The sequence below is a fragment of the Schistocerca piceifrons genome, chromosome X (assembly GCF_021461385.2).
Source record: "Schistocerca piceifrons isolate TAMUIC-IGC-003096 chromosome X, iqSchPice1.1, whole genome shotgun sequence".
NCBI lineage: Eukaryota > Metazoa > Arthropoda > Insecta > Orthoptera > Acrididae > Schistocerca > Schistocerca piceifrons.
This window is the reverse complement of record NC_060149.1, coordinates 804,848,786-804,992,964: the sequence shown is the minus strand read 5'-3', so window position 1 is coordinate 804,992,964 and position 144,179 is coordinate 804,848,786. Positions and strand designations below refer to the sequence as shown.

The window sequence follows — 144,179 nt, the reverse complement described above, 5'->3', positions numbered from 1 at the left end:
ATGAGGATAAAATCAGAGAGAATAGAGCCCACACAGAGGTGTACCGATAATCCTTCTTTCCACGAACAATACGAGACTTGAATAGAAGGGAGAACCGATAGAGGTACTCAAGGTACCCTCCGCCACACACCGTCACGTGGCTTGCGGAGTATGAATGTAGATGTAGATGTAGTGCAATCCGCCATAAAAAAAAAAAAAAGATCTGCTGTTCACAAGAGAGTCTAGAACCTAAACCGACAACAACAACAATACACAAAAACAGTATCAACTGCTAGTAATGTTACAAAAATACTGAAACATATCACATGAGAATGCGATTCTCTTGTTAAGGCAGAGTACACACAATCTAAAGACCTGGAGCTGAAACCAGTTTCAAGGCAGTTTGTAAATAGCGTTCAATATAAAATCATACACCACAGTGCGGAGCACCTAGTTAGTTAGTTTCATGTTCCATGGATCATTTGCACGATAAATCGTAATCATATGGAACGAGTTATTTTACATTCACAAAGCGCAATGTTAGTGCTATAGTTTTGGGCTTATAGCAGAAAAACAAATTGGTTCAAATGGCTCTGAGCACTCTGGGACTTAACATCTGAGGTCATCAGACCCCTAGAGCTTAGAACTAGTTAAACCTAACTAACCGAAGGACATCACACACATCCACGCCCGAGGCAGGATTCGAACTGCGACCGTAGCGGTCGTGCGGTTCCATACTGAAGCGCCTACAACCGCTCGGCCACATCGGCCGGCGCAGAAAAACAGCCATAAGCTTTGTATAATTTTTTAGACCCACTGTAGATGTCACATCGATTTCTAAACATGTTTGAGTAAATAGAAAAAAAAGAGATACAATGTTTTGCGGAAGGTGGAGTTTTAAAACCTTCTCTCTCCCCCTACCCCAAAAAAGAATGGTACTTGTCTAGATTAGGGTTACGTAATATATCTCCCGTAAGACTTTCCTTACGTGTCAATGAAATAAAGATTACTTTGATATAAAAAATTTCGCTATCCAAAGTTGCTTATTTAGAGCACCTTGGGTCGGCATTATGACGTCACTAGTGATGGAAATTAATTTACGGTAGCATGCTCCATCTTTCACTATTAGCGGGAAAAGGTTGTGCTTTTTTATTTGGGGAAAACAGTAAATTGTATTAAAGTGAAATATGTTGAAATGTATATTTCTCCAAAAGGTAAGTGAGAAGAGATTAAGACTGGTCAACCGTTCCCTTAGCGACTGCATACTTACTCCTAAGTGTCACACCGGTTCATCTCATCGTTAATTTACCGCTCTGTCTCTTCCATATGATCTAACGAGCGTGCAGATCAAAGATTCTGTAAAATCATATAAATACAGTATTTGCAGAAGACACTACAGTAAAATAAATTATTACCAAATTATAACATTAATTTACGGCAAAATTATAATTTAAGAAAAATTTCTTGCTTCTCGAAGACCCTATAAAAGGCTCACACAGTGCTATACTGGATCCGGCACGCTTATGTCTCATTCCTGCAACAGGAAGTGCATTATACTCTTCAAGTGACGACAGATCATAAATTGTACCACACAATGGCATATATTCGTATTTAGTGACGCATTATGCAATAGGTTTACGCGACCGCCTTAAGCGATTCGAGGGGATGGGAACGGAAAATAATGTCGCCAAAGTAAATCCGATGACAAAACTTAAAAATTTATACCTCTCTTCAGATAGACTACGTCAAAAACATGCAATACAGAAGAAAATACATCGCGTCTCCGACAGATATTGGAAGTTATCAGAGCCAGACAGAAGCAAGTCGCATATACACTACCGGCCATTAAAATTGCTACACCAAGAAGAAATTCAGATGATAAACGGGTATTCATTGGACAAATATATTATACTAGAACTGACATGTGATTACATTTTCACGCAATTTGGGTGCATAGATCCTGAGAAATCAGTACCCGGAACAAACACCTCTGGCCGTAATAACGGCCTTGATACGCCTGAGCATTGAGTCAAACAGAGCTTGGATGGCGTGTACAGGTACGGCTGCCCATGCAGCTTCAACACGATGCCGCAGTTCATCAAGAGTAGTGACTGGAGTATTGTGACGAGCCAGTTGCTCGCCCACCATTGACCAGACGTTTTCAATTGGTCAGAGATCTGGAGAATATGCTGGCCAGGGCAGCAGTCTAACAGTTTCTGTATCCAGAAAGACCCGTACAGGATCTGCAACATGCGGTCGTGCATTATCCTGCTGAAATGTAGGATTTCGCAGGGATCGAATGAAGGGTAGAGCCAAGGGTCATAACACATCTGAAATGTAACGTCCACTGTTCAAAGTGCCGTCAATGCGAACAAAAGGTGACCGAGATGTGTAACAAATGGCACCCCATACCATCACGCTGGATGATACGTCAGTATGGCGATGACGAATACACGCTTCCAATGTGCGTTCACCGCGATGTCGCCAAACACGGATGCGACCATGATGATGCTGTAAACAGAACCTGGATTCATCCGAAAAAATGACGTTTTGCCATTCGTGCACCCAGGTTCGTCGTTGAGTACACCATCGTAGGCGCTCCTGTCTGTGATGCAGCGTCAAGGGTAACCGCAGCCACGGTCTCCGAGCTGATAGTCCATGCTGCTGCAAAAAGAGCTGTTCGTGCAGATGGTTGTTGCCTTGCAAACGTCCCCATCTGTTGATTCAGGGATCGAGACGTGGCTGCACGATCTGTTACAGCCATGCGGATAAGATGCCTGTCATCTCGACTGCCAGTGATACGAGGCCGTTGGGATCCGGCACGGCGTTCCGTATTACCCTCCTGAACCCACCGATTCCATAGTCTGCTAACAGTCATTGGATCTCGACCAACACGAGCAGCAATGTCGCGATACGATAAACCGCAATCGCGATAGGCTACAATCCGACCTTTATCAAAGTCGGAAACGTGATGGTACGCATTTCAACGCCGGTCAACTGCTGTTTGTGTGTGAGAAATCGGTTGGAAATTTTCCTCATGTCAGCACGTTGTAGGTGTCGCCACCGGCGCCAACTTTGTGTGAATGCTCTGAAAAGCATATCACAGCATCTTCTTCCTGTCGGTTAAATTTCGCGTCAGTAGCACGTCACCTTCGTGGTGTAGCAATTTTAATGGCCAGTAGTGTATATTCCGACTACTTACCACGCTGTGTTTTTGTTTCAGTTTTCCACACAAGTGAGGTGGTCGGAACAGGCTGTAGGATATTCACAGCAAGGAAGGAAGATTTGTATTTAACATACCGCCGACTACGAGGTCGTTAGAGACGGAGCACAACCTGGGATTGCATACGGATGAGGAAGGACGTCGGCCGTGTCCTTTTTAAAGGAACCAAACCTGCGTTCGCCTTCAGCGATTTAGGAAAAACACTTAAAATGTAAAACTGAACGTTCGCTCCTACGGAATGTAGGTCACGAGCGCTATCTCGCTCGGTACTGCATATAGCGCAGCAGATTATATCCACGGGCACGAGAGAGGTTCCGGGTGCACTTCAGCCATAAAAGGGAAAAACTTTCTGCGTTGGGGTAATAGTTGGTGGCGTCCCAGATGGCTGCGAGGGCTGCAAAGTGCTTGGCTGGCTCTGCTGGCGAATTAGCAACAGGGGCTAAGTTGGCTAGCGTTTAACGCGCTGCTACTGAAGAGATGTGGCTCCCCTGGCGTGTATACTGGGACTCGCTACAGAAGACATGTGGCTCCCCGGCGTGTATTTCTCGCGCCAGCTGCGAGGAATTCTCTGAAGAGACCGCAACGCTTCCAACGCACCCCACGTCTCTCGACACATTCAGTATTCAGCATACCTTGTGCCTCGAGAGGCGAACGCCCAGCGCCCGTTCCGCATCACGGCAAACTCACTGCTGTGTACTACGAGAAATGAGAAAGTATTCTTCTTCCCACAAGACAACAGGAGGGAAACTTTTTTCTTAGTGGTACGTACAAGAAGGAGTTTCTCAAAATGTCGATCCGGGTTTTAATATCTCTGTCCTAGTCTTCCTCACGTGTACATTTCTTTCCTTTGAATGTGAACCGATTACTTCAACGCTCTAGACTCGGTAACCATGACATTTAGTGATCTTACACGTAAGTGACTTCATTTGCACCCTTTTGCCATTATGATGTGAACAAGGATGGGCTGAAAATGTGGGTAAAAATATTTTGTCTATCTCAGTTGCAGTAGTACTTTTTTGGGGAAGGACGAAATCTGTATATCTCGAGTAATAACGTTGGATTTATTCGTAACACTTTCGTCATGATTAGCTTCTACGTTCATAATGTAAAGATATCAGAGGGAAGATTAAGAGACATTTTACTAAGATTCAGAAACAGCTGCTGAACATAACATAAACAGACTTTCCGAAAGTAACGTATAGTTCAACATTTGTCTCCAAATGAAGTGTCTGTCTACTAATCACAATTCATAGAATTAGATTTATGCTACCCTTCTAGTCGTACTCGTTAATACGGCAATGGCGTATTTACCGGGATAAGCCGATAAAAATTACATCTCCCTGGCATTTTTCTATGCTATCCGTGCGGTCCTCCTGTACGCACACAATTTAATTGTAATTAGATTGTGGTTCGCTAATGACACTTCCATCATTTCGAAAAATTCTTCGTAGTTATCTACGAACACTTATATCGCTATAGCGATTTATACTGATAGTGGCTTGAAGCAGTTTTCCTTGTTTACTTAAACTAGTTTTTCGTTTACTCCCTATGTCGCCTCACATACGCACGGCAAAAACCACAGTTTAACTATCTTTGCACGCCTCATCTGCCGGCCGGGGTGGCCGAGCGGTTCTAGGCGCTACAGTCTGGAACCGCGCGACCGCTACGTCGCAGGTTCGAATCCTGCCTCGGGCATGGATGTGTGTGAAGTCCTTAGGTTAGTTAGGTTTAAGTAGTTCTAAGTTCTAGGGGACTGATGACCTCAAAAGTTAAGTCCCATAGTGCTCAGAGCCATTTGAACCATTTTGAACGTCTCATCTACAATTCCGTAGGTATTGCGCTCGTTAGAGGCTACGGTGGAAAATCGTGGATTCTACATTTCACTATCTTAAACGCAATCCTAAAAATGAAGAGAGAACGAAGACCACTCCCGTGGGCAGCCCAATGTGTTTCTCCTCATTTTCTGTTTCTGTGTCTGTAGTATGTGGGGTAGACAGTTGATTCTCATATTAGCATTTTTGTCAGTATTCCTCCATTCCGGTACTTGATGCAGCATCACGTCTTGTAGGTAATCTAAGCCTAATATTGACTCTGTTGATACAGTTTAATAGAAATTCCGCTAAACTGAGCTGTAGTTACAGATGAGTCATGTATTCCTTTTGCAAGGAATAGATTTTCTAGGTCAGCTGTAGACTGCCACTGTTCTAGAATGAATAGAATCTTCCCTCTCTCTGTCTCCCATGTTATATCTCCAGGCGTCGTTTCTCCAAAGAATTTGCAACATACGACAATTTGGAGATGTGAATCAATAGTCCTATAGTCGGAGGGTATTACATTTGCTTCGAATCTGTTTCGTTTTAAACTTCTCTCCGCCCATCCGTGCTCCAACATCATCGTGTAGTACAGGGTGATTCAAAAAGAATACCACAAAAACTTCTCTCCGCCCATCCGTGCTCCAACATCATCGTGTAGTACAGGGTGATTCAAAAAGAATACCACAACTTTAGGAATTTAAAACTCTGCAACGACCAAAGGCAGAGCTAAGCACTATCTGTCGGCGAATTAAGGGAGCTATAAAGTTTCATTTGGTTGTACATTTGTTCGCTTGAGGCGCTGTTGACTAGGCGTCAGCGTCAGTTGATGCTAAGATGGCGACCGCTCAGCAGAAAGCTTTTTATGTTATTGAGTACGGCAGAAGTGAATCGACGACAGTTGTTCAGCGTGGATTTCGAACGAAGTATGGTGTTAAACCTCCTGATAGGTGGTGTATTAAACGTTGGTATAAACAGTTTACAGAGAATGGGTGTTTGTGCAAAGGGAAAAGTTCTGGACGGCCGAGAACGAGTGATGAAAATATAGCACACATCCAGCAAGCATTTGTTCGCAGCCCAGGAAAATCGACTCGCAGAGCTAGCAGAGAGCTGCAAATTCCACAATCAACTGTATGGAGAGTCCTATGAAAAAGGATGGAGCGCCACCACATTGGCACATATCTGCCCGTAACTACCTGAACGTCAACTACCCGAGGCGATGGATCGGCCGCCAGGCAGCCCGTGACATCACTGGCCTCCAAGAAGCCCTGATCTTACCCCCTGCGATTTTTTCTTATGGGGGTATGTTAAGGATATGGTGTTTCGGCCACTTCTCCCAGCCACCATTGATGATTTGAAACGAGAAATAACAGCAGCTATCCAAACTGTTACGCCTGATATGCTACGGAGAGTGTGGAACGAGTTGGAGTATCGGGTTGATACTGCTCGTGTGTCTGGAGGGGGCCATATTGAACATCTCTGAACTTGTTTTCGAGTGAAAAAAAACCTTTGTAAATACTCTTTGTAATGATGTATAACAGAAGGTTATATTATGTTTCTTTCATTAAATACACATTTTTAAATTTGTGGTATTCTTTTTGAATCACCCTGTATAATACTGCTATAAGTTCGAGCAGTGCACGAGAGAGCGTGTGGATTGCCCAGGGTCTATGTGCTTATTGAATTATCGGCGGCAGTTGTTTAATTTGCATTCTCCTTTACTTTTCTAAACGCTAACAGGAAATTTAGTTTCGATCTCTCCGTCGCTCTAAGCGAGGCTACAAGGGCTGTTCCCCAATCACAGTTTTTACCCTCATCTCTCCCCGCCCTTCTCTCACTCTAGTAGTTTCAGTGAGAGATATTACATGAAGATAACGTGGAACGAACGGTTTAAGCATTTCAGGTTACATATAAGATATTGAGATATTTTCGAATTGCAAATCTTACAAGTTTGTTGATATGTTTTAAGAGTTAGTAAGAATTGTAGAAATCTTCGTCTCATACGAGGCATATAAGTGTTTAGGACACCTTACACGTATTTCGGAGAAATAAGGTTCAGATTTTTGTCCAACCATCGACTGTGATATCAGCGTAAGACTCCTCAGCAGGTGAAACAGACACCTACATTGGCTTCAAGAATTAACACCACGTATGGGTCACGTGGCTTGCTTTTGGGTAAAATTATTCTGACCAGAGTTGTTCCAAATATTATTCCATATGACATCAAAGAATAAAAACACGAAGAATACACAATTTTAAGTCTTTCATGTTGTCTTCTTTGTTTCCCGGCCTCTTTTCTTCCGCAGTTGAACATATACAAGCCGTATAGGTTAACCGCCGTCTTTTGGAACTTGTTGAAGTATTTCACTCGCTCTGGCACTATAAATTCCATAGTCATAACTGTGGCTGTCTTCAGCTTCAAGAAGAGCTTGTAATCCACGATGCTTACATAACAGTGCCCTGCTATTAGGTGTCATACTGGACGTGGTTCACTCTTGACTTCCCCCGATCTACAAGTCGGCTCATTTAAGTGTTTCAAGCAAAGCAAGTTTTAAATCTAACCACAAATGATTTCTTTTGGACAACTTCTATTCCATGGACGAATTCTTACTTTAAAACTAGTATTTAATTGCAGGTGCATGAGTAGAGCTGGAAAAAAAATTTGTCCCTTAATGCTGAAACGAATCATATGCGCATATCCTGTAAACTGACACGTTCCACATCATTTTGATAAAAATATTGTTCAAGTGGTCTATGTAATACGTAGCAAAGTAACATGTTACAAGAGAAGTATTTAAGATTAAACATAATTATGTTCGTTTTTACAAAATTTAGTCAGTTTACTGCTTAATACCCTGTAAATGGCCATCATGTAGCTACAATCACAAAGATATCATACACACGCAGCCTATAAACTGACTCGTTCCACACCAGTTAGATAAAAATCGTGCAAATGATGTACGAACATATAAATAACTGTCTGTTACAGGGAAACCTGCGGTTTTTGTGAAACCCAAACCAAGGCACATCTTCATTTTGCCACATGCATAGTGATTTGCGGAAGAGATATTCACTTTAACTCCCAGAAAAACGGAACAATAGCGGATTGAACGCCGATCCTTCGGAATTTTAGTTGTGACACATCTCACGGATTCAGTCGCGTATTCTTTCACTGATACACTGTCCTGATGGGTGTCAAGTGGTCGTACTTCACTACCCACAGACGTACTTGAAAGCTTCCGCAAGATACAGAGCTTTATTTAATGTGTTTCCGGTGAGAAATTAGAGTCAGACATAATGGTGCAATGTATGTGACATCTACTTACCATTTTACTTATTAGTCTATCAAATGCTTTGAAACCATGTAGTTCAGTTAGTGTCGTACTAGTCATCAGTCGGCAGAAACCGGCCAAAATCGTCAGCCTTCCGTCAAATAGCATATTCGCTCCTGCGCCCGTTTGCAACCTTTATGACCGTACAATATTATACTGAAGCAGTAACAATAAATCCATTATTGAAAATGAGCGAACTGTTTAGGTGGCAGCTGCGTGAATTAAGGGCACTTTGGTTGCATTAACTATGTTTGCGATAGACCCGTGTCCTGTAGTAGTGGCTTTTTTATGCCGTTACTTGAACGAAATGGGACTATAGAAATGGTAACTATTAATGTACACTAGCCGTCGCGAGCAGAGGGTAAGGCTTCTTCTCGTAATGAGAATAAAGTAACACGAGTAGTAGAAGAACTCACGTATCTCTACCGGTAAATTCTTAGGCCGTTTTTCTTTCTTTTTTTCGGTCATTTTTTGCGCCTCCCTGTTGCTACGCAGTTTGCGGGGTCCCATTTCACCACCCAGTCCGTTCGATACTGGTAAGAATAAGCCGAAATTGTCTGCCTCGGTGACACGATTAACCAAGTCACTAACAGTTAAAGTCGCTTTAACTTTGAGACGCCACTTTCTTTGCTACACCACAGATCAGCTTTATTGGACTGCCAGTTCATGGCTGAAATTCGAAGCACCGTCACTGTATTCTGATTTTAGCGTTAGTAATTTCGTCGTAAGTGTGTCCTGCAGTACTCAAAAATGTCTAAAAGGTGGTCGTTAGAGACAATTGTAGATTTTCTTGAACTGCACGAGGTGCGACCTTGTTTGTGTAATTACAGAAATCAATTACTGCAATGGCGGTAGCGGCTGTGTATTCAGATTCCAGTACTGGCAACATAAGGACATAAATGCACTTGATCACCTGTTCATTGAATTTGAGAAAGCAAGTAACATGGTTTCTGGCGGTAATATAATTTCAGCTCGACTGTAGCTTTTAATAAAGAAACGTGTGTATCTAATCACCAACTATATTACGGTACAAAGCATAACTCCTAAATACGGGCCGGCCGCAGCGGCAGAGCGGTTCTAGGCGCTTCAGTTTGGAACCGCGCGACCGCTACGGTCGCAGGTTCGAATCCTGCCTCGGGCATGGATGTTTGTGATGTCCTTAGGTTAGTTAGGTTTAAGTAGTTCTAAGTTCTAGGGGACTGATGACCTCAGATGTTAAGTCCCATAGTGCTCAGAGCCATTTGAACCTAAATTCGGTTTGCAATATCGTAAGTGTTTAGGATATCTGTGGCGTCTTATTTAACTGACTAATGTGAGCACAGGCCTCAATAAGGGGTGGCAAGAGATGGCAGCCCCCCTCCCCCCCGCCTACCCAATCTTGGGTACAGAATTTCTACATATTACTGAATTCCAACACATTTATAGATATTACTATCTTTGATTTTATTACACCATAGATTTAGCATTACCGAGTGCGACAGGTAATGTTGTGGATTTAGCAGTGGCTATAGAAGCTCCAAAACGAAATAAGCTAAATGTGTCTACAAAAAGAAGCCAGAAAAAAGGTGCAATAATTATGTCATGTAATAGTCCCTAAACAATGAAGTTAGTGGCTATTCTTAAATGTCACAGTATATAAAAACTATAAAATTTCACATCTTAACTGACCACACCGCTCCTCAAGAGTAGGTATAAACATTAATTTATATTTATTTTCATGAGCTGGAATCTGCTGGACATTACAGTATTACAGTCAGTTAACTGTGAAAGTAGAACATTATTTCAATTACATAGCTTTGATAATGTGGAAATATTAAACCCGCATTTTTAAAAATTCAGAACGGATCATATGCAACACTATACTTATTAGTTTAAACATTAATTTGTATACATGAAACTTTTATTTAGTATTGCTTCGTCCAATTCATCTGTGAATTGTTGTGATGTTGACACCACAGTAAACTACTGCACTGAATATAAGTCTATTGTTTCTCTCTTCAGTCGATTCGCTGACACATTGTGAGATTTAAGAATTATGATTTATCCTGCATAAATAAAAGCCTGCTTTGCTTCGAACTGCTTCCTTCATTATTGTGATGTTGCGATACTTTGCCGATGTCAGCTACGCCGGAAACAGCATTTTCAGTAACACTCTCAACTGCTTATATTTCATAGTTTTTTTGGTCTTCAGTACATATGTATGCTGACTAGCCCGGAAAGCCCACTAACACAGCTTTGGTTTGTTTTGTTGTGGTTTTCAGTTCAATCTAACAATGCATTTTCATGGTATATTAAAGTGTGTTTTGAAATCTTTGTTCAATGCAAATAATTTTCCTTCAGTCAACATGGATTCCAATGCTAAATGGTACTAAAAAAAAGACAGAGTTAGCTCTAAAAAAGCTGATTTGACATCACTGTATATAACATGCGTTTGATTGGTTGTCATATTTCATGGTTGCAAAATAAGGTGTCAAACTGAGAAGACGTGGGGACCACCGTAATTCAGTCCTACGCTATTAAGAGTCGGCTAATTTAAGGTTGTTTTGATGGTTTCCCCATATTTATACCGTGGACTAGTGGACTGAGTTACACTTCACCCAAATAAATCAAAAAATCTGACTTTGAAAACTTACTTTAGTAAACTTTAAGTTAACTTTCAAAAATAGTAGGTATGAAAATAATTCAGTAAGTCAATTAAATCATGTAATGTGAAGTTTTCTAAGCAAACGAAGAGTTATAGACAGCATCGAAGTTGAATAACAGTTTTTGAAGCTAATTGGTCAGTTACATTTTTACTGGTTGCTTCTGTTGATAATGAACAGGATTTTTCATGTTTTCAGACTCTATTTGCATTTCAGAATTTTAGTTTTCAGGACTAACATTACAGATAACGTTGGAAGCTCCTCTTGACGTTTTCCGCATACAAACATATGAAATAATTAAAAGTCTTAGGCGATGCATGAGATGCATTGGGTTTAATCATACGGGGAATGCAATTTCATGCTGTCCAATTGAGAAAGTGGGATCTATATTCATATTTATAATACAAAACATCTATTTTGATTATCTGTACATATTATTATTAAAGTCCCCCAGTGTGTTTTTCTGTGTGTTAGTGAGGCTAATCTGAGGAACAACTCTAGGCTTTCGACACAGTTTTTTTTTTAAAGGCAGAGTGATTCATGAGTAAGGTTTCTGTACATAATTTACAAATATTTTGTGTAAATTTGCTGAACTATGACGAATTAAAGTCTCCCTGTATGATTTCTGTCTGTGTGTTCGGGCTGACTTCAGGATCTGCTGTAGGGATTTTTTTTACGGTTTTCACTAACAGACAGAGTAATTGACGAGGAAGATTCGTGTATGTATTTTATTACCGCTACAACAGATGTGTCGTCCGGCGGAAAATACATAGTGTTACTCACGCGAAGCCATAGCAAGTTGCTAGGATTAATGAAGTGCGCTTAACTTTTAGGTGTGGATGTAATCTGCCTTCAGCAAATATTGATTTGACACTACCAGTCATTTGACACACAACATGTTTACTGTATCTCCCGCCAAATTCAGTTCTTACAGTCACCGAATCCGGTACATCAAAAATGGTAATTTTGGAATCCAGTCCCCTGCTGGATGACTCCTGCGGACATCCATGGCTGTGAGCTACAAGAGAAAAAATATTAACTTTCAAATAATTCTTCAGGACAGACTGGAAATATTAACTTTGAAATAAGTCTTCTGAGCATCGTAAATACCATCCAACACATTAAACAACAACTTTGAAACTGTTCTTCTGGGAACGTGGTGTGTATATATACTGGGGAGATGGCAGGTAATCGCCAGGTGCCAGACATCGGAATTTCACTTGTAGTTTCACTCGAGCAAGTACTGCATGTACTAATGTAAGTATCGGATTTCTTAAAAGAGCTCGATATGCAGCTTAAAAACTTGAAAAGTCGTCCACGAATGGAACTTCGTTTGCGAGTCCACTTCCTTTATACGCTGATGAACCAAAACATTATGACTACCTACTTAAAAGCGTAATTCAGTAGTGATTCTGTGTGCCAGGATTCGACAAGTACTTGATAGGTTCCCAGAGGTTTGTGGCACCAGATGCCTACGCTTCCCATGATATACGGGCGGTTGGTTTGTGAGCGTGCAGCTGGCACCATTTGGTGTCCAAGTTGGGTTTTATAGGATTCAGATAAGCCGAATTTGATGGCTAAGACATCAACATGAGTTCACTATCATCTTCCTCAAACCACTGCAGCACGATTATGGCCTTGTGACAGGCTCAATTATCCTGCTGGAAGATGCCACCGCCGTTGGGGAAGACACCAAGCGTATACAGGTTGCCCGTAATAATGTTCACGTAGTCCATAGCTGCCATGGTGCCTTCGATTACTACCGCAGGTCTCGCGGAAGGCCAGGTGAATGTCCCTAAAACATACCCTACGTGATCAAAAGTATCCGGATACCTGGCTGAAAATGACTTACAAGTTCGTGGCGCCGTCCATCGGTATTTCTGGAATTCAGTATGGTGTTGGCCCACCCTTAGCTATGATGACAGCTTCCACTCTCGCAGGCATACGTTCAACCAAATGCTAGAACGTTTCTTGGGGAATGGCAGCCGATTCTTCACGGAGTGCTGCACTCAGGAGAGGTATCGTTGTCGATCGGTGAGGCCTGGCACGAAGTCAGCGTTCCAAAACATCCCAAAGGTGATGTACAGGATTCAGGTCAGGATTCTGTGAAGGCCAGTCCATTACAGGGATGTAATTGTCGTGTAACCACTCCGCCACAGGCCGTACATTATGAACAGGTGCTCGATCGTGTTTAAAGATGCAAGCACCATCCCCGAATTGCTCTTCAAAAGTGGGAAGCAAGCAGGTGCTTAAAACATCAATGTAGGCTTGTGCTGTGATAGTGCCACGCAAAACAACAAGGAACAAGCCTCCTCCATGAAAAACACGACCACACCATAACACCACCGCCTCCGAATTTTGCTGTTGGCACTAGACACGGTGGCAGATGACGTTTACCGGGCATTCGCCATACCCACACCCTGCCATCGGATCGCCACATTGCGTACCGTGATTTGTCACTCCACACAACGTTTTTCCACTGTTAAATCGTCCAGTGATTACGCTCCTTACACCAAGCGAGGCGTCGTTTGGCATTTACCGGCGTTACCCTGAAATCCAAGTTTTCTCACCTCCCGCCTAACTGTCATAGTACTTGCAGTGGATTCTGATGCGTTTTGGAATTTCTGTGTGATGGCCTGGATAGATGTCTGCCTTTTACACATTACGACTCTCCTCAACTGTCGGCGGTCTCTGTAAGTCAACAGACGAGGTCGGCCTGTACGCTTTTGTGCTGTACGTGTCCCTTCACGTTTCCACTTCACTGTCACATCGGAAACAGTGGACCTAGGGATGTTTAGGAGTGTGGAAATCTCGCGTACAGACGTATGACACAAGTGACACCCAGTCACCTGACCGCGTTTGTGGTCCGTGAGTTTCGCAGAGCCCCCCATTCTGCTCTCTGACGATGTCTAACGACTACTGAGGTTGCTGATATGAAGTATCTGGCATTAGGTGGCAGCAAAATGCTCCTAATATGAAAAACGTATGTTTTTGGGGGTGTCCGGATACTTTGATCACATAGTGTACAGACCGCTCCCACCGGCCTGCGTTCGTGGCGCCCTGTATGTTTCTAGCTGCCGTGCGCCTGGATGACTGCTTATCTCGACACGAGCATCGATGTGGTTTAATAATAACGCGATTCGTTCGACCAGACGACACGATTCCATTGGTCCGCAGTCCAGTCTCGATGATCCCGTGCACACTGTACTCATAATTGACGATGTTGTTGGGTATAGGAACGTGTAAGGATCGTCTGCTGCAGAACACCGTGTTCAACACTGTGCCCTGAACAGTGGGCTCCAAAACACTTTTGCCTGCTCCAGCACTCCATTCTATCGTCAGATCTGTCACAGATCGCCTCCGATCCCTATGTTCTGTGACGAGGTATAGACGTCCAACATTTTGTCGCCTACTCGTGGTTTCAGCAATCTTCAAACACTTTCACTACATGCCATCGACAGCAGCACGCGAACAGCGGACAAGCATCGCCGTTCCCGAGATGCTCGCTCCCAGGCACTGGGCCACAACAATCTGGCTTTTGTCGAAGTCGCCCACGGCAGAGGATTTCCAGTTTTCGTCGCTAAAGTGATTCCCCATTCGTCTTTGCTCCGCTCATAACACTTCCCTTACCGCGTCACGTGCCTTCAGCGCCACCAGCATACAACCTAGCAGTGGGCAGTGGTCATAATGTTTTGCCTCATCAGAGTAAGTGTGTTAGATGCTACCTAGTTATTTTTGCGCAAAATCCGCTTCCGTATCCAACATTATGCTTTCGCTTCTTCTTATTGCATTCTTGGCTCAGTGCTAATGGCATAAACTGGATGACAACACCAATGAACGTTCGAATAATATCTGTCGGAGTCGTATTGTAAAACGGTTCCACCTGGGTTTCGACAGGAGTGCATGGAAACGGCGACACACGGCGCCACTGGCGCATCAGCTGTCACGGCTTCGCGTCGGTTGCACGTGGAAAGTCGTGGTAGGCGGCGTTAACGAGAGGAAGCGCTGCGGTGCGCGGCGGAGCGTGCTTGACACCCCTGACCTCGACCGTGGCCGCGTGCCAGTGCTGCGTAGGGAGGAACGAGGCCGCCGCCGTGCCACATCCGGGCCACGATCAAGGCTGCTCGCCCTTGCTACTTGCAAGGCCGCTAGTCACCCCATCTGTGCTGCCGATACTGCTCGCGCTACAACGTTCACACGGATTTACAATGCGCTGTCGGCGAAAGTCAGCCCACGTCTACACATAGTGGAGAGAAACAACGTGATAATAGGGTCAGAGCAGGCTAAAGGACGTTGGACCGAGCAAAACTTTCTAATTAACCGCTGATCGGAAATACACCACTCTGGAGCTACGCCCATAAAACGACAGCCAATCAGCAACGAGGTCGCAGAAGTAGGGGCCTTATTTTCTTTTATTACTTCATCTCTCTCGCCCCTTATGGACGGGGGTTAGTTGCCTGCGGTACAGTATCCCGCCCTTCAGCCGGAACTTTTTACAAAATATAGAGAAGGGGATTACAAAAAGATTTGTGGGTCCAAAATCTAAAAATATTTTTAGAAGTTAATAAAAAGATGATTGTAGGCAGGTACTTATAAAAGTAGAAAGTGGTTTTCTTTGCTTAAAATTTAGAAAAGAAATGAAGGTTCTAACAGGTAATGACAAAGATAAAGAGGCAAAATAGACATATAAAAGACGTTAAAAGGACGGCGACGTTATTTAAAAAGGTGCATCGCACTTTCACTAAAAGCTGGACGATCGGCGCTCGGTAAAATTGCTCAGGTGAGCTTAAACGGTGGGTGTCCTGTATGGGGGAAGAGAATGAACGTAAATATATAAGCCGTTGGGTGGTATCTGGAAATGAAAGTAGGTGGTAGGATGCATAGATACGGATGTATGACTAGACCTTGTCCGAGCAGCCTTCGGAAAGTCCAGCGGTACCGACCGACCGCTGTGTCATCCTCAGCCCACAGGTGTCACTTGATGCGGATATGGACGGGCATGTGGTCAGCACACTCCTCTCCAGGCCGTTGTCAGCTTTCGTGACCGGACGTGCATCTATGCATTTTATAAACTTAAGTCCCCCACATCGTTTTTCTGTCTGTATGTTAGGTTAATCTCAGGAACTACTCTCAGGATTTTGATACGGTTTTCACTGATAGAGTGATTCACATCTAAGTTTTGTTGTATAAGACTGTATATTATTAACAGGTCGTCTGACAAAAGGTACTTAGCGATGACTGTGCGAAGCCTGCCCTGTTCCAGCTACTATCTGTTCTGCTGAAGAGGGTAGTTACTAATTAAATTAGCTATAGAGCATGCATTCAGTTAAATAGTCAGAGAGGTAGGCAAACCCTAAGTTCCTTGGCTGGTTATGTGAGAGGAAAATTTTCTGTAATGTCTCCAGGATAAAGTTCGACTATTAAATGAAATATGCTAAAAGTAGCGCAATGCTATTAATTTGTTAAGATAATAAGCTGTAGTGCAGAAACAATACTACAGTAAGATAGTGAAGATGTGGGATTGTGGAGTGCATTGTTGTTAACAACGAAATCTAAAGGCCACATGTATTAAATCATGCTAATCTGCGAGATTATGTACAAGGTTTCATTGTAACAAGAACAGTTGATATGTTAGTGTGAACTGAGATAATGGTGAGAAATAAAGCAGAAACTATATTGTAAACAATCTTATTTCCTCAACTCACATTTTTTACAGTAAATCCTCGAAATTCCTGCCTCCAACGTCGCTGCAGAGTGCAGCGAAGGACAAAAACAACACCGGAACACAGCAGAAGCAAAATCAGACGAAATCTCACTGCTACACACATCCAAACACATTCGCTTAGCGGGAAAATGACCGCACGCTCGTCGCTGGATGGTTGTCGTTCTATGGCCTAGCCCCACGTCGGCGCACTTCAGACCTGTAATTATTTAGAAAGTTTTGCTCGGTTCAGCGCCCTCTACCCTTTTATTATCAAGCCGTTCTTCTCAACCCTGTATTTTGTCAACGACTATAAACGCTATAACAGAGGGTAATTTCTGTTGTACTCTGATATTAGAGTAATTTTATCTTCGTTTTCTGAAGAATCCTTGTTGCTCGATTTTCTCCCTGAAAGCTGCCTCTTGTAATTTTGTAGGCAAGTGTGTGCAAGAAGTAAGTCTTCCTTCTTCAAAAAAATCCAAGGTAAAATTTTTCAGCGTTTCTGTTACACAGTCTCGCCAGTCAAACACCTGTGTCAACATTCATGTCACCCATTGCATATCCATACAAATGCACAGAATTCCGATATGAGCTGTAAGAATGCTTTGTAAGCTATCTTTTGCAGAAAAACTACTGCGTCTCACCATAATGAGTGGAGGCCTGTTCAAATGGTTCAAATGGCTCTGAGCACTTGGGACTTAACATCTGAGGTCATTTGTCCCCTAGAACTTAGAACTACTTCAACCTAACTAACCTAAGGACATCACACACCTGCGACCGTAGCGGTCGCGCGGTTCCACACTGTAGCGCCTAGAACCGCTCGGCCACCTCGGCCGGCCAGTGGAGGCCTGTCATTTTCGTTATGCACAGTTGAGACCATGTTATCCTTCCATGTCATATAGCTATAACTTGTTTCTCACTGTGTGCTGTAATTGGCTTCAGTTGTTACTCGTTGATCGTGCAAAATTCTCGTGTACCTTTTTAACACCAAGTATCACTTAACGTAAGGAGGGATATGTTAATAGCATGGAACACGTCATAATATGACATTTTATAATGAATTGTTCCAGGAAAGCTGATTATAGTAGTGATTCTTCCTTAGAACAAACTTGTTTCGGCTATAGCGCCGTTCGCAAGTAAACCGGTAGGTGTTAACAGTTGGTGAGCCTACTTACGTTTATAAAAGTTTTGCGTGCAGATCAATTTACGTAATATGTACTTAGTCTAGTAGAAATAGAAGCCCATATTGCGTCAGTGAATAAACTGTCGACTGTCTGTTGATTCTTAGACTGTTATAAGTCACGTAATTTCTATTTGTGTATAATTTTTTTGGTAAATACTTTTGACATTTATGTTGACAGTTTCTTCTCTTTGATGCTTTATGTCTACAGTGTAACATTTGCTAGTCAGTGATGTTAGTTGTATTTCATTGATATTATAATTTTGGTATGATTTTCTTCCGTTTACCGTGTGTTTCATTCGTTTTCTATTTCCAAAAGTCAATAAAGTTTCTAGATAACTTTTTATGTTTAAGATCGATTTACTCATTGAGAACATGGTTTGGAAATAGTTAATTTGATGGTGGAGGGGAGTGTAGGGGGGAAAAATTGTAGACGAAGACCAAGGCTTGAATACAGATAAAATATTTAAGTGGGTGTAGGCTGTAGCAGTTAGAGACGAAAATACTTGCACAGGATAAGCTAGCATGCTGCATGAGTCAGTCTTCGGTGAGTGAGGTCAGTACAAGAGTTTGGCAACATATAGCCTAGCACGAGGTCCGTTGTAGTGGACTCGGATTACGCGATACTGACGTTACTTGTTAAAAGCTTCAGAGGACTTACACAAGTAAGACTGCTTCATATTTCTGGCTCCTATTGAAAGAATAGGTCGTAGCAAGAAAACAATGCACTGTCACGGTTTGTATTATTTTTATACCTCCCTAAATAGACCCTCCGAGGTTACTTTGACGCGTGAGTTCTGATGGAAATCTGCGCGTATGTAAGTTCGTCATTACCTGGCTGCTCTTAACGGTCAGTTACCTATCAGTAGAGGTATTCTTCCTTCATACAAAGAAACACACCCAACGGTCACCACGAACTTTGTAAAAGAAATTATTATGTGGAGGGATTACGTCAAAGTTAAAATCATCCAAAGACACTTCCCCTCTCATCGAGAAACATGATCTAATTTGTGTCTCTGTCTCATCTCGGTAATACACAACAATCTTTATGCGAAGTTTTGTACACATTAAGTTACAACCTTCTCACTAATCAAAATATCACACTTCACTTTATTTAAGTGTTCTTGAATCTGGACCACACAATTATATTAAAAGATCTACCTCCTTCGGTGTGTGAGCCTGTCGTGAGAAAAGTCCATCCAGCTATGTTCAAACAAAATTCAGTGGCATCTTAATGAAAGATTAAGACTAAATCAAATATATTTCTCAAAATTTAAAAATTCTTCTCGAATCATTTCAGTGTTGGCAGGTCATGTTTACGGTTGCTATCACTGTATACTAAAGTGGCTATGTGCTGCAGTGATTGGGTAACTCTTTCAGCAAAAGCATTCTTGTCGTTATTTCGGATGTAATGCTAACATACAGATTCAGCGTCGAATAAACTAAATTCGGTAGCTGCTGTTGTGTGCCCTAAGAACTAGTACTGATTCCAGAAGTGAGTTCTCGTTTTACGAACTAAGAAATAATTAGATTTCTAACACTATCAATTTGTGTTTTTTTTCCCTCTCTGTTAAATTATAATCACACATCATTTGCTCCATATTCTGTGCGGGGCACATGCTGTATCACGGTGAGAAAGACCGCGGTCATGTGTTGTGAACGACCAAGTACATCACATTTTGTGGTTCGAGCTAGGAAGCAATGTTGTATAGAAGATAATGCTAACAATAATTCATTATTGGATATTCTTGTCTGAACAAGTGACGCTTATGATGAAGGCGTTACATTAGCAATGGATCATCATAAGTGGCGGGGAAATTTCTTCCGTCTACGCAGGAATTGCAGCGACTGGTTTTTGCTGGTCCTTATAAGGTTCAGGCGATTCACTAAATTCGACGAATAACAAGCATTTTCTGTCAAATAATTACTGTGGACACCGTGTAGCACTTCTCACGCAACGAAGCCGATTTAGAGGAAACAGAAGAGAGCGTCGTGGTCATTTCACGAGGTGTATGTGGGAGGAAATATTATGTTGTCCAACTCTCCCCGGAAAGTACTCTCTCGAAACTTCAACAGTAAACATATCCGTGATGCACAACGCCTATCTCGTAGCGTGTGTTGCAAATTACAGTGTGAACTTATTTTCAAGCGTTAATGTAAGAGTATCGGCAGAAAATCAACATCAAGATGATGTGGAAACTAAAAGAGACTATTGTGACACTAGGCCACTGTATATCATAGCACACTGCAGTAATAAAATTATAAACAGCCGACCAGTTGCAATGGATAAGGAAATCTTTACCTAGGTTTCAACAAATTTAAATTTGTCTTCTTCAGAAGGTGGCAATTTTACATTAGTATGGATTGATGTATCATCGCCGTTTTTACAAATGTCTGCATAGATCCATTTGTCCAAATTAAAATATAGCCCTAAAAATAGGGTTTGTCATGTAAATATAAATTAGTACATGGATGCTGCAGAGCTCACAAGTAACAGAGTCGCTTGTGAGCTCTGCAACATCCATGTACTAATTTATATTTACATGACAAACCCTATTTTTAGGGCTATATTTTAATTTGGACAAATGGATCTATGCAGACATTTGTAAAAACGGCGATGATACATCAATCCATACTAATGTAAAATTGCCACCTTCTGAAGAAGACAAATTTAAATTTGTTGAAACCTAGGTAAAGATTTCTTTATCCATTGCAACTGGTCGGCTGTTTATAATTTTATTACGTGGAACCGTTGCTGTTGTGCAGCTATGTTTAAAATACACTGCAGTAAGTAACTAGTATGCCAGGACACTCCCGAATGGAAAGCATGGTAGATTTGATCGTCGCGTCGACAGCACGGTTGTTGAACAGGGGTGTAGAAAGGAGCCGAAATTTATCATCTTGAATGACTCATCCAAAATAATGCAGGTAATCATAACAAAATTAAATCGGAATTTCTGGTTGTGGATATGTATCACGCTTCTCCAGAATACAAAGTCGAATGTGTTAATCACGGCACCACCGCACTTCATGGTATACAGTTTCGGTGGGTGCTGATGGGACGTGCCTCAGTTTGATATCGCAGACTTGATTAGACGAACTACTGACAACCTTTATTAACACGACTTTTCGACTTTTCTCCAAACTTACCCAAAAGAATTCTGCCATGATTTGTAATTTCCGTATCATCTGCTTTGCTGTTCAACATATAGTTGTACAATATGGGGGAAGTACTATTACGATAATACACATCAGCGGTGCTTTGCTACACAGACCTTGCACTCAGATGATCTACGATCACCGTGGAGACGTATTTAGGATTTGTAAAGGAATAACTGCTGCAGTGTTCGCACTTGTACAGCATTTCCAGTGTGAATAAGGAAGCTTATACATGTATCTTTGCAACATATCCCCACTGAATCTTGTAGTGATGGTAATGAACGAAAGCAGTACCCCTGTAATTTTTTCAGTGTTACGTGTTAAATGAGACAGTGTTGTGTGGGTTTCTCTGGAGTGCGCTTTCGTGGAGTATTGTCCTGGCTGATTCTGGAAGTGAAACGAAGGGAGAGGGTGAACCTCGATGATGTCATACCCTATCCTATTCCTCTTGAATGGTACTATCTGAAATAGGGGGGGGGGGGGGGGGAGGACGGGGTGTTCTTCAGTCCCGAGACTGGCTTGATGCAGCTCTCCATGCTACTCTATCCTGTGCAAGCTTCTTCATCTCCCAGTACCTACTGCAACCTACATCCTTCTGAATCTGCTTAGTGTATTCATCTCTTGGTCTCCCTCTACGATTTTTACCATCCACGCTGCCCTCCAATACTAAATTGGTGATCCTTCTATGTCTCAGAACATGTCCTACCAACCGATCCTTTCTTCTAGTCAATTTGTGCCACAAGCTCCTCTTCTCCCCAATTCTACTCAATACCTCCTCATCAGTCATGTGATCTACCCATCTAATCTTCAGCATTCTTCTGTAGCACCACATTTACAAAGCTTCTATTCTCTTCTTGTCTAAACTATTTATCGTCCACGTTTCACTTCCACACATGGCTACACTCCATACAAATACTTTCAGAAATGACTTCCTGACATTTAAATCTATAATCGATGTTAACAAATTTTTCTTCTTCAGAAACGCTTTCCTTGCCATTGTCAGTCTACATTTTATATCCTCTCTACTTCGACCATCATCAGTTATTTTGCTCCCCAAATAGCAAAACTCCTTCACTACTTTAAGTGTCTCATTTCCTAATCTAATTCCCTCAGCATCACCCGACTTAATTCGACTACATTCCATTATCCTCGTTTTGCTTTTGTTGATGTTCATATTATATCCTCCTTTCAAGACACTGTCCATTCCATTCAACTGCTCTTCCAAGTCCTTTGCTGTCTCTGACAGAATTACAATGTCATCAGCGAACCTCAAAGTTTTTATTTTTTCTCCATGGATTTTAATACCTACTCCGAATTTTTCTTTTGTTTCCTTTACTACTTTTGCCAGTATTTGGTGTGAATATATTCAAATCCTGGTCTGCCTATAATGCTTCCTGTGATTTTTGTAAATCACCTCAGCAAAAAAAAGGTCGTAGGCCTTTTCCCTCATAATATTCGTGTAATTGAGTGGGAGCTCTGTCGTTAGTGACGTAGATGTTGACGAGACATTGAATATCAATATTTCGTCCTCATATCTTTCGAATATCTTTAAGCGGACTGCCAAGTTTAAAAGCCCCATCCGAAGCACATATTGCAATCGGGAGTATCACTCATCCTCGCCGTATGAGACGACACTGAAGAGTGTGGGGCTAAATCCGGGCTGTTTTCGAAAAATGTTCAAAAGTGTGTGAAATCTTATGGGACTTAACTGCTAAGGTCATCAGTCCCTAAGCTTACGCACTACTTAACCTAAATTATCCTAAGGACAAACACACACACCCATGCCCGAGGGAGGATTCGAACCTCCGCCGAGATCAGCCGCACAGTCCATGACTGCAGCGCCTCAGACCGCTCGGCTAATCCCTTGCGGCCGGCTGTTTTCGACTCATTTTCATAATCAGTAACTGGACACCGACACATCTCACCTTTTTGGCAAAAATCCCAGCGAAATACAGTTTGTCAATGACGGAGATTCGAAACAGCACACATCACTATCGTGCACAGAGTACTGGGCTACGATGACGGGCAAATCCCAAAGGGTAGGACGTAAACAGCCACTTTTCCCTACAGGGTTGTAAAGTTGTAAGCGCAGAATTCCGTTGCTGGAAAGGAGTAAGAGAAACAAAGAAAGAAAAAAATCCGCAGGCGGACGGTCCACAGGAACAAAGCAGGGTCATTCTGCTGCTGTGACACGCTTCTCAAAGATACGGCCGCTTACACTGCTTTTGAGAGCGTTGCGTGCCGGCTTTCCTACTTCTGTTTGGCTGGAGAAGTAGGCCACTGGGTCTTCCACGGACTTCACTTTCCCCGGCGTCGCGAGCACTTCCTCATTCCGACGCTGCGATATTTCATTCACTGGGGAGTGACCTGTGAAACTTTGACGTCTGCTGCCGTCACTGAACATTCACGGGCCAGTTATTTTGCATTCTTTCTTTGTCCAACGTAAATCCTCTTAAATGTGGAGCGGCTCCTACACAAGTTGAGTTATATCTCAGAATCGCAGCCGCGTGTCGGTAGCACGCTTTGCCCTCCCTGGCACGGTCACACATATAAAAACGCGCGCGGCAGCATTCCTCGCTACTGACGCAGCACTTCCTATGCGCATCTCAATGGCACCGACTGCTGCCATGGAGGTCGAATGCCAGATCGTGACCCACACGTCCGAGATCCGGGGAGGTTCAGATACGGCGAACGAAACAATTCTGAACCAACTTCGTTTGTCCACATCTACATGTGCAGATATATTGTCAGCTGTACCACAGGTATACCTCTCCTCAAGCTGTGGTTCATCTGGTGGTATCTTCACCAATCCTACGGGAGTGGTACACTGGAGACTGAAATTTTACGTGCAGGATTTTTACAGATAACTGTCATTTATTTTTCAATGGTTACAACCTAGGCGCTTCAGCATTTGCCTGACACTCTTTCGTAACCTGAGCAAACTTGTAACTGACCAACGCTAGTACAAATCGAGATTGGTCCTGCATAGCCCAGCAACATTCTGGAATTCGCAATTTGAAACTCCGTTGAGTTTTGCCATTCATAGATACACGTAATCACAGTGAGCCAATGTCCTATTACGTACAGAAACTTCTCGGTAGTTATGTTTCAGACACCTACACACTGTTTTTTTTTAATTTTTTTGATGTGATATGGCTAACTCTATTTGTGGCTGATGAATACTTTAGACTAACGCATCTATACATTTTCATCAAATAACTGCCAAAGCTTTTACTGTTTGTAATGGATTCTCGCGCTCCTTTTTGGTTCAATAGTTCATTGCTTAAGAATGGAATTAAGTCATCCACAGATTGTAATTCTTCACTATGAATTAATGTATGTTTCATTTGCGCTTTCCACAAGGGGCAGTCAAATCAAAACGAAACAACAGACGGAAAAACAGTATGCTGTTTATTATTTCAAAACTAATCGCCATAACTGTTAATACATGTATCCCACCGTGAGACAAGACGATCAATGGCGTCATGGAAAAATCTTTGCGGTTGCCTACGGAACCATGATAGTACCCAGGCGTGAATCTCTTCGTCCCAGGTAAGTCGACGGTCAGGGCTCGGAACATATGGAAATCGAATGGGGAGACAGCGAGACTGTATGGAGGATGTGTGAGGGCATCCCAGCGAAATTTATGAAGCGTAGTCGAAACAACCTGCAAGCAAAACGCCCGCCCACATGTTGCCAAGCCGGCCAGAGTGGCCGAGCGGTTCTAGGCGCTACAGTCTGGAGCCGCGCGACCGCTACGGTCGCAGGTTCGAATCCTGCCTCGGACATGGATGTGTGTGATGTCCTTAGGTTAGTTAGGTTTAAGTAGTTCTAAGTTCTAGGGGACTGATGACCAGAGCAGTTAAGTCCCATAGTGCTCAGAGCCATTTCATTTCAACATGTTGCCAAAGTTGTTTCGAGTACGCCGCAGAAGTTACGCTGGGATGCCCCTACACATTCCTGCATGAATTCCCGATCTTTCCGTGTCTCACTTCCATATTTTTGTTTTGAAACCCTGGAGAAAGACATTTGTGCCCGTCGATTTTCTTCGGACGAAGAGGTAGACGTCTATGTTATATTGTGATTCCGTAGACAAACGCAAACATTTTTCCTTGAAGACCTTGACCGTCTTGTCGCACAGTGGGATAAATGTGTTAACAGATTACTTACTTGTTTAACATCTGTCTCCTTTTCATTTAACTGTTCCAAATACGTTTTCAGTATTTCTATTGAGCTAATATTTTGTTTTGATCTGTTTGGATATCCTTCTGCTAATGTTTGATGTGGGTACTTGTTAAACCATCTGAGGATACAACTAGTACTTTCCATCAAGACCTTAGTGTACAGGCTAAACGATGTGGTACACTGGTTAGCGCTCTGGAGTCGCATTTGGAGCAACATTGTTCAAATTTCCATCCAGCCATGCAACTTTAGGTCTTCTGTAATTTCCTTAAACCGATTAAGGCGAATGCACGGATGGTTCCTTTGAAAAGGACACGCTCAATTCCTTACCCGAGCTGTACGAGATTGTGCTCCGAGCTTGTGCTTCATCACCGGCACAACATTGGAACATAATTTGCTTTCCTTACCTTCATTAACATATAGCTAAAACAGGAAGTATGGCATTTATCCTATTAAATTTCCGTAGGACACACACAAAAAACTCTTAATGGCTCTCTATTCCGACAACACACCGTGCTTATCTCCAACAAAATACTGGATCTAATGATACACTCGGCTAGTTAGCTCGTATGAGTGTGTTTGGCTCAGTAGGTCTCGCTATGTTGCTGAATTCCAAGCTGTGAGAAATTTGATGAAAAAAGAAACTACTAGTTTTCATTGATGGCTAGCTTCCAGGCCATGATATCTAAAGAACACGGATAATATTTCACACGACATTTTTTTTCTGGGTATTCGTTGTGGTCACTACGTAGAGGAAAGAGCTTACGTCTGAACTTATAATATGTTATCTACTGCTGTTATGGATGTAATGAATGTGGATACATGTGGGCACAGGTGGTGTGATTCCATAGAAGCTATATGTCACATTTGTTCCTCTAGCTTATCATCTATGGGCACAGATTATAATCAAATACTGTCTGGAGGACCAGACAGCAGTCAAGAGTCGTCATCGTCACCATTGCCAGCACATTTAGCACCACAAACACCACCACCATCATCATCACCGTCATCATCCTTGTCATCGTCATCGACAGTTCATTTTTCCTAGATTATCTTACATTTCTTCCGCTCACTGACAGTTCTATCATCGAGCGCCAAAATCTTAAATTTTTATTAGATATCGTCATTTCCTATAGTGTCCATATTTTGCTTAACTCGAATGAGAAAATTTCAGTCTAAATTTAACTTTTGTGCTATGTTTTTCTTATTGAAGTTTCACTACGATGCAAAAATATTGGTGAAATTAATCGTTTGGTGAAATATCATTTGTGAGCTTTTTCAATAGAGTCGTCTTAGAACTGTAATTGTCCACATATTGTTTTAAAGCTAGGCGATATGTTCTAACAGCATAGTGGGAATTGCAGCGCCACAGAAAACATTTGTCTTTAATTTTAAGGTTTCTGCAAGAGGTAAATATTTTATCTGGGTAAATAACTTTCGTACTCGTATTTCGAAAGCCAGCCTCAGAATTGGTGGGGCCTTAAAAATCAACGTATTACTTTTTAGATTAATGGACGGCCTTACCCATGGCGATGACAACCATTCAATGACTCAGTTTAATTTTGAGAGAAAATAAATCAGTTTTAACGTATATTTTGTGAATAAACTTTTATTACCTTCTTTACTTAGTCTATTTATGTGTAAACTCACATTACAAGTCATTGTACTGAATTATGCTTTTATTTAAGAGCACTTTTTTTGGGCTTTTAAAACTTTCGTGTCAGAAAAGAAAAAAATATATGGATTATTTAAAAAAGGAGAATTATAGGAAAAGAATTTCTTACATGTGTCGAAACTTTATTCTTTGCAGCTGTCTCCAGTTATATTTCTAGAGAGCAGTTTTGTGTATTTCTATGTGACCAATATTTAAGATACATAATCCCCTACAGTTGAATTGAAAGGCATCAAAACTTTCATATTTGTACAGAATATCTTCTATCGTGTATCTCAGATCATCTAAACATGATTTTCCAGACATACCTGGAAAAATGCATTGGACCTGGTATGTCCGGGAGGGGTGAAACATTATTTGGCCACCCGAAGAAAGAAAGAATTCCTCGTGAGACATTGTTTAGTATCTCTAGTATCAGAGGTAGAACTGATATGCACCGGGTTCATGTAAACAAACTAATTTCTTCAGGTGATTATAATAGTCGCACATGATAACGGACTTCATAAATTCGAATGCGTATATGACTCTCACAAAAGAGTGATTTACATTTTTCAAATTACCTGCCACACTGAACCAGCCAATGAAAACGTTTATCCCAGGTATTTCGTCGAATTGCATATTTATCTATAAAATGTATAAAATGGTTTCTTCTTATGAGGCGGATCAAAAGCTGCAAGCGAAAACATGGTTGTAGATCGTTTACTGTTACACAACTGCCCAGCCGTGCGATTTTTGTTTCTGATCACTGTTCAGCGTCTTCTTGAGTGAGTCAAACATTAATGGAAATAACATCCATCGACTTCTTTTTTTTCCTAGCCTAACAATCTTTCCAGCGCCAAAATGTAAAAATTACAAGAACTCAGAGTTTTCTGCTGCGTTGGACAAGTATAGGCATTTTTATTATTACATTTAGTGTATGTACATGAGCGTCGCTAGAAACCACATCCATTAAGTTACACAACTTTGTCTTAAACGTCTTCTATTGCGGTTTGCTGTGCCCCTTATTTTCGCAATGATCATTTTCAAAACAAGTGCTACAGCAGACTTCAATAAAAGACTTTGTAATAATTCAGCTGTCGCGGATTATCTCTCGTTAACAGTAGGTCAAGCTTTAATTTCATGTTTCTGTCCAAAGTAGTTACTACGTTGAAATGTAAGTGTATTTTTGCACGTGTGTCTTTTTTATGTCGGTCCCAAGTATGCTGTCACCTCAAATTAACAAGTAATTGTGGCACTTCATAAAAAAGTGAAAACGCATTACATTTACCTGAATTCTGGTCACAGACACAGCTAATCTAATATTCACGATGATTGGGGCATTTACATCGTGAGATAGGAGTAACACAACTCCTCCATGAATTGATATTCACTGCCCACGGCCATCTTTTGGGATCAACAGAAACACAAATATCTTGATTATATACACCAAAGGATCGACCTAATGGTTAACATAATGGTTTTATATTTTGAAGGATCGCTGGGTCCAGTGCCTGTAGGGTCACTCAGCCTTAAATTTCCCATCGGTTTCCTAAATCACTTCTTTTGATTAACGGCAAGGTTTCCACAAGGCAAGGAACGCAATGATGACTCGAAGCAATGCTACATAAATAGACATTTATCACGCAATACAGGCTTTCATGGGCGTTGTTTGCAGCCATCATTATTTTTGTTATATGGGTATTAGGCGGGCGTCTCAGGCATTTTGGTCTGCCTAAAACTATTTCGTCTCCTGATGGCGCACACATCACCAGATGCTATAAGGCCTCAAATAGTAGTTTCAAACTCGAACAACCTCAGCAAGCCGAAATGTTTATACATATCTGCGCAACGGTCCTGTAGTGACGTCATCAGACCTCTTCCTAAGATCGCGGTGTCGCGTTGACGCTTGTTATGGAGCGTGTAATGTGGTAGAGATGACTTCATTTGCTTCATTTAACGCTAAGGCCCACCAAATTCTTTTTTCTGGTATTACAGCTATATGAATAACCAATCATTACTACGCTAAGACATACGGAGGGGCCATAAAAATTCACAAGCACAGAAATGATACTAAGTAAACAAGTTGTGGGGCTTAAGCTAAATACAGCAAATAGTGCCGAATCTTCCGCACTAGAAGCCCCTTGACACACCGGCACGAATCCACGGTAGGAAGTAGTCTGATGACATTACGACCCGACGGTTGCATGGATACGTACAAAAATGTTGGCTTGCTGAATTTGTTTGAGTTGGAAACTCCTATCTGAGACTTTATAACTTCTATTGATGTCTACAGCACTTGAAGACGAAGGGTTAGGCAGAGGAACATGACTTAGACCACTTTTTAATGCCTATATAACTAAAATCATTGACATGCAAGTATGCATTAATCTAGCTGCATATTGTTAATTAAACTTTTAAAAACTACTTACAAAGAAATAAGAAAATGGATGTTTAGGTTAACCGGTTCCTAGAATCTTACGCAGAATGGTGAAAATAAGATACTTCCTGTATTGCGAGCACTAGATGGATAGCTTGTTTTCTGTTTTATTGAAGTGTATAGCCCATTTGACTTCCCCCGTAACGGAAGCAGGAAAGTTAGGGGTCAACTTCTTCGCGACGTAGAGATAATTGCAAATGGTGCTCAAGGAAGGACAAGGATGACACAGCAAATCATCAGTAATCTTTTTCTCCAAAGGAACCATCCTGACATTCGCCTGAAGTGGTTTTGGTAAATAGAGTGAACCTAAATCATGATGACAAGAGAGGAATACAAAGTCCGCTGCTCACGAAGTTGTCTAGTGGCATAACCAGCGCCCACTCGAATAGTTCTAAAACCACTGCCGCCGGCTGCTATGACCGAGCGGCTCTAGGCGCTTCAGTCCAGAACCGCGCTGGTGCTACGGTCGCAGGTTCGAATCCTGCCTCGGGCATGAATGTGTGTGATGTCCTTAGGTTAGTAAGGTTTAAGTAGTTCTAAGTCTAGGGGACTGATGATCTCAGATGTTAAGTCCCATAGTGTTTAGAACAATTTGAACCAATTGATTTAAACAACTGCCATTAACACAGTCCAGATCGGTGGCTCTCAGTTTGAGTTTGAAGGCAGTTAGCTTTGGGCATATGCTAAGCGAAATTTCTGTCACCGCCATTTGGCCGCAAAATCGGTAGGCGTTTTGTGGAGATCATTTTCTAATGGCCAAACATGCACTAATGTCGTGAGTTAATTCCAGAGACTCTCCATAGTGTCTCATAGAATTAGGACATGTGGCACTGTTTGTGCTAATCCGCATATCAAATGTGGACTTTAAGACAGGTAACTACTTTGCTACTGCCAGTACTTTGCTTCAACCTGACTGTTCTTTTCATCCATAACAATACAAACACTATATTCGACAAACACTCATCTAACACATCCAAACGATGCAGATCGACTCTTGGGATACTACAACTCGGAAACGAGACGGCAACTTGTATCAGTTTTTCAGTGTATCCTTCCAGTGGTCACATAAATGGAAGTCGACATTCGGGTTCCAAATTATGAGCCGTGAGACTGACCTGTTGTAATATTATAACGAAAATTTATGCAAACATTTTTCTAATATTTAAATTAGTTCACCTTACAGTTTTGATATACTATGATTGTAATTACCTCTTCACCTTTACTTTTGACTGAGTTCCTGAAATACTATTTTCGCAGCAAACTGTTCTGCTTTAGGAAGAAAATAGTCGCAAGACACTCAAGTATGGAAAGAGTTAAAATAACGAAGCCTCGGCGATAAAAGCTTTCGGTAGTGCGGCTAAAACTGGAATAACAGAAATGATGGAAAATAACGAAACTTTAATTATTGTGAGTATGCAGTATAGGAGGAAGAATACACAATTAAACTTGTAGGCGATATGTTCTATATGTCCCATAGGGTGTACAACGAGTGAAATTTAGTACACCCCCGACAGTAACAGTGACTCTTAACTTGGCTGGGCATCAAATGGAACTGGCTTGGATGACAGATGCGGGTATGTCATTCCATGCAGTTACAACTCTGTGTCAGAGTTTATCAATCGTATTGGTTAATGTGTAGTGAGATGTGGAGAACTTGCTGGCCACGACGACAGTCGAACATCCTCTGTATACCGGTAGGTCAGAACAGCACTGGCACCATTCGGTCTTGCCTTACCTTGTTGAAAGATAACATCACAGAGATCTTGAAGATAGCAACTAGCCTTGACAAGCCAGAAATTTAATTCTAGCTGTTCAAATTACCAGCTACGCCAACCACAGGTGATCATGTTGTGTACACAATGGCTCTCCACACCATTATGCCAGTTGCTGGGCCTATATGATGATGAAGAAAGAATTCTGGCAACGTTCGTTCCCCTTGGAGCCTCCGCACACCGATACTTCCATCGTGATGCCGTTCGTCAAACAGGGACTCGTTTGAAAAGATGATGTGGTGCTACTTTTGTGTTTATTGTTAACGATTCTTTCTTTCTGCGCGTCAAGGGAATCCGCTACAGTGTTCACCGTGATGACAGTTTGTGGTGCTCCAGACGTGTTGTGCTCTCCGTGTTGGTACCTGACTTGATGGAAACAAGCCCATTTCCTGTCTCAATGTACCACCTGGTAATAATTAAAGCTCTGCTATTCACGGAAGTGTAGTATCGGCTGTAATTATCGTATGCCAGCGAAACTTGATAGGTATGTTAATGCGTTAATGCTGAACCGATTTACGCTGGGAAAAATTAGTTCCAATTTTGGCCACCAGGTGCAAACCTGGTGCTGTACAGCATCTCATCGATGTATCCGGTGCTCATATTGAATAAAGTGTGTAAGCGGTGGTTAATAATAAAATCAATATTATACCTTTCTCACTTGTTTGACCTTATCTGTCCACGTCCCGTTTCTCATCCATTACACATTGAAATATTTATCTATGTCTTTCTTGCATTCACAGCGCCAAATTTACATAGTGTCCAAAATCGGGACAAATTTTTTGCAAGCATCAATCGGTTCCGCGTTAACGCATTAGAATATTTACCAAGTTTCGCTCCCACACGATAACTGAGACCACGCGGGATCCATGTGAGTACCGACTCTTTAATTTTAACCACCCGGTATGTGACGTGTGTACACGATTCTGGTAGCTCGACTGAACAATATGTCTGTCCTTTAGGTTGCTAATCGCTTGTGGCAATTAAACTCCTGCTTGGCCTTGACGATGATCGTCCTGAAGCAATCGACTCTATATTTGCACGACAGTTGTGGGATCCCGACCAACCCGAGCAGCAATATCGATGAACGATATAATGCAGTCTCGATAGGTCGCGATACAGCAACTGTCAATTTTCGATATGTGCTGGTAAACGTTTCTTATTTTTACACGAGGCTTAACATGAACCGTTCAGAAACAGTCAACACTTAAAAACGACTTATGAAACGCTACGGTCGCAGGTTCGAATCCTGCCTCGGGTATGGATGTGTGTGATGTCCTTAGGTTAGTTAGGTTCAAGTAGTTCTAAGTTCTAGGGGTCTGATGACCACAGATGTTAAGTCCCACAGTGCTCAGAGCCATTTGAGCCATTTTTTCGACTTATGAGTAAGAAAACCACTGCGTAATCTTTCCTTTTTTACGGAACTTAGGTGCCATTACGCCTAAATACTATTTGCAGCGGTGCTGGACGTTCATGAGTTTCGGTTTCAGGATGGTGCCACCTGTCACATTTCCCGCAAACAACTGAATTGCTCTATGGGCGGTTTCTGGATAGCCTCGTATCGCGTATTATGACAAACAGTGACCACCAAAGTCACGTGATTTAACCCATTGCAGTTGTTTTCTTTGCACATCCGAGCACGTAGTACACTTCATGCCAATTGTCCTTGCCGTCTTCATTATATTGGAATTTTAGTGACTAGCAGTGTCCATACGTGTTGGCGAACAGAGTGCGAATGTTCATCTAAACAGTCCTAGCGCCAAAAGAAAAGCTTTCCTACTACCGTATACTGGTAGTTAGAGGTCTGTACGCACGTGGCGTCAGACAGTGTGCGCAAATTTGGGTGTGGGGGACAGCCGTTATGCTCGTGTTGGCTGAGCTATTTAGCGCGCTTCCGTTCACGTACCGCGGCGTACGGGGCACCGCTGCTTCCTGGCTGTAAACACTGACCCAGACGGGTTTCCTGTTGCCGTTCTGCCACACGTTAGTGACTCCACTCTACCTGTGTAACGATTATTCAAATGCGCGTGTCCGGTTACTACTTCTAACAGGACAGTTTTGAAGAAAAACTGCGGAGAAGGCTTTGATTTTACATTTACACCCGTACGATGTGCAATTAAAGTATCTGCTCACCACCATTTCAACCTAAATTTAGGTTTGTGACAGTTGCTGAACTGCTTCCGTTTAAATGAGTCAATTTTCAATGCGATAGAGTCTACAGCTGCGATACATTTTTTGAATGATTTCGCGATACCTTTCGCCATTCTCTTTGTTTCATGTACGATTGTACGATTTCGCCTATTTTCAAGTATCTAAAACGGAAGCATTATACATTGGTTACATTAGTAAACTTGTGATTTTGACATAGGAGCAAGTCATGCCTGTAGATATACTAGGCGCATTTTAACATACTTTATGGATGACTCTTTAGTAGTATATTATGCTACGCACGTCCTTGCTCTTACGACTTCATGTAATACTCATAAAATATATTAGAGAGGTTTTTCGTTATTTAAGGAGCACGTTACTTAAGTCCATGTTGTAACGTACTTAAAACTAGGATTACTATTATTTTTTCATAGAAATTTGTTAATTAACCTACATATGCCTTTGTTCTAAATTATATTTAATTATCGTTCATCACTATTGTAAATATGACGGTATGGTTCAAAATGGTTCAAATGGCTCTGAGCGCTATGGGACTTAACTTCTGAGGTCATCAGTCCCCTAGAACTTAGAACTACTGAAACCTAACTAACCTAAGGACATCACACACATGCATGCCCGAGGCAGGATTCGAACCTGCGACCGTAGCGGTCACGCGGTGCCAGACTGTAGCGCCTAGAACCGCACGTCCACCCAGGCCGGCTATGACGGTATGTAATTTCTCTAAAGTAACTTGTAATTATTTGTTCTCTTATTGTGGGAGCACGTCATTTTTGAGTAGTTGTTACAAAGATCTTAAATATAAAATCGATCACAGCACTGTAATGAAACTACTGATAACTATGAGAGTCAAGTAAAAACTGTGATGTTTCGCATTACAGTTATATTTAGTAATGAGTGCAGCGATAATTTTACATTCTATGGTTCTGTAATGCTTCGTCGTAAAATTGGTAAAACGTTGTCGAGGACTTTCGCATTTCACAGGTCCTTTTGCTCTTTTAAAATTCTGTCTGACTGATGTATAATGTATCTGTGCCTTTCCCTGTGGAATGATGCAAAACGAGATCAACAGGTCATGGATTAATGGATTATTTAAGTCAAAGAGGTTTTAAATACTACACTGCTACCACGGAAGTATTGACATAGGTCGCATAATACAAACACTTAAACAAGATAGAAAAGAAAATTATTTATTTTTAAAGAATTTCCCAGCTATACTACGTGCATTGCGGTTTAAAGGACAAGTATGTTTTTTTGTAATTTGTAACACGGTCAGAGTGGTAGCATTTCTTTCGAATATTTTCTCATTCACCGCACGCAAAAATAGGAATTCATGGGATTCTGACGTTCAAGGGGTTTACTCAATATAAAGCGGCACTCACATCAGAAGTCCTACATCGACGGAGTCACTTTGTAGACTTCACACTCAGGTAGCACTTAACTAGCTGCTTCCACATTGTCATATAATAAAAGTTTATCAGAGCTGGCAGAGTCTGCATTCAGAACACCAACTCTGGGTTTAACATCTCATAGCAACCGGCTCGATTCACCGTGGTGATGAAGAGAAAGAAGTGCAGTTTTTTAGAAGGCCAGGATATGACGGAAGAAACAGGTACAAGAATGCTTTAACTCACCTGAAAAGTTCATGTAGCAATCGTACCAGTTACCTCAGCGTACTTTATCGACAGTTGAAATGATCTTCGTCAACAAATTTGGCATGTGACTGCACTCGGTCACCATTATCTCTGCATGTTGCAGGCAACGGTTTTGTTCATGCTCTGCTAGGAATTGCGTTAGTTGCGATCGGCATTGCTATAGCGCTAGTTTTGTTCATGAGACGATCCAGGAGACCTCATGTAGATCTCGTAGAGTTATGAGAACTAACCACAAGAAATCTCTGACAGCCTGTTTCACATATCCTTCAGCGACACTAGCTTGTGGACGTGAAAACTTTTGTGTATTTCTCGTCGAACAGAACTGCTTTGATTTGCCTGTAATCCTGAAATGGGTCACTTGGGATACCGTTCAGGAAGATTCGTATTTCTCATTATTGTGCTGTATTAAGTTTCGGCCCTTACGAGTTAAGCTATCCGCCATTACAAATCAGACTGCCAGCCTACATTTGCGCCGCACTATATGTGTATAGTAAAAATGATGCTGAAGTTACGGCTACATATCACAGTGGCCGATGGTCTGTGTGCAATTCGTAAACAATTTTCCACTCCCATAATGGATATTACTGTATCATTTTGAAAGATGCGTTTCACATGTTCTCCTCGATGATACATACTAGTGCTGTCCATCGATAAAATTTCAACTTTCTTACCTTGTCCATTTCACAAAGTGAAGGATACCATTTTGGTTGACACTGCCTCTTCTGCTGAAACTTATTCTTAGAGCTCGTTGTGTCTATATAACAAGGCTAATTTACTGTTGTCTCTCAGTTCAGAGTATCACCATGCAAACGCCATCGACATCAGAAAAATGTGATATTTTAATTTTATCACAGTTTTGTTGTCATTAGATTTTATGTTGTCAGTCTCTGTGATGACATTCTGTGGACTGGAGTCTTGTTTCAGGGCTGCATTAATGTGAAGAAGTTTCGTATGTCGTGACATTTTATACAGAAAAGCTTCACTTTCGATCTGTTGCCGAAACAAAAGGGACTGAAAAATGTCCGGTTTTTGAGAGATCACCATATGCGAGATCATGTGGTACACCCAGAGTCAACAAAACTTTCTATAATCAACTAAACCGGTAGTTTAACATTTTAACATTACGTTCTTCTGTCATATTCCTTACCCGCAAGAAATTTTTCGTTGACTGATGCACCAGAGCTTCTGAATCAGTTCGTCGAGCCGTTTCTTGGGGAAGTAGTCCGATGCTTATGAGAGTCGGTACTCTGTCTGTCACAAAATTTCAGTCTTTTAACTCTTCATACAGCCAATGTCTCAAATTGTTAACGTTATCACCGTGGACAGTTTTTATTAGTCAGTGAATATTTGCTATTATGACGATTTCCGCTAATAATCGCAAATGATTGCACTATACTGAAACTGCTAAAGTGAAGCGATGAGCTTCCCGCATGTAGTGCCAATACCACAATAAAAAACTACCTCACGCTATGCTGATGTGGGTAACACATGGCAGTCGGACAGAGCTTGATCCGTATTCGAATCATGGTGATGAACGAAGTGTTCATTGCCAATGTTTGGCCAGAGTGAATATGTTGATCACACGTCTGGGCGTCAACGCTCTGGGCTAAATTACAAACCCCTCAGCAGTACCTCACGAAATGAGGAGGCTCTAACACCGTTGGACGTGATATGTTGATCGAATTTACCGAGCGAGGAGGCGTAGTGGTTAATAACCCTGGACGGCCGGGGTTCAAATCTTGATCGTCAGGGCTGCTAACTGTTAATTCCTAATGGCCTTCGAAGGACTTCATAATATTATGGAATCTACACTCAATGAACAGGGCCAGCCAGGTATAACCAATAAAAACTGTTTACTAAACTGCTGTTGACAGAAGTTTTCTTTAATGTCCTTTATTTCTACCGTAGCAACCTGATAAAAAGAAACGGATACTGCAATGCTTCTTTAAGATCCGAAGGTGTTATCAAACCTTCATGAATCTGTGGCACCCTTTCGAGTAGGTAGTACGTCGTTTAGATGATTTGTTTTTACAGGGTAACTTAGCTAAAACAGGGACTCCAGATATGTAAAGAATAAATAAACATATCGAGGTGCGGTTTTTGCAAGTTATAGCGGATAATATTGCAAATTTCCTGACGTTCACAAGTAATTTTTATCAGTCGCGAAGTACGACATTGGCTTTGTTTTTCTTCTGACAGAGCTATATATTTCTATAGCATTTTAAGGAAGCTTCTAAGAGAACTTCAGTGACATAACATGTATGGGACTCGATCAAATGATATCAAGATGACAGTGTTGCAAACCATGGTACCGCCGTAAGGAGAAGAGGTTCCACAAAAATCTGCCCCATTACACCAAATGTAAGCAAACACGGATCTTTGGTACGGTTCGTGTGTTTATTATCACGGCTGTCACAGAAAGTGTTCAAAATTTTGACCTTGACCATTGCTACACGATATGAAGTGATTCTGGAGAAACAATACTGGCCATTGAATTTCGTCTGAAGTTAACGGTAGTACAGACCTGTGTTGTTAGGCATTTCATACCTTCGGGAGTCGCCGGTGTTTCCTCAGACCTCACGTCTTAATTTTTGCCACAGATAAAAGCATAGAAGAGTTAAGTTTGGAGAGTGAGCAGGCATTTGTGTGTTTCCTGAACGACCGTTCCAATAATCTCACAGTGTTACCTTAAGAGGACCTGTCATTCATTACACGTGCGGGATGGGAGAGACATCCTTCGTGTTTGTATCATACTGACTGTCTTATGTCCAGTGGGATTTCTTCCAATAACTACAGCAGCAGCATATCTTAGGAATTCGACATACTTGATCGTATTTAGAGTACCATCAATAAAACAGGTATCAGTGATGCTGGGCTTGAAGAACACGTACCAAACGTTGGTAGACCAGGAGCGTAGTTTTTATCCAATTCTTTGAGTCATCGTGGATTTTCAACTGACAATTAGTGCATGTTGGAAATACTGATTTTCTCATGGTTTGTAAAATATGCTTCTTCTGTAAACAAAAGTTGGTACAGACATGCCACATCACGTTGTACTTTTCGTAGTAGATAACATTCAGAGAACTATGTATAACCAATTTTGGAAGTCATGAAGCTGTAGATGCAACGAAATGTGAAGGGGATGCGATGGAATGTAGTGTTCGCAGAACACTCGTTTGGTTGATTCCTCTCGTACTTTAGAGATGCCTCTTAGCGACATTTGCATTGTGTGTTACTGCTGCTAAAATGTTAGTTTCATTTCTTTCATCTGTTACTCTTCTTTTCCTTGGCGTATTTTACTCTCCACAGTTCCAGTTTCCAGAATTTCTTTATAATGTTTACAATGACAGATCGTGAGTGCTTGACATGATCTCGTTACTCATCAGCATGCAAGCGCACCGCTGCTCTAACAGTTGGGCAATATTCACCACAAAAAAAAACTCAATAGCTTTACGAGCAAGTTATCTGATGCTGCAACAGCAGAAAACAGGCTGAAGGGCTTCAGCCGCACAGGTAAGCACAAGAACAATGCCTGAGTTACGTGTTTGCTTACATTTGGTATAACAGACTACAAGGTTGTGGAACTACAGCACATTGCAGGACAGTGGTTTGCGGCGCTGTTATCTTGATGCTATCTTATCAAGATCCGTACATGTACGTCGTGTAAGTTCTTTAAGAATATTCTTTCAAATGCTACGGAAGAAAGCATGTAGTCCAATTACGAAAAAAAAAGAAAACGAAATTGGAGTCGTAATTTGGCAACTATAGACGATAAAAATTACTTACGAATATTATGTAAATGTCCGTATTGTTCGCTTAACTTGGCGAAAACCGCATCTTGACATATTTATTAAATCTATATATATTTGGGGTGGCCTGTCTTAGTTATCTCACCATATATATTTCTTCAGTTTTCTTCTACCATTAGGACAAGCCGTTACATATTGTTTAAAAATTTTCAACATTATTATGCTCTGGGCACTAATACGCTAAGCTATCGACTTGTGAGGATTATCAAAGTCATCAGTTACGTTGTGCACCAAAATGTTCTGTTTAACATCAAAAATGGTTCAAATGGCTCTAAGCACTATGGGACTTAACATCTGAGGTCATCAGTCCCCTAGACTTAGAACTATTGAAACCTAACTAACCTAAGGACGTCACACACATCGATGCCAGAGGCAGGATTCGAACCTGCGAAGCCGGCCGGTGTGGCCGTGCGGTTCTAGGCGCTTCAGTCTGGAACCGCGTGACCGCTACGGTCGCAGGTTCGAATCCTGCCTCGGGCATGGATGTGTGTGATGTCCTTAGGTTAGTTAGGTTTAAGTAGTTCTAAGTTATAGGGGTCTGATGACCACAGATGTTAAGTCCCATAGTGCTCAGAGCCATTTGAACGAACCTGCGACCGTAGTGGTCGCGCGGTTCCAGACTGGAGCGCCTAGAACCGCTCGGCCACCCGGGCCGGCGAACAAACTGATCTGTCGTTGGGAGAAATATATTCGTCTCTCGGGTGACTATGTTGAGAAATAAATACTTAGACGTTAAGAATAAAAGCGCAGAATGTTAATAACGTTTGTTTTATTTAGAAACCCTAAAGTGTTTTCACATAAAACATTGGGAGGCTTTGCTTTTCAGGACGCTCTTGTAAATCATCGCAGCTCACTTATGTTCTGCATTTACAGTTTCAATCATTTGGAAAGAAGGATTCTATCAATTTACGAGTTGATATTTTCACGTTTAAATGTGGCCGCAGCAGTGCTAAAGACAAGCATGCCTTAAGAGCTTGTTACTGAAGATGCTCACTCTGTGCAGAAGCCGAGATATTCTGTTATTTGCAACCGTCACACTTCAGGTTTGCACGATTTCCGAAACTCTGTGTAGTAACATGCTATGGACCAAAAGTCGTGTGTTGTGTACATGGACAGCACTGTTGTCGACAATAAAGCGGAAGTTGTCATAAAAGATTATCTATCAATTCGCTTCTCCCCATAAACACTCCCGTTGCTAACCAGATAGGTCGATGGTGCAGCACCACATTCAAGATGATATGGAGTCGCCATGATGGAACAGCAACAGGCGTAATCTATTAAAGATTGTGAGTGCTTCCCACAGTAGACAATATCTCACAGAAGTAATGGAAGCTTTCATATCATTATTTTATCAGAGTTTGTGATCAACTGGAAGTATACTGATGAACCAAAACAGTATGACCACTATCCACCGCGAGGTTGGATGCCTCCTGGTGGCTTTGCGGGCACGTGACTCAGTAAGGTGAGAATGTAAGTGGAAGAGAGGCGAATGGATGGTCACTAATGCGGAAATTCACTGATGTAATAGGTTTTGACAAAAGGCCCATTGTTATGGCGCTGAGGCTTTAAACGAGAATGTCTGAAACCGTTAAGCTGGTCTCCTGTTGGCGTACTATTGTCGTGACCACCGATGGAAAATGGTTGAAGGATGGTGAAATAACGAGTTGGCCATATGGTATTGGGCAACCACGTCTCATCACAAAAATAGAGGTCTGAGGTTCCCCCACTGTGTAATCCGGGATAGGCAGCGATGTGTGAAAGATTTGACGACAGAATACAATGCTGGTCTACATCTACATCTACATGCTTACTCCACAATTCACATTTAAGTGCTTGGCAGAGGGTTCATCGAACCACAATCATACTATCTCCCTACAATTCCACTCCCGAACAGCGCGCGGGAAAAACGAACACCTAAACCTTTCTGTTCGGGCTCTGATTTCTCTTATTTTATTTTGATGATCATTCCTACCTATGTAGGTTGGGCTCGACAAAATATTTTCGCATTCGGAAGAGAAAGTTGGTGACTGAAATTTCGTAAATAGATCTCGCCGCGACGAAAAACGTCTTTGCTTTAATGACTTCCATCCCAACTCGCGTATCATATCTGCCAACCCTTTTTTGCACCCTTTCGATGTCCTCCGTCAATCCCACCTGGTAAGGATCCCACACCGCGCAGCACTATTCTAACGGAGGACGAACGAGTGTAGTGTAAGCTGTCTCTTTAGTGGACTTGTTGCATCTTCTAAGTGTCCTGCCAATGAAACGCAACCTTTGGCTCGCCTTTCCGACAGTATTATCTATGTGACCTTTCCAACTGAAGTTGTTCGCAATTTTTACACCCAGGTACTTAGTTGAATTGACAGCCTTGAGAATTGTACTATTTATCGAGTAATCGAATTCCAACGGATTTCTTTTGGAACTCATGTGGACCACCTCACACTTTTTGTTATTTAGCGTCAACTGCCACCTGACACACCATACAGCAATCTTTTCTAAATCGCTTCGCAACTGATACTGGTCTTCGGATGACCTTACTAGACGGTAAATTACAGCATCATCTGCGAACAACGTAAGAGAACTGCTCAGATTGTCTCCCAGGTCATTTATATAGATCAGGAACAGCAGAGGTCCCAGGACGCTTCCCTGGGGAACACCTGATATCACTTCAGTTTTACTCGATGATTTGCCGTCTATTACTACGAACTGCGACCTTCCTGACAGGAAATCACGAATCCAGTCGCAAAACTGAGACGATACCCCATAGGCCCGCAGCTTGATTAGAAGTCGCTTGTGAGGAACGGTATCAAAAGCTTTCCGGAAATCTAGAAATACGGAATCAACTTGAGATCCCCTGTCGATAGCGGCCATTACCTCGTGCGAATAAAGAGCTCCGTTGCACAAGAACGATGTTTTCTGAAACCATGCTGATTACGTATCAATAGATCGTTCCCTTCGAGGTGATTCATAATGTTTGAATACAGTATATGCTCCAAAACCCTACTGCAAACCGACGTCAATGAAATAGGTCTGTAGTTCGAAGGATTACTCCTACTACCCTTCTTAAACACTGGTGCGACCTGCGCAGTTTTCCAATCTGCATGCTTTTTCCGTTGCCTCTGTAACAGCCTTCGGACCTGTTTTGTGTACCATGGGGGATCAGTTCCATCTCTTACCAATTTATGAGGTATGAATCTCTCAATTGCTGTTGCTACTATATCTTTGAATTTGAGCCACATCTCGTCTACATTTGCATAGTCAGTTCGGAAGGAATGGAGATTGTCTCTTAGGAAGGCTTCTAGTGACACTTTATCCGCTTTTTCAAATAAAATTATTTTGCGTTTGTTTCTGGTGGATTTGGAAGAAACGGTATTGAGCCTAGCTATAGCGACCTTGTGATCACTAATCCCTGTATCAGTCATGATGCTCTCTATTAGCTCTGGATTGTTTGTGGCTAAGAGGCACAGATGTTTCGGAGCACACCGTTCAAAGTCCATATGGAGCTCCACATCACACGATCCCAAGGTGTTCCTGTGTTGAGCCAACGACGTCGTTAGTTATGATTCCAGTGGGCACAGCATCACTGAGTTTTCACCGTGGATCATTATAAACGTGTCGCCTGTCGAATGAAACACGTTCCTTGTTGCACCAGGTCGATGGTCGGGTCCTTACATGCCGTCATCCAGGCGAATGTCTGCACGAAACATGCACCGCGCCGTAGATGCAGGCCAGTGAGGGCATAACTATGCTACGGGTCACATTGAGTTAGGCTTCCGTGGGTGGTAATCGAAGGTATTGACAGCAGTACACTACGTGACCATTATTACTAACCACCTGCATCGCTTCATGCTCCATATCTCCCCATCTTCCAGTAGGATAACTGTACGTGTTGCAAGATCAGAATCGTGCTACTTTGGTTTGAGGGGCGTTTTTGTGAGCTCTCATTGATGTCTTGGCCAGCAAATGTGCCTGATCTGTAACTACTGGAACACATATTTGGTGCCAGCTGCGTACCCATAAACCACCATCCCATAATTTGCGGGAATTGCTTGATCTGTGACTAGACAGCTGGTGCCACATACTTCTGGAATCCTGTCAAGGACTTGTAGGATCCATGTCGTGCAGAATATCTGTTGTACCGTGTTTGAAAAGTGGAGCAACATGCTATTAAACAGGTGGTCTACTGTTTTGGGTCATCATTGTACGCTAACTCGTAATTCGTGAATGCTCTCCAGCAGTGGAAATGTGGACTTACATTAAAGCTTTTTGACGGGTAGCGCCTTGAAACCCATCTTGTTGTATTCACCAAACGCACTTTGCGTCAAACATATAAATGTGGCTAGAACAGAACCCCCTACGACCGAGAAGTTGCTGTTATGTGATGCCTTGCTTGCACGCATTGACTGTATAGAGTCGTCACAGGGGCAAATAGCGTTATGTGACAGCCAAACACAAACATATGGTAAGACTGATTGGCAACAATTTACAATGGTTTATTATTTAAAGTTTTACCATACTTAGCTAGAGTGTGAAGATTGTGTGTGAGAATACTGATCAATTTGTACTCGCACTACTTTGCGTTTAAACGCTGCTATAGACTTAGATCTAGTGAACGACGACTAACATCACTTGTATAATGCTATAATGTTCAGTTGGGCTCTTCTTGGTGGCGACTGTAGATGAATCGTTAGACACTCGCTGAGACACAGTCCTGTGTTGAGGTACTGAGTAACTGCTGACTGGTGCCGTGTGCGTGCTCATATTCACTTTTGACCGATAGATTTCCACTTGGGAACTTTTTGTGTACTGTTTGACTGATGCTCGCCCTCTTTGGAGCTCAGCCATTACTAGGTTGCGCCTGAGTCGTAGGCAACTCGGCGCTCTTCTATGTAGGCTGTGCTCCGTATCTTCTAGAGGAGACGGCACATCCAATACATAACCATGATCATTGGGAATAAAACTAAAATTCGAAGACGACATTGTTGTTCTTCAAAAGAATTACATGATTGCTAATCCAGATCAAACGAAGAAAATTTCTTGATTGGCGTAAATAAATAAATAACACTGTTAAATAATGTGACTGTATGGAAATAATAGTTGTCGATTTGCACAATAGTTATCTTGCTTTTCCTCATATTTCACGTATTTTAGACGGTTCCTTTATCCTGTTATTAGGCTGACGTGATATCCACGAAACAATATGAAATAAATAAAACAGGTTTTCTGTTACCGGTATTGTAGTATACACTGTGCAACAGTAGCTTGGTCATAATGAGACGCTTTATTTCCATTTCGAATTGCGCTATTTCTGAGGGAATTAATCAGTGAGTGTGCTAGGGGAAACATATAATAAATTGAGTCATTCTACTTTCATTAAAATTACATTTATCTGTCACCTAATTTCACCTCTCATGAACAATGTACATTGCCGTGGTGGGTGGCTTGATAGTCTGAACGATACATTCATCATCATTGACACGCAAGTCGCCGAAGTGGCGTCCTCTAAAATGATTTGCAATACGGCGGCCACACCCCGAAGGGGATATCCCGGCCAATAAATGCCATGCGATCATTTCATTGCCCGTATCGTAGATGAAACCACAACGGAATGGTATCTGTTGAGAGGCCAGACAAACGTCTGGTTCCTGAGAGGGGCAGCAGCTTTTTCAATATTTGCAGGTGTGATTGACTGATCTACCCTTGTGACATCAAACAACATGGCCTTACTGTGCTGGTACTGCAAACGGCTAAAAGCAAGGGGAAACTGCAGCCGTTATATTTCCTGTGGAAATGCAGCTCTACTGCAGGGATAACTGATGATGCCATCCTCTTGGGCAAAATATTCCGGAGGTGAAATAGTCACCTATTCGGAACTACTCAGGAGGAATCGTCATCAGGAAAACAAAACAGGCCATCTACAGGTCGGAGAGTGGAACGTTAGATCCCTTCATCAGGCAGGTAGGTTAGAGAATTTAAAAAGAGAATCGGATAGGTTGAAGTTACACATAGTGGCAGTTAGTGAAGTCCTGTGGCGGGATTACTAGGACTCCTGGTCAGGTGAGTATAGAGTTACAAACATAAAACGAAGTAAGGATAATGCAGAAGTAGGTCTAATAATGAATACGAAAATCTGAATGCGGTGTAGGCTTCTATGAGCAGCATAGTGAATCTGTACGCTGAGCAAGAAATAAAGGAAACCAAAGATTTGTTTGGAGAACAAATTAAAGTTCATGGAGAGGAAATGAAAACTTTGAGGTTCGTAGATGGCATTGTAATTCTCTCGGGGACAGCAAAAGACAGAAAGAGCAGTTGAAAGGATTGGGCAGTGTCTTGAAAACAGGATATAACATTAACAAAGACAAAGCAGGGGTAATAGAAGGTAGCAGAATTAAATGCTTACGAAATTCCGAGGGCGCCCTGAAAAGTAATGCTATCGAATTTTGTATGTGAAAACCCTTAAACCTTTTTGAATGAAACAACGCTATTAACATTCTACATCTTCATTCTACGCTCCAAAATATTTGCATCACTCTGCCACTAAAGGGCTCCAAATTGTAGCGCGCAACATGGTGGTGTATAACATAACAACGTGTGTGAGAAACAGCGTACTGTAATCGAGTTTTGAATTCGAAGAGTTCGTCCACACATGGAGCACGCTCTCTTTCAGCATGACAACGCCCAATCACACACGAGCGCTGCGACATCTGCAACAATCCGACGCCTCGGTTTCACTGTCATCGATCATCGTCCATACATTGCCGACTTAGCCCCATCCGATTTTTACCTGTTTCCAAAGCTTAAAGAACACCTTCGAGAACTTGACTTTGATAGCGATGAATCGGTGCAAGCTGAGGTGACGTTGTGGCTCCATTAACAAAGTCAAACATTCTACAGTGACGGTATCAACAAACTGATCTGTCGTTGGGAGAAATGTGTTCGTCTCCTGGTGACTATGTTGAGAAATAAATATGTAGACATGTAGCAGGAAGATGTAGAATGTTAATAATGTTTATTTTATTTAGAAATCCGTAAGAGCTTTCATATACAAAATTCGGGGACATTAATTTTCAGCACGCCCACATAGATTAGGGAACGAGTCACTAAAAGTGCCGGCCGAAGTGGCCGTGCGGTTCTAGGCGCTACAGTCTGGAACCGCGAGACCGCTACGGTCGCAGGTTCGAATCCTGCCCCGGGCATGGATGTGTGTGATGTCCTTAGGTTAGTTAGGTTTAAGTAGTTCTAGGTTCTAGGCGACTGATGACCTCAGAAGTTAAGTCCCATAGTGCTCAGAGCCATTTGAACCATTCAAATCGCTCCGTAAGCATACTCCCAGATATGTTACAGAAGTAACTGGCAAGAAAAGCTTTTCTGAAGCAGGGAATTTTGTTAACATCAAATATACAGGGTGATTCAAAAAGAATACCACAACTTTAGGAATTTAAAACTCTGCAACGGCAAAAGGCAGAGCTAAGCACTATCTGTCGGCGAATTAAGGGAGCTATAAAGTTTCATTTAGTTGTACATTTGTTCGCTTGAGGCGCTGTTGACTAGGCGTCAGCGTCAGTTGATGCTAAGATGGCGACCGCTCAACAGAAAGCTTTTTGTGTTATTGAGTACGGCAGAAGTGAATCGACGACAGTTGTTCAGCGTGCATTTCGAACGAAGTATGGTGTTAAACCTCCTGATAGGTGGTGTATTAAACGTTGGTATAAACAGTTTACAGAGAATGGGTGTTTGTGCAAAGGGAAAAGTTCTGGACGGCCGAGAACGAGTGATGAAAATGTAGCACGCATCCAGCAAGCATTTGTTCGCAGCCCAGGAAAATCGACTCGCAGAGCTAGCAGAGAGCTGCAAATTCCACAATCAACTGTATGGAGAGTCCTACGAAAAACGTCAACTACCCGAGGCGATGGATCGACCGCCAGGCAGCCCGTGACAGAGCACTTCATCACTGGCCTCCAAGAAGCCCTGATCTTACCCCCTGCGATTTTTTCTTATGGGGGTATGTTAGGGATATGGTGTTTCGGCCGCCTCTCCCAGCCACCATTGATGATTTGAAACGAGAAACAACAGCAGCTATCCAAACTGTTACGCCTGATATGCTACAGAGAGTGGGGAACGAGTTGGAGTATCGGGATGATATTGCTCGAGTGTCTGGAGGGGGCCATATTGAACATCTCTGAACTTGTTTTTGAGTTAAAAAAAACCTTTTTGAATACTCTTTGTAATGATGTATAACAGAAGGTTATATTATATTTCTTTCATTAAACACACATTTTTAAATTTGTGGTATTCTTTTTGAATCACCCTGTAGATTTAAGTGATAGGAACTCTTTTATGATGGTATTTTTCTGGAGTGTAGCCTAGTATAGGAGTGGAACATAGTCTATAAACAGTTCAGACAATAATAGAGTAGAAGCTTTTGATACGTGGTGCTACAGAAGAATACTGAAGATTAGATTGGTAGATCTTGTAACCAATGAGCAGGTACGGAGTAGAACAGGGTAGAAAATAAAATAGGGGGGGAGGGGGTACAGTAGAAATTGTAGAGGGAGATCAAGAGCAGAAGAGCAGAATACAGTAAACAGGTTCAAAAGGATGTCAGCTGCGATAGTTATTCGGAGATGAAGAAGCTTGCACTGGATAGAGTCGCGTGGAGAGCTGCACCAAACCAGTCTGTCGACTGAAGACCACAGCAAAAACAACAACAAGAGGTATTACACATAACCTCTCTTTCTATTTTGAAATTATTTATTCTGAAATTCATTGTGCGAAAACTTCGCATAGAACATTAAACCCGTGCCTCATCAACAGCTCCTATAAAACAGTTTGTAAAATCACACTTAAAATAACTTCCGAAGGTTCATAGAAATCAAAAGGAATGACAAGAAAAAGGACGGACTTAATTGGAAAATAAACGAAAATGCTCGTGGGAAACGCTAAGACGACATTCGAGTAATTCTCAGGCAGTGACCTTCGCTACCGGATTTGACATCTTCGACAGTATTTTCAGAAGGTCATTCCAATATTTCACTTGGCAGCTTTCCGCAGGCTGTAGCCTTTTCAGATTTTACAGGTCATGTAGTACAGTTCATCTGTTAGCCGTGTGAGTGAAATGCTAAATGACCTGTGAAATGGCAGCTGATATTTACAAGCAGCAGCCTGCTACACTTTACAGGGCGTTCACCCTTTTGGCGACAATATGGCCTTGGCACTTCCAAAGCACCGGCAGCACCTGCGACGTACTACTTCTGCGTATGATCATCACAGACTCCTCCAAACAGCTTTTAGCGTGTTATTTATTAGCTTCAAAGTTTCTTTTAAGCTCCCATTTCTTTTAACACATAAATTACACGCCCAAAGAGGTTTCTGTCTTCAGTATTTAGAGTTTTTTTAAAGCTGATAGATTCATTGAAAGTTATTTGCGTATAGAAGATAGCTGAACGCTACCATCAATCATCAACATGAATACAAAAGGCCATCTTCCGTTTCCAGCCGCTAGCACCACATATACTAAAAGATTATTTGACAAACACTCTTCGCAAGGGTCTTAACGAAGTCCGCAATTCACTCGTACTGTATATTTCTAGAGAAACAGGTGCTAGTGTGAACAATTTGAAGTCGAATACTTCGCATTAATGCATTGTCAACTTTATAAAGGCATCACGTAACAGATTTCTGAAGCTGGCAGCTTGATACCTCAACAAAGGTATGTATTACGACGATATCACCGCAAAATAACTGCTACTCACTGATTGGTTTCATTCCTTTTTGTTTGAAGGTCTTCGTTTCATTTTAAAACTGGGCATATTCTTTTAAGAGCCTGGAGCCACGTAAATATTACGTTTCTGGAAGGATGGTCTGGTCACAGTTATTAAATTTATTGGCCGCATTAGGTCCCCCATGTTATCCTATTAAAACATTATTTGGCGCAGAAGAAAAAAAAAAAAAACACAAAATGGAAGTCAAAGCAGTTCTATTTTCCACATTACATTCCGAAGAGCGCTTAAATTAAGTGACCATTGGTGGTGAGTTTCTTTAAGTCTTAATTTAAATTACTTGAAAGTCATTTAGTTGTTTTAGAAACTATGGCTGCAACAGGATGTTGATGTTGAGTAAGTGTTCAAGGAGACCATACAGCTAAGATCATCAGTTTCCTATTCCACTCAAGATCACTCGAGACTACTCTAGACCACTCTATCGGGTGGGTGTGTAAAATTCCGATTTAAAAAATAATTCCGATTAAAAAATCATTTTCTTTGTAACGGGAAACAAACCCACGCTTTCTGTCAATTCTGGGCGTCGCATGAAAAGTGTGACGAGCAGTACCTGTTTGGGCTGATTCCATCTACACATTGCAAAAACCAAATATATGCCGAAACGTCAGAGAAAATTTAACGGACGACTCTTAGGAGAGACGCGTGGTGTATTTGTGAACACTATGGGGATATTCGTTTCTTATAGTTGTGAGGGATATTTTTTTAACTGTGCCCTCTTGTTTTAATTTTCGAAAGTTTCTCCATTTTGTAGATGCAAATCGACAAACACTTGGAGTGCTGTGGCCGAGATTGATATCCAGGGACTCGACATTCGTTGCCACTACGCTCCTGATGTTACTGGTTTTTGATCTTAATACCGAAGTGCTAGTTTGATTTGCGTGCAGATATCGGTTTTTGCGCTCTAGAAATGGGTGTCAAGGTGTGGCGATCACTTTTCACAAGAGGTTAGTCTCATAAAATCTGCTAGAAAAAGAGTCATCGTGGATACAACCGTTTCGCTAGCAGGCTTTGAGAAGTGGAAGCGAACTGTTTGCAACAAACAGACTGCTCTTCAGCACCCTACATTGTCTGCCAAGTCACTCGGCACTGGCGTATATAATGTGGCGTTAAAACGTTGATGTTGATTCTTCTTCCGGATGGAGATATCGAGCTCTACTTTTTGTGGGGGTGAGTTGCGTACCAACAGCAATTTCTGCTCTTATCAGTTTCAAATATCAGTTAACAAAAACTACTATTTATATATATTCGCAAAATTCATAACTAATTATTTCGACACTGGATACATCATTCACAGACCACTAAGGAAATGTACCAGTGCATGCGAAACACAAAATAAATATTAATTTGTCAGCTAAACAACTATAATCAGCCTCAGCAGGACTAAACTATGGACTTTATACGCTTTATCTAATACCTCGTGCCTGTTTTCCGACACTAAAAGTCGCCTGGGAAGTGCTTTTAGAAGCGCGATTAAAATAAATACCTTAAAACGACGCAGTGTGGTAATTAAATGTACTAGTATAAGGCATCAACTACGAGTATAAACACAAACTAACACAGGGAATGTTTTGTTTATGGAAGACACAAGTTGTCATGAATTTTTCGATCTCGGAGACGTTCACCACAGTATTGTAAATGGAAAATCAGATTTTCATAAAAAATAAAATGACATGCTTAATGCTTGAAAATTTACCAGAGCTATACAGAGGCTGCACTTAAAATTTTCTCGGTTTTCTTGCCCCGACAGATTTTAGTGACAATTCAAGCTTTCGCTGACAAAGTCTGTCATCACGGTCGATAGCTGTCGCCGTGTAGAAGTCAAGAAATTTACACATACTAGCGATTGAGCGATATTAGTGTAACCAGTCATGGCGCCAATCGTGGCGCCCTCCATTGTAATGCTGGGACTCAATACGGTGTTAACCCACCCTTAGCCTTGACGACGACTTCCACTCTCGCAGGCATACGTTCAATCAGATGCTGGAAGATTTCTTGAGGAATGGCAGCCGATTCTTCACGGAGTGCTGCACTCAGGAGAGGTATCGTTGTCGATCGGTGAGGCCTGGCACGAAATCGGCGTTCCAAAACATCCCAAAGGTGTTCTATGGGATTCAGGTCAGGACTCTGTGCAGGCCAGTCCATTACAGGGATGTTATTGTCGTGTTGAAAGATGCAATCGCCATCCTCGAATTGCTCTTCAACAGTGGGAAGCAAGAAGGTGCTTAAATCATCAATGTAGGCCTGTGCTGTGATAGTGCCACTCATAACAACAAGGGGCAAGCCCCTCCACGAAGCCGGTCGGGGTGGCCGAGTTGTTATAGGCGCTACAGTCCTGAACCGCGCGACCGCTCAGGTCGCAGGTTCGAATCCTGCCTCGGGCATGGATGTGTGTGATGTCCTTAGGTTAGTTAGGTTTAAGTAGTTCTAAGTTCTAGGGGACTAATGACCTCAGAAGTTAAGTCCCACAGTGCTCAGAGCCATTTGAGCCCTCCACGAAAAACACGACCAGACCATAACACCACTGCCTCACCTGACCACGTTCGAAGTCCCTGAGTTCCGCGGAGTGCCTCATTCTGCTCTCTCACGATGTCTAATGACTAATGAGGTCGCTAATATGGCGTACCTGTCAGTAGGTGGCAGCACAATGCACCTAATATGTAAAACGTATGTTTTTGAGGCTGTCCGGATACTTTTGATCACATAGTGTATGTGCAGCCGACATCTTCTAGCTCCAGAGATCCCCTTTATTTGGGCACAACTTCATTCTTGTGTGATTTACTGCTTAACGTTTGACTCAAAAGAGGAAATTCCTAAGCACGATGGCATAATGTTTGTTCACAAATCGATCATTGGTTTGCTCGCTGCAGTTGTGTAAACCTGGTTTATGTCTCTTTGGCAGTTCGAGACAGAGTGGATTTCATCAGCGCCAACTAGTCAGATTCGGGTGGAAGTGGGCACATAACGAATGCCTCCCCTAAACTGCCGTATCACGGGGTTCTCTGTGTTACCCTCCACGATTAACGTTCGCCTATTACGTCATTTATGCAAGCCAGGAATTCTCGCCTGTGGACAAAGTGCGTACTACAAGGGATAAAGTTGGGCTCCTCCAAACCGTACCGCTTCTTTGATTCCTGTAACAGACTCCTCCTTAATCCGGGTAGTTGCATTTTTCCCGGAGCGATTATTTCTTAAATCAATCCTAGTTTCTCTTAATGTTGAAAAACTTTCAGAGTCGAATGTCCGTTTATATAGACGCCTCCTCCGAGAAATATAATGTATTATAAAGCAGCAGAATACTAAGTACTGCTGAAGAAGTTTTGTATTCGATTTGAACTTGCTTAATCATTTCACTGAAACTTGTCACTGTGTAACTCATTATCTTACCTTGCAATGTTGGGAAATGTACTCATTCACTTCGAATTTGCTTAAACCGTTTCATCAAGTCTGGTACAATACTGCGGTCTACTACACAAATTACATCTGGGCGTAGCACCAATTCGATTTAAACTTGCTTAATCAGTTCTGTTAAACAGTAGTTCTCCCTCCACGAATTGCAGAGGTTACCAGAAGAACTGATTAAATAACTTTACCCTAAAGGGATGATGTTTTCCCAGTGTTCACGATACCATACGTCTTTTTTGTTCAATGCTCTCCCACGGTGCTGCATTAATCAGTTATTTTAACAGAGTTATAGCCTATACGTGAGATACGAAGAGTGACTGTTTAAAAATTTGCTAATACGAAGCAGTTAGCACAACATTAAGTGAAAGACGTTCCATGAAAATATTCGAGCAGACGTCTTGAAAATTTCTATAACTGCAATTCCCTCAACATAATTATTGCCTTTAATGTTTTGATGATCAGCAAGTCCGATATGATCTTAGTGAAAGTGGAAATTTAACGCTCGTGTACGGGAAATCAAAACTGATCAGTATGCAGGCCCTCACGGGAAAGAAACACACAATAGTAATGGTTACAGATTAATTGATTTTGCTGTATTTAATCGGCTCAGATTGTTAATACAGTATTCAAACATTAAGTTAGCCACAAATTCACCTGTCAAGCTAGGAAACTCAGATCAGTGATAGATTATATTCTGTGCAATAGCAAAGTGGCTGGTATGGTATTGGATGCAAGAATGTTTCGAGGTTCTGAAGTTTACTCTGACCACTTCTTCCTAGTAATCCCCATGCGAATAAGACCAAGACGGCGTAAAAAGATGCACAATCTGTAAAGAACTTGTCTTCCACGTAAACCCGACATACTTTGGTTATACCAAATACGGTAATGAGGTAGTCAAAGTATCACCTATAAAACAAATCTCAAAGGAAGAATGGAAGGCTCTCCAATACATTCCAAGAGAAGTTGCTAGTCAGAGCCTTGGCAAAAAAGCAAAATGGCATAGGAAGAAAGGACTGAGAAAATGGGATGATAATGCCGAATAGGCTGTAAAGAATAAACGAGAAGCATTTGTGAAATATCTCTCAATAAGGAAACAGGGAGATAAAATAATATATCATAGGAGGAGCGCAATCGCGAAAAGAGAAACACGCAGAAAACACATAAAGAGTTGGGAAGCATTTGTTGTCCATTTAGAAGACGGTATTTACAAACCCGAACAACAAACGTTCAAAATAATAAAAAATCTGAACACTTAGATTAAAGAGAATGTGAAAGCAAACCCCATAAAAGTCAACAGAAACAAATAATTACAATTCTGACAGATGATTACGTTCCCTAGAAACTTATCGGTAATACATACAAAATTTACAGAACAGATTTAATCTGTGTCAAGGAATAGGACAAATTATCAGAGTGGGATAGAATATATGCCCTCATTAAAATCAGCAGAAACACAGAGCTTAACGACTCACTTTTTGGAGATGATTTAGCACTTGTAGCATCTTCAGAGGCTGACTTGCAGCGTTCATTACACAGTTTACAGATTATATCCGAGAAACGCAGCATGGACACCAACGCCAGAAAAACAAAAACAATGGCCTTCTGCGGAAAATACCCAGTACAAAGAAAGATCTGTTTGGCAAATAAAGTCCTAGAAAGAGGGAAGTTATAAAGTTATAAACTTTAAGTTATAAACTATCCTTTCTGGAAGAAATTGGCCCCTGAAACAGACACCAGGTATACTAAATCAATGGGAGTAATAAATAATGTGATGAAACCTTCCCTAGTCCAGAATCACTACTGTGCAAGGGCAGTGAAGCCTAGACAGTAAAGGCAAAAGACGCTAAAAGACTAACAGCCTGTGAAATGAAATTCTTGAGACGAACAGCTGGTTAGAACAAACAGGATCACAAAAGGAAGGAAGATGTGCTGAAGAAACTTAAAATGGCACCCATCACGTATTATATTCAAAAGTACCAAAACAGCTGGGGAAAATCTACAACGACTGAGCCCAAAGAGGATCCCAAAATCCATGTTACATTACCACCCCAATAGTGTAAGACCTATAGGTTGACCAATGAAAAGATGACAGGAGAACTTCTCGACGAGATCGTAAGAAGTCAAGAGGCCTATACCTGGAGGAAGATAGTGATGAAGATGATATCTTCCCGTCCCTATATCGACAGGAATTTAAAATGGAACGTGGTTTCCCTTAGAGCTGCCGTGTTTAATGACACAACAGCATCGCACGTCACGTAAGATATTTTTTTAAAGCACTATATACCTGAACAGAAACGTCCGTTCTACTTAGAAATGCCACTGACTCTAGAATGAGATTAGATTCGTTATGTATAGGTTCAAGAAGTGGGCCCTACGGGGCGGACCGAGACTGTATCTCCTCAATGAAAGTCACTACTCTGTGAAGTGTGGCTACTACTAGTATTGTTCGTCCCATTAATTCATTAACTATTCCGTTCACTGTTCGCATTCACCCATTACTAAAGTGTGACGGGGATGCGAATTTTCATGTATCATTTGAAATTTTACCTGTGACAGTTGATTACGTAATTTAAACTGTAAGTACAACCAACAACTTTTACTATCAGATTACTTTCCCTGTACGTTATTTACAATCCTCGACGTTTTCCAGTGATTGACAGTTATAGTTTCGTCTAATCATTCATCGATTAAAAACAGATTAAGTATGGGAGAATGTGCTAAGAATTCAGTCATGAGTGTAAAAACAACAGTTTATAAAGTGCAGTCGGGGATGAGGGATGATTCTCTGAGAAGCAATAAAAAGTGTACTACTTATTAATTAGGCTATCTTTTAACAGGTAACTATATTAAAGATTCATAATTAAACGGAAAGTAATTGTTTCTTTGAATTATTCGCATTATTCTTGGAAACAATCAAATTATTGATCCATGACATCTTGTACACAGTAACAAGCATGTAAAAATTTTAAAATTATTCGTCCACGAATCGCGTGTCTGATGATTCCAGGCATCGATACTTTAGGGTACAGTTGTAAAACCACCGTACGGCAGTTGTCCTAGTAGTCCTGGACAGTTAAGATCGTAACCACATTACCTGCACATTAGGTGTGTTGTATACCTATCGGGGGTTACCTCATTTCGATCTCTCTGTCTACGTATGCCATCGATGCCTCATTACATTCTCCTAGAAACCTGAAGCGGTGAACCGTCTAGGAGCTGAGTGAGGATATATAAAGGGTTGGGTAACCTGCGGAACATCTTTGTTCTACGTAGTCTGCCTGGTACTTAAAAATAAACAGTACTTACGGCATAAATTTAAATTGTCAATGTTTAGTTCAGGTTTTATTCGAAATTTGTTGATTTGTTACATGAAAGAGAGGGATATTGTAGTAAAAATAAAAAAGTACACATTTATCATATTGCTCTAGAAGACACAGTACTGGCAGAAAACGTAAAATTAAAAAAAAAAACCAAAACAAAAATATATCAAACATCACTTCAGTACTTCGTCGAGGTTATATAAAACATGTTTCTGTTATTTACAAACAACTTTCGCACTTATCAGTAATAACAGGAAATCACGATGAAGAACGTACAATTGAGTAAAAAATAACAACGATAATTATATAGATTTTTTATGTTTGTGCATGTTAATTGTACTTACATGAAAAGCAGTTGCTTTAGTTTCATCAAAGTGCAGAAGTTACGCGATCGACTAATTTTTGTTACTTATAGAATGCAATTTATATTTTGCAAGGATAAAGATACACCATGGTCGAACACTGCACAGTGTGATTTTCTAATTATGTGTAAAACAAAAAGACAAATGTACAAAAAGCAAAGAGAAATAGTCGGCTCCCAGTTTCTCTGACGCATTCATTTGTGCTTCTTCCTCTACCAATGCAACCAGTACTACCCGTAATCCCAGCATTTACTGCGTCATTTATGTGGTATACCAAAACTACAGTAAAGTATTTTTGGTAGAGTGCAACTGTGCTTGAGGATGATACGACGAGAGCCAAAGTTAACAGATTTGTGTTTATGGGCCACAGCAGGTGAGTGTGCCGACATGATGACACGGCAGAAAGGACATCTCTCTCAGGCGGCTGTTCTCATTCTTCGAGGGCCTGTTTGTGGTTCACCAGATGATGTGCGTCCCGTTGTAGTAGTAGTAGTAGCCGCCACACACAAGACGCTGGTGGAAGGTCATGCGCCAACGGCAGCAGAAGTGGCACGTGGAAGACGGGTTCTAGCGGACAATGACTGAGTCGCCTGCCACCAGTGACCCTTAGACGTTGACCCTGTCTCCAGCTTTAGTGTCTAGCTGCAGGCGGAAGCGTCCTGGCTTCAAATTCCAGGAGAACAGAGACTTTGTTCACATGATGCTATGTGGCAATAAGCACAGTGACACAGAGAGATGAGCTCCTCCTACATTTACATATATACTCCGCAAACTACCGTACGATGCATGGCGGAGGGCACTTTGTAAAACTGGTAGCCATTCCCTTCCCTGTTTCACTCGCAAACTGAGCGAGGGAGAGAAGACTCTCTACGCAGGACATTAAGACCAGCGACGTACTATCTATGTAAACTCATCCAAGCGATAGCAGCGTCACCTGATGAGGAATGTTTGCTAGTCAGACACACGCACGGTACATGTAGTATCAGTGAGCGAGCTGTCCATGTGTAGAATGGGGAAGTCGCGCGATCTATTTGAGTTTGACCAGGGGCAGATTGTGATGGCTGGAGGCTCGGCACGAGCATTTCGGAAACTGCTCGACGTTTTGGGTGCTGGAGGAGGGCTGTGGTGAGTGTCTTCAACATGTGGCGAAACCACGTCCAGATGTCGTGGGGTTGGGCGGGCACTCCTCATTGCAGATGTCGGACGTCGTGAGCTGGGCAGACTGATGAAACAGGACAGGCAGCGAACTGTGGCGGAACTAACATCAGACTTTAATGCTGGGCAAATTACAAGTGTGTCTGAACACACAGTGCACCGAACACTCCTAACGATGGGCATCCACAGTCAAAGATGCATGCATTGCCAACGTTAACATCACGACATCGGCAACTACGACTGAAATGGGCATGTGACCATCGGCACTGTACGTTGGCACAGTGGCAAAGCATTCCATGGTCTGACGAATCCCGATACCTTCTTCATCATGACGATAGGAGAGCGCGAATCCGTCATCTTCCAGGGGAACAGCTCCTCGATACCTGTACTGCGGGACAGAGACAAGATGGCGGAGGCTCCATTGTGCTCTGGGGAACATTCACGTGGGCATCCATGGGTCCAGTGGAGCTCGTGCAAGGCACCATGACGCCCAAGGAGTATCGTATACTGATTGCAGACGAGTACACCCCTTCATGACGATCACGTTTCTCGTCTGCAGTGGCATTTTTCAACAAGATAACAATAAGATAATGTACCATGTCATAAGGCCAGGAGTGTGATGGAGTGGTTCGAGGAACACAGTGGCGTGTTCCAATTGATGTGCTGGCCCTCCAACTCGTCAGATCTGAACCCGATCGAACACATCTGGGATAGGACTGAACGTAGCGTCGGAGCTTAACGCCCCACTCTCCGCAATTATCAGGAATTACCTGACTTGAGTGCAGACGTGGTACCAGCTCCCTCCAGCGTCCTATCAACATCTCGTTGCTTCCATGCTACAAAGCGTTGCCGCTGCTTCCGGGTCGAAGGTGGGCATACCGGCTCTTCGGTAGGTTGCCATAATGTTCTGGCCCTTCGAGGTCCTCATGCGAGATACTTGTTGATCGAAGCAGAATCGTTTTGTAGTGTGCCGCGAATGCCAGCTATCTAAACTTTTTCAGTAATGTTTCGTGAAAAGAACATCTCCTTCTCTACAAGAATTCCCACTTGAGTTCACAGAACATGACCGCTATGTTGGTATGTTGATCGTACCTAACGATAACAAATCTTGCACCTAGGCTATGAATAGCTTCGATATCTTCTTTTAATCCAACCTGGTGGGGATCTAAAACACTCGGGCAGTACTCAAGAATGGGTCGCAAAACGCAGATGTTTTCATAGATGAGCGACGGTTTCCTGAACTCTTCACAGTAAATCGAGGTTGAGCATACATCTTTCCTACAACTGGCCTTACGCGCTCACTCCATTTCATGTCATTTTGCAACGTTATGTAGGGTATTTAACCGCGACAGTACAGCACACTACTATAATTTAATCGAAATTTGCAGGATTTTTTTTCTAAGTCATCGGCATAAGTTACATTTTTCCACATTTAGAGCAAGCTACGGTCCATCACCCGAAACAGACATTCTTACCAGGTCATCCCATATCGTCCTACAATCACTCAGTGACGACACTTTGCCGTACACTACATCGTCATCAGCAAACAGTCTCAGAGTGCCGCTCGCTCTATCCGCCAGATCGTTTTTATATGTATTGAGAGACAACAATATCGGTCCTTTGACATTTCCGTGGTGCATTACTGACGATGTCATTTTCTTTGATGAACAGTCACCGCCCAGGACAACATACTGGGTGCTAATACCAATAAATAAAAAAAACTAAGCTAAACTGGGCTCGAACAGGCTATGAAGGCCCAACGGTACCGACCGGCCGCCGTGTCATCCTCAGCCAACAGGCGTCACTGGATGCGGATATGGAGGGGCATGTGGTCAGCACACCGCTCTCCCAGCCGTATATCAGTTTACGAGACCGGGGCCGCTACTTCTCAAGCAGGTAGCGCCTCAGTTTGCCTCTCAAGGGCTCAGTACACCCCGCTTGCCAACAGCGCTCGGCAGACCGGATGGTCACCAGTCCAAGTGCTAGCCCAGCCCGGCAGCACTTAACTTAGTTGATCTGACGGGAACCGGTGTTATCACTGGGGCAAGGCCGTTGGGACTAATATTAATAAATACCTAAAAATAATCGATGTGACTCGATGGTTGATCTAGGAGAGAATGATATGCCATTATTATTCTGACGCATAACAACTGGCCACTTAGATTAAAGTTTTTTGCAGTTTTCCTAGATCGTTTCAGAAACGTGACTGTCCATCTCCTTCCGAATATTTCTTCAACTGCACGTGTGCGTGCGAGGTCCTCATGCTAATTACAGTCCCTTACATTTGTGGAATGCCAGGATTGAGAGATGCAATGTGACGTTCAGTTTAATCAAACGTATAAGTCACTTTAATTGCGCAATTAACACAACTGCAACTGCGGCTAAGTAGTCCCAAAGCGCGTTTATGAAGATTCACTTGCGTAGCAGAACGAGAATTCACTCTCACTATCACTGTCTGTCACTCCACGCTCGCTGCTTTTACCTTACCAGGACTGTTTATAATGATTTGCGACCTGCGTATCGTAGGTTTTAGCACTTTCCAATGACTGCTCCAACGCGAACCTATTGTTGTTGTGGTGATCATCCGCCGCACTGTTCTACTCCAAAGATACAATCTTCGACTGAATTCTGGTGCTTTGTAGAGAATATCACGATACTACATACGCTGTCTCTGGTACCCAAGATGTTGACAGAATGTTACGGTGAAACAGTTCACTTTTTTTCAGTATTTCATTAATTTGTAATACGAGATATTCTTAACATGCAATGTGTGTTCACAGACACTGCACACGAACTAAGCTAAACCGTGGAAGCACACAGCAACATAAATAACGTACCGACATTGTCACAATTTGTGGTCGTTTATAGATAAGAGAATTTAATATGGTAATCAAAGCTACATTGGAGAAGTTAACGGTAAATGATCACGTTGGCGACTTCGTCAAATATTTTACTGTCCACACTCAAGAGTGCAGTCATTACCACGTCCCTCGTACTGTGTGTTACCTACAAGAGTCACTGATAATTTCCATTGATTCATGCCGCACGCATACTTGCCAATGGTTCAAATCTTTCATTTAATCACAAACTGTGCGCTGAAACCACATTTTGGTGCCAACATGCAGATAAAGAAACTGTTAGTGTCGTGGAAAGGCATTAGTATGCGTGCCTTATGTTATTACTATTACTAAGAGGTTCAGTTGGCAACCAGTTATCACTTGTAAACGGTATCTTTAAGCAGATGGGTGAGTCGTTTATGCTAAATGTACGTTATATCAATAACACGAGCTCCTAAGTCGCTCCACGTCTAATTCTCACATCTACCTATACAGCGTATAGCGGGTATAAATGCAGATATTTCTATTGAGGACTGAGGTTGGTGTACTGATCAACATTACATCAGTATTTATTTCATTTGCAGACTAATAATTATAGCTATTAGGAGTAGTATGTTTTTAGGTTGGTTAGTACATCTGGCAAGAGAAAGCCATTAATGCTTATTTTCCCCTGGGAGGTGAGTCAGGTGTTGAACTTTGGACGCTTGGACACAAAACGAAATAGCTCTAAGCACTATCGGACTTAACAGCTGAGGTCATCAGTCCCCTAAACTTAGAACTACTTAAACCTAACTAACCTAAGGACATCACACACATCCATGTCAGAGGCAGGATTCGAACCTGCGACCGTAGCAGCCGCGTGGTTTCGGACTGAAGCGCCTAGAACCGCTCGGTCACCACTGCCGGCTGGACACAAAACGGTTAGTCTACATCGACAGGTGTATTCCACTTAGGTGTAATTACGGCCATACAGAAAACATCGGATTGTAAAGTTTGTGACGTGTTCGTGGGAAGACTGTTCGACGCAGAGAAAAAACAACCAACATAGTGATGTGTGTACGTATTAAGGCACTACACATAAAAATACCTCCACTTATACCCGTTAAAACGTATATACTCCGCAAGCAACTGTATGGTGCATGACGCGGGTTACATCGTGCTAATAGTACTGATTTTCTATCATATTTCAGTCACGTATTGTGTGAGGGAAAAATGAGTGTCTACATGCCTCTGTACGTGCGTCATTCTCTCTTCTCGATTTGCGATGATCTCTACGCGAGATATAAGTGGTGACAGCATGGCAGTCGCATAGTCTTCTCCGCATATAAATAACTTCTATAAATTACCCAACACCCTTTGGAGGCAACGACGTCGTCTCTCTTCCAAGGATTTCCATTAAAGTTCCCAAACATTTTTTTCTACACTCTCATGTGGGGTATAAGGGCCTGTTGTGACTCTAACAGCGCGTCTCTGAACCCATTCAGTGACTGCTGTCGTGCCTAGTTACTAAGGACTCGAAACTTGGGAACCATACTCTATTATTGATCACACTAGCGTCTTGTACGCTATTTCCTTGAAAGATAGATGGCATTTTCCCCAGAACCCGTATAACAAATCCAAGTTTTCCATTCGTCTTCCCTAACAGGAATTACATATGAAGATAGTAACTGTTCTCGAAAGAACAGATACCATTGATGACTGTGCAGCTTCTCTAGAATCAATGATAATTAATTGAGACCCTCAGCTGCCGACAGGTGTTGTTGATATACGTCGATGGGGAAAGCTGAAAATGTGTGTCCCGACCGGGACTCGAACCCGGGATCTCCTGCTTACATGGCAGATGGATAGAGCAGATGGATAGAGCGTCTGCCATGTAAGCAAGAGATCCCGGGTTCGAGTCCCGATCGGGGCACAAATTTTCAGCTATCCCCATCGAGGTATATCAACAACACCTGTCGGCAGCTGAGGGTTTCTATTAATTATCATCTAACAAGAATTATACGTGATCGTCCATTTCATATCACTTCTTAGTGTTTGCTCTAAATACCTATACGACGCGGCAGGCTCAAGATGTTCACCTCTAATCTTGCAATAAAGTACCAAACACTTCTTTCTCTTTGTTACAGGCATTATCTAACATTTATCCACCATTAAAGGGAGCTATCATTCATTGCACCAAGTCCATGTTTTTCTGTATTTTCTGATGATCGTCCGACAACGATACTTTCCTGTACCTAACGGTATCGTCATAGAACAACCTCATAGTGCTATAGAGTCCATATGGTAAATCATCTATGTATATTGAGAACATTAGTGGTCTTATCGCATGCTGTATGAGCATGTCACTTACATTAAGAGGAATGAGTAAGTGACCTATGCAACAGCATTGAAACATAAACTTCAACTTCGCTCAGCTAAGCGGTTTCTGTTTCAACAAGTTCACGCTGGGGTGTACCACCGGTTCCTCCCATCCGACTGCGTGCACCGCCACACTCACCTCTACCAGTTATGCTGCCAGCGACACAATAACGTCTGATATATTGCCTCTGTACCAGGCGCAGCGAACAGCTCTGTATACAATTTTGTGCGACCCTTCAACGAGAGATCTTCCGGAACAAATGTGATTAATTTGGTGTAAAATTATTTTGTGCTATCTCTCGTGTTAAAAATAAAAGGCCGCTATATTAAAATGATAGCTAGGGTGTCTGAATACGACCGCTGCCCCAAGGCGAGAAAAAGGAAAAGCAGCGTCGCCAGATGAAAAAAAGCACGAATACGCCTGCCGTCCCACAACAAGAAACACAATGCGCAGCGCTGGCGTAAACGTGTTAAGTGATAGATCAGTCTTGATTTACGTCACCAGAGTTTCCACTGCTGCCAATCTGCTGCTGGGTATGTTCATATAAGTTCTCAATTCACATTAAATTACATCTAAGCTAAACCTGTATCTGTGTCACATCTGAGTAATCCTTTGCAATTTGTCAGTGTTTTTCGAAAGTAAATAGGAGAGTTTGATATACTAACAAAAACTAAGACAAGTAAACCACTTGCAAGTATCGTTCAGATGTGATGGATCACTTCATCTCAAATGACGTGACTATGGGTGGCAAGTAAGACCTATTAAACAACCGTAAATACATGTAAACGAATTTTAAACTCTGACAAAAATATATCGACCACTTTATGCATCGTAAGGTTGAAGCTCTCTTTCAGTTCCTGATTGCTTCCTAGTATATGACAACGGAAAGACGGTTCTCCCTTGAGCAAACACAAATTCTTCTTGTTTAGCTCCCAGACACGTTTCGGTGCGGTTTCACCATCGTCAGTGGACTCAGTTATTTTCTGTCGAATAACATGTAAATAAATTTTGCATGACAATATATACAAGTTTCAGATTACAGTCACTACATTTGCAACATTATTAACAGGACTAATATTTACCTCAATGTCATATACTGATGTTTAATGGCTCCCTGCATTTGCGCTATAGCTGATATTTTCCTCCAGTTTGTAATCTGCTATTAACCATAATTTTTCGATATTATGATACGTATCTTTACGAAAATCTTTGGCCTAAAAATGAACTATCGATTTCTCCCGTTTTGCATAGTTTCATTTTAAGCCTAACAATTTGGAAAACATGCCTAACATAATGTTTAAAAGTCCTGATTAATTGCAGATGATAAAGTGGAGCAAAATATCCGTTGCACTGAAAATGACGGACACTCACACAAACATCAGTATGTGATACCAAAGTACATATTTTTTCCGTTAACAATGTTATACGGGTATATAATAAAATCTCAAAGCTGTATACATTGTCATACAAAATTTCTTTACATGTTTTTTAACATAGTCCAAACAGGCCATGAAAGCCCAGCGGTACCGACCGGCCGCCGTGTCATCCTCAACATGTAGGCCTCACTGGATGGAGGTACGGAGGGGCATGTAGTCAGCACTTCGCTCTCCTGGGCGTTGCCACTCGTCGTGACTGGTACCGCTATTTCTCAAAAAATTGTTCAAATGGTTCTAAGCACTATGGGACGTAATATCTGAGGTCATCAGTCCCCTAGACTTAGAACTACTTAAACTTAACTAACCAAAGAACGTCACAGACATCCATGCCCGTGGCAGGATTCCAACCTGCGACCGTAGCAACAGCGCGCTTCCGGACTGAAGCGCCTAGAACCGCTCTGCCGCAACAGCCGGCTCCGCTACTTTTCATTCAAGTAGCTTCTCAATTCGCCTCACAAGGGCTGAGTGCACCCCGCTTGCCAACAGCACTCGGCTGGCCCGGAAGGTGACCCATCGAAATGCTAGCCAAGTCCGATTTGATGGGAAACGGTGTCACCACTGTGCCAAGACCGTTGGCGCCTTACATGTTATTTGACAGAAAATAAATAAACTCACTGACGAAGACAACAACTGAAGGAAGCATGTTTGCTTTTAAAACAAGTAGAAGGTACCAGAATGAGATTTTCACTCTGCAGTGGAGTGTGCGCTGATATGAAACTTCCTGGCAGATTAAAACTGTGTGCCGGACCGAGACTCGAACTCGGGACCTTTGCCTTTCGCGGGCAAGTGCTCTACCAACTGAACTACCCAAACACGACTCACGCCCCGTCAGCTGTGAGGACGGGGCGTGAGTCGTGCTTGGGTAGCTCAGTTGGTAGAGCACTTGCCCGTGAAAGGCAAAGGTCCCGAGTTCGAGTCTCGGTCCGGCACACAGTTTCGATCTGCCAGGAAGTTTCAAGAAGAAATACTTATAAATATCGACCAATCCATATTTTCTAGACAGATTCATCTGGTCATCAATTTATTCAGAAATTTCGATGCATTAGAATCCCTTCTGCCAGTTACAGTTATTTCGAATTCTTGTCTCATTGGTTGTGAAGGAAACCTCAGGACTTAATTCTGAAAATAAGGAACTGTACTTGAAGCTGTACTTTAGTTTGAGTGTGTGAGTTGTTTCAGAAATCGGTACAAAAAATGGTTCAAATGGCTCTGAGCACTATGGCACTTAACTGCTGAGGTCATCAGTCCCCTAGAACTTAGAACTACTTAAACCTAACTAACCTAAGGACATCACACACATCCATGCCCGAGGCAGGATCCGAACCTGCGACCGTAGCGATTGTGCGGTTCCAGACTGTAGCGCCTAGAACCGCTCGGCCACTCCGGCCGGCAAATCGGTACAATGCACCAGTAAAAGTATGACTGAGTTCAAAGAAGATTTGCACGTTGCCTGAATTATATGCTTGGTTAACATAACAGAGTTCAATGAATGTACAGTAGATGTAAAGGGAGATGACGAAAATTCTCAGAGCTCAATGTTATACATGTTTCCTCCATGACTAGATATTGCTTCGGCTTCACAGGTGTTCCCTCGTTTATAGCGTCATTGTTCGGGCTCAAATTTCGCAGTGCTAGGAAAAGATAATCAAGGAGGCCATGGAAACAGGAATTTGCGTTAACAGTGCTGGTAGAGATATGGGATTACGCACTAAGAAATGAGCGAAGCGAGTGTGTGACAAAGGGAGATTGCAAGAAATATGTTCTCCATAGCTTACATCTGACGCTTGATCGTTGGAGCTATGCTCTCTAGAGCAGAAGGGACAACTTTCACATCTACCGAGTCCCGTTATCTCTGCTACAATCAGTAGCTTCCCTTGCGAAAAAATGCTAAATAATGTTGGTAATTTGACATTTTATCCGGATTTATGTGACAGATTCACCGGAGACCATTTATACAAGAAATATGGCCGTGAAACTGTGTGGCTTTGTCAAAAAGCTTGAGCGAATTCGGATATTACTTTTGAATGTGTGCTGTAACTGAAACTATATCTGCTCGGATGTTGTCTCAATCTCAGACCTTTGTTTGAATACTTATTAAAGATAAGAATACAAACGTAAGAAGTATTATACATATTTTTCATTGTAACGGTATTAATCCTTACTATATGAACGACAACGATGAGGAAAGTAAACGCACAAGGTAGGATAGGCCAAGAACTGTGGCATTCTCCTTGATCAATTACAGGAATCCACGGTAAACCTGTAACTCGACGGCCACGCTAGAATTTGAACACCACTCCTTTTGAATACGAGTCCAGTGTTTCAAACACAGTCACTTCCTCAGTAGGTCATCTTTCAGAACACACTTAGTATTACATATATAAAGCAGCGGTAACATACACTGATCAGCCAAAACATTATGCCGACTGCCCACCGCGGGCCGGCCGGAGTGGCCGGGCGGTTCTAGGCGCTACAGTCTGAAACCGCGCGACCGCTACGGTCGCAGGTTCGAATCCTGCCTCGGGCATGGATGTGTGTGATGTCCTTAGGTTAGTTTGTTTTAAGTAGTTCTAAGTTCTAGGGGACTGATGACCACAGCAGTTAAGTCCCATAGTGCTCAGAGCCATTTGAACCATTTTGTCCACCGCGACGTTAGATGCCGCCTGGTGGCGTTGCATGCATGTGACGCGGTAATAAAAGTATGTAAGGGGAACAGACACGGACAGGAGATCACCCTAGCGAAGATATGGGTTGCAAATGAATTCATTCAGATAAGCAACCTTGACAAAAAGTAGATTATTACTACGCAGAGCCTGTGAACGATTATCTCGAAAACGACGAAGCTGATCAAATATTCACGTGCTACTGTCGTGAGCATCTACGAAAAGAGGTAAAAGGAAGTGAAACTACCAGAAGGCGCAAAATGGTTGGATGTCCACGACTATTCACAAGCGTGGGGTTTGGATGCTTGTCTGCTCTGTAAAGGAGGATAGATGGTGATCTCTGGGATCTCTGCCGAAAGAACACAATGCTGGTGCACGCACAAATGTTTCGGAGCAGACCGTTCATCGTACTTTGTTGGACATCGAGCCCCTGCAGACCACCTCCACGTGTTCATACGTTGACCCAACGACACCGTCAATTACGATTGTAGTGGGCATGGGACCATCGGCATTCGTACGTCAATCAATGGAAACGTGATGACTCTTCGGATCAATCACATTTTTACTACACTAGGTCTATTGCCGTCTCCATAAACGCCGTCATCGACGTGAATGGCGGTTCGAAACTTTCAGTGCGCCACGGGGGCAGTGCTGGGAGAAGTTTTATGCCACGGAAGATGTTCTCCTGCGCTTGCATGGGACCTGTGGTAGTAATAGAAGACAGGCAGACAGCTGCGAACCACCTGCATCCCTTCATGCTTGATGTCTTCCCCGACGGCGATGTCATGTTCCAGCAGTATAACTGTCCGCGTCTCGGAGCCGGAACCCTGCCACAGTGGTCTGGGGGGCATTATAGTGAACTCAAGTTGATGTCTCGCTGACCAAATCCGCCTTATGTAAATCCTATGGACCCCATCTTGGTCGCTATCAGGTCACATCACCGCTTACCCAAATCAGCGGCCCATTATTTACGCGAATTACATGACCTGTGCGTAAACATCTAATACCACATACCTACACAAACCTACCAACAAAGTGTCGGATCCATGACACGCAGAATCAGTGATGTATTTCGTTCGAAAGACGGACAAACAAGCTATAAAGCAGGTGGTCATAATGTTTTGGCTCATTTAGTGTATGTCACTCCTACTGCGCTTTCCATTCCTAGGCATGCGGCAGCAATTCCCCTCTCCTTCTCCTGGCCGTTTAAAGTTTCTTAGCACGCTCTTCCATCATGTCATGATCAATGTCTTAAAAATTTAACAAAAAATGGTAAATTAACACTAAAATCTTCATATTATTACGAAAACGAAAGGAGTCGTACTATTTTCTGTATGCTCTCACCGAAGCATAACAGAGAGAGCCTTTGCAGAAAAAGCATGAATACACTAGTTTTCCACCTTTCACGGACTGGATTCTCCCTTTTGGACTTAGAGTGAAAGCTAATTCATATCAAAGAGACTGAATTCGAAATCCGCCTTTTCAACAGAAATTCAGCTGTTTGGTTCACTGGCGAAAAACGGGAGATGTGAGACTGCAGGTGCACATGAAATAACTGACTAAAAGTAGGTAACACAAAAGGGCATCGTTTGTTGTTGAAAGACGAGAATAGAAGAATTAAAGCCAGGATGCTGTGATTTACCAAATGTCAAAATCCCTGAGAAAGACTTAACAGTGCTCAAACGGATACAAATAGCTTTTTTGGGTCCTGCTAGATAAAGTGATGAAGACACATAAGGTAACGATTGATTTTTCAGTATGTATTTATACTATGCAAATACTGGGCGCCATTTAAATGGCTTCCCACTGATGGAGTCGGACTGAGTGAGGAAGCTGTATGTTCTTAGACTTTTCATTGAAATTAGACATCTATTTATGTTTCTTTACTCGGCTTGACAACAATGTTTTTACCATCCGTGAAAAAGGATTCTGCCTCTTGAGTCTGATTCCATAAAGTTTCGGCTATACGAGAAATCACACAGATTTGAAGGTTATAGATTCATCAGTATATGTCGGGATTACAATCACGAACGACTTAAACAGGAACCACCTCACAGTAAACTATGTGGGAAATGTGAGCCAAATACTGTGTTTTATTGGTAGAAAGCTTAGACGGTGGAACAAATCTACTGAAGAGATTGCCAACAATACACTTGTTCGTCCTCTTCTGCAGTATTGCTGTGCGGTATGGGATTGTTAGTAGATTGCCCGAGGTCATCTAAAAAGTTCAAGAAGGACAGCTCATTTTGTATTATCACGAAACAGTGGAGAGAGTATGATGGCTATGACAAGCGAATTGGGGCTGCAATCATTAAAACAAAGGCCCTTTTCGCTGCAGCGAGATCTTTTCGCAATATTTCATTCACCAATCTTCTCCTCCGAGAGCGGTTTTGCACACCCTCTGCCAAGCGCTTAAATCCGAATTGCAGAGTAATGATGTAGATATAGATGAAATACAGTTCTGTGTCCGTGACACAGAGCAAGAGCAGCACGGGGGTCGTGACAGAACACTGCGAAACGACGTCTGTTGTAATCTTTCCCCATTCAGATTATGTGGTGTCCTTCTGTGAGTCATATGAGTTGATGGTCTTCATATCAGGAACGGCTATTTTATAAACGAAGGAAATAATCTGATTTGGACAGCAGATGGTTATGATGTTCATCCATTTTCTTTGAAACTGTATTTTTGATACGTTACTGGCCATTAAAATTGCTACACCACGAAGATGACGTGCTACAGACGCGAAATTTAACCGACAAGAAGAAGATGTTGCGATATGCAAATGATTAGCTTTTCAGAGCATTCACACAAGGTTGGCGCCGGAGGCGACACGTACAACGTGCTGACACGAGGAAAGTTTCTAACCGATTTCTCATACATAAACAGCAGTTGACTGGCGTTGCCTGGTGAAACGTTGTTGTGATGCCTCGTGTAAGGAGGAGAAATGCGTACCCTCACGTTTCCGACTTTGATAAAGGTCGGATTGTAGCCTATCGCGATTGCGGTTTATCGTATAGCACATTGCTGCTCGCGTTGGTCGAGATCCAATGACTGTTAGCAGAATATGGAATCGGTGGGTTCAGGAGGGTAAAACGGAACGTCGTGCTGGATCTCAACGGCTTCGTATCACTAGCGGTCGAGATGACAGGCATCTTATCCGCATGGCTATAACGGATCGTGCAGCCACGTCTCGATCCCTGAGTCAACAGATGGAGACGTTTACAAGACAACAACCATCTGCACGAACAGTTCGACGACGTTTGCAGCAGCATGGACTGGCGTATCACCCGGCGTGATGGTATGGGGTGCCATTGGTTACACGTCTCGGTCACCTCTTGTTCGCATTGACGGTACTTTGACTAGTGGACGTTACATTTCAGATGTGTTACGACCCGTGGCTCTACCCTTCATTCGATCCCTGCGAAACCCTACATTTCAGCAGGACAGTGCACGACCGCATTTTGCAGGTCCTGTACGGGCCTTTCTGCATACAGAAAATGTTCGACTGCTGCCCTGGCCAGCACATTCTCCAGATCTCTCACCAATTGAAAACGTCTGGTCAATGGTGGCCGAGCAACTGGCTCGTCACAATACGCCAGTCACTACTCTTGATGAACTGTGGTATCGTGTTGAAGCTGCATGGGCAGCTGTTCCTGCGCACGCCATCCATGCCCTGTTTGACTCAATGCCCAGGCGTATCAAGGCCGTTATTACGGCCAGAGGTGGTTGTTCTGGGTACTGATTTCTCAGGATCTATGCACCCAAATTGCGTGAAAATGTAATCAGATGTCAGTTCTAGTATAATATATTTGTCCAATGAATACCCGTTTATCATATGCATTTCTTCTTGGTGTAGCAATTTTAATGGCCAGTAGTGTAGATGTACTACAAAGTGGTACCAAAAGTTGAGGACTATGTCCGGGTTTCAGTGTGGTAACAGCATGTGTGGTGTGTTTCAGATGATGGCACGGCTGCTGTGGTTGGCGCTGCTGCTCCACGGCGGTCTGGGCTCGCAGAACGCAGCGAAGCAAGGTACACTCTCTTCTGCAGCGATCCACTCGCAGCTCTTCACGAGACGCGGAGAGCGAGTAGTATTGGAACTAGTCTGCTGCAACGAATGCCTTGTATGATATACGAAGTACTCACGAGGAAGAAATTTGTAATTCTTTCCCTTCAGACGAAATGTAGTACTTCTGCAAGGGAAATACGCTTGAAGATTCATGTGTTCATGACTGCAATCGGTCTTCCGACCATACTGGTCGCTTAGTGTTATAGATTAATCGGCAAGGCTCATTTTTCTTTCCGAATTTTTGCGGGTGCATCCTATTGTTTAATTATTGAGAGTTCTGCAAATATTTATTTATTTTGTGCTCAGCACTTCACTCATGGTGGTAATCGGATATGTGGACACTCCCTTCCAGGTGAATACTTCCATACTGTGCTGCAGAGACGCCGGGTATCTCGTATGCAGCGACAGATTGTATCTGAAACAATAAATAAATAAACAAATTAGGTTTATAATTCACATAAGACTCCATACATATTGCTTCCAATATGTGTAGCGAGTAACATTTTTCACTACATGTTATGCTTGATGGAGTCTCCTAAAACTATATCTCTAGTTATTACTTCGATAACTGTCTTGTGGAAATGGGCCTATAATAACTGATCAGACGTGTAAAGCTAGTTGCACACTGACGAGACAAAAGTCATGGGATAACGATATGCACATATACAGACGGCGGTAGTATCGCGTACACAAGGTATAAAACGACAGTGCGTTGGTGGAGCAGTCATTTGTACTCAGATGATTCATATGAAAAGGTTTCCGACGTGACTATGGACACACAACTGGAACTGACAGACTATGAACGCATCTGGCTGCAACTAGATGAACAACTGCTTATCATTTATAATTTTCTTTTTCTTTTTATCAATTAGACTCTTCACTTTCGGTCTCTATCTCTAGCACTCATATAGTATCTCTCTCTCTCTCTCTCTCTCTCTCTCTCTCTCTCTCTCTCTCTCTCTCTCTATATATATATATATATATATATATATATATATATATATATATATCACACACGTGTGCACACACACACACACACACACACACACACACACACACACACACACATACCTTTGTAGTGATAAGCTAGTTAAAAAAATCATTGTCCTTAGGTCATAGATTTGTAATGTAACACACTTTATAATCCGTGTCAAATATCTGAATATTATTGAAGAATGATTACTGATAACGAAATAATTAATGTATGTATTATACCGCTAGCATGTTTTTCTTGATGATAAATGTATTCTAAAATGTTATTTTGTTTTCAGTGAAAAAACGAAAAAATGAATAATTCTCAGATGTAGAGACATTTGATACAGACTATAGTTTTCTATTCTGCTTGTTTCTTCATCTGCTTTCGTATGACTGTGCTGCTGTGAAGGAAAATGAGAATACTTAATAACAAAGAATTGATGCCCAAGATGCTGGAATCGTTTGATTCCGATACTAGATAAAAATCATCGTGTAAATGCTTTATTGTGGTGACAAGGTTTAAGACTAAGTTGTGAGCTGGGAGAAGGTGCCGTAAACATTCTAGGTGCACCAGTTACTTCTGCTGCTGCAGAGAGTTCGTTTAGCGCTTTTGGATGGATCCATAGTAAAAAAAAAAAAATATTAACAGACTCACATCAGAGAGAGCTGCAAAACTAACCAACTAGCCTATAACTGGAAGCTGATGAATCCAACAGGAACACGACCAAAGACGATTGGCCCCAAGGGAAAATCTGTACTGAATAGTCCAGGTAAAGACAAACTGGAAAGGAATCTAATAGTCAGCGAGGAATGAGATGAAGGACAATCTCAAGCAGAGCCGGAACCTCATGATTCTTCTTCAACTTATGAAAATCAAGAAAGTGATTGGCAACATCTTTTAAATTTTTGTATAGTATAAGTAAAAATACTACCTATAGGCTAGCCACTTAATATAACTTAATTTTAAAAAATGACTGTTAAACTTGAATGTAGTTTCCATTTTTTATTATATGCTAGCCTAAGAACTGACGTCATTAAAGACGTAAACAGTTACATTTACGCCGGCCGGGGTGGCCGAGCGGTTCTAGGCGCTACAGTCTGGAACCGCGTGACCGCTACGGTCGCAGATTCGAATCGTGCCTCGGGCATGGATGTGTGTGATGTCCTTAGGTTAGTTAGGTTTAAGTAGTTCTAAATTCTACGAGACTGATGACCTCAGAAGTTAAGTCCCATAGTGCTCAGAGCCATTTGAAGCCAGTTACATTTACAGTCCAATTTATTTCCCTTAATAACCCTCCCGTAATTCTCAAGCAGGTTTTTAAACTTGGCTACCCAACCACTAAAGAAGTAGTGTTGCAAAACACCTTTCCAATACAAAATATCAGTTTAATTTTTTTTATAAGCGCCACATATCAATTGATCTTTAAGAAGCATAAATTCCGGGGCATTTTCGAATTTTGAGCATTTTCGTAGGCGTTTATCCTGAGCATTTATCCCAACTTATAAATGCCCAGGCATTTTATACCGTTACCCGCCGGATATAGCCACCCTTACCAGAAGATGATACGGCAACCGATCGGCACTAATGGCTCATCATGAGTCGGGTACGTAAAGCTGGTAACTAGACTATGGTTAATACCACAGGGCAAACAATGATCTTGGTACTATTTTAAAGCAATTATAAGAGAAGTAGAAAAGAGATTCTAGTTTCAGATAGCGACAGAAGAATATACAGGGTGTTACAAAAAGGTACGGCCAAACTTTCAGGAAACATTCCTCACACACAAAGAAAGAAAATATGTTATGTGGACACGTGCCCGGAAACGCTTACTTTCCATGTTAGAGCTCATTTTATTACTTCTCTTCAAATCACATTAATCATATAATGGAAACACACAGCAACAGAACGTACCAGCGTGACTTCAAACACTTTGTTACAGGAAATGTTCAAAATGTCCTCCGTTAGCGAGGATACATGCATCCACCCTCCGTCACATGGAATCCCTGATGCGCTGATGCAGCCCTGGAGAATGGCGTATTGTATCACAGCCCTCCACAATACGAGCACGAAGAGTCTCTACATTCGGTACCGGGGATGCGTAGACAAGAGCTTTCAAATGCCCCCATAAATGAAAGCCAAGAGGGTTGAGGTCAGGAGAGCGTGGAGGCCATGAAGCTGGTCCGCCTCTACCAATCCCGTATGAAATCATGATAACGTGCTCCATTGAGCGTAGGTAGAAGAACAAACTAAAATGAGCTCTAACATGGAAATTAAGCGTTTCCGGACACATGTCCACATAACATATTTTCTTTATTTGTGTGTGAGGAATGTTTTCTGAAAGTTTGGCCGTACCTTTTTGTAACACCCTGTTGTCGAAAGTTATGACCAGTCCCGTATCAGGAGATCTGAACATCGGGATGCTGTGGAAATATACACACCTCAGTAAGTGATAAGAAAGGTGGCTGCTTTTATTTAAGATGTATAGCCTGCAAAAATTTTCTTTAGCTCTTTTAGAGGAGCTATGGGAGCGGAAACAGCAAACCTAGCAAAGCACATAGAGAAAAGCATTGCTGAGGGAGACACTTCTCTCACTCATTGCAGACACTAGAGCCAATGTTTCTACTACATACAGAGCGTCTTCCTTCTTTTCCGAAAAGGAGACCACTACTTCACCACCCACCCCTCCACAAACAGTCTGCGTACGAAACAGAGAAATGAAACAGAAGCAACTACAGTGCTGTTGCGCACATATTGGTTGAACGTTAGGATTGGTCGTGGGTGGATCTAGCACAGCAGTGGCCTAAAGACTTGTTATATCTATTGATTCTGAATTAGGGAAACCAACACTAGAAAACTTATTTACGAATACGCTATCTGATCAAAAGTATCCGCACACCTATTAGTGAACATTAGTATGGGTTGTGTCCACACTTCGCCTTTATGACGGCTCGGAGAGTGTCTGAATGTCTGTAGAGCCCATTACTCTACAAGAGCCGTAACCAGGAAAGTTTCTGGAGTTGGACACTGGACTGGAGTGAGGTCGACGTTCTGACTCATCCGAAAGGCGTTCCATTGGGTTCGGCCCATTTCAAAAATGTTATTATTCATAAATCATTGACTTACAGATGCTGTTTTATGACACTGTGACGTGTCATGTTGATATGAACGATCATCTCCGAATTATTTCACTACGGTACGCAGTACATAACGCCATAAAATGTGCTCATAATTTTGCGCATTAAGCGTTTTCCTATGCACAAAAGGGAACGCACACTAAGCACGAGGAACACACCCCGTCTCCCCCTCCCTCCCCCCCCCCCCATGCCCAAAAACCACGTCCTCCATACTTCACTGATGGCACTACTCATGATGGCTGGTAATATCCTCCAGGCATTCGACAAACGCAGGGGCTTCCATCGTATGGTCACAGACTGTCACACCAAACACTTGGTTCCAGTCAGTCACTGTCTAGTTGAGTCGCTCTTTACGCCACCTCAAGCGTCACTTACAAAGGAAACTTCCCATCGCATCCCCCCCAGACTTTGTCGTAAAATGGCCCAGTGGATAGACCGTCAAAAACCGAGCATATATCAAGCGTTGAAACAGGAAGAAGGTGTACTGAATTGTGAAAAAAGGAGCAAATTAGAAACAAAATCAAATGGTTCAAATGGCTCTGAGCACTATGAGACTTAACTGCTGAGGTCATCAGTCCCCTAGAACTTAGAACTACTTAAACCTTACTAACCTAAAGACATCACACTCATCCATGCTCGAGGCAGGATTCGAACCTGCGACCGTAGCGATCGCGCGGTTCCAGACTGTAGCGCCTAGAACCGCTCGGCCACTCCGGCCGGCAAAATTAGAAACAGTGAACGGTCCAAGCTCAAGACGTTGAACGTCGACCGACTTTGGAGAACCACGCCATCGTGCTTATATGGGCACGGTGTTGGGCTGCGAAACCGGAGATGCGTGCTCCAACCTTCCTCAACACCAACTTTTTTCCACGAAATTATGAGGTTTCCGTCCGCTCATTGGCTTGTCTCTTCTCCCTCTGTAGTCTTGGTAATTGTCATACTATTGATTATAGAATATGAGTCATGTGGTAAGAATATTTTACCGTCGCAAGTAAATGTGATGAATAGTGAGACCAGGTGAGATGCCGCATTGACCTCTCACAGAAGTGAAAACAACGAATAAACGAGTGTGAACTATGTTACAACAAGGGAATTCAAGATTGAAAACTTACAAAACGGAACGTATGACATAACGTGTAGTACTTGTGTAGAACAAATGGGAGGCACGTACATCTGGAGGTCCCTTCATTACGCTTAGCTGTTGCAAACGGGCGTGATATATCAACACAGACACAAATTTGAATGTAATATATAAGAAACTATCAGTCTCGATTGCGGTAATGCCTTCTTCAGAAGATATACCTGAATCTATAATTTGTCTACGAGCGCATTTTATTTCTAGACCATGCCCTCTTAGATAAATGATAGATTCAGTTATATCTTCTGAAGAAGGCTCAATTATTTGGGCTGAAACCTAGGTGAAGGTTGGTTTCATTACAGCAATAGAGGCTGATAGTTTCTTATATATTAGATTATTACCATTGCTGCCTGTGCTGCAATGTTGAAAGTACAAAAATTTGAATGTAGCGAACAGACACGTCAATGACCGGACGGATAATTCATAATCTGGTGAAGAAGAAAATGGGTACAAGGAAGATTTGAGCACAGATCTCCCCCTTTGCTGTGCAACACCTTGACCACATAACGACGACGCCGTGGCTGCTGAAGTGTGCTCGATGTTGCAAATCCTGAGCTCGGACCGTTCATTGTTTCAATTCTCCCTCTTTTTTGACATTTCAGTATATCTTCTTCTGATTCCATGCTCGATCTGTGATCGGTTTTTGATGGGCAATCCACCACCTTACCATTAAATCTGAGGGGGTGGGATGGAGAGTTTGCGTTGTTAGTACTGGCTTCCGAAGTTTGTGAATTGTGAGGTGTTGCTCGACCATTGAACCCTGTACTTCTTGACTCCCTACGCACAGTTATTTGCCAGATGGACTGCTGGCAGCACATTGGATTTCGCGAGTGATTCCTTCCTATGGTGTCATGTGATTTATTTACAACCACCCTCTCCAAAGTTCGACGGTCCCTATCCGTCAGTAAATGAGCTCTGTAATGTAAAGGTTTAGCTGTGGGTGTTCCTTCGCGTTTTCACTTCACAGTCACTTCACCAACAGTCGCACTGGGCAGTTTTAGAGGGGTTGAAATATCCATAATGGATTTGTTTCTTTAACGAGAAGCTAACGTTCGAACTCAATGAGCTTTCCTCAGCGACCCATTCTTTTGTTACCGCTTGTCTACTGACAACACAATACTCCCCGCCTCCTTTTATTCTCGCGTTTCTGTCTCTGTTGACACCTAGTGGTCAATTTCGCGTCACATAGGGATGTCCAGATAATTTTGAGCAGATAAGAGTAGTCTGTTATCAGTAACGCAACAAAACAACCCACTTATGACTTTCTGTGTCTACATATGTTAGAGGGATCTGAATGTGGAGCTATGTACACTATGTGATCAAAAGTATCCGGAAACCCCAAAAAACATACGTTTTTCATATTATTTGCATTGTTATGCCACCTACTGCCAGGTATTCCATATCAGCGACGTGAGTAGTCATTAGACATCGTGAGAGAGAGCAGAATCGCTCTGCGGAACTCACGGACTTCGAACGTGGTTAGGTGATTGGGTGTCACTAGTATCATACGTTTGTACACGAGATTTCCACACTCCTAAACATCCCTAGGTCCACTGTTTCCGATGTGATAGTGAAGTGGAAACGTGAAGGGACACGTACAGCACAACAGCGTACATGCCGACCTCGTCTGTTGATTGACAGAGACCGCCGACAGTTGAAGATGGTCGTAATGTGTAATAGGCAGACATCTATCCAGGCCATCACACAAGAATTCGAAACTGCATCAGACCCCACTGCAGGTACTATGACAGTTACTCGGGAGGTGAGGCTTGGATTTCATTGTCGAGCGGCTGCTCATAAGCCACACATCACGCCGGTAAATGCCAAACGACGCCTCGCTTGGTGTAAGGAGCGTAAACATTGGACGATTGAACAGTGGAAAAACGTTGTGTGGAGGCGGTGGCGTTATGGTGTGGTCGTGTTTTTCATGGACGGGGCTTGCACCCCGTGTTGTTTTGCGTGGCACTATCACAGCACAGGCCTTCATTGATGTTTTAAGCATCTGCTTGCTTCCCACTGTTGAAGAGCAATTCGGGGATGGCGATTGCATCTTTCAACACTATCGAGCACCTGTTCATAATGCACGGCCTGTGGCGGAGTGGTAACACAACAACACATCCCTGTAATGGACTGGCCTGCACAGAGTCCTGACCTGAATCCTACAGAACACCTTTGCGATGTTTTGGAACACCGACTTCGTGTCAGCTCTCACCGACCGACATCGATACCTCTCGTCAGTGCAGCACTCCGTGAAGAATGGGCTGCCAATCCCCATGAAACCCTCCAGCACTTTCTCTGCCTCGTAATGACTGGGTGTTGTGTGATGTCCTTGGGTTAGTTAAGTTTAACTAGTTCTGAGTTCTAGGGGACTGATGACCATAGATGTTAAGTCCCATAGTGCTCAGAGCCATTTGAACCTTCCAGCACCTAATTGAACGTAGGCCTGCGAGAATGGAAGCTGTCATCAAGGCTAAGGGTGGGCCATCACCACACTGAATTCCAGCATTACCGATGGAGGGCGCCACGAACTTGTAAGTTATTTTCAGCTTGGTGTTCGGATACTTTTGATCACATAGTGTAGCATTTTTGTCCTGGGAGGAAATTTGGCATCGAGAATTAATGAATTATTTATGACTTCTCATTTCCCCTGCGCATTAAGGGAAGTGAAGCTGATATTCTCGGGCACTTCCGCGGCAGTGGTGTGTGTTATAACCGAGCGCGATTCCGCTATACCAGGAAAAAGATCTGGGTGGTGACAGCGGAGTACCACCAGCGCTTTCAATTACCTCTACATGCGAGAGCTAATATTGTAGAGCGCTTCAAATGCACTCTACTTTGATCTCCTAGCTCTTACGCGCCTTTATCGACGACAGGGCCATTTGCTTCCATTAAACGGATTACTATCCAGGGACGCCTCCATGTTGACGAAATTTGATTGCGCTTCCGCCGGAATTAATATGGAGGAAAGAGCTCCTCGGTGTTGTAACTTGATTGCACCTCTTTTATAGCTAATAAAGTTTCCTGAGAGATGCGAGTGGGACAACCAGATTTCTGCACTGTTTGATATGGCCAATTGAGCTTCCGAATTCGTCCCGCCTGATTCAGAGAAAGAATAAATCTTCATTTTTGCGAGTGAAACTATAAAGGAACGGCAGTATGTATGACGTAATTTCATTTTTTCTTTGCCGGAAAAGGTAAAATATCCCCCGAGAAGAGAATAGACCTGGCTTCAGTCTTATCTAAGTTTTAAATTGTCGCTTGCAAATTTGTATTTAGATAATACAGCGACAGAGAGAGAGAGAGAGAGAGACAGTGGTACGATGATCTGTTCTTCCTGTTTAAATTCTACCTTTCTGTGAGTGTGTTATAATAATGAAAAGCAATTTTTGGTTGCAAGAACCTACGTGCTTTTATTAATATGCACGAAAGCTAGATGAGAGGTTATTTTTCTAACGTTCACCTAAGATATAACAGAGGGCGCGCATGTGTGTTATGATCAGAAAAAGCTGACTGCAAAATGAAAACTCCCACGGCAGAAATTGTTAAAAATATTCCTATTTTCCAGGATATTAAATGGTTCAAATGGCTCTGAGCACTATGCGACTTAACTTCTGAGGTCATCAGTCGCCTAGAACTTAGAACTAATTAAACCTAAGTAACCTAAGGACATCACACACATCCATGCCCGAGGCAGGACTCGAACCTGCGACCGTAGCGGGCGCTCGGCTCCAGACTGTAGCGCCTAGAACCGCACGGCCACTCCGGCCGGCTTTCCAGGATATTACGCTGCGATCGAACTTTCTCCAATAAAATCAGTCGGATGACGACATAACAGTTCGGAAAATTTATATAGAGTTGATTATTACTTCTTACTTACAACACTGTATCTTTCCGTACACATCCGAATTTATCTGATTTTCTTCTCTCGATTTTCACGTGAATTTTGTGATGAAGCAAGTTATAAGTTTCTTGAAAGTATTGGAATTTGAGGTCTTGAAATTTTGTCGCACAAGCTCTCCGTGATGGAAAACGCCTCTCTTGCACTCTCCCGGTGTATTTTTTCTCTGTATTTCCAATTGATGATGACAAACAAATATCTGTAGATCATGGACTCCTGTCAGCATTGATCAGTTTCAGATCCAAATACAAGTGTAAATGATTCAACCCTGAAGATGATCATTGCTGCCCGAAATCAATTATCTACGGATATTTCATTTCAAACTTTGGCCAGAATCAAAGAGAAAAACTAATACACTTGCTGGAGGGCTATAATCTTCATGGCAACAACGCCGTAACCGTCCCATTGGATGAACTGTAACGTAACCACAGCGAAGGACACGTGATTCAGTTTTTAACATTTACAGAATTTAAAATATTCTTTAATCCGCAAAAATATTTTCTTTATTTTCTGGTCATTTTCGATTGTATCGTCATCATCAAATATGTCTGTCTTACTAAACTGGGGATACAGTATATAACAACTTGTAGCCAAGATAAGCACTGTCAGCAGATGTACAATATAACAAAACTGCACGGTTAACAAATGAAGATTTTCGTTAACTTAGGGTCACCGTCATCATACTGTGCTTGCAGCTGCGGCGAAAGCAACTCATCTTGTAGGTAGTAACACAGTATGTTGACGGTAAACGTACACTACAGGTAATTAATGTTTGTTTACCGTACACTTCTGTTACGCTGTACATCTTTTGAAAATGCCTATCTTGGCTACAAATTTTTATGATTTATGTGCTAGGGTAGTAAGACAGACGTATCTCATGATGAGACCATAGATCGAAACCGGTTATAAAATTAAGAAAAAAATTGCATTCAGAGACTGTTTTAAATTCTACAAACCTCCCACTGAAGTTTGTTGATGTGTTTCTGTGGCGCTCTTACTCTTACATGTGACGAATACCAGAGTTGTTCCCTGAACTTTCTCTGTCTTCCTTTAATCGAAATGTGTAAGGGTGCCAGATCCTCAAACACTCAGCAACTCGTAGACCAACGGTTTCTTAAGCAGCTTCTTCGGGGATGAATGACACTTCTTTGGGATTCTTTCCAGAGGTCTCTATCCCGCAGCTTCCTTCTCCAGTGCTACGTTTATGTCATCGTTCCACCTTAAATTACTCCGATCAGATACTCAAGATTTCAGAATGTATCCTTCATTTTACGGCAGATATTGAGCTGGTTTGGAATTTCCTAACAGATTAAAACTGTTTGCCAGACCGAAACTCGAACCAGGCACTTGCCTTTTGTGGGCACACACACACACACACACACACACACACACACACACACACACACACACCAACTGAGCTATTCAGGTACAATACACGACACACTTTCACAGCTTCTATTCTGCCAATAGTTACACTACTTTCCAGACTTTACAGAAGCTCTCATGCATACCTTGTTGCACAGCACTCCTGGATGACAGAACACTGCAGAAAGATGGCTTAGCCACAGCCTGCCGGTTGTTTCCAGAAATAATCTCTCACTCGGCAGCGGAATGTGCGTTGCTTTGAAATTTCTTGACAGATGAACGGTGAAAGACAAGGTTCCAGATTCAAGTCCCAGTCCGATACATAATTTTTATCTATCAGGAAGTTTCAAAAGAGCATACACTCCGCTGCCGAGTGAAAGACTCTTTGTTAAAAGAACTCAAGCTTTCGCTAAGCCATCTCTCCGCAACATCTTTTCTTGCAGGAGTGGTAGTCCAGCAAGATATGCTTCTGTGAAGTAGGAAAGAGGGATTCGCAGAAATAAAGCTGTGATGGCGGGCCGTGAGCTGTATGTGGATAGCTCACTCGGTAAGATTGTTGCACGTGAAACGGTAACTCCAGATTTCGAATTCCGGTCAGACAAACGGATTTAATAAATCAGGATACTTCAAACACTCTAGATGCTACACAATATTTGCACGAAGCTTAACATCTGCAAGCCTAACTGCATTTAAAAAAAGACGACGATGTCTAATAACCAAGAATGGCATATTGGGTTGTGTTTCCTAGATAATTTCAGTAAAATCACATACCTATTCTAATATTCAGTATGCATTTACTTATGAGGGAAACTCTCCATCGCACGCCCCTCAGATTTAGAGGTAAGATGGCCCAGTGCACACCCTATCAAAAACTGAACACAGATCAAGCATCAAAAAAGGAGGAAGGTGTACTAAACGGTGAAAAAGAAAGCAAAATAGGAACAGTTAACGGTCCAAGTAAAAGAAGTGCAATAACAAGGAGCATTAATTAGCAACGGTTTCGTTGGTAAGTGTTGGGCTGCCAAGCGCGCTAGCCGTGTTCGAAACTCGCTCGTGCCGCTTATTTATTTATTTCTTTTGTCACAACATTATGAACTGTCCGTCCGGTCACTGAAATGTTTGTTATCTTTCTGTAGTTTTGGCTGTTGTCATACTATACTTTGGTTATAGAATAAGAGTCATGTGGTAAAAATACGTTACCGTAGCAAGTAAATGAGATGAATAGCGAGAGCAAGCGAGATACCACATAGACGTCTCATAGAAATGAAAACAACAAATAAATGGGTGTGAACTATGTTAGAACAAAAGAATACAAGAGTCAACACTTCCAAAACGGAATGCAACTTCAAAAACGTTAAAAACATATGTTTCGACAGAGCACAGAGAAGCTGTGTGAGTGTGAAACTGTTGCGTTCATTCGTTGCAGCTTATGTGACAAACTATTATGTTTTCATCATTTCCTTGGGAGTGATCACATTCACATTCATACAAACACCTGTATCGGACAGGACGCATATCTCACTCACTTACCAGTCGTACAAATTAGGTGCGTCGATAAGAGATTCCTATCATATGACACACGCACTATCACGAATGCCGTATATGACACATCAGACGTGTTTTCCGCCGGAGTGGCCGAGCGGTTCTAGGCGCTACAATCTGGAACCACGCGACCGCTACGGTCGCAGGGTCGAATCCTGCCTCGGGCAAGGGTGTGTGTGATGTCCTTAGGTTAGTTAGGTTTAAGTAGTTCTAAGTTCTAGGGGACTGATGACCTCAGAAGTTAAGTCCCATAGTGCTCAGAGCCATTTGAACCATTTTTGAAGACGTGTTTTCCGGTGCAGGATTCTGTTAACCGCTCGGCCACTCCGGCGGAAAACACGTCTGATGTGTCATATACGGCATTCGTGATAGTGCGTGTGTCATATGATAGGAATCTCTTATCGACGCACCTAATTGTCATCTAACGTTTGCGGTTCTCATTCGAAAGCCACCACCTTTCGACTGCTAATACAGCAGTTGTGCAGAATCAACTGTCCTTATATGTCGCTACCTTACACCTCTCTGTTGCAAACATACGTTACACCAACGATCACAAATTTGAATAAAGCGAACAGCGGGAAAAGAATTGGCATGATACAGGATTGAACACGGCTCACGCACCTGGCAAGCCAATACCGTAACCACTTCACAACGATGCCATTTCTCTCCCCTCTTGCTCTATACTGCACTTCTTGCTCTTGGATCGTTCACTGTTTCTATTTTGCTTTTTTTTCACAGTTCAGTACACCTTCTTCCTGTTTTCATGCTTTATCTGTGTTCAGTTTTTGACGGGCTGCCCACTGGGCTCTCTTACCATTAAATCTGAGGGGGCTGCGATGAAGAGTTTCTCATCCTACCTCACTACGGTATGGAAATATAGCGAAGGGTTAGAGACACCGATGAAACTCAGTGTCAGTGTGGTCTATCTGAGAAGCTTATAGTGGTGTTTCAGGTTAGGTTGTGCTGAGAAATAATTTTTAAGGAAAAAAATTGATACGATATTCTGTTTCAGAGTTTATTGGCATTAGCCAGACACAATCAGTGTCAGTTGTTTTCACAGCGTAGAGAAGAGCACATAGTACTACTCAGACTGTGGCTCGGATTCGATTCTTACTACCGCACCATGTACAATATTTGTATCGCTCTCTTGTTCAGTTTTAGGAAGCCAAATAAAGAACACGTTTGGTGACACCATTCAAAAATGGCTCTGAGCACTATGGGACTTAACATCTGAGGTCATCAGTCCCCTAGAACTTAGAACTACTCAAACCTAACTAACCTAAGGGCATCACACACATCCATGCCCGAGGCAGGATTCGAACCTGCGACCGTAGCGGTCGCACGGTTCCAGACTGAAGCGCGTAGAACCGCTCGGTCACATCGGCCGGCAGAGCTGCCGTAATTATAACAGTGTAGTTTTGTACATGTACTAGTTGGTTGTATGGAATTAGAGGAGAAATACTGGTTGCAGAAAAGAGCCATCGGGTTTGCACGTGCCCACGATCACACCGTGAATGAGTATGATCCAACTGTTGATGTATCAACGCGGACAGTCCAAGGTGTCTACAAGGAATGGTTTACCACTCGCAGTCGTGTGCCACTGCGAAGAACAGTTGTTGTAGGAAGATCCCAAACAACAGTGACTGATTACGAATGCCACTCCTTGTCAGTGACAATCAGTTTAAAACTCGAAAGAAACTGCTATTTTCAGTGAATACACGTCAATCTCAACTAGTTTCCGAACGAACATTGCTAAGAGAACTGCATGTAGTAGACTTTGGTGTCGGGTGTGTTGCAAAAACTAGTTTCCGAACGAACATTGCTAAGAGAACTGCATGTAGTAGACTTTGGTGTCGGGTGTGTTGCAAAACGCCTATACACGCAGTGGTACATAGAATGGAATTCTTGTTGGTCAAACACATGCACTGAAAGTGGTTGACAGTAAGCCTCTTTTCAAGCGAAGCAAGGCATCTAGTGCGCCGACAGATCAAAGAGGCGTTTAAACTGCCGTGTGTAGAGGGTTTGTTTCATGTCAGGGGTGGCTTTATATGTTGGGAACAGTTTTCGTATCATGAACTGGGCACACTTATTCATGTTATAGTGAACGTGAACCAGGTTGTTCATTTCAACATTCTTGATTATACGTGTCGGCCTTCCTTTTACATCTTCATGATGAGTATGCTGAAGAATCTCTCGTCCTTCAGGACGTCAACAACCATAATCTCGTGGATGTAAGCATACGTCCCTGGTTTGACGAACACTCAGGGGCCTTATCTGGCACGCTAAACCTACTGAGCTCAGTCCCATACAATTTGTCTTACATTGCTTGGTACAGTGGGTGAAACGTAGCTGTCAAAATCCATGAGGTATGGTAGCTCCACAGGTATTAGCGTCATGTCATGCGGGCCTGATTTACATCGACATAAACACGCAGCAAGCTACAATACGGTGCGCGTCGAAGGGTACTTAGTAACACTGTTAGTTATACCCTTTCCTGCTCCACACGCAAATGGATAGAGGAAAAACCAGCTGTCTACGTTCTTCCGTATGAGCCCGGTTTCTCGCATCTTGTCTTCGCGGTCCTTATATAAGATGCATGTTCGTGGCAGTAAAGTCATTCTGCATTTTTCGCAAATATCGGTTTTCTAAACTTTGTCAATAGTGTTTCGTGGAAAGAACGTTTTCTTTCCTCGAGGGATTCCTGACTAAGTCCATGGAACATTTCCGTAACAGTCGTATGTTGGTACACGCCTCGGAAGGGCTTCAAAGTCTTAAGCCGACGTGGTGAGAATCCCAACCACTGGACCAGTACTCAAGAATAGGTCGCACAAACCTTCTGAAAGTAGTCTCCTTTATAGATGTCCTACACTTTCCCAGGATTCTCCTATTATACCGAAGAGGACCATTCGCCTTCCCTGTAAACGGCCTTACGTGCTCGTTTTATTTTGCAGTTTGCTACGTTAAGCCGATATGTTTAATCGACGTGATTGTGTCAAGCAGCACATCACTGATATCGTGTTCGAAAACGACAGGATCGTTTTTCTTATTCATTTTCATTAACATATATTTTTTTCACATTTACAGCAATCTGCCATTCATCACACCAAACAAAAGTTGTATCCGAGTCATCAGGTATCATCCTACAGTCATTCGAAGGAGACACTTCCCCACATTACAACGCCATCAGACTGCTACTCCCGCTGTCTGTCAGATTGTTTATGTATTAGAGAACAATACTGGGTTCTACTACCCTTTCCTGGAGGCACTCCTAGCAATACCTCTGACTCACGAAAGCACTCAGGTTCAGGACAACTTGCTCACCTCCATTACCTGAAAAGCTATACAATTGGTTCTTGTGGAATACATAGTGATTCATACGAGTACCCAAAAAATCAACTATATTATGTTTTAAAATAAATAACTGGTAGTCAAATGAAAACAAGACAGATGGAAATTAAGTAAGTAAACTGTTTACTGTTTCAAAAGTAATCATCGTAACTGTTAATAAATTTATTCCACTTAGGGACAAGATGGTCAGTGCCTTAACGGAAAAATGTTTACGGTTGCCTACGGAACCACGATTGTATACCGACCTCTTCGTCGGAAGCAAACTCACAGCCACGAATGTCTTTCTTCAGGGCTCCAAACACATGGAAATCGAATGGGGAGAGGTCGGGACTGTATAGAGGATGTGTAACGGCCTCCCAGCGAAATTGCTGCAGCGTAGTCGAAACAACCTGCCAACAAAACTCCCACTCACATGTTGCCCAATTTGTTTCAATTACGCTGCATTACTTTCGCTGGGAATCCCTTACACATCCTCCATACAGTCACGATCTCTCCCCATATGATTTCCATATTTTTGGAGCCCCGAAGAAAGACCTTCGTGGTCATCAATTTGCTTCGGAATAAGAGGTGCACGCCTGAGTACCATCATAGTTCTGTAGTCTCCCCGTCCCCACCCTCTTGTTGCCCAAAGTTGGCTTGTTAATGTTTGGAGTAAATCAGTAACTTGGGCGGCCGATCACATTTCTAAAGCACTTGCCACGCTAAGATAGTGACACACTGCAGCGAGTGACAGGCACAGTCGAATTTAAATAACCAGTTCTGTTAATAACAAAAATACTTATCTTTCTTGTTGCTTTTCTTTGTTGTATATTGATGGCCCGTTGTGCATTTTATTTCTGTGTTTTATCTTTGTATAATCGTCTAGAGTGTGTCCGGGTTCGTGTTTCGATAATAATATGAATTCTGGTGGACTTCCTGCAGAATTACATATATATATTTTCAATCGCCGGCCGGAGTGGAACCGCGCGACCGCTACGGTCGCAGGTTCGAATCCTACCTCGGCCATGGATGTGTGTGATGTCCTTAGGTTAGTTAGGTTTAAGTAGTTCTAAGTTCTAGGGGACTGATGACCTCAGAAGTTAAGTTCCATAGTGCTGAGAGCCATTTGAGCCATTTTCAGTCATTTCACTTCAGAATGCATGTCAATAAAACACACATATCTCGTTCTCCATCCTCGCACTTCAAACTCGTACAACGAACTGCCCAAGAGAACAAAGATTTACCTCTAACGACAAAGAAATTACTAATTACTATCATATATCGATCTATTTATGCAGAACAATCATTGGCACGTATATTTCATAAATAAAATACAATTAATTGTCTATGTTTTTTGACAAGTCCATAATCATCCTGGTAATTACATTAAGTATTTATAAACGTTGACATTTAAACATTTTCGCATAGTTATGTAGAAGTGGATTTTTGGATTTTATATCTTCGGTGCGGTATCGTTCACTTCATATGATCTAAGATCGGTTGAACATTTATCTCACCATTATCAGTTTTATTACAGTAGTCAACCGCAAACACTTTTTCATGAAGGCTCTGACAGTCCTGTCTTATAGTTGGATAAATATATTAACAGCTACAGCGATTATTTTTGGAATAATAAACAGTTTACTTGCTTGTTCTCCATCTGTCTCATTTTCATTTGACTGCCCGTTATACATAATAATTTTAGGGTTACATTATTAATTTTTCGGATGAAGAGTTTATCAGAAATCTGTCACTGTTGCAGTACATATATTTTTGGCGTCTAGTTTAGAATCGACTTATTTATCCTCAAGCCAGACTTACTGAGGCTGCATTGAATGTGCCTGATCTTAATGACAACCATCTAAAATTAGCAATACATGCATCACACAGTGACGGTAGATGAATGTCACAATACACATATGCTCACCATATAAGTCAGCATCATGTTGATGTTTGGATTGAGACTGAACCGTTCTGCTCGAAACTAATCGCCAAAAATATATGTGCTACAACTGTAAAAGATTTGTAATAAACTCTTCGCGAAATAAAAGGGCTGCTGGTTCCACAGCAACAAAACGTTGAAGTTACATAGTTTGTCAAATTCCTGACTGATCTCGAAGTAGTGAAGTATATGTGTTTAATCGTGTTGGTGCAGGTCGCAAGCTGTTCGGCGGGTACCGCATCGTGCCGAAGGCGTGCCGCTCGCCGGAGATGGAGCCCACGGAGCGCGGGGTATGCATGTTCAACCTGGAGTGCACGCAGCGCATGGGCACGGTGGTGGGCAGCTGCGTCGACGGCTTCCTGTTCGGTACGTGCTGCCGCCTGCCGCCCGACGCCGACGAGCTGGCCCTGCCCGACGACATCCCCGCGGAGGACGTGCTCAACGCCGCCGACGCGCCGCCACCACCGTCGCCGGCAGCGCCGCCGCCACCCCCGCCGCCCCCGCCCGGGCTCTTCGACGGCCTTCTGCTGACGCCGGCCCACATCCCGCAGCCGCAACCGCCGCCCGACACCGTCCTCGTCCACCAGAACGGCTCGCACGTCCACGACTCGGGCGACCTGCAGGACCTGTTCGAGCCCGCCACGCACTACAACGTGTCCGGCCCTCACGAGCCCGAGACCGACATTCTGTTCGAAGCTAGTCGACCCGAGCCCGAGCTCAGCACGTTCAGCTACGTCGGCAGTAACGCGGTAGCGGCAGACGTGTCCCAGACCCAAGACGGCAGCCTCTTACTCCACACTACAGAGAAGTCCTCGACGACTGCTGGAACTTCCTATTCAACTGCCGGCACCAGTAAATCCACTTCGTTCTCCTCCACATATTACAGCTCGCCTGGTTTAGAACACACACCTGAAAATAAACTCACCACCCAGCCACTGCCACCTGGAGGCTATATCACTCTTTTCTCCACAACAACGAGTCCTATTGCCGATTCCACTAGGCCAGGAAATGTTCCTCCCTCGCAACCAGATAACGACGACACTAGACTGACGTATTCGTCCCCAAAATTCACGACCGCGCCAGACTCTTACTCTTCGACACGCAAAGCGACGACTAAACCTGTGTTTACGACAGCAGTACATTACACTTTCAGACAGGAGACGACTACGAGGAAACTGACTCCAGACGACGATGGAATGGTGCAAATAGCTACCATCAGTGCTGACGACAAATTCACTAAACCACCAATGAGTACGAGTATTACCAGTAATAATGCCGACTCCATAAACCAAATAATAACTATGCTCAACGAGACAGGTCTCGACATCCTGGACCCTCAACCCGAACCTTTACCTGAGGTGACACTTACATCTACAGCCTCTAGCGGGCAGCAGAGTGGGCTCTCCACATGGGTGTCTGTCGATGAGAAACCGCAGTGGACCTCCCACAATACAATTAGTCCGACATCTCTGGGAACCGAAAGCTCCTCGAAGAAACCTCTATTTTCTTCTACCACTTATTATACTACAAAGACGACATCTAGACCTTCAATATATACAACATCTGCACTGAACTTTCCAGAAAAGGACTCTGTGAGTCCCGTCGTCTTCCCAACCTTGCAAGAGGTGCCTCTGACATCTGTTCCCACTCACTCTAAGCCACCTGCTCCAACGGTGATAGTGCTGAGCCCACCTAACTCAGCTTATACCACTCAAAACTTTCCGACACTACATATTTCCACTAGGAGGCCGCCTCCGTACACCTTCTATACACCAGCAGCTGACGAAGTTACTAGTGAATCGGTAACGAAGAAACCCTCCTTCTCACAGAGGCCTTCTACTTCAACCGTGACGAAACTGGCAAGTACGACTGTCAAAGTGCCTCCAGTTACTTCCCGACCACCGACTACTATGACAGTCCGACCAATCTCCAGTCACGTCCCGCCTATTACTAAACGCCCTCCTACAGTTACCGCTGTGACTGGAACCTCGGGTACTACTACCGTGACTAAAAGACCCACGACATACTCGACATCGACAGAGTACGATCAAGTAACATCAATAGCTGACCTCGTGAACTTTCCACCAGTGCGGAACCCGCAGCTGAACATGAGCGTATCGCAGCAGGAGACTCTGCAAGTTGTGCTGGCGACAGAACCGAGTTCCGAGCCGAGTCACGAGGTACCACTGGTGCCGGACGACAACGACATTACCACGCCCGAATTCGTGGAGGACGAGAAGTTCGACGATAAGATGCAGGCGTTCGTGAACAAGATAGTGCAGTCGCTGCAGGGCAACTTCCAGGATCTGGAGGAGGTGATCTACAAGCCGCGCAACGTGACGACGGTGGCGCCGCCAGTGGTGCAGTCGACGACTCGTCGGCCTACTCGTCGGCCGACGCAGCCCGGCAGCACGACCCGTCGGCCGACGCGCCGCCCCAGCACGGGCTCGACGACTCGCCGCCCCGCCACCGCAGCCGCCGTGGCAGCCTCCACCACGAGGAGACCCTCCGCCACCCCCACCAGGCGGCCGTCGACACCCAACAGGCGGCCAACCACCGCCAGTACCACCAGAAGGCCGTCGTCCTCGCAGAGTACCACAAGGTACAGTAAACAAAAATTACTTCAATATCAGTCCCAGTAGTTTATTTCTCCAATAATCATTTTACAGTGATGTTGAACGCCGTCAACGAAAATATGCTGTAAGGCATACGTGCAGACATGTGTCTTTGATGGGGAGAGGTGACGACCGTGGTCTCATTGAAGGAACCATCCCAGAATTTCACTGAAGTGATTTAGGAAAATAACGTAATCCTCGCATACTATTCTACATCTACATCAACATCTACATCCATACTCCGCAAGCCACCTGACGGTGTGTGGCGGAGGGTACCTTGAGTACCTCTATCGGTTCTCCCTTTTATTCCAGTCTCGTATTGTTCGTGGAAAGAAGGATTGTCGGTATGCCTCTGTGTGGGCTCTAATCTCTCTGATTTTATCCTCATGGTCTCTTCGCGAGATATACGTATGAGGGAGCAATATACTGCTTGACTCCTCGGTGAAGGTATGTTCTCGAAACTTCAACAAAAGCCAGTACCGTGCTACTGAGCGTCTCTCCTGCAGAGTCTTCCACTGAAGTTTATCTATCATCTCCGTAACGCTTTCACGATTACTAAATGATCCTGTAACTAAGCGCGCTGCTCTCTGTTGGATCTTCTCTATCTCTTCTATCAACCCTATGTGGTACGGATCCCACACTGCTGAGCAGTATTCAAGCAGTGGCCGAACAAGCGTACTGTAACCTACTTCCTTTGTTTTCGGATTGCATTTCCTTAGGATTCTTCCAATGAATCTCAGTCTGGCATGTGCTTTACCGACGATCAACTTTATATGATCATTCCATTTTAAATCACTCCTAATGCGTACTCCCAGATATTTCACGGAATTAACTGCTTCCAGTTGTTGACCTGCTATATTGTAGCTAAATGATAAGGGATCTTTCTTTCTATGTGTACCATTCGGTATCTGTGCAATTGACTGTGATTATGTGTGCTTCATTAGCGCAAAAGGCACCATTTCCAAAGGAAATACATCGAAAGCGTACCACTATTCGTTATTATGACACATGGATTTATTGTCCTAATAACGAATGGGTTTAAACGCGCTTAATTATACAGATTAATTTTGACCAGTTAAACGAAATTGGCTTTTAATAACAGAGCTTCAGTTGATGAAAATTTAATTATAGAAGGAAATAGAATGTTGGACTTGCCCTAAAGTGGACAATTATTCTTAAAACTGAATGAGTTAGATTGAATTTGAACTTTCCCAACAATTAATGACATGTGCATGGGGGACATCGGTCATTGCTTACACGGGAGCGCAATTCGATACGCAGGCGATCACAAAATTTATTTGGTCAGTCACTCTGATATTCAGCATTTTATCATCGTCATCATCATCATTTAAGACTGATTATGCCTTTCAGCGTTCAGTCTAGAGCATAGGCCCCCTTATAAAATTCCTCCATGATCCCCTATTCAGTGCTAACATTGGTGCCTCTTCTGATGTTAAGCCTATTACTTCAAAATCATTCTTAACCGAATCCAGGTACCTTCTCCATGGTCTACCCCGACTCCTCCTACCCTCTACTGCTGAAGCCATGAGTCTCTTGGGTAACCTTGCTTCTCCCATGCGAGTAACATGACCCCACCATCCAAGACTGTTCGCCCTGACTGCTACATCTATAGAGTTCATTCCCAGGTTCTCTGTGATTTCCTCATTGTGGACACCCTCCTGCCATTGTTCCCGTCTACTAGTACATGCAATCATCTTAGCTACTTTCATATCCGTAACCTCAACCTTATTGATAAGGTAATCTGAATCCACCCAGCTTTCGCTCCCATACAACAAAGTTGGTCGAAAGATTGAACGGTGCACAGATAACTTAGTCTTGGTACTGACTTCCTTCTTGCAGAAGAGAGTAGATCGTAGCTGAGCGCTCACTGCATTAGCTTGGCTGCACCTCGCTTCCAGTTCTTTCACTATGTTGCCATCCTGTGAGAATATGCATCCTAAGTACTTGAAACCGTCCACCTGTTCTAACTTTGTTCCTCCTATTTGGCACTCAATCCCTTTATATCTCTTTCCCACTGACATTACTTTCGTTTTGGACATGCTAATCTTCATACCATAGTCCTTATATTTCTGATCTAGCTCTGAAATATTACTTTGCAAACTTTCAATAGAATCTGCCATCACAACTAAGTCATCCGCATATGCGAGACTGCTTATTTTGTGTTCATATATCTTAATCTCACCCAACCAGTCTATTGTTTTCAACATATTATCCATAAATAATACGAACAACAATGGAGACAGGTTGCAGCCTTGTCTTACCCCTGAAACTACTCTGAACCATGAACTCAATTTACCATCAACTCTAATTGCTGCCTGATTATCTACGTAAAGATCTTTAATTGCTTGCAAAAGTTTGCCTCCTATTCCATAATCTCGTAGAACAGACAATAACTTCCTCCTAAGAACCCGGTCATATGCCTTTTCTAGATCTATAAAGCATAGATACAATTCCCTGTTCCACTCGTAACAGTTCTCCATTATTTGCCGTAAACTAAAGATCTGGTACTGACAACCTCTAAGAGGCCTAAACCCACACTGATTTTCATCCAATTTGTCCTCAACTAATACTCGCACTTTCCTTTCAACAATACCTGAGAAGATTTTACCCACAACGCTGATTAAAGAGATACTTCTGTACTTGTTACAATCCTTTCTGTTTCCATGTTTAAAGATTGGTGTGATTACTGCTTTCGTCCAGTCTGATGGAACCTGTCCCGACTCCCACGCCATTTCAATTATCCTGTGTAGCCATTTAAGACCTGATATTCCACTGTATTTGATGAGTTCCGATTTAATTTCATCCACCCCAGCCGCTTTATTGCACTGCAATCTGTTGACCATTTTCTCCACTTCCTCAAATGTGATCCTATTCCCATCATCATTCCTGTCCCATTGTACATCGAAATCTGAAACATTACTGATCGTATTTTCACCTACATTGAGCAACTCTTCAAAATATTCCCTCCATCTGCCCAAGGCATCCATAGGATTCACCAGCAGTTTTCCTGACCTGTCCAAAATACTTGTCATTTCCTTCTTACCTCCCTTTCGAAGACTGCTAATTACACTCCAGAATGGTTTTCCAGCAGCTTGACCCAAAGTCTCCAACCTGTTTCCAAAGTCTTCCCAAGATTTCTTCGTGGATGCTGCAATAATCTGTTTGGCTTTGTTTCTTTCTTCAACATAACTTTCTCTGTCTACCTGAGTTCTAGTATGTAGCCATTTTTGATACGCCTTCTTTTTCGTTTTACAGGCTGCCTTGACTGTGTCATTCCCCCAAGCTGTTTGCTTCATCCTACCTTTACACACTACCGTTCCAAGACATTCTTTAGCGACTTCTAGTACTGTGTCCCTGTACCTTGTCCATTCATTTTCCAATGGCTGTAATTGACTACATTCAACTAACTGGTACCTTTCTGAGATCACTGTTATGTACTTGTGCCTGATTTCCTTATCCTGAAGTTTCTCCCCTCTTATCCTCCTACATATGGACCTGACCTCCTGCACGTTCGGCCTCACAATACCAATTTCACTGCAGATTAAATAGTGATCAGTGTCATCAAAGAATCCCCTGAATACACGTGCGTCCCTCACAGCCTTCCTGAATTCCTGATCTGTTATTATATAGTCAATGACAGATCTGGTTCCCCTGCCTTCCCAAGTATACCGGTAATGTTCTTATGTTTAAAAAAGGAGTTTGTGATTACTAAGTCCATACTGGCACAGAAATCCAAGAGTTGTTTCCCGTTCCTGTTGGCCTCCATATCCTCTCCAAATTTACCCATAACCTTTTCATACCCTTCTGTTCGATTTCCAATCCTGGCACTAAAATCACCCATGAGCAAAACACTGTCCTTGTCCTCTACTCTAACAACTACATCACTGAGTGCGTCATCCGATTGGTTTCCCTATATTTGTCTAAAAGCTAGTGCCCCACATCGAATAATGTTGACGTCGACAGGACATGCAACGCTAACCTTCCTTCCTTCATTATTTTGTGTATATATTCTTGCAGTTGTGTTTTGATATATATTTCTTAGATTTCATGCATTATTCTCTCAGTCTCATGTAGTAACCCATGAAACATCCGTATCATTTTGCTGTAGTTAAAACATTTCGAAGTCCATTAGTTATTAACTTGTTATTGCGTTTCCAGCGAAAACCATTATTTTAAGTGTTGATATTTTAAGCCATAGGCAATAAATTAAAAATAAACTCATATGTTGCTGGATACCTAGATAACCCACCATTTTTGCGGACTAACTTCATTTGTATGGAATACACAACTTGTAAAAAATATTGATTATGTTCCGCTAATTTTTCTCTTTATTTTAGTTCCACGTAGTTTACATAAAGTCCATTATCCTCTTATTGGCATTAGTAAATCATATTCTGCGTCACAAAACTTCATTTTAAACGAATATTTAATTTAACAAGTATTACGCGGCAACTGCGTGTCACGGATATAGATGATATTCCACACGTTCGTTCTCTAAAACAAATCGCCACCTATTTCGACCTTGAACTTCACATTCCACAGTTATTTTCTTTATAAAACCGACATAGAAGTTTATTGTTTGTTGAATCTTAACGGCTACAACCACTTGCGAAACGGTCAGGTTGTCAAATAGTAAAGGCGTCAATGCCTTAATTTACGGACTCGGGTTGAAGTCCACTTCCTGATATTGACGGAACTCTTTCTCTTATTAAAACACACTTTCCAAAACATAATCGGTATTTCATTATCCATTAGATGGGGAAGCCGTGCCAGTGCAAATTGTGTCATTTATTTGCAACATTTGGTCTACCAAAGCGTTGTGTTTCTGCTGTTTCTACGAGAAGTTACATAGCAACGCCCGTGAAGTGCAGAATGTATAAGCTGAAATTACGTTAATGTCATAGTGTAATGGTGTTTGGGTTGTTTTTGATGTGAAAATATAAGTTTATAGTAACATACTAATACACAATGGAAAAAATATTAATCGCGAAAGGAAACGAAAATTAGAATTTGACTGGTATTCGCGATTTTTTTCCACATCAAACGAATAAAATGCTATTGAACATTGCAACGATTTTCTTCCAAAAAAGTTATTTTACATAGACTGACTTTTTTTAACATCTGAAGACGGAATTTAAACCGTGTCCATGTGCCCAGAGCATTACACCTTCACACGCCCCCGCTCAAAGGTCTGTAGACATTTGGACTTGGGCGCCAGTAAAACTTCCTATATCCATTTCCTCAAAAACTATAAAGTGTAGAACTAAAAGGAAAAATAGATATAAATTTATTTCACTGAAGAATATCTGTGCGAAATTTCATCTCATCCTGTGTTTCATACGTGCCGGTATCCTTCCATAAAAGGCCGCATGACAGCATACACATTCAAGTTATAACCAACCTGTTTCTCACCATGATGCACTGACCCAACAGTAACTACCTATCGAGCATAAGAAGATAATGTTTTACAGATTAATGAAGGTACAATTTAGCGGAGCTTTCCAACGAATCTAAAGAGGAGCAGAAAACAAGGCCGCGGCAATTTCGCTCGACCATTCTCGTGGGGGTGCATGATGTCTAATGATATCAATGACGACTTCATTCCTCCGGTAAGCAAATTTGTTACGGAATAGATGATAGCTGTTTCTTCACCGTCTAAATCTGAGAACAACTGTACTTTACGCTAGTTATGGATATTTGGATATGAATTAAGAAAACTCATATTCATTTACGTCGTTTGTATGTTCGATGGCCATCGAGTAAAATACCATTAAACTCGAGAGTAACAGCTGAGAGCAGATAAAAATATTGAAATATTGACATGACGTTTGCCAACTCGTAAGCTATGTCTTTAATACCGAAGAGTTCTGCAATTCACGCCAAGAATTTGTAGTATTAAAAATGATGAATATCTGCAAAAAAAAAAAAAAAAAAAAAAAAAAAAAAAAAAAAAAAACTTTTAACTAAGGTGAAGACAGCATTTCAGAGACATCTCTAAAAAGGTAACAGAAGATATGACTCTCGTAAATGACATGTTAAAACTTTCAAACTGAAAACCAATCAGACTTCTGAATGTTGTTTCCCATTAACAGCGTAAGTTCTACTTTCAGAATTATATTACAGAGTTTTTTGATGGAACAAATTTGATGTAAATGGCTCTTGCATATACTCCATATTCTGCTTTTCTGGAGAATTTATGTCTAATGTCGTTTCAGACAGTCAAAGAATTCTAACGTTTGCATCCAGAGTTAATCAAGAAAATTATCTTAAGTCATCAATGCAGCAATGTTTATGCAAGAACAGTGGAAACGTGTCGGTGATGGTGGCGGTGTTGGTGGTGGTGGTGGTGGTGGTGGTTGCGGATCTGCACCTTTCGCCAAGATCAGAATCTTCAGAGACAGAGCAGTTCGCTCGATTTTCTCCAAGAAATGGACACTTGGCTAACCATTACACAATTAAAACTAATGGAATTGCTTTCAGAATCTGTGGAAACTCTAAAGTGGATTCCACATACGAGAAACGGATCACGAACTCGCCAATGTTGGTGGAACGCATAACCGCAGAGCGGCCTTGGTTCCGGGAAACACTTCACGAACCACACTGTTCACTGTTGCATACGCATTGCTGTTGTGTTGTGGGTGAGCTGCTATGATACAAGGAGTGACTTGCAACACGACAGGCGGCCGCCGGCGGGTTCGACGACCAGACCGTCGACGACGCGGAGGCCGACTAAGCGGCCCAGCTCGACGCGACCTCGGCCCACCACGACCACCACCGTCTCGACCACACCCACCACCACTACCACCACTACCACGACTACCACGACTACCGCGAGGACGACTGCTGCACAGGCCGCTGTCGAGGCGGAGACGACGGCCCTCGTCACAGAAAAGCCGGATCTCTCAACAGAGACAGAGGCGACGGCCACCACCACGCCAAAGCCAATCGATTACAGGAATGGTAAGAGACACTGGTGCATCTCTGACACCTATATTCAACATACTTAAAACTTACTTCCAGTTACTTATGCAGCTCCTGCAGGGACTGTTATCTAAAGCACCATAGATCACAGCGTACCCGTGGAAGGCACAACAATTATACCGACAGATTAAACGTTTTCAGTTCACTGATGTACATGATGAATTCTATTATATACTGGTGCTCCTATACAGGATATTCCTAAACATTTGCCACAGTTAGAGGGGGCGGACTGGCGGGAGGGGGGGGGGGGGGGAGGGACAGCCGGGACGAATCCAAGGATCAAAACAATAGAAAATTTTTCCAATCAACCCGGATCTCATATCACAAACTACTACAGTGATATACACTACTGGCCATTAAAATTGCTACACCACGAAGATGACGCGCTACAGACGCGAAATTTAACCGACAGGAAGAAGATGCTGTGATATGCCAATGATTAGCTTTTCAGAGCATTCACACAAGGTTGGCGCCGATGGCGACACCTGCAACGTGCTGACATGAGGACAGGTTTCAACCGATTTCTCATACACAAACAGCAGTTGACCAGCGTTGCCTGATGAAACGTTGTTGTGATACCTCGTGTGGAGGAGAGATGCGTACCATTACGTTTCCGACTTTGATAAAGGTCGGATTGTAGCCTATCGCGATTGCGGTTTATCGTATAGCACACTGCTGCTCGCGTTGGCCGAGATCCAATGACTGGTAGCAGAATATTGATTCGGTGGGTTCAGGAGGGTAATACGGAACGCCGTGCTGGATCCCAACGGCCTCGTATCAGTAGCAGTCGAGATGACAGGCATCTTATCAACATTGGTGTAACGGATCGTGCAGCCACGTCTCGATCCCTGAGTCAACAACTGGGGACGTTTGCAAGACAACACACATCTGCACGAACAGTTCGACGACGTTTGCAGCAGCATGGACTATCAGCTCGGAGACCACGGCTGCGGTTACCCTTGACGCTGCATCACAGACAGGAGCGCCTGCGATGGTGTACTCAACAACGAACCTGGGTGCACGAATGGCAAAACGTCATTTTTTCGGATGAATCCAGGTTCTGTTTACAGCATCATGATGATCGCATCCGTGTTTGGCGACATCGCAGTGAACGCACATATGAAGCGTGTATGCGTCATCGCCATACTGGCGTATCACCCGGCGTGATGGTATGGGCTGGCATTGGTTACACGTCTCGGTCACCTCTTGTTCGCATTGACAGCACTTTCAACGGTGGACGTTACATTTCAGATGTGTTACGACCAGTGGCACTACCCTTCATTCGATCCCTGCGAAACCCTACATTTCAGCTGGATAATACACGACCGCATGTTTCAGGTCCTGTACGGGCCTTTCTGGATGCAGAAAATGTTCGACTGCTGCCCTGGCCAGCACATTGTCCAGATCTCTCACCAACTGAAAACGTCTAGTCAATGGTGGCCGAGCAATTGGCTCGTCACAATACGCCAGTCACTACTCTTGATGAACTGTGGTATCGTGTTGAAGCTGCATAGGCAGCTGTACCTGTACACCCCATCGAAGCTCTGTTTGACCCAATGCCCAGGCGTATCAAGGCCGTTATTACGGCCAGAGGTGGTTGTTCTGGGTACTGATTTCTCAGGATCTATGCACCCAAATTGCGAGAAAATGTAATCACATGTGAGTTCCAGTATAATATATTTGTCCAATGAATACCCGTTATCATCTGCATTCCTTCTTGGTGTAGCAATTTTAATGGCCAGTAGTGTATGTGTTGAGGAGACGGATTACACCAACTCATTTTCAGTAAGAAACAAGCACTCGATACACAAATGGCCACTGCCTAATTTACTTCAGTATTATGTAGAGTGCAGAGAAACCGTTCCGTAAGGCGAGTAGTGAACGATGCAACAGAGCAAGCAGCTGGTCAAGTGTAAGGTATACATGGTCAGTTATTAAAGTGGAGAAAAAGGCGACATGGTGTTCATATATGGCCACGCATACGTCTTCGGCCTGGATTCTCGTTGACTGGAATAAAATTGTCTTCAGTGATGAGTCCTGCTTCGGATTGGGCCGCGATGACAAGCGAAGACGTGTCTGGAGCCGCCCCGGACTTCGGTGGAATACCAACCTGTCTGGCGCCCGCCATACTACCCAACAACCAGCAGTGATGGTCTGGGATGTCACTTCATTTCATAGCAGGATATCTTTGGTTGTCACCCTTACAACAGAGAGGAACGTCGACGATATTCTAGGCGCCGTTTTGTTGCCCTTCATGGCAAGAAATCCTGGTCTTACACTTCAGCAAGATAATGCCCGGCCGCACACGCCGAAAGTTTCTCCTGCTTGTCTCCGTGTTTGCCGAACCCCACCTTGGCCGGAAAGGTCGCAGGATCTCTCCCCAGCTAAGAACGTTTGGAGTATTATGGACAAGGCCCTCCAACCAGATCGGGATTTTGACGATCTAACGCATTAATTTGACAGAATGTGGCACGATATCCCTCAAGAGGACATCCAACAATTCAATCAGTCAGTCAGAGTTTGGCACGATATTCCTCATGACGTCCAACAATTCAGTCAATCAATCAATCACTCAATCAAAAAAATGGTTCAAATGGCTCTGAGCACTATGGGACTCAACTGCTGAGGTCATTAGTCCCCTAGAACTTAGAACTAGTTAAACCTAACTAACCTAAGGACATCACAAACATCCATGCCCGAGGCAGGATTCGAACCTGCGAGCGTAGCGGTCTTGCGGTTCCAGACTGCAGCGCCTTTAACCGCACGGCCACTTCGGCAGGCTCACTCAATCAACTGCTGACATTAGGACCAGACGTGAACCAACGTGTTATTGACTTGTTCAATTTGTGAAGCTCTTTCTCTTGAATAAACCATCCAATTTTTTATAAATTTTGAATACATATTTGTCTGTACATGTAGATTACATCTACCGATTTCCATCCCACTGGGATAATTCTTTCGTGGTGCGTCGTCCTTTTCATCTTGGGGTGTATTTTGATGAAGAAAGGTACTGCAAGGCCTTGGCTTAAAAAGAAAGATGAATTACGTACTTCAGACGATCGTCATTATCTGTCACATAATAGAGGTATGCGGAACACACGCTCGAATGGGAGAAAGGAAATAGGACGTGCCAATTCAAAAGAACGATCCCTGCATTTGCCTAGAGCGATTTACGGAAATCACGAAATACCTAAATCTGGATGGGCGGAAGGTGATTTGAACCATCGTCCCCTGGAATGAGAGTCCAGTGAGCTAACTATTGCGCCACCTTCCGGAGACAAAAAAATGGTTCAAATGGCTCTGAGCACTATGGGACTTAACATCTCAGGTCATCAGTCCCCTAGAACTTAGAACTACTTAAACCTAACTAACCTAAGGACATCACACACATCCATGCCCGAGGCAGGATTCGAACCTGCGACCGTAGCGGTCACGCGGTTCCAGACTGAAGCGCCTAGAACCGCACGGCCACACCGGCCGGCTTTCTGGAGACAGATCGAGTGTGTAGTATGGATACCTTTGACACACACTGAACTGAGTGCCTTCACAGCAGACATTACATATCTGACACGTTAAGACCAGTGACTGCACGCTGTAGTCGATGTCATCGCGACGTTGAATTTCAACATCGTGATACAGGATTTCATGTTAGCCTGATGTCCCGTCAATACAGTGGGTATTCGGCTGTTGCCCTGGCCAGTACATTCTGCATATGACTGGCCGTGGTTTCTGAGAGGCTGGAAGGGCGCACGCGCCAGCCTATGCTGCTGATGAACTCTGGTATAGAGTTGAATCAGGATGGAATGGCGTACCAATGCCTGTCGTCTAAGTTCAGTTTGTCTTGATGTCCAGCCGGGTTAAAGCCGTTCTTGCAGCCTTAGGTGCAACTCCGTGTGCTAAACTGCGCACTCCGTATGCCTCCAAATCACCTACTAGTTAGTTAGCTATTTAGTTAGTTGCATGTTCCATATATCATTTCAACAATGCCGTTATCGAAATGATGTGGAACGAGACAGTTTACAGTATATGTATGCATGATTAGTGTTAACATTAATGAACACATTATTTATTTAGTCCAACTCATGCTGCCACACTTAAAGCATGTGTTTTCTTAGTTCTGTTATTTTTAGCTTTTTTTACAGGCTACCAATTTTTAAATAAAATTTGTCCATGGATTAAAAAGCAATTCTCCAGTAGAAATTATTTTAGGTTAGATTTTAAAATTTGCTTTGTTACATGTCAAACTTTTATGTTATTGTACAAATGCTCGATGATTTTTGTTGCCGCAAAGGACTTGGAAGAGCAGTTGAACGGAATGGATAGTGTCTTGAAAGGAGGATATAAGATGAACATCAAAAAAAGCAAAACGAGGATAATGGAATGTAGTCGAATTAACATCGAGTATAGATTTAAGTGTCAGGAAGTCATTTCTGAAAGTATTTGTGTGGAGTGTAGCCATATATGGAAGTGAAACATAGACGATAAATAGTTTGGACAAGAAGAGAATAGCAGCTTTCGAAATGTGGTGCTACAGAAGAATGCTGAAGATTAGAAGGGTAGATCACATAACTAATGAAGAACTATCGAATAGGATTGGGGAGAAGAGAAGTTTGTTTTGTGGCACAACTTGACTAGAAGAAGGGATCGGTTGGTAGGACATGTTCTGAGGCATCAAGGGATCACCAATTTAGTATTGGAGGGCAGCGTGGAGGGTAAAAATCGTAGACCAAGAGATGAATACACTAAGCAGGTTCAGAAGGATGTAGGTTGAAATAGGTACTGGGAGATGAAGAAGCTTGCACAGGATAGAGTAGCATGGAGAGCTGCATGAAACTAGTCTCAGGACTGAAGACCACAACAACAACAACAATGTTGAACTCCTTTCTGAGCCACTGACAGCTTTAATAATAGGTAATGATGGTCTTTCTTCCGCTCTGGTGTTGCAGGTATGGATCTCACTGTTCCTCTCAAACTATCGCGGATTATTTATAACGAATTTCGTAAACGAATATACGAGGGCTATTCGGAAAGTAAGGAACGATAGGTATCGAAATAGAAACCACAGTGAAAATCAAAACTGTTTTATTTGCAGTGCTTAGCTATACCTTCCAGCTACTTTTCTACATAGTCGCCGCTCAGACTTAGTCATCCGTCGTAGCGTTGTACCAACTTTTCAATTCCCTCGTTATAGAAGGCAGCCGCCAGTGTTTTTCGACAATTTTCTACTCTGGATTGCAGCTCGTTGTCTGTGTGAAAATATTTTCTTCATAGCCAGCGGTTCATTTGAGCAGAGATGGACCTCGGGGGTAGCCAATTACGGACTGTATTGTGGGTGATCGAACACTTCCGATCGAAAACGCTGCAGGAGCATCTTCATTGCCCCTGCAGGGTGCGGCCGAGAATTGTCGTGTAGAACGAACCGCATGACAGTTATGTTATGTGGATTGCATAGCTTCAGACGAAATCTTTCGCCAGGCTCTCATATTTGGTGGAAGACGCTAATTTCTAGCCATCTTTACGTTCTCACTGTGAACTCAGAACTGAAACGAGCGACATGATGCGATCGATGGGCGTACTAGACACAGTGTCCAACGCATTTGTGCAAAGCGTCATCAGATTTTCACTGTATTTTCCATTTCGCGACCGATCGTTCCTTACTTTCCGAATAACCCTCATATGTATTTTTACGGCGCAGTTGAAAAGCAAAGGTCTTTGATAAGGTACCTACAAGACGTTCGTGGGTAAACACCATATATTATTCTTACTGCTCGTTTTCGTGCCATCGATACTTTCTTTTTTAAGTGGTGAGTTAAACAGAAAATTATTCCATAAGACATTATTGAGTGAGCATATGCAGAATATGCCAAAAAGTTAAGTCTTTTGTTTCTAAGATTGGCAATTACACGAATAACAAAAGCAGCCGATTTCATTGTTTGAGAAACTCAGTAATATGCTTCTTCCAGTTCAAGTTGTCATCAAGATGTACACTCAAAAATACGGAGCATTATACTCCAATTACTGACTCCTGCTCATTTGCTACACAAATGTTAGTATTACCCTGTTTGTTGTCCAGAACAGAATATAGTGTGTTTTTTTTATTATTAATTTAGGGAGAGTGCACTTTCTAAGAATCTTTTAATAATTATTTTGATAACATCATTTATAGTCTTTTCTTTTACTTTCTCTCTGATGCAATTTATCATAACACCAGTATTGTCTGCAAAAAGTACCAATTCTGCTTATTGAATGTTAAGTTGAAGATCAATCACATATATAACGAATAGGAGTGGACCCAAAATTGAACCCTGTGGGTCCCTCTTTGTGATTTATATTGTATACGCGACACTGGTAAACTTTCGTTACTTGCTATCCCTGCAGCTATAATGATGAGCAGTGTAATTAGGCAACAGAATCTTTCTCGTCAATAAACTGAAGCTTGTGTGACGACGCTGTGTTGCAGAGTGCGGCGTGCGGCCGCTGATGCAGACGGTCAAGACGGGACGCATCGTGGGCGGCAAGGGCGCCACATTCGGCGAGTGGCCGTGGCAGGCGCTGGTGCGCGAGACCACGTGGCTCGGCCTCTTCACCAAGAACAAGTGCGGCGGCGTCCTCATCACCAACAAGTTCGTCATCACGGCCGCCCACTGCCAGCCAGGGTCAGTACTTAGCTCCAGACGGCCGAACCAACTTTTCCATGCAACACTTAATTCTCGATGCCGCACAAAGAAAGTGAAGCATTATTAAGTAGTCGCAGTAACAACGTAAATATTAAACAGCGATACAAGTAAGCGATGACACCCAATGCTACAGTATGGAATTCTACTTATTCATTTATTTGTTTAATTTGGCAATGTTAGGACTTCCAGGCCATTTCTTACGTCGGACCATACATTTGCAGTGAGTTGTCAATACAAATGCGCACTTCATGAATGGTAACTAATAATAATAATAGTGTTAATGGCTGCAGTAATCATTACAGCAGGGGAAGCACAGTGTCAGCACGTGATAACATTAATAATATGATTTTTTAATGTTATCCATATTTTGCAGCTTAAAACATGACTGTATTCAAAACATTGGAGGTATAGATTAAACAATGTCTTCAGTCACAACTTTTTCGTGTTTTATTAACTACACGATGCATTTCGGACCCTGTGGGTCCATCGTCATGTGTAGTTTGTCTTAATACATGTTTCATTTCTTCTCCTGAATGAGGTGAAATGCATATTCCTGTCACGAAAAGGTTTAATGTTAGGCTATGAATTTGTTAAGTCGAACGCGTAAAATATGTGCAAAATATGGAAAATGAACAGTGTAAACTTACCACATAATCCAAGGAAACCATTTTCAACGTTTCATTTGCGGCAAACATTCTTTTCTCCGTCCTTTTAGTACATGTCACTTCACTCAGGACGTACATTTGCACACACATGTTTATAAACACTTCACAGAAGTTTTTGTACATGGTGTTGTCAAAGGTGAATTTATTCGTAGTGCTAAGGATATAACTATAAACAATTGACATATGCTAGGAATAACTTTAGAATAGGTCTTTAAAATTACTGAAATAACTATGGCTTGCGAAATCTGTTAATTTAACATAGATTCTGGTTTTTTGATTTTGTGGAGGTATATTCCAGTTGTTCTAATAGACTTAGGGTCTTACCATTGGGTTCGTTATGTAGTATTTCCAAATTGTTTTCTAGACTGTTGATGACATGTTTCCTTTCCAACATATGTTGTGCAATGACTGGTTTTTCGAAATTTTTGAGCCTGACAACATTTACATGTTCTTGAAAACGGGTCTTGAAGTTTCTGCCTGTTTTCCCTACATAGTCGGCAGGACAACTGGGGCATGATACATTGTAGACTCCGCTGTTGTTGTATGTTTGTGTATTTGGTTTTACGTTATGAATGAGTAGGTTTCCTAACTTATTACTGGTTGAGAATGCAACTGTTACACTTGTTTTTCTGAAAACGTTGGCTATATTTTGTGATATGAGGCGTAGGTGTGGGATACTGGTGAATATTTTCTCTTCTTTCACAGTGTGTCCCTTCGTTGTCTTGCTTTTGTGTATTTGTCTGCTTAAATTGTCAGTTGTTTTGGCTATGTAGCCATTGCTTATGCAATGCTCTTTATTGTATCTATCTCATTCTTGACAGTGCTTTCTTCTAAATCACGGGAGTGTACTCTGTGTAGCATGGACCCACATGCAGCATGTTAGTGTGGTGAAATAGTATGATGAGTCGTCCAGTGTTATGTCTGTATAGGTGCGTTTTCTGTGTATGCTGAACTTGTGTTTTTGTTTGTGGTTGGTGATTTTTAGATCCAGGAAGTTTAGGCTCTTGTTGTCCTCATGTTATATTGTGAATTTCATGTTTTTGTGGAAAGAAGTGAATGCTACTAGTAGTTCTTCGAGCTCATTTTTTGTTCCATCAAATAGCAGAAAGGTGTCATCAACATATCTGCAGTAATATACTATTTTACTTGAGTCTATTTTTTTCATTAAAGAACTTACTTTCCAAGATGATTGAGAAATATGTCTGCCAAAAGTTATATCTTTAGCACTACGAATAAATTCATCTTTGACAACACCATGTACAATAACATCTGTGAAGTGTTTATAAACATTAGTGTGCAAATGTACATCCTGAATGAAGTGACATGTACTAAAACGACGGAGAAAAGAATGTTTGCCGCTAATAAAACGTTGAAAATGCTTTTTTTTGGATTATGTGGTAAGTTTACACTGTTCATTTTCCATATTTTGCACATATTTTACGCGTTCGACTCAACGAAATTCATAACCTAACATTAAACCTTTTCGTGACAGGAATATGCATTTCACCTCATTCAAGAGAAGAAATAAAGCATGTATTAAGACAAATTACACATGACGATGGACCCACAGGATCCGAAATGCATCGTGTAGTTAATAAAACACGAAAAAGTTGTCACTGAAGGCGTTGTTTAATTCATACCTCCAATGTTATTAATAATATGTATACAGCGTGAACATTAATGAAACAGACAAACTGCAGGGACGGAATCCTGACTGGAAATGGAAGGAAAAAGTCCTATGAATATGTGTCCAGAAATGGACGGCGTACGTGCAACGACAACAAATCGTCCCGGAATACAGTACAGAGCTGCATCGCATCCACGTCACAACAGATGTTCAAAGTGGCCCCCATAGGATGCAATGCACGCGTTCAACGTCGCATCTTGGATTGCTGCACTCTTTTGCACGTTCCGACCTCCCTTCGAATAGCGTCACAGGATTCGTGAACACGCTGTTAAAGGGTCTGCACATCAGGAACTGGTTCAGTATACACAACGCCTTTCAGATGCCACCAGAGGTAAAAATCCAGGGTGTCTAATCCCGGTGATCTAGCAGGCCATGCTATAGGGCCTCCGAGTCCTATCAAATGTCCGGAGGAGATGTGATGTCGGTGAACTGTAACGCGGAATTGGGGTGGTGCTCTGTTATGCAGGAACCACATAACCTTTCGTATTGCCAAAGGTACATTCTCAATCAGCCCGGGCAGAGTATTCCGCAGAAAGTCAAGGTACGTTCCTCTGTCGAGGCGTTGCGGAATAATAATCAGTCCAAGTATGTGGTTAACAAATATCATTGCCCACGCATTCATGCTGAATCGACGCTGATGAGACACCTCAACGGCTCCCCGAGTATTGTTTGTACCCCACAAATGACGACTATGAAGATTGATAACGTCAGCTTTGGTAAAGATTGTTTCCTCAGTAAACATGGCTGATGACAGACATCCTACAATTGTAATGGTCTGGTGCAAAAACCGTCGACAAAATCCTTTCCGTAGAAGGAAACCTGTTGCTGATAATCCTTGCACCCGTTGCAGGTGACAGCGATGGTAACGGTTGTCATGCTGGATACACATAATCGTACTTTATCATACGCCATGTTGCCGGGCCACTTGAGTGGAGTCAATATCGTGTTGAACCCAGTCCTCTAAATCTGGAGTACGCACAGTCCACCGCCTCTCTGTACGGTGTGAAAGGACCCACGATCATACAGACGCCTAAAAAGGGCTTGAAATAATGTGTAATGTAGTTGATGTCTATGAGGGTACTTGTTTTGATATAGCCGTGCTGCCTCTCGACCATATCCATCTGTTAGGCCGTACACAAACACCCTCTCGGCTTGTTCCCGGCATGAATACCGGACCGTTCTGCTGCTTACAGAACGCTGCGTCAATCACACAGGCTGCAACACACAAGGAACACACAGCATGTGGTCAGAGGAACTTTCATTCGTCGGCGCCATCTACCACGGTAACGATATATTTCCGAACACATGTTCATAGAACATTTTTTCCTCCACTTCCAGTCAGAAATCCGTCCCTGCAGTTTCTCGGTTTTAGTAATCAATTTATGATATTTCAGAAACGACGGCCTAGTTTATACAGTGTCCAGTAATTTCTCCTTACGTTTGTAACCGCAGCGAACAGAAATGTGTGACAGCAATACAAAAAAAAATCTCGGTAATAACTTGAGTGGTGATTGGTCTGGAGAAGGTTAAGGATAATCAGGTAAGAGTAGGAGATAGATGAAAGAAATCAAAAATACATAGGGATGATGAAGATGTGGAGTAGCTTACAATTGGTTCGCCTCTTACTTTAAGAACAGAAAGCAGAAGGTAATTCTCTGCAATATTGAGAGTGGTAGTGATGTTCAGTCCCAATGGGGCACTATTAAGTGGGGCGTTCCCCAAGGCTCGGTGCTGGGGCCACTGCTGTTTCTTATTTATATAAATGATGTGCCTTCTAGTATTACAGGTGATTCAAAAATATTTCTGTTTGCTGATGACACCAGCTTGGTAGTGAACGATCTTGTGTGTAATATTGAAACAGTATCTAATAATGTAGTTCATGAAATAAGTTCGAGGCTTGTGAAAATAATTTGATGCTAAATCACAGTAAGACTCAGGTTTTACAGTTTCTAACTCACAATTCAACAAGAACCGATATTTTGATCAGACAGAATGGGCATATTATAAGCGAGACGGAACAGTTCAAGTTCCTAGGCGTTCGGATAGATAGTAAGCTGTTGTGGAAAGCTCATGTTCAGGATCTTGTTCAGAAACTAAATGCTGCTTTATTTACCATTATAACAGTATCTGAAAGAAGTGACAGTTCAACCCAAAAAGTAGTCTACTTCGCATATTTTCATACGCTTATGTCGTATGGTATTATTTTTTGGGTAATTCTTCTGATTCAAAAAGGGTATTTTTGGCTCATAAACGGGCTGTTCGAGCTATATGTGGTGTAAGTTTAAGAACCTCTTGTCGACCCCTATTCAATAGTCTGCGAATTCTGACATTGCGCTCACAGTATATATTTTCTTTAATGTCGTTTGTTGTTAGCAATATTACCTTATTCCCAAGAGTTAGTAGCTTTCACTCAGTTAATACTAGGCAGAAATCAAATGTGCATGTGGAATGCACTTCCTTGACTCTTGTGCAGAAGGGAGTGCAGTATTCTGCTGCATACATTTTCAATAAACTGCCACAAGAACTCAAAAATCTTAGCAGTAGCCCAAACACTTTTAAGTCTAAACTGAAGAGTTTCCTCATGGCTCACTCCTATTCTGTCGAGGAGCTCCTGGAAGAGCTGAAAAATTAAGCAAATTCCAGTGTTACATTGTTGATTTTCTTTATTTAAACTTATGACTTGTCGCCTGAACATGTTTCTTATATTTCATGTTATCTGTTTCCACTATCGTGTTATAATTTCATGTATTGACTCGTTCCATGACCATGGAGACTTCTCCTTAATTTGGTCCCACGGAACAATAAATAAATAAAAACATGGAAGTATTGGCAGAAATACTGGTTCGCTGTTGCACACACGGAAAACTGAGATGTTCCCAGAGGGAGGCTGCACCAAGGTATCAATGTAGACAAGTCTATGGTGTCTTTTCAGGGTGTTGCATCCTTTCCTCTTTAGATTCCAGACCACATTTCACATGCATTGACTTCTGCTAAGCATGTTTATGTCAGCTGCCAAATAGTCTTACCTCATTCGTTTACAGTCAACATGTTAGCGCTGAAGTTAAAAGAAAAATGAGAACCAATATCTGCTCTACAAAGAACATTTCGACTGGGCCAGGTGGTATAGGGGTATAACGTTGAAGTCGCATTCTGGTAAGCGGCGGTTCAAATACCCGTCCTGTCATACAGATTTTAGTTTCCTGGGGTTTTTTCTGAATCTCTTAGAACAAATGCCTGGCCTCCTTTCATTTTAAGGTTTCAGCGTTCTGAGTAAAACGTGACTGAGCGGGCATTTTCGATTTGACATGTAGGCTTCGGAACGTGCTGGAGCCTAGATTTAAAACTTTCGAAACATATCAGTTCTTCTGAGGAACACACACAATTTATTATAACTGAGATGGCTAACGATATCCAGGGTCCATCTCACTACTAGGTTCAACACTCACCTGATAGAAAGTGTACGCAGAAGCATACTAGCCACCTGGGGGCTCATGTGCCCATCATTGTAACCAAATGCAAACGATACTTGTCCGATATGCAACCTGTTATTAGCCTGACTATATAAATGCCTTCGGATAAGATTATAGTATTTGGCATGCACTGCCGATGCAGGCATTAGTTCATTATTTATCAACGCGGTCCTTCATTCAATTCTGTGATATGCTCACGCTCTTATTTGATGTTACTTCAGCAAATGTTGATTCTTGGTTGTTGACATCATCAGTTATACCAACAATGGTCATTTCATTTCTCTCCGATAATTTGTTCTTGATTACGCAATTTTTGTTGCGTATTATAGACTGTAATTAGAATGGTATGAGTCAAGGAGACAGTCGCCTCTTTTAGAAAAGTTAGAAGTTTGCAAACACACAGGAAATGTCTTTATTATTATGTTGTTGTGGTCTTCAGTCCTGAGACTGGTTTGACGAAGCTCTCCATGCCACTCTATCCTGTGCAAGCTGCTTCATCTCCCAGTACCTACTGCAACCTACATCCTTCTGAATCTGCTTAGTGTATTCATCTCTTGGTCTCCCTCTACGATTTTTACCCTCCACGCTGCCCTCCAATACTAAATTGGTGATCCCTTGATGCCTCAGAACATGTCCTACCAACCAATCCCTTCTTCTGGTCAAGTTGTGCCACAAACTTCTCTTCTCCCCAATCCTATTCAATACTTCCTAATTAGTTATGTGATCTACTCATCTAATCTTCAGCATTCTTCTGTAGCACCACATTTCGAAAGCTCCTATTCTCTTCTTGTCCAAACTATTTATCGTCCATGTTTCACTTCCATACATGGCTACACTCCATACAAATACTTTCAGAAACGACTTCCTGACACTTAAATCTATACTCGATGTTAACAAATTTCTCTTCTTCAGAAACGCTTTCCTTGCCATTGCCAGTCTACATTTTATATCCTCTCTACTTCGACCATCATCAGTTATTTTGCTCCCCAAATAGCAAAACTCCTTTACTACTTTAAGTGTCTCATTTCCTAATCTAATTCCCTCAGCATCACCCGACTTAATTCGACTACATTCCATTATCCTCGTTTTGCTTTTGTTGATGTTCATCTTATATGCTCCTTTCAAGACACTGTTCATTCCATTCTTCCAAGTCCTTTGCTGTGTTTGACAGAATTACAATGTCATCGGCGAACCTCAAAGTTTTTATTTCTTCTCCATGGATTTTAATACCTACTCCGAATTTTTCTTTTGTGTCCTTTACTGCTTGCTCAATATACAGATTGAATAACATCGGGGAGAGGCTACAACTCTGTCTTACTCCCTTCCCAACCACTGCTTCCCTTTCATGTCCCTCAACTCTTATAACTGCCATCTGGTTTCTGTACAAATTGTAAATAGCCTTTCGCTCCCTGTATTTTACCCCTGCCACCTTTAGAGTTTGAAAGAGAGTATTCCAGTCAACATTGTCAAAAGCTTTCTCTAAGTCTACAAATGCTAGAAACGTACGTTTGCCTTTCCTTAATCTTTCTTCTTCTTCTTCTTCTTATTATTATTATTATCATTATGGTTTATCAACTCAACCATCTGCATATCATATTGTACTAAGCTCTTTACATACTACGTTTAGTGTCACTTCTGATTTTCTGATAATTTATCTACCTTGTTTTATGAGAATCTTACCTTAGCACCTGTTCCTTGTTAATCACCTCTCAGTGTCCATTATTATGACAACTATTGGTCGAAACTGCGTAGTTGGTCACTACTTCTATTATCCTTTTCGCGTTTTTACGCGTGTACTCTTTATCACCATGAATTTGTTTCATCATTTCCAGGTTGGAAAATGTCATCATCACCATAACAATTTTATTATTGTACAGATTTCATGAGTTTTGAATTTGTTAAAAATGCATGGATTGATTTTGTCCATTCATTTAAGATAATGAGTAACCCAGCCAACTTTGAAAGCAAAAAACACTGCCTCTTCTGTTAGACTTCATATATCATGTGTAAGCTTGTACATCTTTAAAGGATCTTTGGACTAACTGCTGTCATGACGAACGAACCACTGCAGAAAAACTGCCACTGAATCAGCTACTTATTTTTTAGTTTTAATATAATGTCCACATTTCTAGCCGTTCTTTAAATTAAATTATTTCGTAATTTCTTTATTTTCAATTTTCAAGCTAAACTGTAGGCACTGGAAGCTCAGCTGGACTGAATGGACAGTGCCTCGACAAGAGGTTATAAGATGATTGTGAATGAAAGCAAAATAAAGTTAACAGAATGTACCTGAATAAAACTAAGTGATGCTGAGGCAGTTAGATCAGGACATGATAAACAAAAAGCAGTAAATGCGTTTTGCTATTTGGGCTGCAAAACAACTGACGATGGAGGAAGTACAGAGGGTTCGAAAGGCAGACCGGCAGTAGCCGGAAAGGCATTTCTTAAATAGAGAAATTTATTAACAACGAATATGAATTTCCATCGTCATTTTCTTCCATTTTTTTATCGTTTCCTAATTGCTTCAAAGTTCATGGAGGTACTCGATGTGATCAAAAGTATCCGGACACCTATCTGAAATTAACTTACAAGTTAGTGGCGTCCTCCATCGGTAATGCTGGAATTCAAGATGGTGTTGGCCCACCGTTAGCCTTGATGACAGCTTCCAGTCTCGCAGGCCTACGTTCAAACAGGTGCTGGAAGGTTTCTTAAGTCTGCGTTCCAAAACATCCCAAAGATGTTCTATAGGATTCAGGTCAGGACTCCGTGCCAGCCAATCCGTTACAGGGATGTTGCTGTCCTGTAACCAATCCGCCACAGGCCATGCATTATGAACAGGTGCTCGATCGTGTTGAAAGATGCAATCGCCATACCCGAATTGCTCTTCAAGTTAGTGGCGTCCTCCATCGGTAATGCTGGAATTCAATATGGTGTTGGCCCACCGTTAGCCTTGATGACAGCTTCCAGTCTCGCAGGCCTACGTTCAGTCAGGTGCTGGAAGGTTTCTTAAGTCTGCGTTCCAAAACATCCCAAAGATGTTCTATAGGATTCAGGTCAGGACTCCGTGCCAGCCAATCCGTTACAGGGATGTTGCTGTCGTGTAACCAATCCGCCACAGGCCATGCATTATGAACAGGTGCTCGATCGTGTTGAAAGATGCAATCGCCATACCCGAATTGCTCTTCAATACTGGGAAGCAAGAAGGTGCTTAAAACATCAATGTAAGCCTGTGCTGTGATAGTGCCACGCAAAACAACAAGGGGTGCAAGCCCCTCCTTGAAAAACACGACTACACCATAACACCACCGCCTCCGAAATTTACTGTTGTCACTGTACACGCTGGCAGATGACATCCACCGGGCATTCGCCATACCCACACCCTGGCATCGGATCGCCACATTGTCGTGATTCGTCACTCCACACAACGTTTTTCCACTGTTCAATCGTCCAATGTTTACACTCCTTACACAAAGCGAGACATCGTTTTGCATTTACCGGCAAGACTTATGGCTTATGAGCAGCCGCTCGACCATGAAATCCAAGCTTACTCACCTCCCGCCTAACTGTCATAGTACTCGCAGTGGATGCTGATGCAGTTTGGAATTCCTGTGCGATGGTCTGATAGATGCCAGCCTCTTACACGTTACGACCCTCTTCAACTCCGGCGGTCTCTGTCAGTCAACAGTCGAGGTCGGCCTGTAGGCTTTTGTGCTGTACGTGTCCCTTCACGTTTCCACTTCACTATCACATCGGAAACAGTGAACCTAGTAGGATGTTGAGGAGTGTGGAAATCTCAGGTACAGACGTATGACACAAGTGACACCCAATCACCTTACTACGTTCGAAGTCCGTGAGTTTCGCGGAGCGCCACACTCTGATCTCTCACAATATCTAATGATTACTGACATCGCTGATCCGGAGTAACTGTCAGTAGGAGGCACCACAATGTACCTAATATGAAAAAACGTATGTTTTTTGGGGTGTCCGGATACTTTTGATCACAGAGTGTATGTTACATCCTTGAAGCTAAATGAAAGGCAGTTTGCTTTTTGCTATACATGTTTCGCTTCTTTTATTTGTAAAGCGTCTTCAGTGGCCTGAATACATGTTTTTTTTTTTTTTTTTTTTGTACAGGATGTTTGGAAATTCCCGTTACAAACTTCTATTACTTGTAGAGGGGAGGGGACAGGGGTTCTTATTCAAAATATTGTATACTCCTCTCAACAAGTTCTATAAGTTTTAAACGGAATTTCCGAACACCCTGTGTAAATGCATTATGTAGTAGTTACACGTGTGTAACTATGTTACGTTTTCTCATGTTTCTCTTTTGTTTTTGAAGTTAGAGCCAACTACTGCAGCACAAGTTTCGTGAGGTTACATTATCGTTTGGTGTTACTTACGATTTCCAAAGTTGGTAGTTCATGTATGTGGTGCTGAAGATGTGTTTACTTGGTCCACATATTCCAGATAGCCGGTTTCCGGCGTTTTTTTATCAACACAACAAACAGGCAACAAAAGGATAAATCTTCGGAAATGAGTGGATCGGATAACTCATGAAGAGATATTGTATTGTGTTGTGATAAAAAAAGAAATTTATGGCACAACTTGACTAAAACAAGGAGCTGGTCGATAGAACACATCCTGAGCCATCAAGAAATCGCCCGTTTCGTAATGGAGGGAAATGAGTAAAAATTGCAGAGGGTGACCAAGGCTTGCCTACAGTCAGCAACTTCATGTGGATATAGGTTGAAATAATTATGCAGAAATGAAGAGGCTTGCTCTGGATAGACTAACGTGGATCGCTGCATCCAGTCAGTCAAACAACTATCCTCTTAAGGGAGTCTCATCTCTTGTTCATCTGGCGAATATCAGATTACATTTTTCGTTAGGTGCATGAGAATAAGATAGTTGGTCTGGGCAAGACTGATTAATCAACTTTTCTCCGCTTACTGCACACTTCCTGTCAACAGCAGGCGGATGGAAAACTTTGATCACGTGTACCTACATACTCTTGTGTGTGTATTTGTGTGTGCGTGCGTGTGTGTGTGTGTGTGTGTGTGTGTGTGCGCGCGCGCGCGCGTGTGTGTGTGCTCCTTGACTGGGAGGAAAACAAAAGACGAGCTGCCACGATAGCAGTGGAGAAGCAGGTGTGGAGACAAGTTTTAACATGAGCGGCGCGTTGCAGGTTCCTGGCAAACCTCGTGGTGGTGTTGGGCGAGTACGATATCACGGGCGAGCTGGAGTCGAAGCGATCCGTGACGAAGAACGTGCGGCGCGTAATCGTTCACCGGCACTACGACGCGGCTACGTTCGCCAACGACCTCGCCCTTCTGGAAATGGACTATCCGGTGACGTTCGACGAGCACATCGTGCCGATCTGCATGCCCAGAGAGAACGAAGACTTCACAGGCCGCATGGCTACGGTCACCGGCTGGGGCCGCCTCAAATACGGTCAGTATCTCCATTACTGTTTCGCCATCTGTGTATCCCTTCCCACTTTACGCAGAAAACTGTTAAACTCCATCGACAAAAGTTCAGAATTTGTTCTTGGACATTTTCTGAGTATTTTGGTGTAAGGTACCCATAGTTTTCGCTGTCTAGAGTAATAATGTAATTACGATTCATTTGGTTTGTTATCTCAGATGTCTTTGTTTTTGTGACAATACCTAAACAACAGTACAGTGAACATGCCTTTAATATGCAGTCACTAAGACTGAAGATTAGGTCTTTCGTAGGTGCCTATGCATAGTGCCATGCTGTGCTCTAAATAGCGTCGTTAGGCGCCCTTCCATTGCATTCAGTGTACCCATAAATGATGTGCATATCGGCCAAGTGTTCATCAATAAACGTATCCGTACTGCTGTATATCACGGCTAACGTACAACTAACACTGCCAGAAAACACATCTGATAGCGAACCGAGCAGTATTGAATTCAAACTTGTGAGCGAAGACTGAAGTGGGCATTTCTGTTGTCAACATGAAGTACTGTCAGTGAATGGAAAAAGTTTGCTTCCATATGAGACATACAGCACATGCCGTCGACATTTGCACGGATGTGCAGATATTTTCACTGCAGCACAGATCAAAAAAATAATGGGGATAAGATACCAAATGAAATACAGTTCCTTTGTAGCAAGCTACCGGAGTGGTCCCTTATACCAAGATATCCAGGAAATATCGATGATCAATTTCTGAAATTCTATTGGTGGAGTTCAGGTTCACACTGTATACAGTGTTGTTACCATCTGATTCATTAATTTCTGCAATACTATGACTTCCTCTACAGGGGTTCAGAATTTATGTCACCTTCGTTAGAACAATTCAAAAATTACACCTTAACCTTCTGTTGATGACCAGGTCACTACAAATTGAACAGTCTGATATAGTACAAAGATAGGAAAGGAAATCATCGATGTCTTTTTCAAAGAAACCATACCAGAATTTGCCTTAAACGAGTTAGTAAATTACGAAAAACACGAATTTGAGTGGTCCGGCGAGGATTTCAAACCCACTCCTCCTAAATACTTCACCACCTCGCTAGGTAATAGTGCTAGAATTAACTTGTTACTATGGTGACGCTGGATCAAAACGTCGTTTCCAGATCGAGATAATGTGGGTTCTAATTGTCGTGCTGTCATTCTGTCTCAGGCTTGCCTCGATTCGCCTTTACCATGCCAAGACACTTCCGAACAAGATATTTGAAATTATTTCTGTATTCCCCGTCTGATTCCTTCCCCTTTTTAAGAGAAAACCGAGCCAGTGCTCTGCCAATCACGCCCTCGACTTCGACCGAATTTTACAAGGTAATTGAAATTTTGAAAAAGATAATTTTTCGAATTTATTAAAATCTTTGAAAGTCGTTGACGTATTGATCTTTGGGTTGCTCCTTGAGAAAATAGTCTGGCACATGATCAAAAAGTCTTCTGATGCGAGGAAGCCGTATTTTAAGAACAACATATTTTTGAAAATGTGCGCCATTTCAGGAACCATTGGCAAATGTTAGGAAACATTTCGAGCAGCCGCTCGCCTCAGAACTGCAGGAGGAAACCTACGGGTTCACAGAATTCAAGGCATCGTTCACATTATGGAACCATGAAGGACGTCTGTTTATACGGTAACATGAGTACCTTAATACTTGTATTGCTCAGAAGTTTTCTTCAGACTGCTGAAAAAATTGTCATAAATGAATCTGATGTTCTTGGGGGCCTTGTTAGTGGCTGATATACTACATTAGGCATGACCGAGTGGGGTGGCAGAGAAATTAAGGCACCGGGGAGGACGACGTTTCAAGGTCTCGTCCGGGCACCCAGATTTAGACTGCCACTGGTTTCCTCATCCGGTTAAGGTAAATTTCGGTATGGGTTGCTTAGAAAAGACGCAGCGATTTGCTTCCCCCTCATCCTCCAGTCCGAGCATGTGCTCCGTCACAAATTACCTCGTCGTTGAGGGGACGCTTAATCACCATTTATTTTTCATTAGAAACGGGAGGCGAGAAACCGTAAATCTCAATCAGTGCCTAAGTAGAAGGGAGGTGAAGACGAAGGATGTCTCAGATACTCGTCAGACACTTTGTCTTACGTCTTCCATGATTCACCTTCATCATGCCAGATTAATTCCTAAACGGTTTTTACGACTGTGCTACGTGTGATTTCTTGACGACTCTCTAGACAAACCGAGCTAATACTCTTTATCGCCCGAGCATTACACCTTCATCGAGGCTAGACCACCGTTGAATTATACGTCTGCCAAATGACGAAACCTTTCTGAGACAGCGCTGTTGTACAGGGTCGTTCATAAAGGGTATCGACAAAAATATGGAACACTAAAGGCGCAACACATTACTATGCCTAACATGGTGTAGGAAAACCGTTGGCATTCAAAACAGTTTCCAGTCGTCTCGGAATGAATAATTCAGGTCCTGTATGGGTTTCAAGGGAATCCAACAGCACTCTTCTTGCAAAATGGAGGCAAGTTCAGTTAACGATGATGGGATGGGTAGCAATCACGCCCTCCTCTCTCCAAAGTAGACCACAAAGGCTCAATAATAATGAGACGTGGTCACTGTGGTGACCAGGGAAGATGCGACACTTCATCCTCGTGCTCACAAAAACAGTCCTGGACAATGCGAGCTAGGCGACAGGGGCCCAGTTGTTTGGAACGCAGAATCACAATTGGGGAACAAACATTGGACCTGATCAGCCAAAATGTTCACATAATCCTTAGCTGTAATGCGACCTAGCACAGTAACCATGGGGCCCACAGACTACCATGGACTGCCCGAAACATCACCGATCCCAGTCATGTTTCAATCTTGAGATATAAACTCGGCCAGAAGTTGTAAACAGTGTGCAATGAGAATCATCCGACCAAATGACCTAGTTCTGCAAGGTTCGCAGGAGAGCTTCTGTAAAGTTTGGAAGGTAGGAGACGAGGTACTGGCAGAAGTACAGCTGTGAGTACCGGGCGTGAGTCGTGCTTCGGTGGCTCAGATGGTAGAGCACTTGCCCGCGAAAGGCAAAGGTCCCGAGTTCGAGTCTCGGTCCGGCACACAGTTTTAATCAGCCATGAAGTTTCATATCAGCGCACACTCCGCTGCAGAGTGAAAATCTCATTCTGGAAACATCCCCCAGGCTGTGGCTAAGCCATGTCTCCGCAGTATCCTTTCTTTCAGGAGTGCTAGTTCTGCAAGGTTCGCAGGAGAGCTTCTGTAAAGTTTGGAAGGTAGGAGACGAGGTACTGGCAGAAGTAAAGCTGTGAGTACCGGGCGTGAGTCGTGCTTCGGTAGCTCAGATGGTAGAGCACTTGCCCGCGAAAGGCAAAGGTCCCGAGTTCGAGTCTCGGTCGGGCACACAGTTTTAATCTGCCAGGAAGTTTGATATGTGTCATTTTTCAGTATTCCTTATAGTTTTCACTTAGCCATCTTTTGAAACCCCAATGGCTCTTATGAATAAGCCTGTAATTGCTAGCTGTACACTTGGAAACGTGTAGACTCTAACTAAAAATCGTGAATTTAAGTTTCGATGTTAATCTGTATGTAATGTGCTGTGTTCTTCTGGTACTGAGCCTGTCGCTACACAGATCTGCCATTGTGATGATGAGTTAGGATGCGTTGTTTGAAGGGTGTTAGAAGACGATGGCGAAGTATATAACTGTGCATTAGTTAAGGAATTCAGAGATTTCCAGTAATCACTATTTACTACTGTTTTAACCATACTTGTGCGTGTTTTGTTCAGGGGGCGGAGTGCCGAGTGTGCTGCAGGAGGTGCAGGTGCCTGTCATTGAGAACAGCGTCTGCCAGGAGATGTTCCAGACCGCCGGCCACTCCAAAGTCATCCTCAACAGCTTCCTGTGCGCCGGATATGCCAATGGCCAAAAGGACTCCTGCGAGGTAACTACCATACTTTTCTGCATTACAGAAGAATTTTACTTTCACATATCACTACACAGTTCCGTCAACTTCTTGCCTCTTGTGCTAGTGATGGTGTATTAATGCTTGTAAAATAAGTCATAACGTATTTGTCGCTGTATCAAAAAATACACTCCTGGCCATTAAAATTGCTACACCACTAAGATGAGGTGCTACAGACAGGAAGAAGATGCTGTGATATGCAAATGATTAGCTTTTCAGAGCATTCACACAAGGTTGGCGCCAGTGGCGACACCTACAACGTGCTGACATGAGGAAAGTTTCCAACTGATTTCTCATACACAAACAGCAGTTGACCGGCGTTGCCTGGTGAAACGTTGTTGTGATGTCTCGTGTAAGGAGGAGAAATGCGTACCATCACGTTTCCGACTTTGATAAATGTCGGATTGTAGCTTACCGCGATTGTAGTTTATCGTATCGCGACGTTGCTGCTCGCGTTCGTCGAGATCCAATGACTATTAGCAGAATATAGAATCGGTGGGTTCAGGAGGGTAATACGGAACGCCGTGCTGGATCCCAATGGCCTCGTATCACTAGCAGTCGAGTTGACAGGCATCTTATCCGCATGGCTGTAACGGATCGTACAGCCACGTCTCGATCCCTGAGTCAACAGATGGGGACGTTTGCAAGACAACAACCATCTGCACGAACAGTTCGACGACGTTTGCAGCAGCATGGACTATCAGCTCGAAGACCATGGCTTGACGCTGCATCACAGACAGGAGCGCCTGCGATGGTGTACTCAACGACGAACCTGGGTGCAAGTTGATATAAATCCAGTTCTCTTCTGAGGCGTTTTGTTACAGTTTTAGTTGTTTGAAAAGAGGCAAAATCGCAATTCATTGGACCACATGACACTACTCCAGTCTGATACTCTCCAGTTTCTATGTAATTTGACCCACTGAAGGCGTGCAGTTTGACGTGCTGTTTTGATCAATAGTTGCGGAATTTCCGATTTCATATACCTGTAGCAGTCTCTTTCCTTCGCAATATTCGCTCGGAAAGTGGTTTGCATGGATCTACGTTCACCGAGACAAGCACTTTCTGTCTGGTTTGAAACCAGTTGTCATTGATCAGACGTGACACCCTTCTCCGTTCCCTATCAGTAAGGATCTTTTTACGGAGACTATTCTTACGCCATGTTACATGATCGCGAGTCATACACTATTTCTTGCAGAGACGTTGGACAGTGCACGTTCATACACCAGGAAATCGGGCAACTTCATTCACTGTGTGGTCGTGTGCACGTCCCCACGTGGTAGCTCCTTTCCGCCTTTCTGTCGGGTCACCACTTCGAACCATGTAACTACGCCCCTCCCCCTCCTCCCTCCCTCCTCTCCCCCCCCCCCGCCCCCTCCCCCCCTCCCCCGCCCCACACGCACAATTTCCATTTCATGAACTAACGTCAACAGTGGAGAGCCACATCACTGCCTGATACCAGTTCTATACTACCACATGTGATCAAAAAATACGGTGAATGAATTCTTTTAGCAGTAACTGCCGACTCTACCACCATTTGATGTAATTTCTCCGATATCCTGATGCGTTGAGACAGTGTCAAGTTGGAACACGTCATGACTTATCAATCAGCGTCCAAAGTCGTTACAGTGAGGTTGTGTTTACTTTGTCCGTCGCGCGTCATGGATTTCGAACAACGGGTAAACAGTTGTGTTTCAAGTCGCAAGAAAGTGCCAAAGAAACTCATGAAATTGGTGTACGGTGATAATACTCTAACTATGAAGACAGTTTAAAAGGGGTAGAGTGATGTAAAAGCGGAAATGGTTAGGTAGAATCTGGACTACTAACAGCAAAATCCGTGCGAAAAAATGGTAAAAAACTGTTTGTTCAAAGAGGCGAATAACTATTCAAGGGCTTACCGCAGAACGTAGCATCTCGTACGGGTCCGGGCAAAACATTTTAACCGATAATTTGCAAATGAGACGTGTGAGTGCAAAAAATTTGTTCCCAGTCGTTTGAGGGTAAACAGAAGGAAAATCGTTTGTCAGTTTGCACTGAGTTGAAGAATCGTCTTCATTCAGATTCAGACTTCATATCCAAAATTGTAACCGGAGGTGGAACTTGGATCGATAGGTGTGACCCTCGGACAACATTTCAGAGATTCCAGTGGACAATCTGTGATTCTACTTGATCTAAAAGGCATGTCAGTTAAAATCTGATACTAAGGTCATGCTCACTGTTAGTTTTTCGATATTAAGGGTATAGTGCGATCACAGTTCGTTCCAAGGGGAGCAACTGTAAACGATGAATTTTTCAAAGGCGTACTGCAAAGTTTGTGAAACGATGTGCGAAGAAAGAGACAAAAAAAATTGGCCAATGGCTTCCTTTTTCATGACGACAACGCGCCGTGCCACACCTCGCTTTTGATTCGCAGTTTTTTGGCGGTATTTCTGTCTCTCCACATCCGCCTTACCACATTTAGCACCATACGGCGTTTGGCTATTCCAAAAAATTAAAACCGCGCGTAAAGGAAAACGTTTTGACACTATTCCTGAACACTGAGAGAGCCATGACAGAGCAGCTGAATGCCTTTCCAAAAGAAGCCTTCCAGAAAAGCTTCCATTCATGGATTCAACTTTGAGATAAGTAATTTGAAGGTGATTAAATCAAATTCCATTCAAGTCTATTACTTTGTTTCAAATAAAATTGTTTACTGTCCTTTTTGATCACACCTGGTACCTCCAATGCTCCAAAGCGACCAGTGTGCTCTTTAAAAGAGCTGACTGATACAGGGTGGGGTAAATAAAAGTGGCGTGGAGAACAGAGTTCCAAGGTACAAAGAAAACACTAGAAGAAAGGAAATACAGTATTAACCTGAGTATAGAATATGTTGAAAGTGACCACCATTCATCTGTTGACGCTTTTGGGCCCTGGGCAGCAATCTGCTGAATGCGGATCGAAGCTGGATTCTGGAATTGCTGCATTCTCATGCGGAATGTTCTGTAGCAGTTATTGAAGACTATGAGGGTTGTTGCGCGATACACCTTGGATTTGACGGCTCTCCACACAAAGTAATAGTAGACTGACAGATCAGGTTACCTGGGTGGCCAGCTAGGGCTGCGGCCAGATTGACCTCTGCTAACAACTTTGCCAGCCTTGAAGATTGTGTAAATGTGCCCCAAGGTTCGTCCGGCTGTATGGCCAGATGTTCCATCCTGTTGAAAGTAACTGTAGGTATTTTCCTCCTCTGTTAAATCTGCCACAAATTCACGTCCAATCGTATCCATTCGTCCAAGCCCCTTTTGTTTGCCCCCACCCATGTTTTGTCTGCTGAGATTAGTACACAGTACTTGGACTTAAGTGAAAATCATTCGAGCAGAAAGAAGATGTCCAATCGTTTCAACGTTATCGTTGCTGAGCACGCTCTATGGTACTAGTTCGCAAATCGTCAGAGATTGAGTTTGCTACGCTCAGAAGCTCCCTTCTATAGGGAGCCCCTTATCTTTGAATGCTGGTGGAGGCGCTTGCCTCAGAGTCTGTTGTATGTGTGCAGGGGGACAGCGGCGGCCCGCTAATGATGGAACGGGACGACGGTCGCTGGGTGCTGGTGGGTACCGTGTCGCACGGTATCAAGTGCGCCTCCCCCTACTTGCCCGGAGTCTACATGCGCACCACGTACTACAAGCCCTGGCTACAGAGCATCACCGGCGTGCAGTGACTCTAACCACGAACTCATTAGTGGTGTCTCGAGGATGGACTTCCTACATAAAGCATCTCACAAGTGCGAAACTATTGACTGCCATAATCATTTTAAATTAATTTATATTTAACTTATATTTATTACACAGTAAATTATGTGCAGTTACTGTATCAGTAATGAAGCACTTCCCAACAGGAGAAATAGTATCTACTGTACAGTACATAAAATTCGACATATCAGCAACCAGAAGGTTGCCAGGAGAGCAAAAACAATTGCAAAGGTTGACTAAAATTTCGACTCATGCAGAAGTTTACCGTTTTCAATTCTTATAGGAAAAATGTATCTCGAGCAACTCCATTTTATGTTGTTAGAACAGAAATTTATTCCCAGAAGCTTTCATTTTACTAACAGTGGCTGATCAGGTTTTTCTGGCACATTAATCTATCTGACTCAGTCGACAAGATCTCACATATATATTTCCTACTTCAAAGTGGCACCACACGTGGCCACATTTTGTATCGTGCAATAATGAATTAATAATTTACTGTGCCTGTAAAAATTGAAAGTTGAAATGTCTTCTTACCGAGAAGGATCAGTGGCATTAGTAATGTAAGACTGAAACACCTAAAACCAAACAACTGTAACAGAAAATTTTAAAAATTGTTCTGTTTTTAGTAGAGAAACATTGTTATAGAAGAGATTTTATTCCATTGCAGTGCTTAACTGAACATTATACACTCCAACAATATTATTTATTTTGTTTACATTAGAAATATTATAACATATTAATTTTAAGATATTTGTCACAAAATGAAGAGCAAACGTATTTAATTTGTAAATGTCATTTTCATTTTAGTGCCTAAATCATGTGTTAAATACAATATAAGTCTAAGCTACTGTAAATACGAAGTGTTATTGTTATATATGCGAAAACACATTGCTGGGAATAATGTTTGTTACTGCTGATGACTCCTGTTTGGTAAAAGGGATTATATCTGTTCGTTTAAACTGTATACAAGTATGCCAGTGAGGAAAGCACACCAGTAATAAAACACACGATTTCTGTTTTGGAAAAAGGATTACGGATACTTGTCCAAACTGTACACAAACATCCCTGTGAGGAAAGCATGTCACTAATAAAACACACAGCTTCAAAACCAACATTTATTGATGCATAGCTATTCAGTTTACCACATACCAGAGATAACTGGAGGTATAAATGAAAATAATACGGTTAAATAAATAAAAACAGTTTTTCTTCAAAAATGGAAACTTTTATTTACTTTCCCCCAGTTCCTATTTTTGAAGAAATTTTTGATTAGTTCAGTATGTTGAATACCTGCCACAAAGATGTGAGTTTAAAACAGACTGAGAAAACTACAACTACTTCAACAATCCACATTTAATCTCCTGTTCTGCAGATTTCATTTTTTAATGGAGATGCTTGACCAGTCTAATACAGGATTTCCCAAACTGTGTTCCAAGGATCAGTATTGTTCCATGGGTAGTTAATAACTACTCTGTGAAAAACTTTTAATAGAATGGCGTTTCCTTTTTTTGATGTTTTGACAGTACTAATTATTTTTATTTTATTATGATATTTGTGCTATTAGTAATGATTTGAAATTAATCACTTGATAAAACAAGTATTTCTAATTTTTAAAAAAAATTATTAACTTTTAATTCAAGTAAGGTGGTACATCAAAGTACCAGAATTCCTAAAGTATGCCATCAGAGGAAAAATTCGGTAACCCCTGGTCTAACATATACTGAACCCACACAAGAGGTAAGTGTGTAGCAGTGTGTAACCAAATAAAAAATATTTACTGGTACAGGAACTATATTACAAAGACAAATACACACGCAGATGTTAAAAAAAATCATAGAAATGCTGACAGAGTGTCAGTAATGTTTTCCTGTGATAATACAATTCAAACAACTTCAATTATAGCACACAGTTTCTGAGCATTTTCACACAGATGAAGGTTACCTAAAGTGTTTTCATCTCATACATTTTCTATCAGAGAGTATTTATTTCGAGTGAGCCTTACAAGGAAATGAAATGTGGATAAACAATAAAGACAGAAGAATGCTGAAGATTATATGGGTATATGAAGTAACTGGTAACTGATGATGAGGTTCTGAATCGAATTGACTGAAAGAAGGCATTGGTTGATACAACACATCCTGAAGCACTGAGGAATAGCTAAATTCATAATGGACCAAGTATGGTTCGGGAGGTGAGCATGGGAGGAGGCCCCACTGAAGATGTACAATAGAATAAGCAGGCTCAGATGAGTGTAGAGTACAGTACTGATGGAGTTATTAAAAAGACTTCCACACGACAGGCTAGCACTGAGAGCAACATCACACCAATCTTCCAACTAATAACCACAATACCTCCCATCAGCAAAAAGAGATCAGGTGAAGCTGCTGGCCACAGAATGCTATCCGACTGTTAGTGATTTCTGTCAAGATAGCTGCTGCTCAGACATTGTTGATACAACGAGCGATCACCAATTTGCTGGGTCCAGTGCAAGCACTAGCTCCTTGATACAGCAGCATACTGTTAAGGTACCTGGAATGGATGTCTTTGACATTGTGGGAGCTCACGATCAATGCCTAGTTTTTGAGCTATAAAGTATGACACTTGGTTTCACTGGGGCTCCTCCAAATACGCTTCACTTAATTCTTACTTAGACAAAAGTAGGATCTATCACAAAACATAGTCTGCTGCCATTCTGTATCTCACAATGATTTCCAGACAATGTTTCAATGTTTGCTCAGATTCACAGTCGCTCATGGAGCCATTAAAAAATCAGTGTAATTCTTCATGATAAGGACCTTTAGTAGTGGACATACAGAGTGATAGATCCTTGTGATTTAAACTGATTTATGCAGACAGTTTCCAGATTAAATTAATCAGTATTTCCCTCTCTGAACTTGTTAAAGCCAACAGGCAAATAACGACCCTGTTGCTGCTTCATTCTGGCAGCAACTCTTTACATTCATATTCTCACACGTCAGTACACAGAAAAATACAGATAAGGAATTCATAATCCACTACAGTTCCTTCATGTGGATTTCAAGTTTTCTAACTACTAAACTAATTAACTTCCTATCATTGTGTTAAGTACTGCAGTTTACAATTGCAAAGGTCTCCTGTTCTGATCTTGGTGACTGTCTTAGTGTTTTTCTCTGGTTGCACTAAATGATTCAGTGTTCACTCTGACTTCTTAGGTCAACCAAGAAGTTGCTTGAAATGGCATCAAATCTGAAGGATCATACCAAGCTGTGAGTCACATACAACTGTAAACTCTGAAAGATGGAGGGAATTATACAGCTAGTGGTAAACATCTATGATGGAAATTTGTGAACAGATGGTATAGTATGACAGATAAAAAAAATTTCTGGAATGAAAATTTACCATTCAGCTCAAGTGAATTGTTCAGTTGCCATAAATTCATTGGGCACTGTATGGTATATGGCATATCACATAAATGTCTGTTTGTGTAGCAACATCATAACCATAAATTTAAACATGTTAATGCTTTATCAGAACAAAAAGGTACTTAAGTTTACAAATATAAATTTATACAATCATTTGTCATTAACAATTTATTCTATTGTTCAGTGAAATTAATCATAACCTATTATATTAGTAACATTATACAGACTGCTTGATAATGGACACCAAGAACATAATGAGAACATGTTCCCCTTAAATATATCATGATTAAGTGATTGCTTTACGTTTCTTTACTACACAAGATTTCTATGATACACATGAATTAAATATCGGACACTAACAATTTCCATACGTACTACAATCACATTAGCTGATGCGTGATTGTCAGTCATTTGATACATTTCCATCATGTATGCAAGCCACACATTTTAAAACTTTGCCAGCACAAAATTTAGTGATTAGGGTTATAGTAACCTCAGTCAGTTAATGTAATCCATTTATATTCCAGGGATTATTTGCACAATAAATCATTATGATGTGGAATGAGTCAGTTTCATTCACTTCGCAAATTAATTTGTAAATATGGCTACATGCTGAATATTTCTATGTTTGTTTTAATTATTAACTCTACTGATGTGAGTTAGTAATTCTGTCCACCACCTTTTATACATTCAATAATAGAAATCCTGCAATAGAATAGAAGGAGTTGTCAAACAGAAACTTTTTCAGTTTGTTTTCAAATTTTATTTTGCTGTCTGCAAGATATTTTATATCACTGCATAAGTTATAAAAAATTATAGTTGTGGCATTGTGCACCCCTTTTTGTGCTAAATACAACTTTAATGTTGAGTAATGAATGTCGTTTTTCCTTCTGGTTTTCTAATTATGGACATCATCATTCCTTTTGAACCGCATTGGATTATATGCAACAAACATCATGGGGTAATAAGTATACTGCGAAGCAATAGTCAGAATGCCCAACCCTTTAAACAGATGCCTACAAGACGCTGATACATGAGCAACACAAATTATTCTTACGGCACATTTTTGTGCAATGAAGACTTTATTTCTTAAATATCAGCTACCCCAGAACATTATTCCATATGACATTACTCAATGAAAATATGTCAACTTACTAACTTGTCTCTCCTCAACATTTGTAATTATTCTAAGTGCAAATCTGGCTGAACTATGTTGTTTTATGAAGTGAAAGCCACAGTTTTCCTGTCTTCTGTTCTTGTAAGTGTGATTGGGTCAATTACAATACTAGTGTCATCTGCACAAAGAGCTACTTCTGCTTGTTGTATATTAGATGGAAGATGATTTACAAATATATGATTGACAACAGCAGACCTATGATTGAGCCTTGGGGATCTCTATATGTGATTTCTCCCCTGGCAGAATATTGTCCCTGGAGTACATTGGTTTAAGTACAACTTTTAGCGCTCTTTTGCTTAAATAACAGATTAATCATTGGCTGGCTATGCCATCAGTCCCATAAAACTTCAGTCTATCTAGGAGAATACTCTGATTCATAGTCAAACGCCATGGATGAATCGCATAAAATACCAACCAGTGTTGTTTGTTATTTAATGCTTGTAAAATTTGGTATGTGAACATGTAAAAGGCATTTACAGTAGAGCAACTCTTCTGAAATTCAGATTGTGGTTTGCTGAAGATATTGATGCTGCTTAGGTGACATATTATTCTAAAAAACATCGCCTTCTCAGAAATTTTGAGAAAATGATGTCAGCAGTGAAAAAAGTCCTTAATTATTGACATCCCTACTATCACCTTTCTTAAAGAGAGGTGTTTGTTTCATTCATACTATATCTTTCTTATACCTATTTTTCCTATATATTATCACTTTGTGACATTTTGTTATTTTAGCTCTCTGTTCCAGTTACAGTTAATGTCTTACTTAATAAAGAAACGTGCTTGCATTTGTGGGTGGTATCACATATAATTTATTCTATTAGTGTCTATGGCAACGTATGTGATTCTATACACCTGAATTAATATCGAATTTGTCTATTCGGTAAGCTTCGAGTTTGGAATTTTACTGGCCAGCCGAAGTGGCTGTACGGTTAAAGGCGTTGCAGTCTGGAACTGCAAGACCGCTATGGTCGCAGGTTCGAATCCTGCCTCGGGCATGGATGTTTGTGATGTCCTTAGGTTAGTTAGGTTTAACTAGTTCAAAGTTCTAGGGGACTAATGACCTCAGCAGTTGAGTCCCATAGTGCTCAGAGCCATTTTTGGAATTTTACTGCAGCAATTAGGCAATAATGCCACCCACTGACTGAAAATGCCTCATACAAGGCACTGGTACCCTTTAATGTACTTCCATAATTATAGGAACTTGATGGCAGTAAATGTTGCTGTCACTTGTACTTCTCGCAACAAATGACTGGTTGTTTTTGTGTGCTCAGGAGATATTACTTGCACGTTCACGCTCACGTGTCTGGTGTGTATGATAGTACCATTTTATTAAATATACTAGTGGAGGCTGATGCATATGAAGATCATGGAAGACCTCAGGCTTTTCTAGGTTTTGGTTTGGAAGACTTTTCATGCTACTGAAGCCATTGACTTGTCCCAAATATCAGGCAATTCCATCTCCTTGAGTCAACTTGTGCCCTCCTTGTTACAACTGTGAGAATATTTTGCATGCTTCTGATTTTAGTCCCATTTAATTCTAAAATGATTAGTTTAAGAATATCATTGGTACATTGTGTTTTATAGGTGCTTCATTAAGACTATGTGGTGTTTTTTTTTTTTTTTTTTTTTTTTTTTTTTTTTTTTTTTTTTTTTTTTGCACAGTTGTTCATTTCGTTCAGTAGCAACAGTGTTTGACAGACGATTTCCTAAATAGTTATTTATGTTTTTTGTGGCATATGAACATATATTTTTCATTGATCACACACACTATAGGTTGTTCTACATTTGTTGAAGGTTTTATGGTTCCTAGAACTGATGTTTTTCCACCTAGTAGCAGCACTGTAGTTATATCAAACTTACAACTGTTACGATTTTTCCTTGTACCAGCTAGATTAGATTAGATTAGATTAGCTCTTCGTTCCATAGATCCGTGCTGAAGAGATCCTCGTGGATGTGGAACATGTCAATTTTTTTTAAGCTGAAATAATAATACTAATAGTATGAATATATACAATACATCATTTGTTTCTATTAAAAAATTCGTCAATGGAGTAGAAGGAGTTGGCCACTAGTAAGTCTTTCAGGCTCCTTTAGCTCACTTTAGCCGCAGGTTATGGTGGAAGAATGTTTAAGCACAAGGTTACAGAACAACAGAGGTTGATGGAATGAAAGAACTGCAGCTTGTAACTTGTAAATTATAAATCAGCATGCTCAACATCCCATCATATTACAGAAGGGACTCAGGACGCATTGAAGTAGCATAAATATTTCAGAGTTAACATACACTCAGGAAGAGCTGAGCTAACATAACTTTACTGTGAATTTCCTGGCCCACTGTAGATGAATGTAGAAATAGAAAATTTCAAAAGCCCATGGCTGACTTTTAGCTCCTTTGAGGTTCTATAGACTTTCCAAGGCTAATAATGTTCATCAGTGAACTATTTAGCCCTATCAAATGCAACAGCTAAAACATTTTTCACATTGGGAATAAAGAATCCTTACATTGTTCCCAAGTAAACACAGGACAGTTTGTGTATATACCAGTATATTAACTGAATATTTATTCTAAGGTGTGTTCGTTATACTTTATCTCTATAAAAATTTCAATGAATTTTTTTAATAACTTTGTGTGCCTGAAATCGGCTTGTACGTTAAGTATGTCGTACCCTTGGTGTGTACGTATATTTCAAATTCCACCAAAATATTCATGATTGGACCTTTTGGAATTTTTTGCAGGATTTGTATTGCGTTTTCAGTGTTGTCAAATTCGTGAGTTTAATTGTAGAATGTGTACCTGTAAAGAAGTTGCAATTAGTTTCTCTCGTGTGGCATTCTCTGAATCTAACGATGAAATTTCTTCCCCTGTGTTCTACAATAAATTCTGTGCAGTTATTTCAGTTAATTTTGTAGATTCTAGAGTTTAAATGTTTCTGTAGTATGTTTTTTTTAGCATGGTGTTTATTTTATCGGCTAGTTTCAATATATAGTTTGTTGGTATGTAGCTGGTCTCGTTAACGTTATTTTGTGGGGTCTTTTTAGGGTGTTTTTTTCTACAGCTAAACGACAACAAATCTGGATAAATGCTTCGTGGTGCGTCCTCTTATTTGTCTTAGAGTGCATTTATCTATGTTCCAGACCTCCTCCTAAGTCACTGGACCGATGTTCATGAAACTTGGTGCACAATCACTTACAATCTGGAAAGAATCACTTTGGGGGTAAGAATCACCTACCCAGCAAAGGGAAGGGGTGGGATGAAAGATTTCATACATACAGTATTTGATAATGAGAGCACTTAGTGACTTGCAACAGACTTTACACATAATTTCATACTCTTACGAAATTTTTTCTCTCGGACAGTCCCATAAAATGATGAAAAATAAGTTTGTGACTTACATTTTCGGCGTTCATGCAGTAAAACTGTCTCATCAATCATGTTTTTTACTACTAACTCTACTCGCAACACATTTTGCAGACAGTATCCACATATGTTGCTAAATGTACGGTCAAAATTATATCACTCTATGACATGTATTTCAGGAGATAAGAAATCACAAACAATAAGCTGCGCGGAAACGAAACTGCAGGGTGAAATTTATTAGAGATTAAGTGACGTATGGCTACAAATATGTGTGAAATATACTTAATATATGCTACATATATCAACACGTAGGTCTGTGGGCAAAGCTCCAGATAAAAGCCTGCTTCTAAACCCCTGGATCGATTTCAACGAAGCTTGGTACACGTGCTACTTCCTCTCTGGAAATAAATACTGTGAGGGTAAGAACCACCTGCCTGCTAGTGGGAGCGGAGGTGATTACTTGGTAATGGTGAGAGAAGGTGGATGATCTGAAAGGAGAGAGGGACAAAGCAGATGGATACAGATAGGGGGAGGAGGAGATCGACAGAGAATGAAGAGGGGGAATGGACACATAAAAGGAAGAGTAGGAGATGGATAGAGAGAGGAGAAGGAGGAGATAGAAAGTGTAGAGGAAGAACCATAGGGGGTAAGGAGGAGATAGAAGGGGGCCAAGGAGATAGACAGAGGGGGAAGGAGCAGTTGGACAGAGGGGTGATTGACCAGATGAACAGATGGAGTGGGGAGAAGCAGATGGAAAGAGAGAGTCAGGAGTTGCATATTAGCTGGGAGAGGGGTAGGAGGGAATTAAATGAGAGTGGGGAGTGGAGGAGGCAGACAGAGAAGGGGGAGAAGGAGGTGGACACAGATATGATGGAGGAAGTGTACAGAGAGAGAAGGGAATGGGGGAGAAGGACGTGGACAGAGGGGGTGATGGGCAAAGAGAGGGGATAGGAGGAGATGGTCAGAGGGACGGCAGAGAAGAACATGGACTGAGAGAGGGGTAAAGGCGAGATGCATAGAGAAGGGGAAGGAAATGGACAGAGAGAAAGTAGTAGTAGTAGAGGGACAGAGAGAGGGAGGAGTAGCAGATGGATAGAGAGAGGGGGATGGAGTAGATGAGCAGCAAGAGAGAGGACTAGCAGATCGACAGAGAGAGGGGAAAGCAGATGAGCAGGCAGAGAGAGGGCAGGAGGCAATGTACAGAGAGGGAAGTGGTAGAGACAGACAGAGGGCGAACATGGAGATGCACTAATAGAAATGGAATAAATACATACCCAGATATTGTCAGGTACTCAGACAGTTGTAGATAAATGTGCAAGTGGGGGAAATACCAGCCATTGGAAATAGAAGTAGAAAATGGTACAAAGATATCCCGAGTATTCAAAAGTTATCCTGATAGACAGTAACTACAAAGACTACTAATCACTTCAAGTAATCATTTTAGTAATTATATTATACATCCAATTGAAAGGAAACTTACTTTTAAAAATAATCTAATTTTGTTTCTCCTTTTAGTTTTTTTAAAATTCATTACTATTGGATGTTTGCTTAGAATTAGTAGTATGCCTGATGTAAACTACAATAAGTTATTGACCTGTATATTGAAACTTATTTTCTATTTCCAGATTAAGTTATTTTCTAATTTCAGATTCACATATTTCCTGTAAATTATCAATTAGTAATCATGTCTACCAAAGTGGAATTAGTTTTTCCAAACAGTATGCACTTAATATCATTAACATATGTTACACAAGTCATAAATGGAAGACATAAGTAACTAATGAGTAGATAAAGACTGAGTGACTGAAGTAGCATAAATTGTGAAAATAAAATGTAGGATAATATAAATCTGTTTAAAGAGAGCTGGTAGAAATGGCACAGAGCTAACTTGAGAAGAAAGCTACTGAAGATATTTCTTTGTGTAAAGTTGAATAACATCTCTCTCTCACTCCCCCCCCCCCCCCCCACCACCACCACCACCACAACAACAACAAAACACAAACACCTTTAGAAAATGTATATCATTTTCATCTGTACCTCTGGAGTTGTTTGTACAGTTATTTCAGGTTGTACTTGTAATCTTTAATATGAATATTAATGGTCATAACGTAAATATGATTAAAAAAACACATCTTTCTGTCTATGCAAACATCACAGCTGGAATAATACTAACAATCAGGTTAAAACTTATATTTACTTTGCTTGAAGATTATTCTTGCCACTGATACTCATGAACTCTAATAGGATGAGGTCTATGGGCTTCAGTGAATGTAAATCTGCTGTTATGGCATGTAAATCGTTTTGGAATGTTAAATTCAGGCAACATGTATTCCCATGACTGAAAACTGGAAAAACATGCAAAACTTGTACTCAAAGGACATAATTCTTACAGCAGCAGGGGTTCATCTTGCTGGATGTCTGTTAAGACAATCACAGTTACATAAAGTGATGTACCAATATAACTTACCATTATTCACATTGCACTACTCACATACGAGGTAGTAATATGGACAACGTGTCTCCTCCATGGAATATGAGTTGGCACCAAACTATCAGTGTGTATGATACATGTTGTAATATTGTCAACAATGAAAGATCATCAATTTAATTGATGAAATTAAGTTATTAAGAATTACTCAGTAGCACAATATTTTCTTAAAGGTACCGGCACATACATTCAAATGTAATAGCTGGTCATCTGCCTTAAGTACTTTGTAACTCAAAACTCTTAATTCTGCCTACTCACAAATTGTTCACTGATTCTTACAAAACACCACAAATGCTGATAATCCAGCTATCATATTTCTAACAATATTATCAATATCACAATTAAAAGTGAAAGCATTGGAAAATCTCCTTTGCACACAGAGAAGACATATATCAGCCACTATGAAATAATGATAGGACAGGACTGTGAGAACTATAATACACAGGAGAATTAGACCACATATGGAAAGCTATGTATTTTGAGGTAAATAGCAATTGCAGATTTGATAAATAAATAAGTAAGTGATGACAGTGTTCACTGATTTCTGTTAGTAGTGTAGAAAGAATCTCATTTTCTTTCTTTGTAGGCACAAATCAACAAAACAATGAGTTCAGACTGCAGCAAGTGAATTATGTTAATAAGATATACAGCTGTGGTATTGGTGATAAGAAGAGAATGGCATCAGTACAAGGGGGAAGTAAAGGGTGTAAATTTCTGATATGAGCATGGCAATAAACAAGCATTACAAGTTGTTACATGAAATAGAAAGAAAATTTAATGAAGGAATGTGCACATTGATGAAGTAAAACTAATCTTCTCAGTGAGCTCTACATTTAACATAATACTGATATAAATCACCAGGACTTCAGAAGAAAAAGGATAAAGGAAGCAAACAAAAGTTCTGAGGCAGACACTAATTAACTGACATAGCTAGAAGAAAAGGTACACAATTGTGTGTAACATATGATCCCAGAAATAAACAGAGGTATAGAAGTTTGGGTTCTTAACAGATTTCAGCAAATTAAAGCAAAAAAACATTCAAGTTGAATGACAGTGATGGCAATAGTGATGCTGCAAATGATGTTACAGGAGATAAAACTTACGGGTATGATTCCATGTCTTTATAAATATTTGGACAGAGAAACAATTTGCCATTCAACTTCTAATAAAATTTTTTATCTCTTGATAACATAAATGTTGGAGTGTAGAAATGGATGGGCAATACATAGTAAGTTCTCAAGCTTGGAATATTGAACCATTCAAGACTGTGTGTAAGCAGTAGAGTACATCACAACAGACACTACTAACAGTAGACCTTCCCACTGGTAAACAAAGGCAGAAAGGCTCAATCTGTGGAGTCCATTTGTCAGCTGTTCCTTAATTCATATATCAAGGCTTACATGTTTGAACTGTTAGACACACTATCATTTATCATGATCTCTGAAACACTGAACTAATTAACTTGCTCATTAAATGGTTTAAAAGGCATATATCAATTGTTAAGACATTCCACAGAAAGACACAACTAATGGTATGTGTGTTCAAATAAACTTTTTCAGCTTCTGACAGAGTTAAAAATTAAGACCTCTATTTCTGTCATGTTTAATGAGCTTTTACGCTGTCTGGGTAGGTCATAAAATGAAATAGTAGATACTAGCCTGACAGAGTACCACACTTGGTATTTGGTACATCATTTAATGAGAAAATAACAGAGTGACATGGCGGTTTGACTTGAAAGACAATCTTCCAAACTCTCTTTTCGAAGACACTCCAGGAGACACTGAATAATGCAAATCACTGAATTACACTGCTGAGGAAACTTCATATCTTTGTTCAGGTGATTATACTTCTAGGACTAATCATATGCATTAATTATCCATGACTTCTGATCTTCCACCACCTAAATATTTTCTGTAGAGTTATTGTTTAGTGTATGTTGCAAGATCTAAGTTAGTCACATTCATGGACTTTCAAGAAAATTATCAAGAGGCAGTTGATACCATGAAACATGTCTTGTGTACTCATGACATATGTGTTGTCTTTTATAATACTTGCAAAGTTATGTTTCATTATTATGAACCATTTGCCTGAATGATATTAGCACCTCAAAAAAATTTTTTTATTCTTTACTTACGATCTGTACCATACCAATTACATCACCAATAATATAGGTACTGGTGTATTTATCAGCTCATACAAACAGTTTCTCATTGCACAGAACAAAACAGCATAAAAACAACTCCCCAGTAAAATAAAATAGACATATTCCTATAACATCAGACTTCAAATTTCTCACTTATCTAAAATAATAGTGAGGGGACCTAGTTAACAGAAAGTAACTGGAATTCAGATGATCGTAATTTCTGACAGGAATGCTGAGAATTAAGTGAAGATATAGATTAAAGAAGGAAAAGTGATATAGCTTGATGTGGGTGCAATCTTCTTATGGTGACTTGAAATACTACTTCTGGAGAACAAAACTCGCTGATAATATGATTTTTTTTAAGTTGTAAACGTAGATATTGCTATTTTGGTAAGTGTATATGATTGATGAAACTTGGCAATCTAGAAGAAATGTTGTTATAAGTAAAAACTTAAATCTGTGTTCCAGAATTACACATTGTCCTGGGTACCAGCCTTTCCTAAGCAGCATGCTATCAAATATGTGTACATACGTATCAAACAGATTCAGACACTCAAAGTTGTTGCAGGCTTCTTCCCATAGCACACATTTCAAATTTCACAGAGGTTCGTATTAAACTGTGGATGAAACAAAAAAAAAGGGATTCTCATTTTAGAGACAGATTCCATCAGATTCCATTTTATAGAGTTTCTTAAATTATCTGTACTACAGGAATTATTGCTAAGGACAGTCTGTTTGCAGAAATGTTAATGTTTGTTACATGCAGGTAATTATTTTTCTTTTTTTTATGTTGCCAAAGAAGTTTTTGCCAACTTATTTGAACTCTGAAATATATTTGCAGGTTGTTATGAGGTACTTTACAGCTGTACACATTCCTCTCACAGAAATACTCTTGGATTTTCTGTAGCATAGACAGAATGAAACATGTGTGTGTAAATGTTGTTTGCAACTAGGGCTCATATTGCTGATGGAGTGCTAACTTTTTTTAACATTATTCAGAAGAAAATCAAAGTCACTGCATTAGATAATAAAAAATAAAAATGAAAGGAAAATGTTGCATACATCATTGAAATTTGTCAAATGATTCTTGGATGAATGAATTACTATATACAACCATTAATGTTAAAATACTGGCACTTTAACAATGATTTTTACAATCAGGATCTCATATCCATTATGGAGGAAACCGAAATTATTCAAACATAGTTTGTAATATTTAATGGATATCTGCAGATAGAAAGTACCTTTGAAAGGTACAAATGAAGAAGGTAGGCTTTTGGTCATAACTCATATACTTTATGGAAAGTGTTTGGGAAATACAAGGATGCTGCCTTCAATTACTTTATAAAGTGGAATGAACAAAACAGTTAGCTGTGACAGGTTTCAGATCAATAGCAGATTTCTGGGGAGATGCCATAGAAACAAAACAGATTTCTGTAGTGATCATTTGTGTGAAAGATTTTAATAATATTTGAATGTATCAGATCTCCAGTACAGCAGACTGAAGAAACAGAAAGTTGATTCATAACTTTAGTAATATACTTGGATATAGTCACTTAGTAGAAATAGTCCACACACCTGGTCGAACTATCTCCCACATGGAAAAGTACAAAACAAATGGCATCCATTTATTAAATAAACAACAAGAATTACAAAACTTTCTGAAACTCCAAGAGTCATTTTTCACTTTTTCTCATGAAGCCTCACTCATAACAGACTCATTCAGGAAATTTATTTCCTTTATTAATAAATCACTTTTGAAGACAGACACCAAAAAATTTCAAAAGCTCCAAGAAACTTTAAGTATAAATACGACAGACTGGAAAATTAATGCATTCAGTCAGTTTTCTCCTCTGTACTCTTTCAATGGAGGAGAAACAACGAGAGTGCAAAATTACCAAATCACTTTCACTGTGCTATGATCAGTGGCTTGTGGACTAATGACAAGAAAACACGCTTCACAAAATTTAGTAAAGGGTATGTAAGCATTCTAAAGCTCCAGATATTCACTATGTATACCACGTACCACAAAGAGATATGCATTAGTGTTCTAAAGTAGCAAACTAGAGAGCTTCAAGAAAATTCCTGAGAACAATAAAGAGACAAAACCGTTCAGTCATAGACAGTAAGTACTTTGCTGTAGGCCCTATTGTTATCTATTTTACTAAGTGACTATCCCAGAACAAAGAAGCTAATAGCAGTTGCAGAACGCCTAACTAAAGGCTTCCAGTGACGACAGGAATTATATTCTCAGTATTTCATATAACTATTGACAGCATGTAAGAATTTATAATGTTATCATAAGCTACTAATTAAAAGGTATAATCATACGTTAAATGTCTAATACAATAAGACGGTATTATAGTTAGAAACTGTCTGTATTGAGGCAGCATAACTGACAGTGTGCAAATACCCAGACTTTATTCGTCCAATATTTGAGAATTAGAGGACTTAGCGATTTCCAATAAACTTTAAGCATAATTTCAAATATTTTCTAAGTTTTTTCCATTTAGATATTTAACGTCAAATTTTCAACACATAAACCCATTTGTGAATTAAACAGACGTTTGAAGCCGTTTGACGCCACCGTCACATATTGCTGTGTGATATCAGTTCAATTTTTTGCCCATAATTTTGCAGTGTCATTTGTGGACAATGGATGTGTGTACGTGGAGCGGAAGCTTCGCTCCCTCCTAGCAGTTCAGATGGCCCCAATACAGTTAAGGTCTCCTTTGAAGGTAGAGGGCAATCAGTGACTATCATTAGGTCAAGCACTCGTCACAAGGATGTTGAGCAACCTTCGTGCAAGTAAGGGAGTGGCCTGCTCTAGAGCTTTCGTGTGAAGACGGTGGACACCTACCCACGTGCTGGACGCTAAATGCCGCACTCGCCTCGCCGCCCCCTCTTCATAATTTGAGCATGACATTTATGCCTTTCTGCGCTAACTTCGAAGTCTAGACACCGCAGTGCCACTCGACTAGTGTGGAAGCGTCTGTTCCGTATCGCTCCAAAAATGTGGTTTACCCACTGAGACAATCGAAGTGACACTGCTTCAGCCCGGTGCCATCTCTTGATGGTAAAATGTACGTTTTGTACGCAGAAAGCGTGAAGTTTGCTATTTTTTCCACCGAGTTTTCGGAAATTTTGTTACACTTCCCATCCCTCACATTGGCAGTAGCTTGTTCTCGTCCCCTCTACATTGAATTTTAGAAAGGTTGGAAGTTGGGCAAGAGAAAGCAAATTTTTGATAATTCGAGGATGATCCATTGGAGGAGTCGGCAGCTGACCGCCATCTGGGAATATTGGCACACTTTGATGATCTTGAGGAGATGTAAGTTTTCGTAATCCGTGGTAGCACGATCGGTAATCCGAGCAGCTCAATTCTCATAAGTTCCGTGCATGCAACCTGAATTGTTGATTTAATTCTAATTTATATTTTCTTTCTTCAGTCTTGCATTTGCGAGCTGTGCAGATAAGGATATTTCTGTCTTTCACTCTCAGTGCTGTCTTCCTTTCATTTTGTACCTACCACAGTGTTAGCGTCACTTTTCTTCACATCTACATCTACGTGATTACTCTGCTATTCACAATAAAGTGCCTGGCAGAGGGTTCAGTGAATCACCTTCAAGCTGTCTCTCTATCGTTCCACTCTCGAACGGGACGCGGGAAAAACGAGCACTTAAATTTTTCTGTGCGAGCCCTGATTTCTCTTATTTTATCGTGATGATCATTTCTCCCTATGTAGCTGGGTGCCAACAGAATGTTTTCGCAATTGGAGGAGAAAACTGGTGATTGAAATTTCATGAGAAGGTCCCGTCGCAACGAAACACGCTTTTGTTATAATAACTGCCACTCCAATTCACTTATCATGTCTATGACATTACCTCCCCTGTTTCGGGATAATACAAAACGAGCTGCCCTTCTTTGTACTTTTTCGATGTCATCCGTCAGTCCCACCTGATGCGGATCCCACACCGCACAGTAATACTCCAGAATAGGGCGGACAAGCGTGGTGTAAGCAGCCTCTTTAGTAGACCTGTTGCACCTTCTAAGTGTTCTGCCAATGAATCGCAGTCTTTGGTTTGCTCTACCCACATTACTATCTATGTGATCGTTCCAATTTAGGTTATTTGTAATTGTAATCCCTAAGTATTTAGCTGAATTTACAGCCTTCAGATTTGTGTGACTTATCGCGTAATCGAAATTTAACTGATTTCTTTTAGTACTCATGTCAATAAATTCACACTTTTCTTTATTCAGGGTCAACTACCACTTTTCGACCATACAGATATGTTATCTCAATCATTTTGCAAGTCGTTTTGATCATCTGATGACTTTACAAGACGGTAAATGAGAACATCAACAGCAAACTATCTAAGATGGCTACTCAGATTGCCTCCGATGTCGTTAATATACACTATTGGCCATTAAAATTGCTACACCAAGAAGAAATGCAGATGATAAACGGGTAATCATTGGACAAATATATTATAATAGAACTGACATGTGATTACATTTTCACTCAATTTGGGTGCATAGATACTGAGGAATCACTACCCAGAACAACCACCTCTGGCCGTAATAACGGCCTTGATACGCCTGGGCATTGAGTCAAACAGAGCTTGGCTGGCGTGTACAGGTACAGCTGCCCATGCAGCTTCAACACGATACCACAGTTCATCAAGAGTAGTGATTGGCGTATCGTGACGAGCCAATTACTCGGCCACCATTGACCAGACGTTTTCAATTGGTGAGAGATCAGGAGAATGTGCTGGCCAGGGCAGCAATCGAACATTTTCTGTATCCAGAAAGGCCCGTACAGGACCTGCAACATGCGGTCGTGCATTATCCTCCTGAAATGTAGGGTTTCGCAGGGATCGAATGAAGGGTAGAGCCACGGGTCGTAAAACATCTGAAATGTAACGTCCACTGTTCAAAGTGCCGTCAATGCGAACAATGACGCAGACGTGTAACCAGTGGCACTCCATACCATCACGCCAGGTGATACGCCAGTATGGCGATGACGAATACACGCTTCCAATGCGCGTTCACCGCGATGTCGCCAAACACGGATGCGGCCATCATGATGCTGTAAACAGAACCTGGATTCATCCGAAAAAAATGACGTTTTGCCATTCGTGCATCCAGGTTCGCCGTTGAGTACACCATCGCAGGCGTTCCTGTCTGTGATGCAGCGTCAAGGATAACCGCAGCCATGGTCTCCGAGCTGATAGTCCATGCTGTTGCAAACGTCGTCGAACTGTTCGTGCAGATGTTTGTTGTCTTGCAAACGTCCCCAGCTGTTGACTCAGGGATCGAGACGTGGCTGCACGATCCGTTACAGCCATGCGGATAAGATGCCTGTCATCTCGACTGCTAGTGATACGAGGCCGTTGGGATCCAGCACGGCGTTCCGTATTACCCTCCTGAACCCACCGATTCCATATTCTGCTAACAGTCATTGGATCTCGACCAACGCGAGCAGCAGTGTTCCCATACGATAAACCGCAATCGCGATAGGCTAAAATCCGACCTTCATCAAAGTCGGAAACGTGAAGGTACACATTTCTCCTCCTTACACGAGGCATCAAAACAACGTTTCACCAGGCAACGCCGGTCAACTGCTGTTTGTGTATGAGAAATCAGTTGGAAACTTTCCTCATGTCAGCACGTTGTAGGTGTCGCCACTGGCACCAACGTTGTGTGAATGCTCTGAAAAGCTAATCATTTGCATATCACAGCATCTTCTTCCCGTCGGTTAAATTTCGCGTCTGTAGCACGTCATCTTCGTGGTGTAGCAATTTTAATGGCCAGTAGTGGAGATCAGGAACAATATAGGGCCTATAACGCTTCCTTGAGGAACGCCGGATATTACTTCTGTTTGACTCGATGATTTTCCCTCTATTACTACGAACTGTGACCTTTCTGACAGGAAATCACGAATCCAGTCGCGCAACTGACGCGATACTCCGTAGGCACGCAGTTTGGTTAGAAGACGCTTGTGAGGAACGGAGTCGAAGGCCTTCTGGAAATCTAAAAATATGGAATCAATTTGACATCCCCTGTCGATAGTACGTATTACTTCATGAGTATAAAGAGCTAGTTCTGTCTCACTAGAACGATATTTTCTGAATCCGTGCTGATTATGTGTCAATAAATCGTTTTCTTCGAGGTACTTCATAATGTTCGAATACAGTATATGTTCAAAACGCTACTGCAGATCGACGTTAGTGATATAGGCCTGTAATTCAGAGGATTATTCCTACTTCCCTTTTTGGATATTGGTGTGACTCGAGCAATTTTCCAGTCTTTAGGTACGCATCTTCCTGTGAGCTAGTGGTTGTACGTAATTGCTAAATATGGAGCTGGTTTATCAGCATACTCTGAGAGGAACCTGACTGGTATACAATCTGGACCGGACGCCTTGCCTTTATTAAGTGATTTAAGCTGCTTTGTTACACCGAGGATATCTACTTCTATGTTTCTCTTCTTGGCAGTTGTTCTTGATTAGAATTCAGGAATATTTACTTCGTCTTCTTTGGTGAAGGAGTTTCTGAAAACCGTGTTTAATAACTCTGCTTTAGTGGCCCTGTCATCAGTGACTTCAGCGTTGTTATCGCACAGTGAAGGTATTGATTGCGTCTTGCCACTGGTGTGATTTATGTATGACCAGAATCTCTTTGGGTTTTCTGCCACATTTCGAGACAGAATTTCGTTGTGGAAATTATTGAAAGCATCTCGCATTGAAGTACGCACTATATTTCTAACTTCTGTAAAACTTTGACAATCTTGGGGATTTTGCGTTCTTTTAAATTTGGCATGCTTTTTTCGTTGCTTCTGCAACAACGATCTGACCCATTTTGTGTACCATGGGATATCAGTACCATCACTTATTAATTTATGTGGTATATATCTCTCAATTGCTGTCGATACTATCTCTTTGAAAACATTCCACAACTTTTCTGCACTTACATGATCAGATCGGAAGGAGTGAAGACTTCCTCTTAAAAAGGCGTTAAGAGCATTTTTATCAGCTTTTTTAAATAGATATACTTTGCATTTCTTTTTGATGGTTGTAGATGTTACGGTATTCAGCCTAGGAGCAACTGCCTTGTGGTCGCTAATCCCTGTATTCGTCACAATACTCACTATTTGTCCAGGATTATTTGTTGCCAAAAGGTCAACTATGCTTTCGCAACCATTTACGCTTCGAGTGGGCTCATGAACTAATTGTTGAAAATAATTTTCTGAGAAAGCATTCACTACAATTTCGGATGATGTTTTAAGCCTACCGCCGGTTTTAAACGTATAATTTTTTCCATTATATCGAGGGTAGATTGAAGTCACCTCAGACTATAATTGTATGAGCGGGGTACTTATTCGAAATGAGACGCAAGTTTTCTTTGAACTGTTCAGCAACTATATCTTCTGAGTCGGGGGTCGGTAAAATGATCCAATTAATAGTTTAGTCCGATTGTCAGTTATAACATCTACCCATACTATTTCACACGAACTATCTACTTCAATTTCGCTACAAGGCAAACTACCCCTGAGAGCAATAAATACTCTACCACCAACTGTATTTGATCTATCCTTTCTGAACACTGTTACATCGCTTGAAAAAAATTCGGCTGAACTTATTTCTCTCTGTACCTACAACTATTTGAGCTTCAGTGCTTTCTATTAGGGCTTGGAGCTCTGGTTCTTTCCCAACACAGCTACAACAATTTACAACTATAATACCAATCGTTTCTACAACTACCTTACTGTGTTTTACCTGCCCACTTTTAGACGGACGCCCCTTCTGTGGTTCCCTGAGACCCTCTAAACTACAAAACCGTCCAGTCCCTTCCACAGAGCCCCCGCTACCCGTGTAGCCGCCTCCTGTGTGTAGTGGACCCCTGATCTATTAAGCGGAACCCGCAAATCCACCACCCGATGGCGCAAGTCAAGGAATCTGCAGCCTACTACATGGTCACAGAACCGCCTGAGTCTCTAATTCAGACCTTTCACTGGGCTCTGCACCAAAGGACCACAGTCGGTTCTATCGACGATGCTGCAGATGGTGGGCTCCCCCTTAATCTCGGAAGCAAGACTGGTAGTCTTTACCATTTCCGCTAGTTGCCCGAAACCAGACAGAATCTGCTCCGATTCAAAGCGACACACGTCACTGGTACCGACATGAGCCACCACCTGCAGTTGGCTGCGCCCTGTACTCTTCATGGCATCCGGAAGCACCCTTTCCACATCCTGAATGACTCCCCCCGGAATGCACACCGAGTGCACACTGGCTTCCTTCCCCTCGTTGGCAGCCATGTTCCTAAGGGGCTCCATTAAACTCCTAACGTTGGAGCTCCCAGCTACCAGCAAACCCAACCTCTGTGAATGCCCAGACCTTGTGGGCCGAGAAGCTTCCTCTGGAACAGGGTGGAGGGCTGCATCCGGCTCAGAGACATCGTCAGCCACAGATAACGCCGGAAACCTGTTCGTCAAACGAACCGGGGAGGCCCTACGATTGGCCTCTTAGAAAGCTTTTCGCTGCCTGCCAGACTTTGAAATGATTTCCCACACGACCACAGGTGAGGGGTCAACCTCAGTGCAGGCAGTACCCGGGACGGTCACAGCAGTGGACCGATCGGAGGACACGTGGGACGTGCTCGACGTCCCTCGCATCCCTGCGTTCGATCCCCCACAGTGACGCCCCTTGGCAGCAGCCCCAAGCTGTGTGACGGAGCCAACGCAGCCTGGAGCTGTGAACGAAGGGTCGCCAACTCAGCTCGCATATGTACACAAGAATCACAGTTCCTATCCATTACTGCAGTCGTTCCTGTTTGAAGCCCGTAAAAATATGTAACAAACGAACGGTGTACTCGCCTTATTAGCAGCAAGAAATCGAAGTGCTCTCTCACTGACGGTCTAACTGACAATGAGCTGTCCCAACCAAACAAATAAAAGCCTGT

General features: G+C 42.0%; 1 protein-coding gene and 1 non-coding gene across 2 annotated transcripts; both read left to right on the top strand.

Annotated features, from left to right (window-relative positions):
- Nucleotides 1–64,201: 64,201 nt before the first annotated feature.
- On the top strand, nt 64,202–64,276 carry Trnas-uga. Its single transcript has one exon. It is a non-coding gene; the product is annotated as a tRNA-Ser (tRNA).
- A 5,696-nt stretch (nt 64,277–69,972) lies between these two features.
- Nucleotides 69,973–123,838, top strand: LOC124722714 (serine proteinase stubble). Its single transcript, XM_047247856.1, has 7 exons — nt 69,973–70,042; nt 87,615–90,003; nt 96,717–96,997; nt 103,479–103,674; nt 114,703–114,968; nt 118,752–118,906; nt 122,457–123,838. Exons 1-7 carry the CDS (start codon nt 69,973–69,975, stop codon nt 122,619–122,621), a joined length of 3,522 nt encoding a protein of 1,173 aa, XP_047103812.1. The 3' UTR covers nt 122,622–123,838.
- Nucleotides 123,839–144,179: the final 20,341 nt, after the last annotated feature.

Excerpts from the sequence above, each read along its gene's own strand:
- LOC124722714 (XM_047247856.1), top strand. The coding sequence starts at position 69,973 with ATGGCACGGCTGCTGTGGTTGGCGCTGCTGCTCCACGGCGGTCTGGGC. Across the intron at positions 90,004-96,716 it reads TCCTCGCAGAGTACCACAAG|GCGGCCGCCGGCGGGTTCGA; the intron begins GTACAGTAAACA and ends GCAACACGACAG. Across the intron at positions 114,969-118,751 it reads CTGGGGCCGCCTCAAATACG|GGGGCGGAGTGCCGAGTGTG; the intron begins GTCAGTATCTCC and ends TGTTTTGTTCAG.